This window comes from Saccoglossus kowalevskii, chromosome 17, assembly GCF_978046115.1.
Source record: "Saccoglossus kowalevskii chromosome 17, keSacKowa6.1, whole genome shotgun sequence".
NCBI lineage: Eukaryota > Metazoa > Hemichordata > Enteropneusta > Harrimaniidae > Saccoglossus > Saccoglossus kowalevskii.
The window spans coordinates 30338127-30480115 of record NC_140657.1 but is presented as its reverse complement, the minus strand read 5'-3'; the positions used below and the strand labels follow the sequence as shown (position 1 = coordinate 30480115).

The following is a 141989-nucleotide window of genomic DNA, read 5'->3' as shown; positions in this document are numbered from 1 at the left end:
ACTCAACAAATGTGGAAAGTCAGTTGAACAAAACTGGTCATAATAAACTAAGTACTTATAAAACATTCAAAAATAATTATAAATTTGAAAAATACTTAGATGATATAAAAAACATAAAACAGTAGCATTAACCAAATTTTGTATTTCAGCCCACTTCTTACCAATTGAAATAGGCCGCCACAGGGGAATAAATAAAATTGACAGGGTATGTAACAAGTGTGACTCTAATGATGTATCATTGTGACAGTTTTTCAGAACACTGAGGAAAAAATTTCTCTAAGCACTGTTCAAATACTCATCTGATTATCAAACCTTACCAAATGGAGAATTGTTTATTAATGTTTTCTCTAGTGTAGACAAATATGTTTGTGCTAATTGTGGTAATTTAGCTAATTTTGTTTTTCAGATTTTAAAATTATTTTAGATTAGTTGTGTTATACTGTATGTTTCTTATATTGGACTTTACTCAAGCATTGTTTTTGTTTATGTTCCAAATAAAATATCCTATCCTATATTGTAAATTGCACAGAGGTAACACAACAACACATTTCCCTCTACATTCCCTTTCATTATACAACAGTCTTTGTGCTGAGGCAGTTGTGGTTCACAATCATAACCAGTTAGTTCTCTTGTAAACATGTATATTTATAACTACCCCAGCTGGTAGGTAGGTTTTCAAATACGATAGCGCCCTCTCACAAATAATATTGTAATTCGTTCTTTCGAAACTGTCTACGTCATTCTGTAAACAACATGGCTTCCTTCTACGACGGCAAAATGTTGGTGTCGCTCGCTTTATTCGCCCTTATTACGTTATCACGAGGGAAATTGCTAGGAGCACCGGAAGATATTGGTCTCAACGACGATCGCGTCCAGGACGCTGCAGAATTTGCTGTGGATGAATGGAATAAGATGTCGAATGCAATGTATTTGAGTCAGTTGGTGGAAGTCCTGTCAGCCAAACAACAGGTAAACAATCGTTTTTAGTCGAAATAAACAGCCGTTTCCACCGACAAATTAGGTTCGAATTAGTCGAACAAAGATCACCCCGCCGCTTTACGGTTCCAGAACATTTGCTTTGTATCATGAGACTGGGCCTGTTGGCGGGGGCGGGGGGTATCGTCACTTCGGACTGAAAATCGAATAATTCGATCAGTACTATGGCTCATCACAGTGGGTTCATAGACCCATGACCGACCTTATTTTGGTTTACTTGACGATGTGCTTCCGGCAGCGATCGACAAGAGAAAACGCAAAAAATAACGTTAACAAACACAAAATAAACCGCATAAATACTATTTATTATTAATTTTTCACCCCCCCCCCCCCACACACTAATGAAATGCAGCCAGGGGTGAACGCCTCTCGTGAACTACGTTTGAACTTCGTGACCAATCAGAGAAAGCGAACTCTTGTTTATTCCTGTTGACGAGTTGCGAGTTTCATACTGTTTTTATTTATACACAAAAACGTAGAGATGGTTCACGGGCCCTTGACATGAGAAAAAAAAATTAAAAAAAATTATCAATAAAATACATGTAATATATAAATATATATTAAACGTTGTATTTGTTTATTTGCCTCTACTGCCGATTAAGTCATTAGGATTATATTGTATAACTTGCTATGGCAGTACTTGTGTAAAGGAAAGGGTATGAAACTCAAGTTGACATATAATAATGCTCGATTACTTATTGTTAACAGAACAAGGCCAGGAATGCGTACAAACAATAGGTGGGCATCCCCATTCTACCAAGCTTATTCCAGTTATGACTTATTTGACTTAATTATATATCTCCTGGTGGATAATAGGGCCAGCATCTCTCCTCAATGCTTGTCTTGAACCGCTATTTCTGCCTCTGCCCAAATCTTGTATCCCCATTGATTTCTTCCCAGTTATAATACCCAGTATTTCTCTAGGCTCTTGATTGGAGTGTTAGTGACTTCTGTGAAATTTTGTTTTCACGAATGCCATGAAATCTTAACATTGTGAACATTTCTAGCAATGAAAATAGATTTACAGTAGCATCCATTCCATGTAATATAAATTGATTAATACAAATGCTTCATTTTATACAGTGCACGTAATTCATTAGGGAGAATACACTGCTGCTGTTAAATTATTGTTGAGACCTTGACAACTTTTCTATAGACAGGTGTACATTATTATTATTATTATAGCGCATCTTGCTTTATTTACTGTGATAAATGTAACAATGACTATGCCAACCCATTGGGGCTTGACTTATTTCCTGGATAGTGAGATTCTCTGAAATCTTCTGAGCCTTCAAATAGGACATTTCCATGACCTTTCACTTTTACATCCCATTCAAAATGATCTGTCTACCCACAGTAACTTCTTGTATTTTGAATATTTCCAGGTTGTACATGGATATAATTACATAATGACAATTGAGATTGGACCAACAACTTGTCGCAATGAGCCAGATATAGATGTGACTCAGTGTAAGCTGGATAAAACACAACAGGTAAGGGCTGGTTGTCTAAGAATTGATAGAAAATGAATTGCTTTGACAGATGTTGTTCTGCCATAATTATTATATACTTACAGCAAGTCTCACAAGTATTGGGGCAGCCGATTTGCGAACTCGCTAGCGAATTGGGTAACTGCTTGGGTTTTGACTAAACAGATGGCTTTTGAATCTCGCTGGCACCGTCTTGTGGCCGTTCCACTCTGGGTGAGCAGTCAACCGATTCGCTAGCAAGTTTCCAAATTGGCTGCCCCTATACTTGCGAGACTTGCTGTAATGGTCTAGAATGCGACTGATTTAATATGGTTCATATGTTTTTCAAACACATAAACTTTGATGCAAAAATAGGTCTTAATATACTCTTGTAATATGCCGAAACTTAAAGGAAGCCTGCATATAGATAACAAATTAAAGCATCCCTGTAGAATTTAACATGGTTGTTTCACTGTATTAATAATAATTTATTTACCTAGAAAAATATTTCAAACAATACTCAAAATTGTACATGCAGTCTAGGTAAAATGGAATCTGAAATAGCTTAAAAGCTAGTCGAGTCAGATCCCTGACATAACTTGAATTTAATGACTTAAGTTAAGACTGACAGTAGGTTACACCTCAGTATATTTCAAATAAACAAATATAATAATATATATATATATATATATATGTATATACATACATTTATAATAAATATTAGTTCTATTCTAAATACTCTGACTATAAATTTTCCCGTATAGTATTTTTGAATATAAGTTTTTGTTTAGACCTTAAAGAAATTGATATGCTGTTCCAAAGTTTGGCTCCTAAATAAGATATTGCGAATGTCCCCGCTACTGTGTTCATTCTAGGTACAAGTAAATCATTTCGACATCTTTGTCGTGTTTTATATTTATGATGTAAATACTGCAAATTATATGTTGACATTGATTGTGGGAGATTCTCATGAGTTATATCATACATAAAACTTAAAAGTAATGACTTATGAAGTTTAAAAATATCAAGAATTTGGAGAGTATTAAAAATTGGTGGAGCATGCGCAGTAAAGTCGGAAAACGTTATAATTCTGGCTATCATTTTTTGTGCGGTATGTATAACTAAGATTTGACGGGTATGTACTACCCCAAACTTCTAAACCATAGGTGATATGAGGCTGTATCAACGTTTTGTATAACAAAAGGAGAATATGCCGTGGGACATAATGTCTTCATTTTAAAAGAATACCCGTCTTTTTCCTAATAGTTTTATTGATCTTTGAAATGTGATTATCCCAGGTCAGATATTTATCAATTTCCACCCCTACGAAAGTTGCTGATTCAGTCTCATATACTTAGTTGTTTTTTATGGACAGGGCACCTCTTACTGTCACACACATACACCTACCACTGATGATCATATATTTTGTTTTTGAACAATTGATAGTCAACTTATTTGCATCACACCAGTGTACAACACTGTTTAAATGTTTGTTAATAATACACAAATCAATATCTGCCCCTGGTGAAAAAGAATGAAACAAATTGGAGTCATCAGCAAAGAGTCTAAAGTTAAAAAAATTTGTAGAGTTTGGGAAATCATTAATGTATAAAAGAAATAAGGTAGAGCCAAGTACTGAACCTTGTGGTACACCACATGATATAGGAAGTTGCCCAGATGAAACACCATTTGAAAAAATGAATTGTGATCTATCTTCTAGATAACTATTAAACCACTTATTTGAAAGCCCGCGTATACCATAATGACCCATTTTTTCCAGCAAAATTGTATGATTAATAGTATCAAAAGCTTTTGTAAAATTGATAAATATTCCAATAGTTGGCTTGCCCTCATCAATTTGAAGGAGTAGTGTGTTTATTAAATTGATTAGGGAAAGCTTAGTGCTGAATTTATTACGAAACCTGTATTGATGCTTGTAAAGAATTTTCAATTTCTCCAAATAATGCAGTAGTTGTTTGTTAACTATTTTTTCTAGAACCTTGCTAATAAGGGCCTATAGTTTCCAGGGATATTGTTTGGGCGTTACCTTTGCCATTTTTAATGCATTTGGAAAATGTCCCTGTAAAAATGATAAATTAAAAATAAAACAAAGTGGTTTACAAATGATATCAGCTCCATCTACAAGAAGTCGTGCCGGTAAACAGTCATAGCCTGACGATTTGTTCTGATCAAGGTGGCTTAATGTCAAAGCTACCTCCTGTTCTGTCATTGGTGCAAGGAAGAATGAATTCACATTGGGGTCATTAAGATAGTGATCGAAATTGTTTGGGGAATTGCTAATATTTGAGGCAAGGTTGGGTCCAATATTAACAAAGTAGTTATTGAAGGCTTCTGCAATGTCAGTGGGATTGGATAGTATTTTATCGGCGTTATCAACATTAATTTTTAGTTCTTTTGGTAAAGTTTGTTTTATGTTTTCAGTGGGACCAAGTAAGTCATTGATAATTTTCCAAATTTTACCAGAATTATTATAATACTTAGTAAATAGATCCGAATAATAATTTTTCTCTGCTTTTCTTCATACACTGGTAAGCATGTTGCGATATATTTTATAGGTGGCAAATTCATGAGAGGCGTGATTACTATTTAAAACTTTGAGATACAGTTTATGTTTTTTCTTAATTGACTTTTTAATTGCTGATGTAATCCAAGGCTTTTCCTTCTTCAAATTGTTACATTCTTACTCACAATGGGTGCATGTTTATTACATATCTCATTAAAACTGATGTAGAATGTGTTGTAGGCCAAGTTAACACCCAGTTGTCTGTAGACCCTGTCCCAAGATTGAATAGACAAATCATTTTTTAAAGTTGTTTGACTTATAGTTTTTAAATTCTCTGTAATATTTTTTTGTACTGTGCGACTTAACAGAAAGTACATTTTCAAAAATAGCATAAATTGGGAAGTGGTCAGTTACATCAGTTGTAATGGTACCAACATGTGTGCAACATGTATTAATATTGGAATATATGTGGTCAATAATAGTACTGCTGGTACTAGTAACACGAGTAACGAGTATTAGTAACAGGTAGAAATGCAAAAGTTGCTTGCAACTGATCTTGGGATGTACTTATTTTGGTTCGTCTCCATGGTATACCAGAAATGGTTCCTTTTAGTTTTATAATGAAATCTATCCGAATTGGTCACTGGAGCGGTTGTATCTGACTACTGTCATCTCTTTTCATATGACATTCAAAGTCAATACCATATGTAGAAATTAGATTGTAGCCAATAACAAATCTACAAACCAATATTTATTTCCTCACCCAAGATATTTATCAACAATTATATGAACCTGTATTATAAATCAATCAATACAACTAATGCTATGATAGAAGAATGACACATAGAAAATAGCCTGGTGATGTTTTTTCTATTTTTTCATTCAATCCTGAAAGCAGTATCAAATCTTGAACAGATTTAGTTCATTGGTGCTAATAATTGCACACTTGTATTTTTATTGCAATACCATTCAAAGAAAGTTGCTATTTTAATATTAATAATGCCAAAACAAAAATATATACATACATCATAAGTTGAGTATAAAACAGTGTTCGTCTGTTTTGTTGTACAGTGTGTAGTGATGCCAGCTGTTGTTTTTAAAATGTATTATTACAAGCTGTCATGATCTGTGTATAATTGTTGGTTTCCTCATCTGAAAAGAAACATCAACAATTTACTGTATTTAGTTGTATTTTTTTGTTTTGATTCCAGCACTCAATCTGTGAAGTGACCGTTAACGTCTTGCAGGACAAACCAGAGAATGAACCCACCATGACCTTTGCACAACGTAAGCCGATGTGTACAACTGTAGAAAAGTTAATAGGAGATTGATCTGTAAACTACAGTGACTTATCACAAGGTCATTGAGGTCATCTCCATGACAGCGATAAGTAGTCAAGTATAATAAAATTTATTTAGTCTATACAAGAGTTATAAAGTGTTTGACCCTTCACCTCCTGTGTAAAGTTTGACCCCCACCTTCTATCTCAACATTAACCCTTTATTTTACAATAGTCCATTTGTTAAATGTGATAAATAATGAAAAATCATATTTTCAACTTCTATGTTGCAGATTTCATTTCATGAAAAATTCTCCAATTTTTTTTGTGGATGAATTTCATTTTACCAAAAACAGAAGAAATTAAAGCAGTTGAGTTTCAGGAAAATAAAATTTACTTAAAAGTTGTAAACCACTACTAAGTATGTGACCGTATTGTGGCTGTTTTTTGATGCATTAGTTCTATAAAGGTAGCTGAACTGTTTTTATTATATTACATGTTAATTACAATTTAAGTGTACCTTAGAAAATGGTGCTACTGAGTTTTCCCTTTGTACTGGTGACTCAAATCTACATCCTGGGGATGGCTGGTATCCTAGTAGTCTGATATTACTACTTTGAATGCCAACATCAAAATTTTTCATCTTTCACAAAAACATTAAATATTTCACCGAGAACCACATTGGGCGACACATATCAATGTATTTCACTGAAAACCACATTGGGTAGACACATATCAATGTATTTCACTGAAAACCACATTGGGTAGACACATGTCAATGCATTTCACTGACAACCACATTGGGTGGACACATGTCAATGCATTTCACTGAAAACCACATTGGGTGGACACATGTCAATGCATTTCACTGAAAACCACATTGGGTAGACACATATCAATGCATTTCACTGAAAACCACATTGGGTAGACACATGTCAATGCATTTCACTGAAAACCACATTGGGTGGACACTTGTCCATGTATTCCACTGTTTTCTTATAAATGCATGCAATTCATAGAGGAAATCTTGTTATAACTGGATTTTATTTTTACCAATTTACTCCTTCAGTGGTAACCCGTTAATTGTTAACATAAATTCATCCTGTTATTGAAGTATTCTACAGTAAGGAACTAATAGTTGTGTTCAAACATTTTAAACTAATCACTCAAATGTATAAACCTAACGCCTTGGAATGGCTGTATTATAAAGAGATGCATGCTTATGTGCCGTACAATTATTCAGTTTACATACATTGTTCTTAGACTGTATTTAAATCTGATATGATTGTTATTACATGTGTCTCCTTATTTACATACTTCAGTGTCTTGAGAAGTTGGCTTTAAAAAATATGTATTTACCATTGCATTTATGTTAACCTTTTTAAAGAACCAGTTTAATGTTCAATTTTAGAAATTAAATAAATGCAATATTATTATGGTATTAAAATGTCATTACTTTATTTGTTTCAATGCAAGTGTAACCGGCCTTTAACACCGGGCCCAGGTATGCTATGCCAAATGATGGTCACCACACTTATTTTCATTCACAACAACTTATTTAATACCGGGGGTAATTAATCAGTCTTAGGATTACTAACACAAAATTATAAACTCTAAAGTCAGTCACATCCATGTCGAGTGCACGTCACCTAAGGAGAATGTACTGACTAATTTTAACAAAACGAGGTCCACCTTGTCGGTAACCAGCAAGTTATATTAGAGTGGCCAAATCCAAACAACCCAATTTTTCACCGAATACTTCAGGTACACTCTCGCATGTGTAACGTATACACGATAGTGGAACAACCAATAATGGCAATAGACTATTATATAACAATATGCAAAACAGTGGCACCCCGGTAGAAATAGATTAAGTACTGATTACACTATTTGGGCAGGACATGTTCGCAGATACATTCATTTAACAATAATATAAAATACAATTAACAAATCACTACAGTTCACTATAATCCCTTCATATATTGGCAATAATTGCAACAGCAAGGTAGTTATCCAGCTTGACAATACGGTTATTTGTAGCCAACTCGGGGACCCTGGTTACGTGTTCCGGGTCTACCAATTTCTCCATTACGGCGCAAAAATATAGCCCGACAACTCTGCAACTGATTTTAAATTACAGTCTTAGTGCAAGCTTTAAGGACAACTTCTCCCACGTGTCAAATTTGGAACGTCACGTGGTGGAAATAGCGATATAAATATACAGTTCAATAAATATAAATTGTATACATTTCACTACAAAACCGAGTAATGATATCATTAAATGTTATTAGATGAAACAAAAAAAAGAGTTCACAAAGTATGGCATAGAAATACGGTACGCATATTTTCAAGCTCCGACGTGCCGGTAGCCAGGTGTTCAAATTGAACGCGATAAATACTAAAATAAGTGTACTAATCACAAATATATACAACCTTTGGTAAAAGTAATGGTTTACTAAATACCTGAATTTAAATTACAGTCTTAGTGCAAGCTTTAAGGACCGACTGCTGGCAAGACAATTCCATGGCTCACAAAAAGCGACAGGCAACCACTCTACATTGTGACCGACCAACAAGTGAAAAGGGATTCAGAGAGCGCATTGCACCATGGGGCGAAGCAACCCAACATTTGCATATAAACATCTGTACTCTATTAGGAATCAGGTTACATCTCCCCCCTCCAACTCATCAGGGCGTCTCGACCTGCAGTAACTTCAGATATAGTAACTACCATACTTCACCATTAAAATAATAAGATTAATAACAATTACATTTCCTCACTGAATGCAACTACCAAGAACATCCCAAGCTGAAGAAGCAAGTCTGTTGGGATGGAACCATGGAATAAAGTGAAAATTATCATAAATAATCCTGGAACTTGGGGACCCTAGTCTATCACAAGTTAGTCTTTCTGCTGGTATGCCAGCATTCATCCTCCGAGGTCTAACTCTAATAGCTGGAGACATCGTAGGAGATTCTTCAATAGTACTACCATTACTTAGACCATGCTTATCTGAATTACCGGTAGATACAATATTTCCAGTTCCGTTAATAAGGCGTTCGCAAAGCCTGGAACAGTTTCCAGTGGAGTAGTCTTTAGGTGGATAGTCCAATGGTGTGCTTTCCAGATTAGTGTCTGTCTGCGATTTTGGTTGTAATGCATGTTCATTACCATCCAGCTGTGACATTGGATGACTGATAATACGGGAGTCAAATTCTTACACATCTGTAACTATGGTGGAATCATTTGGTTGATGACAGGGCCTATTCGTGCTCTGCTTTCCCATCTCTGAATGCTTACAGTCAATATCTGTGGTGATTGGAATATGTTGTTCATAATAGTCTTCATCGGATTCACTACTGGAGTTGACAATGTCAATACTTTTCTTTTCCCTAGTGTACTGTCTGGTTATAGGGCGAAATATGGGTGAAGGGTCTGATTTGATTGCTGTTCCAGATAGATAACCCACAGGTAATAGCATATTTCTGTGAACTGTTGTTTTTGGCCCATCTCCCTATATTGGTCGAACCACGTAGACTGGAATACGATCACCAACTCTCTTGACCACAGTATGCAACTCTGGTCTCCATCTATCTGCCAATTTGTGTTTACCCTTCAGCCCACAATTACGGACTAAGATCTGATCACCAGCTTGTAGGTCGCATACTCCGACTTTGCCATCGTATCGCCTTTTGTTGTAGTTGCTAATTTGTCTGCCTCTCGTGTAGCAAGTTTGTAAGCATCTTGTAGACTACTATTCAGTTCTTCGGTATCTTGCAAGTAGTCTGAACTGGAGTTCCAGGTGTCCTAAACCCAAACAAAGGTCGAGTGGGAGTCTAGCCTCTCTTCCAACTTTAGGTAGTATGGGGAGAAGTTAGTGGCATCACTTTTGGTGCAATTATAAGCATGCACAAGGAAGCTGATATGCTGGCTCCAATAGGATTTCTGCTTTTCCTCTAAGGTACCAAGTAAGTTGAGTAATGTACGATTGAACCGTTCAGGTTGTGGGTCCCCTTGAGGGTGATATGGGGTAGTTCTAGATTTATATCTATGTTTCTGTTCTCGCTCTCTGGGCTTCATACCAGTCAGTTACCACTGAGGCATGTGACAAATCTGAGCCAGGCTGTCTAGGCAAACAGTACTGTGATGGGATTGAGTCTGGGGACATCGATATCGTTTCAATTAAGGCTCATATAGCGTTTGAGTAGTTGAGCAGATCTTTGTAGGCAGATGTAGTGTTACACAATGGGCATCCACAGATTGATTACTCCATTGTACACCATGACTAGTAGCAATCGCACCAATCACTGCACCAGGTAGAACTTCTTCAGTCTCTTCTCCCTGCCATTGGAGCCGTGACTTCAGACGTTGGATTTTCTGCTCAGTGATAAGAAAGTGTGGGTCATCAATGGGGGGGGGACTTCTGGGACGTCTTGACAGTCCATCAGCATCGATATTTGTGGGGCCTCTTCTGTACTGCAGGGTAAAGTTGAATGCAGCTAACGCAGACAGCCAGTGATGCCCAGTAGCATAAAGTTTGGCAGTGGTCAAAATATAGGTTACTGGATTATTATCTCTGAGTACCTTGAACTTAGCACCATACAAATAATCCCTAAATTTGTCTGTGATATACACCATTTTAGTGCCAGAAACTTGTGTACAGGGTACGCTTTTTCACTCTTGGTTAGTCCACGGCTAGCATATGCAACAGATCTGCAAACGCCAACACTGGGGTTTTAGTCAATCTGTCAATGATAATTTCCATGGCTCGTTGACATTGGATCGTCCACCTGTCACCAAAAGGCTCTGTCACTGACATGGCGATGGTTGGGTTAGACTTGGTTCGATGTTTCTGTTTTAATTTGGGAGGAAGGTAGCCAGCTGTTAGATCATTCAAAAGTTTAAGAATTTTGGAATAATCTTCTACAAATCGCCTGTAGTACCCACAGAAACCCAAGAATGACTTTTGTTGCTTGATATTAGTAGGAGTGGGCCATGTGACCAAAGCTTCGATCTTGTCTGGATCAGGTTTCACACCCTCTTCACTTACTACATGTCCAACATAGTTGACAGATTTTTTTAAATAGTTGGCATTTCCCTGGTGACAGTTTGAGACCATATTCCACCAATCTATCTAAAACTTTCATTAGCCTATCTTCTGCTTCAGTCAATGTTCTGCCAAATACGATCAGATCATCCAGGTAAACAAGCACATCAAGGAGATACATATCACTCGTACACTTCTCCATTAACCTCAAGGGCACCCGAGACACCCTGGGGCATTGATTCAAACTGAAAGAAACCAAGAGGGCAGATAAAAGCAGTTTTCTCTTTGTCTTCTTCACACATGGGAATTTGATAATAACCAGATTTTAAATTTAATACATGAAACCAAACACATCCATTCAATGAGTCCAGAGCTTCCTGCATCTTTGGGACAGTGTACTGATCTGGAATGGTACGTCGATTCAGCGTGCAATAATCGATACAGAGTCTCAACTGACCAGACTTCTTGCGTACTATTACAATGGGAGAAGCATATGGGCTTTTAGAATCTTTGATTATCCCAGAATCAAGAAGTTCTTGTAAATGGCGCTTAGTGTCCATAAAGTCGGCTGGGGCTAACCTCCGAGAACGTTCCCTAAAGGGTGTAGTGTCATTCAAAGGTATTCAGTGTTCTACTGCCGAAGCGTGACCTATATCCCAATCATGCTTGGAGAAAACATTGGCACGTTGGTTAAGCTTTTTTAGGATACGTGACCTGTCATCAGGGGTAAGAGGTGAATCTCCAAAGTCTACAGTAACCTCTGCATCAAACTGGGATTCTTCATTTGTAGTTGAGACAGTTATATTATTGCTGCAACACATTGTACGTTTCACATTTTGCTTGGTTGTAGAAGTGCTGAAGCTAGCACGCAAGTCATCGGGTGATAAAGTCTTCACCCAATCAGGTAGGTATAAAAGTCTGCAATTATGGAGTGTGGTGGAAGCGAAACACTATGGTTAGTACCATTATGAACCATGACGTTAATTCTGATATCGCCCAGGCAAGAATGTAACAACACTTCTTTATGATCAAGCCATTAGGCAAATTTGAGTTACATGGGACCTCCACCAAAGCTGGGGTCTTAGGTAGACCTAATCTGCTACGCACCAGCCCACTCACCAGTCCAGTTTCACCACTTTGAATTGTACGACCACTCCTTCCCGCCAAGCGAACGGTCCCAATCTTCCCATCAGGCATGCATTTGCACAAACATTGCTTACATTACACAACCTCAAATAATTCCTTCCGAACATCTGTCTGCAGTACTGGGCAATGTTCTTGAAAAGGTTAGCATTCGTCCCAAATATAACTGGAGTCATCTCATTTTGGATGGAGTCAGGGCAGATCAAAGCTAAGGCCTTGAAAGTCTTTGTTGTTACTGTAACTTCCTCTGGAAAGCACACTCCCATCTGTATGTAACCATAATATGGAACCACTTGATCAGCTGAACCCAAAACCACCAGGCTGTTGAATGGCTGAAGTTCACAATGAGCTAGGTGCTCTTTGTAAAATCTATTGGACAACATAGTAACTTGAGAGCCACTGTCCAAAAGTGCTTTGCAAGGCACGCCTTCAAGAAAAGTGTCAATTATTACCATATCCCCAATTAAACCTTCAAGTACGTCATTATTAGTGGTAGATGAAACACTAGAGTTGTTGTTAATGGTTATATTAGGTGTTGGTTTAGGAGAGTCTTTAAGTTCTTCAACTATGTTAGAACATTCTTGTGATTGGGCACCAATATGCCTCTTTAGTGGCACCCTTGACCGTTTCCCTTTGATTCAAAATACCACTTGATAAACTTCTTGCTGACAGTTTCAGGGTTACTTCTTTTCTGACATGCGCGTGCTGGATGCCCTTCTTCACCACACTTGAAACAAAAGTTTGGTTGACCAGTAGGTGACTGGGGCATTTCATCTGATGAAATAGCTGAATGTTCATGGGTAGTGGTAGTTGCATAGGAGGAGCCTGGAGTAATCTTTGGTCTCCACTTCTTGGTCTTTCGCAAGGATCCTTTACTTGGTGGTTGGTCTAAAGCAGGAAACTGACTTGACTAGCTGATACATATTCTCTCTGGTCACTGAACTTCTGCTCCAGTACATTTATTCTGTCCAACAAAGTTTGCAGCACTGATGATTCACTACTGTGGTTAGCCATGGAACTGGCACTTAATGAATGGGAGATATTCCTGTTTGATGACTTCACAGCATGCAATTTCTGAGTTTCCCTCTTTAACTGTTCAGCCTCTTCTTCCCTAACCAATGACATTAACGTGACATAGTCAGGGGAAAAGTTTAAATTATATTTAGGGTTACACTTTAACCTCACCATAAGAGAATAGTATACAAGACCCCCTTTTAGAACTGTTTTAACAACATTCTATTAATATCTTCTGCTGATACCGCCTTCTTCAATACCGCCCTATTGAGCAATTTCCATAAATGATAAAGGTAGGTTGTTGGTGTCCAATTTGGTCGCTGATATATACCAAGAAATGCTTGATATGCATCCTCTCCGTCTTCAGTCTGTCCAAATGCCTTCTCCAATGCACATAGGTAGTCAAGGGCAGTGGAATCTGGCTTGGATTTTTAAATGCTATGATAGTACCAAGTGCTGGCCCTTTCAAGCTTTCAAAGATTAGTTTCATTTTCTCCTTTTCAGAAGATAGCGAATCTTCTAGCATTTGTCTGGCTTGTTCAGACCAGGCTTCATGTTCTTCCTCCCCAGGGGGTGTCTGATCAGTTCCTGAGAAAAGCTTCAGCTTCCGATATCATGTAGACTGTCTTAGGTTTACCAATAGTGTCCAATACCCGGTTCATCAACTCTATCCATGATACATCACTATTTCCCGCCCCTGCCGATGGCGTAGATTTACGATCAGTCCTCTTTGGAATGCTCTCATTCAATATATGGCAAGCATTAACTTGTTCTTCCAAAAATGAGGAATGGATTCTTTCTCTGGCAAGTTCCTCATTCAAGGCATCCTTTTCATCTCACCACACTTTATGTGACCTTTCCAGTAGCTGCCAATGCTCGGAAAGTTGCCAAAAGTTAGGTTTACCAGCAAGGTCATCTTCATTACCTATGGAACCCCTAATGTTTGGTTCCGCCCCTCCCACAATCAGACCAGGTCTCATAACATCAGGCTGCACAAAAACAGTTTACCAATTGCAACCTTTGTACATCGGAAAAGTAGAAGGCAGTTCTAAGTAAGAAACTCTACATTCTGCTCGACACAATACTACAGTATCAACACCTTTGGACACCACTGTCCGTTCCTCGACAACACTTAATTGTGGAAACTTGTGAACAATTATGTCGGAAACTGACCTCCCTTCTTCCTCTGCCCCAGCCAAAACTTGGGTAGCCACTGCATGGTCAACATCTACCCTATTATTTCCACACCAGTCTATGAAATCTATGATGCTCACCATATTGAAATCTGAAAAATTGAAGAATTGCTAAAGATCGATTAATGACAACAGTCGGTCCTTAGAATAATAAATTTTAAATAAGGTAAAAGGAAAAAAACTGAATGCTAATACAGTGTGAGGTGACCATACGAAGTGCACCAGTAAAGTGCAATAATGCACACAAACAGATTGTAATAAACACGGCAGTGTACATAGTTGAGCACAATATAATCAACACCACATAACACTGCATCCCGGACGAGCCCCCAATTATGTAACCGGCCTTTAACACCGGGTCCAGGCACGCTATGCCAAATGATGGTCATCACACTTATTTAATAATTAATCAGTCTTAGGATTACTAACACAAAATTATAAACTCTAAAGTCAGTCACGTCCATGTCGAGTGCACGTCACCTAAGGAGAATGTACCGACTAATTGTAACGAGGTCCACCTTGTCGGTAACCAGCAAGTTATATTAGAGTGGCCAAATCCAATCAACCCAATTTTTCACCGAATACTTCAGGTACACTCTCACTCTCACCTGTGTAACGTATACACGATAGTGGAACAAACCAATAATGGCAATAAACTATTATATAACAATATGCAAAACAGTGGCACCTGAATTGCGGTAATATGCACACAGGTACACCCCGGTAGAAATAGATTAAGTGCTGATTACACTAATTGGGCAGGACATGTTCGCAGATACATTCATTTAACAATAATATAAAATACAATTAACAAATCACTACAGTTCACTATAATCCCTTCATATATTGGCAATAATTGCAACAGCAAGGTAGTTATCCAGCTTGACAATACGGTTATTTGTAGCCAACTCCGGGACCCTGGTTACGTGTTCAGAGTCTACCAATTTCTCCTACGTGGCGCATCCCAGTACGGCGCAAAAATATAGCCCGACAACTCTGCAACTGAATTTAAATTACAGTCGTAGTGCAAGCTTTAAGGACAACTTCTCCCACATGTCAAATTTAGAACGACACGTGGTGGAAATAGCGATATAAATATACAGTTCAATAAATATAAATTATATACATTTCACTACAAAACCGAGTAACGATATCATTAAATGTTGTTAGATAAGACAAAAAAAGAACGAGTTCACAAAGTATGGCATAGAAATACGGTACGCATATTTTCAAGCTCCGATGTGCCGGTAGCCAGGTGTTCAAATTGAACTCGATAAATACAAAAATAAATGTACGAAATACAAATATATACAACCTTTGGTAAAAGTAATGGTTTACTAAATACCTGAATTTAAATTACAGTCTTAGTGCAAGCTTTAAAGACCGACTGCTGGCAAGACAATTCCGTGGCTCACAAAAACCGACAGGCAACCACTCTACATTGTGACCGACCAACAATTGAAAAGGAATTCAGAGAGCGCAATGCACCATGGGGAAAAGCAACTCAACATTCGCATATAAACATCTGTACTCGATTAGGAATCGGGTTTAAGGATTGTATACCTGCTATTACATGCTGTACACATCTTGCATTGTGTCATGTAGTATCAACTTTACTAAAAGACAAACAAAAGATTTGCATATAAATAAATTTGGTAAGCAGTTAATAGAACTGTGTATTAGTATCAATATGGTTATTGTCAATTTCACTAGCCACCACCCAGCTGGTGCTAGCACAATTGATTATTGTATATGCACAAAATCAAATTACAAATACTTTCAATACTTTAAGGTCAGTGATTTAAATTATTTGTCTGATCACTGCCCAATAGAATTATCATTTTCAATTAATTGTAAAATAGATATGCACATAAAAGAACAATTGTATTCCCATCCCTCCAAGTACATATGGGAAGATGATTCTGCAACTAAATATGGAGAGACATTAAGTAATCTTGACACTGTAAAACAACTCCATAGTAACCTTAATTACAATATAAAAGATTTCGATGTTAATGAATCAGCAAAACAGTTTGATGAAATACTGATAAATACAGCAGATAGTTGCTTGAAAAAAAATAAAGCAAAAGAAAAACAAAAAATGTAAAAAACAAAAACACCCATGGTTTGACAAATCTTGCAGTGAAATAAGAAAAGAACTCATCAAACTTGCACAGACTTTATCACAACAACCGAACTACCATGCAATGAAAAACATTATACAAAACTAATTAGAATGAAAAAAAAATATTTTAAAAACTCAATGATAAATGAACTTGATGCAATGGGCAATGCAAATCAAAATGTATTGGTCAATTCTAAATCAGTTGCGTTGTCCAGCAAACAACAACTCCAGCTCAATTATAAAAAGTACAAACTGGATTAATCATTTCAGTCAACTATATAATACAAACAATGATGCTAAAAATAAACAAATTGAGCAAGCTCTGATAGAAAAGGAGAATTTGAAAGAATTTAACACAATTCTAAACGCAAACATTACAAAAAAAGAAATAATGAATGCAATAAAAAAGTTAAAGAACAAACAATCTGCTGGAGAAGATGGCATAACAAATGAAATATTAAAAACAAATAATGAATTACTTACTCAGTGTATCTTAAAATTATTTAATCACATCATAAAAACTGGGAAATTTCCGGAAAAATGGAAATCAACAATGTTGATACCATTACATAAAAAAGCTGATAAAAGTGACCCAAATAATTACAGAGCTATTGCACTGTCAAGCTGTCTGTCAAAATTGTTCACAAGTGTAATGAATGAAAGACTGATTTCTTATTTAGAAAGTAATAATTTACTAACCCAAGTGCAGTTTGGTTTTCGGAAGCAAAAAAGAACAACTGATGATATCTTTCTATTAAAAACAGCAATTGATAAGTCACTTTACAGTCAGAATAAAGAAAACAATCCAAAACGCTTGTATAGTTGCTTCATCGACAGAAAAGCATTTGACCTTGTTTGGCGAGATGCACTATTTCTAAAATTACAAAATTTAGGTATAAATGGTAATTTCTATGATATTATCTAGTCAATGTGCAAGGATACACAATATAAAGTAAAGTTGCCAGAAGGAATAACTGAGGGGTTTTCATTAACATGCGGAGTTAAACAGAGCTGCAATCTGTCACCAACTCTGTTTAATATATTTCTAAATGACTTACCATAGATCTTTGGGGAAAACACTGATAAACCTGTTTTTATTGGCGACATACCTATCAGGGGGAAATCTCTTCTACTCTCGGGGTTCTCCACACGTGCCAGGGGGGAAACTCGTCTCGTCTCTATATCGCGTCCCCTTGAGGTGCGGGATCGGGGAAGTCACTTATACTTTACAGTCAAATAAGACACACACAACGAAATACGTTTCAGCTCTCGTCTTAGTCGGTCAATCGAGCACTCTATCAGACACAGCGCCCTGGGGAAAAGTCCCCAAGACTAACGCAAGGCTGGCCCAAGACTCTCTTAGACTGCGTCAACACTCGCCCCAAGGCTCTCCAGGACTCGACTCGACTCTCCAGGACTGCACTTTCTCTACTGCGTCTATCGTGCTGTGCTCCCCAAGACCAACTCAAACTCTCTTTATTCATTTTCACAACTCTAACCAATTACAAAGCAGTAAAAAGACTCTAGGGCGTAACCTTCAATCATAAAGCCAATCACACTAAGTACTGAATACGTCATATCTTTTGATTAATCGTTCACTTAATGACTTGCCAGGGAAAACACTGATAAACCTGTTTTTATTGGCGACATACCACTAAACTCAATCTTGTATGCAGATGACCTTGTATTGTTGTCAGAAACTCAAGATGGGTTACAAAATTGACGATGAAATTGTTTGCACGTATCTGTTGATCAACTTAATTAGCTGATTACTAGCGAATGGCTGTGTTATGTCTGTCATAGTTTCGGCCCATTTGAGGTTCTGGACGGAACTCGACTCAGTGATTTGGAACTAGTTACGAGATAACCGTTGCTATTCAGACTACTATTTTTACAGTTATTAATGTAGTGAACGATTAATCAAAAGATATGACGTGTTCAGTACTTAGTGTGATTGGCTGTATGATTGAAGGTTACGCCCTAGAGTCTTTTTACTGCTTTGTGGTTGGTTAAGGTTTTGAAAGTGAATAAAGAGTTTTTAGTTGGTCTTGGCGAGTACACGAGAACAGACGCAGTCCTGGAGAGTCTTGGGGCGAGTCTTGACGCAGTCTAGAGGCAGTCTTGGGTCAGCCTTGCGATAGTCTTGGGGACTTTTCCCCAGGGCGCTGTGACTTATAGAGTGCTCGACTGACCGACTAAGACAAGAGTTGAAACGTATTTTGTTGTGTGCGTTTATTTAACTGTAAAAGGTTTAAGTGACTTTCCCGGTCCCGTACCTCAAGGGGACGCGATAGAGAGACGAGACGAGATTCCCTCCTGACACGTGTGTAGAACCCAGAGAAGAATTCCCCCGTGATAAAATTATCAAATTACTGTAACCAATGGAATCTTGTTGTAAACATAAATAAAACAAAAATAATGGCTTTCAACACTGGTAACAGAATGATAAAAATCTTCAATTCACGCTAGATGATAAAAACATAACAGCAGTAACAGAATTTTGCTACTTGGGTATAATGATTACACCTAATGGGAAGTTTAGATTAGCACAATCAATGATAAAGAATAAAGCAATGAAGGTGTTATTTAGTGTCCGTGTGATAAACTTCTTATTTGGGTATTGTGAAGACCTCAGTATAATACCATTTCAGTCAACAACCAACCAATGATCAGACATGTAGTTCACGATATAATAACTCTTTGTTAATACCGGGTTAATGAAAGCATCGTCTCGCAAGAAATCATAGTATTAGACACCTAATTACAAGATTACTAGCTCTTAAATAGGCCATGACTTGTAAATCATAAGGAGGTTGGCTTTCATTTGGGAGAGCCAATAAAATATTTCTAAATGGTATATTCTAACTGTCCATTGCCATACATGGCTATGTGACATCAAGTAAACCCTGGTTAATCAACTTGACTCTTAATGAGAGATTTATGAGTTCTTGTAGGAAGTCCAAGTATTCTAAACTAAATAGAACCCAATATGTTTCCTGGCCTGTATCCTCTGGGAGGGTCAAGTTTCTCTCATTAAACTGTGTGTGACCAACGCCCACGCATGGACTTGCACTTAAGACTATTCAGCTCTGAAAAATATCATGACAGTCTGACATTCAACTTCATTATGTTTGAAACTGTTTGACCAGTTAATAACACCAATCATAATGTATGGTGCTGAAATTTGGGCTGACGAGATATCTAATGACAACAATATGTTAGAGCAAGTGGGTAGTCAGTTTTACCGCTTTATGCTTGGTTTCAGTAAACTGACACCAACTATTGGTGTAAGAGCAGAGTTAAGAATATTTCCAATTAGAATAAAAATAACTCTAGCAAAAATTTAATATTGGTATAGACTTAGCATGTTTGCTGACAATAATATTCTGAAATGTTCATTAAATGAAAACAAGGCAATTAAATCAAAGTGGATAAAACATATTGAAAATATTATTAGTCATTAGGAACTGGACGAAGCAAAAGAACAGCATAATGTAGATAATATTAGCCAGTTATCAAACATCATGAAAGTGAAATTAAGAGACCGATACAAACAGTCTTGGAAGGAGCAGCTAAACTCGTCCACTGGTAGTAGAGACAACAATAAAGGCAATAAACTTAGGACATACAGGTGTATAAACAATTTAAAATAAACTATGAACTTGAAAATTATCTAAATAAAATAAATAACTTTAGCTTACGTAGAATGTTACCAAAATTCAGGCTTAGTGATCACATTTTGGAAATTGAACTGGGGAGAAGGAGAAAACCAAAACTACCAGCAGCAGAAAGAGTCTGTAAAAAATGTGATCAAGGCGATATTGAGGATGAAAAACACTTTCTTCAGAGCTGCTCACATTTTGAAAATGAAAGAAAAATCCTCCTGAAAAACTGCGAAATTACCTCAAGTGAAAAGAACAAAGACATAATATTCTTAAAAATTATGGAAAATAACATTTCTCTGTCCTTATAAACCCCTGGGTAGGGAGAACCTTTACCTTTACTTTATTTACTATATTTTTATTACTTTCTGATTTTTTGTAGTTATTAGAACTTTTAAATTTGTAGTTATTTTTATTTGTTTTATTTTACACTATTTTTACCTTACTGTACGTATCCACAGCAGATTACAGTTGCGTAATAAACTATTATTACTGTAAAACTGACAGTCATGTCAATTTCTTGGCTGGGTTTCTGTGGAACAAAATTGTCCTTGTATACTAAATATCAGTAAATTAATTGCATTTGTTTTATTATCACATGTACGCCAACTGACTGTGCCTCAAATATCGCATGTCCAATCCTATGTCTATCTATTATAGACGACTTTCCCGGAAGTAGCGAGGCTGGGGTGCAAAAATACTCCGGCGTTGTAATAGCTGAAAATACAAACATGTCGGTTTGCTGATAACCAATAGAAGGGAATTTTATTTTTGTGACATCGATTAGTGCATCCAGAAGCACAATATCACGCATGCAAGTTTTACCCCAAAACCATAGAAAAATAAAAATGAGATCACGTCCAATTCCAAAATCAACTTTCAAAAGTCGGAGGGACATTATAAGTGGAACTGTACTGGCTTGAAACTTTTGGTTGCCTACTTAGGGAACACAAAAACATTCATGTACAGAAACTGGACTGAAATAAAGGAATCAGGTTAAAACAGAGGGCGTCCATTCCGACTCGTAATAAACAATTTGCTGTCATCATAGTTATGTTATCGCTTTTATAATTTATACCCAACTCCCTATATTGTTTCCTCACTCCAAAGGTCTTTCAACTGTTTATGGTAAGATCGACATCCAGTGCGAAATGAACGTTTTCTTTAAAAACATTTTGCCGCTGTTGGCGTTTGGAGGGTGCGTGAAAAATAATATCTGGTTTTACATCGCCTTTTTTGTGAATATACACAGCAGGGCATACTTGGCCTTAGTTTGATTGTTGTTCGTGATGCTATTCCTGACGATCTGTTCCAGGTCACCTTAGTTTCCAATTACACCTCTCAGATGAAATGAACTTAACAAACTTAAAAAAGCACAATCTACAAACAATAGTCGTCACCATACAAACTTGACGCTGTGTGGCGCGGTGTACTGGTTTTGAGTTCAGACATTAAACCCAACTTCAAAGATTGTTATACTTCTCCATCACAAAACGTGAGGGGGTTACAATGACGTGCATACACTACTGCTGATTTTCTTGCCAGGACAAACATTGCTGACTGTCCACTTCGTGGTGACCTGGAGTCTCTCACTCACATTTATAAAGAATATCCGTTGATTGGCGCCCTCCGTCGTTTCATTTCTCACATTTCTACTGATCTTTTACAACATGGTTTGTTATTCTGTCACATCATCCCTGGCGTAAATTTCTTTCTCGCCAGTGTATTTTTTCTTTTTCGCATCATTAGCAAAATAAAATCAGAGTACCAGTACTTCAAACTTGTTAAACAGGAGGACAGGTTGGAGTACATTTGGGCTCAGACAACTGAATAATTAATATATTTATTAGTAGTCAGAGAGATCATGGGCCGCAAATGACGCTCGCTGTTTCTTGAGAAATGGAAAATTGCAAATCCATTTGTTATACCTATTGTTTTTTTACTTTTCTCCAACTCGACTTTGCTGTTCGGTTCAATCTTACTATTTCCTGTTAGCTGGAATTCGTTACTTCTTGTAGTGAGAAACCAGTGTGACTGGCCGGCCGACGGGGTTCTAAGGTTTGTTTTTCTAAAAGTTGAATGTTCGATAAATATTATATTTTTTGTTTTTTTTTACCCGTGAATCCACAATCACTATACTATCAGAGGTACATTACTTGTGGTTTGCAACGCGCATAGTACTGTATGGTGACATCATGCCAAGATCCCATTCAAGTTTCATCTCGTAGATAGCGAGACTGATGCTACGACCTTCTGACATGACAGGCGGTTTGTAATAAAACACGTTCATAGTGAAAAAAATGTAATACATCGAAAATGTACAAAAAATATAGTTATCGTAATCTGTCATATCGTAAGCAGCTATTTTGATCCACCCGGACATCCCAGTATCCTAGTTACCTCGGGCATGCGCATTCGCATTTTTCTGAGTTGGAACGCTTATGCGAGAGCGAGATTGAAACGGGATCTTGGTATCATGTCACCGTAGTTGCGACCCGCAAGTAATGTACCTCTGATACTATAAAAAAAAAATACAACGAAAATAACTGATAATTTTTTTTATTTAATTTGATTACAGAGTAATTAACAAATTATAGGTTCACATTATGCGAATTCTTACTGGTAAATTGGCGGAAATATAAACATCATTATAAAGTTGAGCCTTGATAGCATCGGAATAATCTACGCTATTAATTCGTAACGGAATGAAATCAATCATAGAATGCATGTAGAAAACAATGAACATAATGTAATTCATAGAGGAATACTTTCTTTCTCATTCGTCTGTGTTTGGGTACGATATTGCACGTTTTTGTCTTCAATAGCCAGTTGAAAGTTTGATAGTCTGACGTCGAGGATGTTGTCATGGTGATTGTATACATTGTTTTCTTCGTCAACCGTGTTATCTGTCTCGTTATCACTTGGTTCAAAGATGCTCCCGTCAGTGCTCTCATCTGTCTTGTTGAAGTTGAGCCATTTGCTTAATTTGGATTTATGTAACCTGTATTTAAATATAACATAACATATTAAGAATGCGTAATTGTAGTCACGTGATAATAGTAATACGTGCATGTAATTTATCATATCCTATGACTCATCATGTTTAACCCTAGTAGAATATTTTGGGATAATTAAGAGACTTGTGGTTAAATTACATTATTTATTTCGGAATGATCGGAATATGCTAATGTATCCACGAATAAGAATTTATGATCGATTACATACATAATCCAAGAAATTGATCTTAGCTCTGAACACTTCAGTAAGTAGGATTACTTGGCAACCATGGACACTCAAAGATGTTTTAAAACCCAAATGTAGGCTGTTTTAGAGAAGAAATCCGCAGTAAGAGTGACGTATTCAAATCCACGTTAGATATTAATGTAATGAACATGAAACTTTAACTATGTACACATCGTCTAGAAGTTCGGATAGAATAGAACTAATACTTTATATGCCCCGGGTGATATTTTTGTTATTTTGTGACAGATTTGCCTACTAGTACTTTTTTCAAAAATAAATAATGTCGAGACTCAATTCATTAGTATACTAGTATTACTACACGAAACAACTGTCAAAAGTCAGCGACCAAGCGTGAGTGCAGCGCTTGCCAGGAGCCGTGAATTTGGACCTTTATGTTCTTTCTTATAAGAGTACAATTTTAGTGGGTCGTTCAAAACCATTGCAATAATAGTAAAACGTTATTGTCGATGAAAGAGACAAAACAATGTAGACATGGTCGCTGAAATGACGCATGCGTAGTATGACTTACCTGTCCATGCAGAAACACCTTCTCATATATACAAATACGAATATAATCACAGCTGCACAAAATAGACATACCCACATCGCGGCTACAATGTATGTGACAGCTTCGGCTTCTGATTTAGGAAATTGAAATCAAGTGAGCAATACTAATGATTGAAATTAACATAATTAATATACATGTACAGCGAAATGTATTACTATAGACGTATCCGCTGTTAATAATCAAAATGGAAGAAATGTGTAGAAATAACATCGAATACTTGGCAAGGTAAATACCATGATATTGAAATTAAACTTTACTGTGTATGTGAACCAAACCCCTTAGCTAAACGGCACGTAGTCTTCGACTCGGCCGAAGTGAATACTGTATATACTGCGTACATGTACACGTGTGTATTTCACGAATGAATATGCCAGTAAGAATGTACAATGGGAGCCGGGGGGGGGGGGGTACTCCAAGACTCCAAGTCAGACCTAGTACCCATGCTGATGTAAAGCTTTTCTAAACACGTATTTTGTGAAATTATACACCCCCTTTTTATGGGCAGAAACTTAAAATAGATACCCTATATACATACTAAAATCATACTGTTTCCAAGTTGAAGTAACATGAATTCATGTTATTCCTTCACACTTTATTACCTAAACCACAGTCACTCCTAGTAGAGTGACTGTGCCTAAACACCGTACACGCGTATACGCGTCAAATAACTAAATAACACCACTTTTACGCGTTGTTTACTTCAGCTTGCGTACAATGTTTTATTCAGAGAACCCCTCCCCTGGGAATGGAAGTAGTAATATATCTTTCATATAAATCGCACCTCCTAGTCACGTGGCGTTACGGGAAGTCAAAATGTGAATTTAAGTGATGTAGCTCGAAACGACAACTATGCTTGGTTGTGTAATCGTAATCGTACGTCATTTGAAATGTAGTACTTATCTCAAGGCGGATGACTACATATTATTGTACCATTGTAAACAGTCTTCCTGCCTTTTCACGCAATAGTAGACCACAGAAGCGCTTCATCACTAGGGGCCGCAATTTATGGGAAGGATACTACACATATTACTCAGAGATACATTGGCTGGTTTTATTCGTGATTCTAGCCATAAAGATAAAATATTTTGTTCTACTTCCATGTTCTAACCAATATCAATTCATACGAAGTGGTAAACAAGAAAACGTTTATATGTGGCGATATATATTAGAAAGAACAGGCAGAGAAACGTTATTCACACTTACCACTCGCTCTATGTGAATATTCACAACGGACGCCGTAATAGTCTGTAGAACACCTGTAAAACAATCCATGGTGTGAGATAGAAATTATGGTCAATTTTTTTTTTACAAAATGCGTACGAAACTCTAGTTCAACTGCCTCTGAATTAATTTACGCTAATTGGTATCAATGGTGAACCTTAAAGGGTAGTGGTCGGCGCACCGCGTCTTGTTCGATATGGGACTCATAGCCACGTATACAACGCCTGTAAAATACACTGTTTGTTTACATAAAATTCGAACACGCACTGCGCGACGACCACCGCCATTTAAAAACACCATCAAAGTCAAACCAGATCGGAAAATGCAGCTCTGCAAAAGCTTCATCGATTGTATAACTTAAACATTGTATTTCCGCTATAGTGTCACAATTATCCGATTCTTGCAAAATGTTGTCTCACGTGCGCGTCTCACATTTAGGAAATTTCACAAACGAGGAATCCGAGTCCGCAAAGACAGTATTTTTTTGTTTTGAGCCAGATCTTAAGGATTATATAGAAGATAAACAACAAGCTTATTGGGTTGATAGTATATACTTGATAAACCCTTCTTTTTTATAAATGACAACAGACGGAATGATTGATATAATTATGTAAACCAGGGAAGTACATACCGACAGTGTATGAGATCCTGCGTCGTGTCAAATACACATTCCCCGCCATTTTCACAAAAATCTACATTATGACGACATAAAACCGTGCATTTGTTGGGGAGAAGTGTACAGGTCATCGCAGATGGGCAGGGTTTTACGTAGCACCAGTCGATCGTACGTGCGGAACCTGAAACGAATGAATCGTAAAACCATCACTCACAGCGCGTTCTGGTGTCCACGCACATTCCAGTCTATTGTATGTTGTCAGAATTTGTTTACTGATATCAATACATTAAGTTCACCTATTTTTGTTTTAAATGGCCACGTCTGTGTTTGTAATTTACACGCGTCGCGTGGGTCCCACGTTGAACAACGCGATCCAACGATGAGGGCGCCTTAACTCTAAACAATAATATGCATTTCCATAAATCTGTAAACATACCCACTCACTCACTGAGTTATATAAAAACACGTACCGAGTTTTTGTACGCCTCCATAAAACATGCGAGAAAAATTGTGCGCATATAATTTGTGGAAGCGAATGGTACTCACCATCCTCCGAAACCGCTGTTAGGTTGCTACTCGGATAGTTTCCAAGGGAACCAGTATCCACTTGCGTGTAGACAGTCCTCAATGTTTCTATGCGTACAACGTCACTGATAGGTTGACTAAAAATGGCGACTAATTCGGCGATAACGCTTCCTCTTCTGTTGGGAAATAAAACGACAAACATTTCCAGAGTCGTTGCTTTACTTGTATTAGCAACAGTCACGTAATGATCGGTTACATGGTCATTTCAGGAAAAATATGAATATTAGCGTGTTTATTTATGAAATGAACACAAAACTGATAAACACCATCTACACTAATACTAATACACGGGTGACTGTACAGTAGTCAAAAATGGATCACATTCTGTAAGTGGTTTTTATGATATTCGAGGTCTGTCAATTGACTGAAAATATCAAAGAAAAACAGTTCAACATACTCGTATTTATATATAATTGGGAGACTTTTGTGGTCTTAGTACTAGAAATCCATTAAAACGAACGAGCAATGTCTAAAACTAAAAATCAAATTACAAAATGTAGTATGAATGTAGTTCCGACCTTAGCCGCGTCACTGTGGCAAGTAGAAATCCACTTATACTAGAATCACGGAGAAGAAGCGTGACCTACAAAGAAATGAACAGCGTAGCAAATTTACGGTAAACTATTGAAGAAAGGTGAACAATTATATGTTGAGATGAAGTTTAAATTTTAGATAAAGTATGTACTATTATAAACACACATTAGAAGAATGGGAACATCGAAAATAATATATTGATCAAAGAACGTCACCGTGACATGAATGTCAAAAGGGTTTAGTTTTTATCAGCCGTGGAATCTCGAAAGAGACCAACTTTTTCAGTCTCCAGTCAGAAAAATACCTACATTCAGCGCAAACAGCGCAAATAACTCATGAAATATGTTCAAACTTAAAGGGAACCTCAATCTAAACAACATAATGACCCGTAAAGAAAAAGCTCCACAAATTTAGGAGAATGCAATTTACACTTTTTTATAACAGTTTTCATTCTCTAGATATTCAATTTTTCATCGTTAATAAGTAGTCAGCCATCTTGATTCTCAAGCAAAGGATTATGGGTAAAGTATGACATCATAGAATCTGTTGTCAGAAATTGAGAAAATTATTTCATCTATAACATGAGAAATACTGATGCGAATTAGTTCAAATTTTCGTTATACATATTACTCATGTACATAATTATAGTAATGGAAATGGGAATTTTACAAATACACATAAAGTGAAGATATTGTTGAAAACGTTAAAAAAATAAAAATCAATATTTTAGTTGTGAAATATAGAATATCACTTTTTTGTCCCCTTTTTGCACTCAACATGTGATATATCACCTATATAACCTACTCACGTTGGTAAATTGTATACAATATAAGGAAATTTTAGCATTTGGTAGAAAAACATAAAAATAAATATTTTCAGTTCTGTTTCCATGACAACTATTTTATAAGCATGGATGGCACCAGTACATGTATGCTACCAATTTCTAAACTTTCAGCCAATTTGAAGTTCAACTTTTGAAGTTATAGATGAAATCATTTTCTCAATTTCTGACAACAGATTCTATGATGTCATACTCTACCCATAATCCTTTGCTTGAAAATTAAGATGGCTGACTACGTAATACTGATGAAAAGTGGAATATCTAGAGAATGAAAAGTGATACAACAAAACTGTAAATTGCATTCTCCTAAATTTGTGGAGCTTTTTCTTTAGGGGTCATTATGTTGTTTGGATTGAGGTTCCCTTTAAAAATATCTTTTTTTTCTGTGGGGGAGATAACGAAATAGCTTTGACATAGCATACAACTGAGGGCAGAAAAGCGTGACTATGTCATGTACGTGCTGACGTAGAAACGCTTATAAAGCAAGGACGCAAATGATGATGGATTGTTTGTTATATCTGCATTAACTGTGGTTGACATCGTAATTTCTACTAAATGTGTAAAATTAGAAGGTGCTACCACTGAAATGAGACATGAAAAAATATTGATAAGTTTAAACTATATTCATGTTCGCTGCGCACACAAGACATGCACGCTATCCCGTCATCGGTTGTATGAGTCATATGTTCACAAGAAGTATCCAATTAGAAAGCACTGCCACTCAGATTGCTGCTGCTTCAAGAAGGTATGTGCCTGGAGCCTACTGGTGGCGCTATTATGTTGCAGAGGTAGTAACAACAACTACCCCAAATGCTTACCGCTGCCTCAACACGAGATGCTACCAAGGTAAAACCCATCGATTCGGTGTCTTCAAGTCCTGAGTCAAATTCAATATCCAATCTCACTTCCATATATAGCAACTGATCTTCTGGATAATCTACAAAAAAAATAATAATATTTCTATTTTATAGTTGTGATTACAGATAATAGAGACTCACCATTTAATGTGAACTTGATATATACTTGTATTTATACCATTTCATATAATATAAACATCCCGATTTATAGATATCAGAGATCCTCGGGGCGGAGCTACGTTATGAGACGTTCCACGTTGCTAAGACGCGTACTACTGTACATGCATTTCTATGGGCTTTTTGCGCGCTGCTGTGGAACGCCGGTCGAGCCGGTGAAAATTCGAGAAAACAATACAAACTCAACTTTGAAGTAATCCCGAACAACCAAATTTATATATGTTACACACGTAGGGCTAATCTTGTTACACTGTTCAGAGGAGTCTCAACAATCATCCCAAAGTACCGTTTTCTGCGCTTCTCTGACGTATGTGAAAGGTTATAGTTTTAGTGACCGTGATGTGTGAAACAATGTTTTCAAATATACAACTCTGGTTGTGCAGTCGTTCGTCACTCAGAATAAAAATCAAATACATTATTGTTTTCATTGACGGACAACAATATATCGAAACATCAGCGATGTGAACGGCATTTTTACACCCCTTTACGTCAGAGAAGGGCTTCGTCGCTAGATGGCGTAGATTATAGTAACGATGTTTTACATATCAAATGACAGAACGACGACAAAATACGAAGCATTGTATTAATATGTATTCTTACGACTGAACACATTCATCATGAGCTTCTAAATAATTTTTTACTGTAATACTCATTTATGTATATATACTCAAAATTGTAAATATGAGTGACACACTATGTATTATGCTGTAAATGCTGTATAATTTCAAATCGTAACTTTTATAGCAATTAAGACATAACTTTTTAGAGCAAACCAGATTATAGTGTATTTAATTGTCTCAACTTGTAAAGTTGTTAATAAATGAGCATTCTAAAATCAAATCTAATTTGTTTTTGGAAAAACAAAAAATTGGGTCCTACAGCAAGTCTAATAAATATTAAGGCAGTACCGTAAGTTAGCTAACTTGCTCACTAATTTGCAAACTACTTTGGTTTTGACTATAGCAGATGACATACATTTCGAATGTTACCCTTCATTTTGTCACCATCAAATGTTAGTCATATAAAAAAATAAGTTTGAATAAGTTTATTAGGTTTCGGAGGTCTGAAGAGTTAAAAAATCTGCTTTATCAAAACCAAAGTTGTGAGGGAATAATTTAGCAAGTTTGTCTAACTTTCTCTCTCAATATTTCTTAAATTTGCAGCAAATTGTTAAAGCGCGGTAGTCGTCGCGCTTCGCATGTGTGAGATATATGGGTATCATATAAACAAAGATGGTGACTTTGACTGTTGCGCAGATCAACGAGTACGAACTGAGACGTTTCCAAGCTGTAATTAGGTAATTTTCATGTGATTGGAAGGTATCGAAGGAGTCACCGGCGGTAATCAGTGCAAGTCACGCCCAGGTCAAACCTCATACATGTGATTTCCATTTGAAGAGCGCATTGGATTGTGGGAAAATCAATGTTTATCAACACAAATGTCGCACATGTGCAGCGCGACGACTACCGCGCTTTAATTCACTCATGGCATTAGATAATATCCCTAGGATCTAGAAATGTTGAACAATCATGGTCAATTAAACATGTACTTTATAGTAACTCGATCAAGGTTTCTCTTAAAATCCAATCATTTAGTTTATGTTTGAAAAACAACCCTTCCTAAAAAAAAATCAAGAAAACTCGTCTTTATCTTTTTTAGTTATCTTACATTGAATCAATAGTCAATGAAAACATTCATGGCCAGCCTCTAACCAATTTGTACTTGTACTATGTATTCATGTGCAACCCCTCCTGACTGAAATGTTTTGAGAATTCACCCAAAACTTATAAATGAAATTCGACAAAGGGTTGTTTCCAAAGAAACCATATATTCATCTCTCACAGAGCTAATAGATACGGTCCATTCTTACAATAGAAAAAGCTAATTTTATTCAAGTTGTGCCAAAGTATACAACTGTATATATGGGAAATAATTTTGACAACATTTAAATACTTTTCGGGCTCTAATGGAACTTTAAATTCTCATTCTGGCTTTTCTAACACCAGACATATAATAATAAACTTACCTGAAAGAGTCTCAACTGTAACTTGAAATGAACAACGTGCAATATTTCCTGACGCATCACTGGCTTGATATGTAACTTGACTTACACCAAGCGAGAACAGATCAAACGGGTCGTGAGTACTAGTCATGGTGACACTACCGGAGTTGTCTTCTGCATCCGGGACATCCCAGCTAACTAAAACACCGTTTAGTGAATCACTAGTGTCGATCGCTTTTAAAACATCGTTAGGACAACCAGTTATGCTGGGTTTTTGGTTGTCTGTGAATTCCAATAAAACACACTTAATCATTTTGATAGAATAGAATAGACAAAACCATATGTTATATTTATACATTGAAATATGGTTAAGACCAGTTCACAAATCTGAATAATCTGATCATCTCTTCAGATAAATCGTATGATATGACATCATTTGTTGTACCAATTCATGCGTTGCGACTAAACATGAAAAAAATTGATCACAGTAAATCATCCAAAAATTGTTGTGTAATGATTCACATACATGAACTTCATTCATATTTAAAGTTTTCACGAAGAAAGAAGGATGTGTTTCCAAGAATACATATGCAAACTAATCTAAAAAGCGGCCATACTAGTATTGGATCATTTTCCATAGGATTCCATGTAAACACATTATTTCATGGATAATATTCAAATTTTTCCAATACTTCCTGACAGCCATATGTACCCCTCATAACACGACATATCATTTTTTAAGCATAGGTCACCGAATATGAGATATGATGGAATGTTTCTTCCATAGGAACCAGTTGTAAGCCCTTTTTTTATCAATATTTCAGGTCGTTTTATGGAAAAATTAGTTTAGTGAACCAATATTTTTATTTCAGAATTTTGAACATTACAGTAACTCAACACTTCTTGCTGGATTTCAAGGATTCCTGTTTTTTAGTGGTAGCAGACTACCTTAATGAACATACCTTCAACGCGAACAACAAAGGAACACTCGGCTGTGTTGCCCGCTTGATCAACAGCTGAGTACACCACCGTCGTCGCCCCAATTTTAAAATTCGACCCCGGTTCATGGGAGGTTGTAAGCCAGACATGCGGAGAGTTGTCTGTATAGATGGGTTCATTCCAAATAACTGACCCAGTACGCTTGTTCCGCTCTGTTTCTATTTTTAAATTGGTCGGACAGGCTTGCAATGTAGGTGGTTCAATATCTGCAATGATGACGACAGAAGCTTCGTCAGATGGACAGGTGAATGTTACGGTATATAAATCGGGTAACAGAGCATAAAGTATTTACCAGTATTTTACTACGAACATATTCTGTGATGCAATGTGATTGGTCAGTCCGTGGTCATGTGAGGTTAGGCAATTTTTACGCTGTTTAACCGAAATGAGGGCAACCAATCGACGGTATTCAAAGTGTCGACGAAATAATGTCACTTTGGAAACAGTTCACAAAACAATGCAATAAGCTTTCTGATGTGTTAAGTTCGTAATCAAGACGTCCTCGTTCTAAGCGATTGCTTCTTATAATATGCCCGGGGATATTCGCTGTAGACTTTGGTATTACGCAGGACAACCCGTGCTTAACTTATTACATACAACACGTGCCTAGTAATTAGTTAGAGACACGTGAACATGCAACTCAATAATACAGCATAGGACAAAATAGCGTGTATATTGCAAGTACATATACGCATATACATATATATGTTCCATTTGTATGTATCAAGAAAAAATACGTCACCTAATTCACAGACTTCTCCGGACCAGCCAGTGACACAGGAACATATACCGTCGTCCATGCCATCAGTTTTACACGATCCTCCGTTCATACACGTACTATCATCACAGTTAAATCCTGTCAACAGTGAATCGGATTTTCTGATATATTAATACACTACAGTCTTCACGCAGTGCGCGTTCGAACTGAATGTGAACAAACAATATATTCTGCACGCGTTCTATAAGTTATTATGGGTCCCATATCGAACAGGACGAGCGGCGACGACTGTAGCGTAATAAATAAACACAGGGAAATTATTATACCAAGATGTGATTGATTTAAAAAAAATCACAAGTAAAGATTAAATCAAGTTCTTACTAGTTTCACAGTTACCACCTGTCCACCTCGAAGGACATACACAATAGTATTCGTCATATTCTACATAGCAGGTTCCTCCGTGTAAACAAGGATTGCTGCTACATAGCTCTGTAAGGTAAACATAATGCATCCCCATGTAACATGAATATTATATTATACGAACATTTTATTAGCCTAAATACGCCGTTGCGATTGGCCGAGAGTATGTTTTTAATTATGCAATCCGTGGTTGATTAGACGATATATGACGGTTTGTGTTTTAGAAGTACGCCGCAAACAGAATGGTTCAATCTGTCCAAAAAAATCGGCAAACATAACATTTTGCGCTACAGACGTAGCCCGTAAATAAGAAAAGTTCAAAAGGTTCAAAAGCGATGCATGAGAAAACATTTTTTTTTTCTCGGAATTTCGCAAACGACGCCAGAAATAGTTGCCGACTAAGGTGATTGGCTCTGCTAGTTCTAGGTTCCATTTCATTTAACCGCGGTTGCATATATATGCTGTATCAAATTTGCATATATATGCTGTATCAAATTTGCATATATATGCTGTTTCGCATGTTACCCTTAAAATAAAAAGAGGCGACTATACCACTCGATTTTGACCAGTTCACTTCACCGTCGCTAGTGCGTATATGACGTGAAACTGGTCAAAATCTCGTAGTATTCTCGCTTCTGGGAGTGGTTATTCCTTAACCCTTTCACCACCAGACCTTCTCGCCTAAATTTGTCTGCACTTTTGTTTATATTCTTCAATATTTCTGGAAAAGTAACACTGATTTTGGAGCCAACAGACAAAATTTGAATCAATTCTCAGTTTTTTACTCAAACATTTGGCTACTTTTGTTCCAATCTTCTGAAGAAAGGTGCAGACTATAAACGGGACTATTTTGTGATGAAAAGAGAGAACTGGTGGTTAAATAAAAATTAGACGCAAATGGCCATCGAGGTCTCGTTGAGATCGAGAGGGCCAAGAGATTTCCATAGTGTTCTATTCTCTCGTTATCGCTTTCACCGAGATCTCGTTGAGATCGAGAGCGCCACAAGATTTCCATAGTGTTCTATTCTCTCGTTATCGCTTTCACTGTTCTAACTATAGTGATAGTGGTAAGAGTCTAAGGTCTTGACTTTTATAAAAATGAAATGGAATAAGATGTGAAGATGATATATTTATTATTCAAACGACCAGGATTATAGGTACGGTATATAAATACTCCACTTGCACATCGAGACTACACGATTACACATCTATAACAATGGTTAAATAATACATTGTTATTTGCATGTATGTGCTCCTTCGCTAATGTAACTTAAGTGTGTAACTAAGCTTAACATTTATACCTTCAAAAAAGCACGTTCCAAGATTACATTCCCGTGTTGTTTTTGGTCTATCATCGATATTGCATTCCACAAAACCAGGCTCGATATTAGCCGCAGCAGGGTATTCACAGACAACACTGCGAACTTGGATGCCTTCGCCACATGTTGTCGAACACTAGTTAAGTAACACAAATAATCAGTAGAAATTAGTACATATATATGGTTACAGGTAGAGTCTTTGCTGGCTTACGTCATAGTTAAAATGAAATAAGTAGGAATTATGCCCTCTAGTGGCAGAGCGTGACAGTGACGTTCAAAAGACAACTTTCCCGGAAGTCGAAGTTACGGCTTTTCGCATGCGCGCGCATGCAAAATTGGGGTGTAACGTCAACTTGCACGCGTGATATTGTGCTTCTGGGTGTACCAATTGACGTAACAAAATTATAATTCTTTTTTATCGACTATCAGTAAACTGACATGCTTGTATTATCCGCCATGACAAAGCAGGTCTATTTTTGCACCCCAGTTTTGCTACTTCCGGGAAAGTGGTCTAATCGGTTATGGTGTAGTCATGTAGAATATATGGTCTGGCAGTGTGTACTAGAATTTAACACGCTATTATGTCCCCCCTATATATGATTATATTATACCACCATTTTAATTGACCGAATACGACGTCGTGGTTTGATAGACGATAAACCACGCTTTTCGAGTTTAAAGTAGGTTAAAATGTGAATAACACACAGCAGGGTTAAATTCTTCTGTCAACTGAAATCTCCAAAATTAGAATTTTGAGATACAGCCATATCACGTAATGAAGGACATTACGACACTCTGGTATTTATGGTTCAAAAGAGACGTATGAGATAAATAATATAATTTCTTTTATTTTGCTGTCTTCAGTGGATCGTTCAGAAGTTGTGTCAATCATCAAAACACGTAGGACATGCGGCGTTTATCGCATCTGTACCTTTTGAAACGATATCGATTGAGATGATTTTATACATGTCAACGTTGACGTTAACAAACTACACGAATACACCCCGCAAAGCCGAAATATGGGTCCGAATTTTTGTCACCGCTCCATGTAGCTATAATTCGTGTATGCTATAGTTCCAGGACTCATTTCATTTAACCATGGCAGCAAGTAGATCGTTGAAATGCGCTCTCACTTTTGGCTTATATGTCTCAGAATTATCCTTAAAAATAAGTTGGTATAATATAATAGGAATAACCACCCCAGAGGCAAGTATACCACTCGATTTTGACCAGTTCACATAACACGTGTCTGTGTCCAAATCTCGTGGTATGCTCTGGGGTAGTTATTTCTTGAATATACATTTCACATTACAATAGATCTGTCATACGCTGTGACTGGTAACTTACCTCGGACCATGAACTGAGGATAGACCACACGCCGCTACATGAGCTGTTACATATCTGCGTATTGGTCGGTCTGTCTTCAATGCACAGTGTGTCGTTGACTCGCATTATTCGTCCATAGACGATGCCGTAGCAATTCACGTCCCGTTTTTGAATTCCCAAGCCACAGTTGACTTCACATGGAAACCAATTGCTTGTAATCCACTGATAACTAAACAGGTAGTGACATCGTGTTACTAATTTACAGTATGTTCAGAATGGCGATATACACAAAGAACAAAATAAAACAAAACGATCTCTATGGCGACAAAGACATGGGTGCCGTTGTCATGGGATTGACACCAGGTACGACTCAGTGCGACTATTTTGACGCTTTAAGGTAGATCGACATTTTGTTAACATCCCGGTTCGTGTAATGTGTTACAACAACGAGAAACAAACAAAAACCTTCTGACAAGCGACAAAACAACGTCATAGAGCGCGACGCGTTGATATGCGTTATATATCGATAGAGGGCGAGATTTTAAATTGACTCTGTCTTAACACTCCTTCGCACATGTCACGTAAAGTCATTTTTTCGAAAACTAATAGGAGAAACGTTCTTTTATTTGTTTGTTTGTTGGTATTTTTTAAATTCCGAATTAATAGAGAAAGGAACAAGTGTATATCGTAATAGAGGTAAATGGTATTAGATGTTTTAGTAGGTATATCAAATTTTGGACGCTAAAGTCGATGTAAATTGATTTTCATGATTGGAAACCGTAAATATAACAATTGACAATTTGTTTGTAGTTGTTCCACAACACGATACACATCGTGAAAATGTCGTGTCGTGTTTAAAAATCATCAAAATATGTCTGTAATTATTCTTTATTATGTGAACATGTAAATTGGCTTGACATTTACTCGTACCTGATTTGACAGTCGTCGTGGTGCTGGCAGGTCTTTATTGCTGATGGCTTCATAAGATTATCACAATGTTCGTCGTCCAAGAGAATATTAACATCGCTTTGAAGAACACAGTACACACGTCTAGATGTTATACCAGCTCCACAGGTAACAGAGCACTGAATGGATAAAACAGAAAGTTATGGCTATTTATCATGTGTGTGTTTTATTAGGTAAACGTAAGTTAAGGTAGAGATGCAAGTTTGTGGGCACTTAATGGGAGTGAAATTTGATGAAATATAAGCATCATTACCATCGGACCTAAATCAAACAGAGGAGTATGTATTCATTGGCAATTGACCCACATACAATTAAACCGAGGATAGATTCGTGTGTCCAAATCATAAACGCAGCGAGCTTACAGAAGCGTACAATGCGCAACTTTAAAGGCGGTGGTCGTCGCGCCGCGCATGTGCGACATTTGTGTTGATAAACATTGATTTTCCCACAATCCCTGGCACATTTTCTCGACTTGCACTAATTACCACCGGTGACTTCTTCGATACCTTACAATCACCTAAAATACATAATTAAAGCTTAGTAACGTCCCAGTTTGTACTCGTTGATCTGCGCAACAGTCAAAGTCGCCATCCTTGTTTATATGATACCCATATATGTCGCGTATGCGATACCATTACTCCAGTGTTTTGGTGTTTACTGGCATGTCTAATTTCAGTAGCACCGCCTTCTAATAAAACACACTTTGCGTTCACGACAGTTAAACGCAGACACAACAAAACATACATCCTCAGTGTCCCAGGGTCGCTGTTAATCATCGTTTTATAAACAAAAAATGCCGAAATGCCATCAGATGTCGAAATCTAGCGATTTATTATTTTAATTGGAAGAATACCTCATTATTACATCACCATTAAAACTGTAATTTTTTTGCTCAGATTTTCTGTAGACGAAAATGTCGAAAAGTGTGGTTTCATAACTTTCCCTATCTTTCTACCGCCAGACAACACACGCCAACTAACTGTGATTCACAGTGTACAAATCGTAACAAAATAACATCGTGGTGAAATCAAGTGATCACGTGACATCCGGGCCGTTACTTACCAGTGCCCATAATGTTGTCTTCCAAGTTCCTAAACACTCCGATGGCGTACAGTTCATTGATTCTATAGGCCTCAGCAATCCTGCTTGGTCACATTCTGTATAGTTCGATAGTACTACACTGGAATTGTAAATATGAACGCAGGCAACCAGTCTTCTGTGTGTATCAGTGTGACAGTCACAGTCACCCCAGTCACCGGTGATGTAATAATATTCGTCCCTGTGAGATGTGAAAAGTCAACAATATTTACTCTTGATAATTACGCCGCAACCGTGGCAATTTTATAATTCTTTCTTACATCTTGGTTCGATGCCGCAACGCGGGAGATTCTAAAAACTTGTTCTTCGATGAATTATTACATAAAACAATAAAATTTCCACGACTGGGCCATTCTACGCCGCGACCCAATATTCAGGATAACTACGCCGCGACCCAATATTCAGGATAACTACGCCGCGACCCAATATTCAGGATAACTACGCCGCGACCCAATATTCAGGATAACTACGCCGCGACCCAATATTCAGGATAACTATTCCTCGACAAATAATAATGAGTATACCTTTCAACGGGAATGCAGGTAAAATTATCCACACTAGACGGCTTTTTAAAATCGCTGCAATATTCGTCTTCCACTTGCATTTCCGTACTCACATTGACACAGTGAACAGTTCGGATTCGTACCCCTAATTCCGAACACTATAATAATAAAAAGCGAATATCTAGTTGTGAATATTTCTTCTTTTTCTTTAAATATAAATATTTATTATAAGTAATGGTGTATTGGCTGTACGAAATAATAGTAATAACACAACACAACACAAAAACTTATAACGACATACAACAAACAACCAAAGACACTAGTGTCTTTGATACAACAAAACAACGCATAATGGGGGAAGGAAAAATGAAAAACAAAAACATACCGCCTATAATAAAACAGAAAGTGTCATGACACAACTGCATACAACTATAGACGACTTTCCCGGAAGTCGAAGATACGGCTTTTCGCATGCGCGCGCATGCGAAATTGGGGCGTAACATAAATTTGCACGCGTGATATTGTGCTTCTGGGTGTACCAATTGACGTAACAAAAATATAATTCTTTGTTATCGACTATCAGTAAACTGACGTGTTTATATTTTCCGCCATGACAAAGCAGGAGTATTTTTGCACCCCAGTTTTGCTACTTCAGGGAAAATGGTCTATGCGATATAGTAATCAGCCTGACAAGTTGGCGTAGGTGGCGCCCTGGACTGCTGCACCTTACGCCAACTTGTCAGGCTAATTAGGAATGTGAGTTATTTAACGCAGTACGCTAATTTTAGTGATCAGACTCATGTTCATGGTATACTTTTTCAGATCAACAGGGTGACAACCATATCATGAATACAACATTGTCTCACTCACCCGAGACCAACGACCAGTAATATACTTGTAACCACTTGGACATTCTTGGTTCCAACATCGGCGTGTGTTATTCGGTCGTGTTACGTTCTGGTCGTTACAGTATGTTTCGTTTACTACTTGCTCGGACAATAGATCTACGCAGAATATTTCTGATTCCTGTATACCGTATCCGCAAGTTGCTGAACACTGTTAATTAAACACATATAGCTTACAGTAGATATGAATAAACGGCTCTAGAAATTCAAATCTCTAATTTCTCACAAGGTATACTGTAACTAATGTATTGAACTCATGCCGTATTCAATTAAAAACGGCGGTCCTAAGACAATCACCCACCCTATACCAATGTCCATTGTAAAGTAGAAATGCAGAGCTTAAAATTAAAGAATTTTGAGTTAATGGAAAATGGTTGCGGATCATGAGGGCAATGCAATCAAAAACGTGAAACTCTTGCCAACGATTGGTTCGAAGACCACCGTCCTATAATTAACGTCTTTTTGGGTCAAATTGTAAACCGAATTTCAAGATTGCGTATCGAACGTGTACTTGAACCCCATATAGGGTTAGTATGTGTACATACCGTTGACCATTGCTCTACAATATAGTCATAGTAGTTAAGACATTCGATTCCTGTATTGCAGCTATGTATCTCCCTTTGTGGTTTATTGGTCTGGTTACAATACGTATCGTTAACTGTCAGTCGCGTGACCAAGTCCAGACATCGGACATTCCGCCTTTTGAACCCCTCTCCACAGGTCACCGAACACTGTTGATAAACATGTCGATAAGTTTAATATGACCATGGAGGTCTTTTTTAGCTCCATGAATATGACGCAGTAAATACGTCACCCAACAGACTGAGGAAGACAGAGAATGCGCATGCGTGTTGGTGCGATAACATGCCAAAACGTTATTGTTGGTCAAATTGATAATACAAAGATATTTACCTCAGAATTCTCTACTAGCACCCAAATATACAACGTTTCCTGTCTCCGTATTCGTATACCAGCTGTATAAACAAACAGTACACAAATATTACAAACAAATACTTTTCCTATCGTCACGACTTATCTACTGTCGGATTTAATGGCGAATTTCACTTACTTGGTGAAAGTGCCCTTATACGATGGAGATTACCAAATCGCGAAATTTAAATATTATATGATCTGTCAAAACGATAAACCTACGCTAGTCCGTGAGATAGGGTTATCATGCACCCGGCAACTTTTATATTTGATGACCCTATGATGTTCCCTAACAGAAAAATTACAAGTATGTTATCACTGTTGAGATCATGTCATAACCAATTTAAATAAATAGTTGAAATTGAAATAATGACACAATCGTCTTAGTCGCTTAATATTTATGATATACAATTCGGTTTAATTGGAAAACAAGTAATGAAACAAATTTTAATGTAGATCGGAGAAACAGTTTTTGAGATATCGTAATTTTGGTTCAAGCTATAAACATTTCGATTTTTTTTTTTTAAATCTATTAATCACTCAAAAATGAAATTTATTCAATTTAATCTTACTTTGTCAAATACTGCAGCGTTGTGTGTAAAAATAACGATATGTTAAATATGCAGAAATCAAAAATGTATTATAAACTTGAAAACAAATAAATTCGACATATTCTTATCAATATTAGCACGCAGAGTACCATAGTTGCAGTGTGTGCCTGGTGCAAATGTTTCCTGGACTCTGAGACACCAAAGTGAAAATCCGGAGAAGAATTGCATTATGGATTAAAAAACAAACATGACGTTCATCATTTAAAAAAGAACGTCAGCGTAACGAAATTTGTCTGTGGAGCGTGAAATTCCATGGCGTTTACTCTGTTCCGCAAACAACGTGATTTGAAGCAGCCATTGTCGCGAGAGACAATCTATCATGTGACTGTTTCAAACTTGTGCTCTGCGGGTGGTCTGAGCTAATGACCCCGTTACACGTTAATGTTAACGGCACGTCAATTGCATTGTACATCAGAAGAAACTCTATTGCCAGAAAATACTGTGCTTAATTATGTGTTCAAACAGTATTCACAGCAGTAATTCGTCGTAACTGGGTAATATAATACAGTAGTGTCCATCAATAGCACTGTGTTTTAACCTGGGCATGTCGCGACATTATTTCCTCACAGTATTGTGTTACCATATATATTATCAGTGTTCATGACTCGTATATAAATAAAAACCACCTTCTTTAGCAACAATTTATATTTTAGATAGAACTTTCTGTTTTGAAACACTTAACATCGTAACTCGTGTTGTCATGCGCAGAGGCGGTATTTGTTGAATGAATGCAGTGTGTGGTGTAATATAACAAAATATACTATACCTTGGGGCAAATCGTCTTGTTTTTTGACCTCTGATACAGCAACCTGTAAGATAGAAGTTAATAACACGCCCAGGTCTTTGGTTTAGTACAACCTCGGTGTTTGGTAAGTACATTAGTAAGAATACTACGGGTCAAATTATGTCAGACTCTATATACTTCGACACACGTCATTAAAGTCGTGTACTTACACAGTGCACAAATGTATAACCCACGTTCATTTTAGTCAGTGGTACTTGGTGGTAGAAAATGCAGACTGATCTGAATCGCAGGATCCTCTCCTAACTGCAGTTTTTAGTAAATCGTGATGCATAGTAAGCTGGTGGTGTAGTTTAACAAGTTCCAATCTGGCTGCAGTCGATTAATGTGCGACACGTCGAAATAACTTGTCCGTGTATCATTTTTAAAAATGTGCGTTGGCCTTGTCTGGATAATGAATTGGTCTATAATGTGGGCGTGTCAGCGGAATGGCGCCGTTTCGCAAAGCTGCAAGCCAGTTTGTTAACTAACTGACTGTCCGAATAATTCTCAAAATCGGTGTACTCGTCACACTAACCTTCACCTCGGGACTTCTGTCCCCGGAGACCTAACTCCAAAAAGATAACTGAATCGCCTTCGGGCTAAGTTCCAGCTAAGTGCTTTTTATGTTTGTTTTTTGCTTACACATTGTTAGAATGTTATTTCTTGAGACGACACACTGTATCATTTTACCACCATGAAACTATGTAGTGTGCCTCGGGTCATATATTTATGTAGGCGTTCCTGTTTCTGAAACAGTTCTTAAGACAACAACATGTTCTGTTGGAACATTTTAGTTGATACAAAATGTATAAGGGTTTACAAATTGCTTTAAGTGGTAAATGCGGCTAAAAACTGTTGTCGTCGCGGTTACCTTACAGCACCGCAGTTATTCATTCGTAGCCAAACTTAATTAAAAACAATGTTAATTAATTTCAACTTGGAAGAACAACACACTTACAGCACACATATGTTGGACACCAAGTACATTTCTCGGTATACCGGATGAAGAAGACAATTTTACGATTAAACTGTACTCCCAGGGATTTACTGGTTTGCCCATTAAAAATAAAGCCCCGGACAGTACCAACCACTACAATTAATGCGTTGTTAACACCACTGACAGTATGAGTAATTTCAACAAAGACAAGTTTTGAACAAATCAAGCACATTTTGATGAAATCTGACGTAATTACTAAATTAAATATGGCTGGTTGTCACAAAAGTATATGATACATGTCAAAACCATCGAGGTATACTTTATTCTCGCTACCAGCTTACCTTGTGATGAGCGCTCATTATGCATCCATTTGCAACGTTTCGCCCCAAAGACTGCGAAGCAAGTCACGATGATGTAAAATGGCGTGTTAGTGTACACACAATCCATCTAAAACTTACATGTATGTAAATCTCAGTAATTGTCTGAAACTCACATCAGAATTCTTCAGTCAGTTTGTAAAACAAATGCTTATCATCAGAAATATCTTTCGTACACACATTTTAAGCACATGCATTGTGTTTTTAAAATCAGAAACGCACACGGCTACGCTTCATGAACAAATACGCAAGTAAATAATTAACGAACTATTCCATTATTACACTTTTGAAACTTTCATTTTCGCAATTGTCTTTTGTCTATCATTCATGCAAAGAAAACAAGAAAATCGTTGGGTTCATTGGTCAGACTGTTTTAGTTGTTATGAAACATACTACCTGTACACCATAGAAAACTGTAAGAACTATAAGCAATAAAAAGTAATACAGAATGAACAGAATGAACAGCGAAATGAATGTTATTATAATTATAATTTTCTGTGATTAATTTATTGCCCTGGTTACACGTATATTGTAATTGACGGACACGTTGGTGTAACTGTATCATTCAGCGTGACAGCGGGAGTCGAGATTCACTAATCGTAACGTGGCGATGACCGAAGGTCGTTGGGACAATTGAAAACAGCACAACACTGGGAGCTCGAAACCCTCAGTCTTATTTTAATACACTGTGCAAGACTGTCTACTAATGTCAGAACTCACCTCCTGTAAAGTGGGCTGCAACTTCCCATTCACGCAAGCCGGATAACTAATTAACCCGGACATAAACAATAAAACAGGTAACACGATTTTCAGCCAGGTTTCCATGTTTTATACGTGGTTATGGGCTACTGATAAACACACAGACTTCAGCATACGCTTCGTGAACAGGAGTGGACAGCACCAAAGGCTGCCAATTCATATGGAAATGTGTCAAGTGTTATATTAAGTTAGTACTTTTAAGGCACATTTGCTTTCAAGCACCGTGAAGAAAGTAGCCTAATATGTATGATCGCAATATGTTAATGTAATAGGGTCATGGGCCCCGGTTTTTTCTTGCAATTTTGCTTGTAAGTTATTTTCTATATATTACCGAGCAAAAATAACATTGGTGATAACAACCATATGATAAAAAAATCTAGGAATACGTCAGGTCACATGACCTGTACATATGCTAATATCATGGAAAGTGCTAAAAAAATGTTTCAACAAAAATAACCTTCCAGGTGTATTTGTGTTATTTATTTGCGCATAGCTTGTGACGTCGCGGAATTTTACACTAATTATATTTATTTGGCCACGACCAAAATGACAAAATCCAAGAAATAACAGGAAGTATGCTTCATAGATAATATTATTGATTGCTGATATTTCGGCTTTTTACACAAAATAAACAATGTCTCAAGTTCTGGATTTCCAGCAGATGAGTACTGGCTCTTGACCATATTGTCACGGCTGTTGCCATGGTACCATGACGTGATCATGTAACTTTTGACCATTGCACAATTTGTGAAACTTTGACAAATTGACATAATGAGCTCACAGTAGCGCCCCCATCGGAGTAGAAACGTTTTGCACGTAATATCCATAGAATGGAATACTATGCACTTTGACATCATGAACAACTTGTGAATATGATTAAAAATGCCAGTAAAGCAATATGTACGTACTACAGGTTTCACGCCACATTTGGAATTTGTATCATGGGGTGACACGGACACCAAACAAATGCAATTCTCTTTATTTTTTAAACGACTTTTTACAACCGAATGGAACCATTTTATTTTAAAAAACCGTCCTCAATGACACTAGTTTAGTTTGAGACAATATTGTATGTATAACAATGTGTCGGATGTGTTGCAAGTTACGTACTTAAAAGTGAGGTATAATTGTGATTTATATGCCATGTTTTGTTCGCAGTAGTAATTGCACAATCTTGTAAGTCGATAAAAAACCTTTACATGTTTTCGCACGTTGCACTTTTCAAGCGACAAAATGAACCAAAATCATTCACGGTCCCTATCCCCAATGATCGACCATAGAACTCACCTGCAAACCATGTCAGGCAATAACAATGACCTGGGAGCTTCTATAAAATAGGAAAACGTCCACGGTCTGAAGTAATTGAAATTCATATTATGGGATATTAGAGGTTTGGTAAATAAACTGAATTTATATGAATTTATTAATTATATCAGAGGTACATTACTTGGGGTTTGTAACTACGGTGACATGATACCAAGATCCCGTCACAATCTCGCTCTCGCATAAACGTTCCAACTCAGAAAAAATGCGAATGCGCATGCCCGAGGTAACGAGGATACTGGGATGTCCAGGTGGATCAAAATAGCTGCCCACGATATGACGGATTACAAGAACTATATTTTCTGTACATTTTCGATGTATTACATTTTTCACTATGATAGTGACAAGAAAAGTTTATTTTTTTTCATTACAAACCTTGAACATTGATATGCGTCATGTCAGAAGGTCGTAGCCTCAGTCTCGCTATCTACGAGAAGAGACTTGAATGGGATCTTGACATGATGTCACCATACAGTACTATGCGAGTTGCAAACCCCAAGTAATGTACCTCTGATTATATCTATAATTATGACGTATTTTCACTATTCGAAACTTTGGCAGAACACCATGACCAATATAATACACAGTTTCCTGGTTGCACTGTTTTCAGTCTACCACGAAGACCAAAAACACTGTCAATTTTCGAGGGGGGGGGGGGTTGTATTAATTAAGGACTGCATATCTAGATACGTTGAACGTATACATGTAGCATTTCACGATTGTGTTATTTTATTATTCAAATGGTAGTTATTCAATACTGAGAAAGATGTCCTATTTTGTAGTGTTTGTATACCGCCACAAACATCCACAATCTTCCACAGTCTGGACACTAAAATGATATCAAACTATTAAAGATTAAATCAATAAATATATTGACAAGCCTCCCAGATGTTCATATTATTATTCATAACCTATTTTAAGGTCTTTGATAAAATGATACTACCAATACTAACGTACTAGCCAGTTAAATAAATAGATTGAAAAACAAACGCGCTTGTTATGAGGTTTAGTTCAATAGGAAGATTCATAAACGGACTCTGGACAAGAAACTAGTGGAGAGTCTATCACTTTTTATAGGCAAACATTTCTCAATGCATGTACATTACGAGGGGCGTTCAATAAGTAATGCCCCTGACCCATTCCCCATAGCAGGAGATTAATAAAACTTGGCACAGTTATTAGTCTTTTTTTAGTTATGCATTTCTCCCATCGTTTGACTGGATGCAGCTCTGGACACCGTTTTTGTAGAACACTCGAGGTTGGTCTCCAACCACGTCGTAACTTCAGAAACCAAGGCTGCATCATTTGGAAAACGCTTTCTTTTTAATGAAACAACTTCATGGCTGGGAAGAGATGAAAGTCAGAGGATGCAAGGTCAGGAGAGTAAATGGGATGGGGATAGATTTCATCTGGTGACATGCGAGTTGTGGACCGGAGCGTTGTTCTGCAGGAGGAGGATACCTTAAGTTTGCTGATCTTGCCCAGCCTCTTGATTTTGGTAGCGTCGCTTAATTTCATCAAAAGTGAAGCTTAATAGGCTCCTGTAATTGTGGTACCCTTTGCCAGGAAGTCTGTCAACACTACCGTCCTGATCCCAGAAGACTATGAGCATGACCTTTCCAGTGGAGGGCTGCACCCTTGCCTTCTTTGGAGGTGGTGAGTCCAAGTTCTTCCACTGCATTGACTGGGTCTCTGGATCATAGTGATTGACCCAAGTTTCATCCTGTGTAATCAGTCTTTTGAAAATTTTTGACTCATCTTCTTGGCACATCTCCAAATTCATCCTCAGTACTCGACGCGTTTTTGCTTCTGGAAAGGTGTGAGCAACCTAGGAATCCATCTGGCAGACACCTTATGCATATGCAAATGGTCATGAATGATAGTTTTCACAGACCATGTACTAATCTTGACCTCTTGGGCTATTTAGCAAACAGTAATGCGTTGATCTTCCAAAATGGCTGCCTCAACTTGACGGACAGATTCCTCATCAATGGCAGAAGAGGGACGACCAGGTCTGGGAGCTGTTTCCACAGACTTCCGACAATTCACGATGCCAGCGTTTTACAAAGTCATATGATGGGGCATCATCACCATAAATTTCTTTCATTTCATCAAAAGTCTCCTTTGGTGTGCGTCCTTTCAAATACAGAAACCGGGTCACTGCGCGACACTCAATTTCCCGCCTGACTCAGTTCAAAAACCTGTAAATCAGAAACCACAATTAGTTCAGAGCTGTTTTTGCAACATAACTCATAGAGATGTAAATCATTACACATGCAAAATTTCATTTACATCAGACACCTGGAAGTGGGTCAGGGGCATTATTTAGCAGTGTGTCATTTATTTTTCTTAAAATCAAAATGTTTTTAATCTCAACTTAACATAAATTGTTTAATATACGTGACATATTCAATAGAGTTCTAGAGCACTTGGAACGGCTTTAAGTAACACAATTTTTACTTTTGGATTTTCTAATTGCCAATTGCACCTCCTTATTTTGTCTGGGTGCTCATACATGTATATGGAAATCGAAATACAATGTTTGAAATCAGTGAGGTGCAAAGGTCACCACACAGCGCGTCAGTCCTCGGGCGGCAAATACTGTATTTTACACGAGTTGTGTGCGTCACATGTCAACTATATCGAACACGGCGCGACGATTGTGGTGCTTTAAATACCACTATTAATACATATGCACGGCGTGAATCTGTCGCATTACATGTCAATAACATGCATAAAAGATTTCAAACAATAACTTTTAGATTTGTTCTGCGTTTTATCAGATATTTGGACGACCCGAAATTTGTCTGCGTTTTGACATCATATCTTTTGCGAGGGGCGGGAAATATCAGTTCCTCCAGTGGGCAGGGTAGATTTCTAAAAAAAATGCAAGGACAGGGAAACTTTTTTTAGTGGGTAGGGTACTTACATAAAAAAATATCACAGGGTGGGCAAAACAGCATTTAGGGCAGGGTATAATAAAACACGCATTGACGAAAATAACATCTGCTAAATGTGGGCAGCCGTGTGCTATCAATAACTGAAAATTCGAGTTACCCACTGATCTGCTGAGTAGAAGCCAATGACACGATGAATTACGCCATCAATCGATGTTTTTAATGAAAGAGGGGGGTAAATTTGATCGGCAGGAGAACAAGAAAAACAAGTTGGTGGTAGGGGAGTAGGCAAAAAGTGTTTTTTTTAATGAGGGCAGGGGAAAGATGAATTTTGACAACAGGAGGGAAAGACAATTTTCAGGTGGAGGGTAGCTTATGAACAGCTTTTAATTTTCTCTCTTTCCTTTATATTAATTAGCATACTAAATAAAGTTTGTCCCAGAGAATTGACTATTTCAATTTATTGCTCGTTGGCTGCACCTGATGTACGTCTCATATCTCACTCAACGTTTAGTCTATCATATCTCCGAAATCGAAGCAAGCACGAAGAAACCTTCACTGTATCGTGTAAATTTTAGTAAATGTACTGCAAATGAAATCACTGCTCTTTGTGATTGACAAAGATTGATAGGATACACAATAAGTTATTTTTGAAGAAATTTTATTTTTTTCTTAGCAAAAGAACATTATTTCCTGTGTAAAGTATTAAAATTTGTTGATTTACAACTCAAGCGTTCTCTTACATCAATTTCACAATGACTAAAGACGAATGAAAATAACATCCAATGTGGTACAAGACTGTAAATGTTTCCAATATACAAACGAGACGTCACGTTGCTATGCAATGACGTTGTTCATCGTCCAAAAGAGCGACGTAAACGTATGGGTCAGAATTTCAATGTTACCTCAAACAAATTAAATGAGTTGTCTGAAAAACTGTCCGACAATCAATTACAATAATAATAGCAATGGTAGTTAAAATCAACAGACGATGTACGTGCGTAGAGTGCAAAATGCGAAATGTACTTTCATGAACAATTAGTCAAAGGAATGAAAACCGACACGGACTTGAAGGGCGGTTGTCGTCGCGCGGCGCGTGTTCGAATTTCATGTAAACAATGTATTTTACACGCGTTATGTACGTCACATATCGAACAGGACGCGGCGCGGCGACTACCGCCCTTCAATCGTTTTATACTAAACGCTAATTCGCCCCACAAGACGTAGTTTATTCAAGTATAACAGGGTCAACAGAATCTCTTAACCTATCCCACTAACAAAATAAATGTGATCACAGGAAAAAAAAATGCATAAACCACGCAATGATGCCCCTATCAGCACGACGTATCGCTTTTAAAAGGGCGGTGGTCGTCGCGCAGCGGTGTTCGAATTTCATGCAAGCAAACAATATATTTTGCACGCGTTGTGTATGTCGCTATGAGTCCCATACCGAACAGGACGCCGCGCGACGACCACCGCTCTTTAACAAGAGCAATAACGACTTTGATATAAAATAATACAGTCACGGGAACGTCTTTATTACATGAATGTATTTCATGGTCCAGTGATACTGCACAGTTGTTCATGTTTGGTGGGTTTCTCGATTTACAAATATAGTTTCGTGTCCACAAAGACATCAATTTAAGTGAGTCAGTACGTTCATCGAAATTGTTTCTACTGGGAAGCATGCATAGAAAGAATCGAGACGTACATCTCCGTTGTCTAAAATGTATTTGTACAATAAAGGCAACGATCAACATTTACGCATTTCCACACCATTTAGGTCACGATATCCCCCCCATGACATGCCACCATACACATCTCAATTACACAATTGCAAGTGTCTTTTATTCCACCAGTCAAATCTACACACACCATTCTCCAATCTGCGCCCAATCACTGCCAAGTTCACCATCATAATTGCAGTTTCCTTCTACTCTCTATGTCCATATTACACAACGACTCACACTATAAATAAGTCTCAGCCATGTGCACAACATTTCTGGCAATCCTGGATACCACACTGCTATGTTCTCACCCTTCTTGGTTTCAGCCATTCAGACCACCAATGTCTTGAGACTCCAACTGCCATTACTGGGTCATTCTTAACACCCCACATTTTCTAAACGTTTATCCCAGCTATGTTCTTATTCATTCATTCTGGTCCAACTATTCAGACCACCAGAGGTCTCCAGACAGAATCCCACCATCAGTATTGGTAACAGCCAAATTCTCATTCATTCTGGTCCGGAGAATCTGAATAATATGCATCCCCAGACTCTCATACCCAAACAGACCAGCTAAGTTCACATCCATTCTGGATACCACACATTTACAGACTCTCCCCCAAATACCAACCAGCTGTATTCATGTCCATTCTGGATACCACACATTTCCAGACTCTCTCCTAAATACCAACCAGGAATGTTCACATCAAATCTGGATAACACACATTTCCAGTCTTACTCCCAAATACCAACCAGTTATGTTCACATCCGTTCTGGATACCACACATTTCCAAACTCTCTCCCAAATACCAACCAGCTGTATTCATGTCCATTCTGGATACCACACATGTTCACATCAAATCTAGATAACACACATTTCCAGACCCTCTCCCAAATACCAACCAGCTGTGTTCACATCCATTCTAGATACCACACATTTCCAGACTCTGTCCCAAATACAAACCAGGAATGTTCACATCCATTCTGAATACCACACATTTCCAGACTCTCTCCCAAATACCAACCAGACTCTGTCACATCCATTCTGGATACCACACATTTCCAGACTTACTCTCAAATACCAACCAGCTGTGGGCACATCCATTCTGGATACCACACATTTCCAGACTCTGTCACATCCATTCTGGATACCATACATTTCCAGACTCTCTCTCAAATACCAACCAGCTGTGTTCACATCCATTCTGGATACCACACATTTTCAGACTCTCTCCCAAATACGCACCAGCTATGTTCACATCCATTCTGGATACCACATATTTCCAGATTCTCTCCCAAATACCAACCGTTTCCAGACTTAGTAATGTTTAAGCCATTCGCGACACCAGTTTCCAAACTCTCACCAGCAACACTGGTCTTGATATTGCCACACCCCATTCTGGATACCATATTTTCATATTCCAAACCACATTATTCTGGTGCCAATAATGTTCACACTCACCATGGCTTTTCTAGATATAAAATGTTTCCAGACTCACACCAACAATCCTGGTCCCAGACATGTTCACACCCATTTTGAATACAATGTTTCCGGACTCACACCATTAATAATAGTTCCAGTCATGTTTGCACCGACCTTGGCTGTTCTGGATATCACAGGTTTCCAGAATCTCATCACAAACACGGTCCCATCCATGCTTACTATCACTATGTTCTTGCCTATTTGTTACACACATCCAAACACATTCATTCTTTTCTATTATCTTCACTCAACATAATCTTCCTACACATGGTAAACATCTCTGTTGCAGACATGCACAGTAGCAATCATACATCCAAGCCTGAAGTATGATAAATATTGTAGTAAACATTCCACCTTTATATATTGTCTCACTCATTCACACGATTTGTTTTTCTCACTTGTATAAAACGAAAATCTGATTAAATTAAATCTGATCACACGTGCTGAAACTACAACAGTTCCCTAATTAGTCAACTTGTGAAAGTATTCCCAAATTAATGAAATAATGTTTGGGAAGATGGGTAGTATTCCTATGAACACTGCAATTCATCATAGAGATAAGTAGTCCAAATATCTTGCAGTAAACTTAGTATCATACACACACTTAAATTTGAACTCTCAGTTCCTTGCAACTACATGAATATAAAACATGTAAAATTGGATGAAGCTTTAGTAATAAATTATACATGCTCACAAAACTTGTCATCTGACAAGGTCATCATCACAAGCATTGTTTATATCATATTTGGTAAATACTGAAGCAAATAATAATTCCAGTATCTTTTGTTCCTCAGTTTTATTACAAATATATTGACTCTTTATGTACAGTAGAAAAACAGAAGATCCCAAATAAATAATTGCAAAAAGTTGCAACTTCTTTTGATTGTACATCCACCTCGCTTGATATCAAAATAATTTAATTATCAATAATTACAGTCTTTTGAGGTGAAAACATTAGAAAAAGAGGGTAAAAAATAGTTTCTATGGTGATCTTTTCAGTATATCACCCATTCATGGCAGTCTTAATCTTGAGATCCCGTTGCAGGGTGTTCCACTAATGTTAGTAGAGTGTGCTACCAGCGTGGAGAGAGACCTTTCAGGTTTCTCCACATTACCAATGGAAGCATTGCAATTGTTTTTTATTCTTGTGCCTGTGAAGGTCCATTTTTCTGCGGATGATAGTACATGCAGCTGTTGCCATAGCGACATCCTCTGTCGGACATGAAATGATAACAGACTTCATCTGACCCTGGAAGGAAAATAAATAAATGCTATAATATCTAATCCGTATTTTGTGTGTCTTCATGTAAACTTTCATTTTGTGAATTTGAATGCATTAGTGTGTTTATAATTGTGAATGCCTCTGTTGTGGTTAGCACTTTGTAAACAAGTTTTTGACCACAACCACATCATAATTAGATGCTAATAAGCTGTGACTTGTACAAACTGGTACTCAAAAATAAAAACAAGCAGCCTCTCGGCTGAGATAGCTCCACTGGCACTAGCTCCACTAGAGATAACTCCATAGCTCGCAATTCACGTTTCAATTAAAGGACTGAAGATATCATTAGAAAATGAACAAATCTGAGAGAGGTCTATCTGAGATACCTACATGTATAACATTAAGTCAATCGGACCAAAAATGACAAAAATATTCATCAAAATTAGAGAATTAAAGATATCATCACGAAATGAACAAATCTAAGAGAGGTCTGCCAAAGGTACATATACAACAAGTATCAAAGCAATAAGAATTGTAGTTTTCAAAAAAGTAAAAAGTTGACACGAACGGCGGCGACGGACAATCACTCATATAATAAGCTCCACTTGACAATGTCAATACAACGGCTCATTTACATAAATACAAAATGTCTACAGTACACACAGTCATTTGTCCAACAATAATCCAATGTGCACCATGTGACATTAAAAGCAGCATCCAAATCTGCAATTATTCAAATGTTAGTTGTTCTATTTTAAGAGTTGAAATCCTACTCCATTCCAAATGGAAAACTTGAAGGTAAAAATAAGAGTAGTAGATCTTGATTATCTCACAAAAAGTGAAATGCAAATGAAAAACATATCATCTTAAAAGTGTACATACCTCTACCCCTTCCTCTTCCTCTTCCCCTCATTGGACCGCGACCTCTTGATGTGCCATAATCGTCATATCTTCCTCGTCCCCCTCTCCCTCGCATTGATCCTCTACCTCTTGGAGGACCTCTGCTTCTTGGACTTCCACGTCGCATCGGGCCTGGAGGTGGACCACCCTGATAAGGCCCTTGATCATGAAAACCTGGTCCCATTGGTGGCATGGGTCCATCTATTTATAGCAAAATCAGATGTGTCAATCAGTGAGTTGATCACTTCTTTTACTGGTATTGTGTGACATCCCACCACCACCACATAATTTCAGATATAACACTGACTAAAAGCACACTAAGTAACTTTTTCATTCTATTTCACTAATCAAAAGTTTTTTTAAAGTGTAGAAACAATTTCACTATAGTCTGGTTACCCAGTCCTGTTTGTTTTTCTTTTTCCCCGCATCTGAACAAAATTAACCATGATACGGCAAATATGACAAAAATGACATACATGTATAATCTTAATTTAGCCAAAACATTTTGGGGACATACTGTAAAACATGTTCAAAAAGCAACATGCAATTTTAACAAATTGTGGTAAATGACGTAATAGCGAAATGTTGATTTAGCAAATTTCTCTTGTCATTGTTGATTTCCTGTTTTCACAATACTTGTCTGTTGCTTGCCAAAACAAATGCGCAGTTATCACCATCATAAAAACAAAGAAACATAGTTGAACTCTGGTGACCTTGCCCTTTGTTATATAATATAATTCCCTTTAACATATTTTGTTTCAATATAAATATGCATTGTCATAATTAATTTTGAGTACAAACAAGTTTTGGGGTTGAACCAACAGTGGGGAATCAGTCTACCGAATGTCCTTTAAAGATGTAAATATCTTACAAAAATATTGGTGCCTTATTTGTTTAATTATTTTAAGGGACATAATTTCCAGCTTTATTCAAAGTAATTCAGATAATTTAGTATAAAAACAAATGCCTCATCACAAAAAAAAAAGTGCTGCATTTAGACGTGAATAGATTCATAAAACATGCAAGATAACAGAAAATCTTAGCTGGCTTTTATTCAAGTATTTTGTACAGGTGTCTGTCAAAAATTAATGATTCACTGAGACAAATATGAACTGCCTCATTGTGTGACTACTACTGTATTATATGAAAAGTAAAAAAAAAAAAACATCCTTTATGAATAGCTATCATGTTGCAAGCTCTGCTTTGTATGCAAATCAACTTAAATAGTTAGTTGGTGTCCAGTGGAGGGAGAAGTCAACAGTACTGTTGCCTCCTGAAAATCTACATCTTCAAACACTGCAATCTTTGAAGTGCGTTTTTAAACCAGTATTATAAAAACTCTATCATTCTGTTCTAATAGCTGAAACATATTCCTGTGAGTTTTCATTTGTCGAATGAACTGTTTGTCAAATACAGAATACATATATTTTAGAACAATTTTCTTTTTAAAATGTGGATGAAATGTTTTGCTTTTTATGTATTTTTTATGTATTGTTTTTGATTTGATAACTTTGAACTAAACAGATTTTCTATTAGCTTCTGATCTTGATCAAAGTTTGACACCCAGTTCATAGGAGTGCTTATATTGATTTTCTGACATCTTGTTTTCTGTAAAGATTTTATTGGTAGGTTTGCAAATGTGTATCAGACTGTGCAATCTCTCCATGAGTTGGTTTTGAAACCCAGTATGGGATTCTGAGATACATTACCAAGGATATTATTACAAGATAAATCATTTGCTTCATTGAACGCATACAACAATGCATATTTCCACTGAGATCAGTGATCTTTGATGTGTATCACCAGTGATCAGTCAAGTAGAAACAGTCGAAATATTTTATCAGATTTTCTCAATTTTTGCATGATATTTTCATACAGGACATCTGTTGTTCAAACTCAGGGAAGACTTTATACTGATGAATAAGGTGACCAAGTTTGATAAAGTTTGGAATAGAGTTAGTAAAGTTATTATGCACACAATAACAATTATTAACGACGACGACAACGACAACAACAACAACAACAACGACAACGCCGGACAAAATTTTTCCCTTAATATACCTTTCCCTTCCATCAAAACTGTCAAGTGTAATTAGGAAATGCCCTCGATTTTTATGTTCCGGATTACTGTATACAAATCCCTTGGCCTTGGCCATTTTGAATTTATAATAAAGTCTTGAATTAGCGAATCAGTTAAATTTGCTAAAAAGACATGCTCGCAAAAAAGACATGTTTTACAGTATTAGGACGGTAACAACAATGACCACATGACTTTTCCTCCTTGTACATGACAACAAAAATCACATTTTGTACTGGACATACATTCTATACTATATAAGGAAAACATTATCAAAGAGAAGTACGAACCCATTCCTGGAGGTGGAAATGGCATTGGCATGCCAGGTTGTGGTGGAGGTAACAGTCCTTCACGTGGTGGCATCGGCATCGGCCCACCGGGAGGCATCATATGTCCACTAGGTGGCATTGGCATTGGTCCACCTGGACCCATCATTGGTGCACCAGGCATTGGCATAGGTGGACCAGGAGGAGGAAATTGCATTGGGTCCATACCTTCCATCATTCCTGGGGGTGGCATACCAGGAGGAAGTTGTTGTTGCTGCTGCTGCTGCTGGTGTTGTTGTTGCTGCTGCTGCTGTACATTTATCTGCTGTTGGTCTCCCATGTTTGATGCTGACAGAGAACAAAATAAAGATGTATTTATATATATGAATAAAGAGTTAAAGTTGCATTGATAATTTGTATGACCTGTAGAAAACTTCTCACTGAACCCAGTGAACATTGTATAGCCATTGGTTACTGAAAAATCATATCCAACAGATTCTGGAAATCAAATCCCCCAGTCTCTCAATATAAGTAACAGAGTCACAGTAGCCTAGCAGTGAGGGACTGAAACTAAAACTACAAGACAGAATTATTGAGACTCCAACAACAAAAATCAAATAATTAATATGGTAACTTTCTAGTTAATATGCAGAGAAATGAATCTAAAAACCAAGCAACTTTGAGTTGCCTGGAATTATACCAGTTTCTCTTTAGAATTATAGACCCAAACCCATCTTATCATCGTTGCACATACATTGGATTAACTTTTAATATAGTTGCATTATGTTTAGATTAAAACACAACTGTATATACGGTTGAGTTTTAATTGGAGTTTGATTGATATGGTACAAAACAATTATATTAATATAAATAGTACCATACCAGTGTTCTTCCCAGACTTCATGTCAAGCACCATGGCCAATTTGCATGACAATGCACCTAATTTGCATAATAATCAGTTTCCTTAACAAACATTATGATACAATAACTGTGTTACTGTTGTTATTAAATAAATTAGTCAATCTACAAATAATTAAAGACAAGATATTTTATATCTGATAAATTTGATATCATTTTACTGCATTGTATTTTATGTTTTTGTATCAAGACAAATAAAGTTTGAAATGACCAGCATAAAAAGAAAAACAAAATGGAAAGACGTTTGTTATAGCCAGTCAGTAAATATAATGTTATCCATGAAGGTAACTGGTTCATCATTATTTTGTGTACAAGTAGTCAGTTTTAGTGACCATGTCACTGTCATTTCATATGACGTGGGGAAAACATTTTTTTGTTAAAGTCGGCAAGATTGCGATATGTTCAAATTAATAAATCAATAATGAGAAAATTTTTTTCTACAATTGCATTTCGGCACTAAAGTCAGCAATTTTTCATTGACCTTGTGACGACATTGAGTTGAACGGGTATTTATCGCTGCTAATGCAATCATCGGTATCTGACTTTTTGGTATAAAATACACAAGTTTACAATGTTTTGTTAATTAAAACGATTCATTGACAATTATCATAGACATTACATCAAAATCGCCAACGAGATGCTGTTTTTAAACATCACGGAAAAACATGCACTCTGCGCCGCCATCTTTGTTACCTCGATCAAGATCCCCCCAGTAACCGTAACCCAGCATCCATTGGTCACAATGTGAATTATGTTGCCTTAGGACGGCGTTCTTCTGTACTAAGGCACCCTATGAATGAGGTATTTCCAGAGATCAGTATTCATTTTTTCTTCGCCCATCTTGTCTGCAGTTGAATAATTTTTGCGTCGATTTATTTACACTTTTCTTTCTGTGACTTAATTTCACTATTTTTCTTAATTTTGGGGTAATTAATGTCACCAGCGATTGAGTGGTAAAAACGCAAATGACCGCAGTGCAGCAAATCGGGATAGATCTTCCTGACGTACGCTGAATTTGTTATTTTTTAGACTTGTTTTGTCACATTGTTGCTGTTGCGTGAAATTGGCAAATTATTGCTACCCTAGTATTTGTTTTTGGATTTGGAGGCTCTGCACCCTTAAAAGACTTCTTGCAGACTTTCGTTTTTATCACTGTCTTTTTATGGCTAACAAAAGCGGGATTATTTTTTGATCAATACATGTTATTGTTTTAAATTTGTGCAAGACGAGACTGACACTTGTAAACAAAGCAATAAGCATCATGGCAGAGTGTCCAAGCGCCAGGGTATCGTGACGCTTCAGAGACCTAGGAAGAACACTGCATTACCTTCCCCCTTTACTAACCCTAAGCTACGGAAATAGACTTAAATTTGATTAGATAATAATTAGAAAATAGCATGGGTCGTGACTTGGTAGGTATAATGTTAAATGAAAGTAATCATAACGTTGACACCACGAACACACACACACACCAGTACTGATTTATGATACTTACAAGGAAGCTGATTTTTGAAAGGCTCCAGTATTTGTTTTAATTTTTTGGTCATATCAACATCTTCACCAGTTTGTTGAGATGCATACCCCTGTTGTCCATTGGTAGGATTACCCTGAGGAGAAACAATAAGATAATAATAAAATCTACTGTATACAAAGTAAACATGACATTTAGGTATTACACTCTAGTACAAAATATTTGATACTAAAAACAGCAAAGATATCGTCATGAAATAAACAAGTCATTGTCAATGACACGTCCCCGTTCCGTTCATATTTGAGTGACATATACATTCAAAGCAGATCATGACCGAAATGCACCTGCATATGTACAACACATTGTGCTAAATCTGAACAAAATCCATCCATGCATGACTGAGATCCGGTTCTGGAATTGTGAAAATATGTGATTTTGATGCATTTTCGGCCTTAAAATGGCCATCATTCCGCTATTGTTAAGCAGATCATGAAACAAATGCACATATCTATTTGTGACATGATGTACCTTGTGTGTGTGAAGTTTGAACTTGATCAATCCAGACATGTCTTGGATACGGATCCAGAACTGAATTCTTTAACAAAATGGCCGCCAGCCGGCCATTTCGAACTTGATCCGAAAAAAAAAAGACGTGCATCAAGGTCCTATTATGTTTAATGTATGTACCAAATTTGAACAAAATCCATCCATGCATAACTGAGATACGGGTCCGGAATGGTGAAAATGTGCGATTTCAATGCATTTTCGGCCTTAAAGCGGCCCCCATTTGGCTATCGTTAATGAGATCATGAAACAAATGCACATACATATTTGTGACATGATGTACCTTGTGTGTGTGAAGTTTGAACTTGATCAATCCAGACATGTCTCGGGTACGGATCCAGAACTGAATTCTTTAAAACAAAATGGCCGCCAGTCGGCTATTTCGAACTTGATCCGAAAAAAAAATGACGTGCATCAAGGTCCTATTATGTTTAATGTATGTACCAAATTTGAATGAAATCCGTCCATGCATAACTGAGATCCGGGTCCGGAATGGTGAAAATGTGCGATTTCAATGCATTTTCGGCCTTAAAGCGGCCGCCATTTGGTTATCGTTAATGAGATCATGAAACAAATGCACATATCTATTTGTGACATGATGTACCATGTGTGTGTGAAGTTTGAACTTGATCAATCCAGACATGTCTTGGATACGGATCCAGAACTGAATTCTTTAACAAAATGGCCGCCAGTCGGCCATTTCGAACTTGATCCGAAAAAAAAAAGACGTGCATCAAGGTCCTATTATGTTTAATGTATGTACCAAATTTGAACAAAATCCATCCATGCATAACTGAGATACGGGTCCGGAATGGTGAAAATGTGCGATTTCAATGCATTTTCGGCCTTAAAGCGGCCCCCATTTGGCTATCGTTAATGAGATCATGAAACAAATGCACATACATATTTGTGACATGATGTACCTTGTGTGTGTGAAGTTTGAACTTGATCAATCCAGACATGTCTCGGATACGGATCCAGAACTGAATTCTTTAAAACAAAATGGCCGCCAGTCGGCTATTTCGAACTTGATCCGAAAAAAAAATGACGTGCATCAAGGTCCTATTATGTTTAATGTATGTACCAAATTTGAATGAAATCCGTCCATGCATAACTGAGATCCGGGTCCGGAATGGTGAAAATGTGCGATTTCAATGCATTTTCGGCCTTAAAGCGGCCGCCATTTGGCTATCGTTAATGAGATCATGAAACAAATGCACATACATATTTGTGACATGATGTACCTTGTGTGTGTGAAGTTTGAACTCGATCAATCCAAGCATGTCTCAGATACGGATCCAGAACTGAATTCTTTAAAACAAAATGGCCGCCAGTCGGCCATTTCGAACCCGATCCAAAAAAAAAAAAATGACGTGCATCAAGGTCCTATTATGTTTAATGTATGTACCAAATTTGAACAAAATCCGTCCATGCATAACTGAGATCCGGGTCTGGAATGGTGAAAATGTGCGATTTTGATGCATTTTCGGCCTTAAAATGGCCGCTATTCGGCTATCGTTAATGAGATCATGAAACAAATGCACATACATATTTGTGACATGATGTACCTTGTGTGTGTGAAGTTTGAACTTGATCAATCCAGACATGTCTTGGATACGGATCCAGAACTGAATTCTTTAAAACAAAATGGCCGCCAGTCGGCTATTTCGAACTTGATCCGAAAAAAAAAATGACGTGCATCAAGGTCCTATTATGTTTAATGTATGTACCAAATTTGAATGAAATCCGTCCATGCATAACTGAGATCCGGGTCCGGAATGGTGAAAATGTGCGATTTCAATGCATTTTCGGCCTTAAAGCGGCCGCCATTTGGTTATCGTTAATGAGATCATGAAACAAATGCACATACATATTTGTGACATGATGTACCTTGTGTGTGTGAAGTTTGAACTCGATCAATCCAAGCATGTCTCAGATACGGATCCAGAACTGAATTCTTTAAAACAAAATGGCCGCCAGTCGGCCATTTCGAACCCGATCCAAAAAAAAAAATGACGTGCATCAAGGTCCTATTATGTTTAATGTATGTACCAAATTTGAACAAAATCCGTCCATGCATAAATGAGATCCGGGTCCGGAATAGTGAAAATGTGCGATTTTGATGCATTTTCGGCCTTAAAATGGCCGCTATTCGGCTATCGTTAATCGGATCATGAAAAAAATGCATGTGCATATGTCCCATATAAGGTGTGATGTATGAGTGAAGTTTGAACTTAATCGGTCCATGCATGTTCGAGATACAGGTGATCACGGACGGACGGACGCACGGACGCACACAGGGCAAAACATAAGTCCCCGTTTTCGGACTGCATCCGAACGGGGACTAATAAATCTGATAGAGGACCACCAAAGGTACCTACATATCAACGGTCAAAGCAATTTAATCTTAAAGACCGTAGAGTTCTGTTATGAAGTGTGTAATACAAGACATGAATGTCACAGTCACTGTTATTTAATTATAAAATACTCATGTTAAAATAATACATGGAACTTCTGCAAACAGTTGAAATAATATGTACTCTATGTGGGTACAACTCATCATAAAGTGATTTCCCGTAATCTGATAACTGAAAACCTCCATTGACCTGTGTCAAAAATCTCAGAGTACACAAGTGTAACCAAACTATGTCTCATACATTTATACATGCTCAAGAAACTGCATTCATAAATCTGAGTAAACCTTGATGTACCTTTAATAACAACTTGACTTTTTTGTTAATTCAGGTCTTTGTATATTACCAGGACCTGGGTTTGTTTCATTATCCCCACTATAATTCCCATCGTCCCCCTCTACTGTTTCCACTGAGATTTGTAATAGTATGACCCATTTATCCACAGCCCTGGCAACTGAAGCTATATTTAGACCACATGTGTCAATGTGCATGGCCATGTTTTATATACAGTAACTGCAAAGTGTTTTCACTGATCTTCAACTTTGTGACCAGGTATTTTAGTGACGACTCTTTATAATGGAATGGAATGTAATTTTTACAGTTTAAAGATATAATATACAAAAACATTTCTGACCTCTTTTTTTTTAAGATTTCAGTGTTAATTTTTCATAAAACCAAACAAAAATTAGACTGTGGTCCATTTCTGTCACTAAATCAGATCAAGGTTATGATGTCACTGAAAACCCTAGCATTACCATTTAACCTAATTATTTATTCTGAGCATGCTCAGTTGTTCTCTCAGTATTGTTGGGAGAGATAATTTTGGTGTGTGACAGAGTGAAAACCTTTATTTCATGGTATTTTTCATTATTGAGATACATGTGTTATGTATATCACAAATAGATTTGGTCAAAAACAATTTGTACTTCAACACAAGTTTGTAGTAAATCGGCCAACATATTTCAGAGATCTGGTTTCGGACATGTCAAAATACCAGCTTTTTGTGTATTTAAAAAAAAATGGCGTCAGTCCATCACAAAATCACTGCAAGTGTATTTATATCAGATCAGATATTAAGTATGTGTGGGGGTAGGAGAGAATTGGCGCAAGGGTAGCCGAGATACAGCCTTGCATGCACACAAACACTACCGTATTACCCCGGGCACGCGTCCAGGGGCCTGAACATACAAAATCGGGGAAAAATGGGGGTGGGCGCTTACCTGAGGACCACCCCAAAAAAGATTTTAAAAAGTTGTTTTTGTGATCGTATGACAAGGTCAAATAAAGGAATGCTTTCGTACACTTTGTACACGTACTTATTTCTTGATTTATGCAAGGTTTCAATAAACGTGAGCACTCGGTCAAGAACTGTGGGAACACTAAGAGACGGGGTTGAATTTCAAGAATAAAACTTGTTTTATGTCAGCGAATGAAGTTGTATTACTCACTGAAATTGGCTACAAAGTATGGTAAGTATTGTAATCAATGCACGGTTACTTTTTTAGTAACCTTGATCAGTGCATGCAAGTCGAAACGACTGGGAAAAACTACTGCTTGTAATCCAAGATGGCGATGACCTCATTAGCATAATTTTGTTCACGCACGTATTGATACATCGCATCGTAATTACTGAAGAATAGCAGACAGGGTGGACATGGTCAATTGAATTGCCAATAACTTGTGTGTCGGACTATACCATTTAGGTGTGGGGAGGTGGCTGCGGGAATGGGTGGTTGAGTGTTCAAAGAAGGGGAGGAGTTAGCTTGCGTTAATCACTGCTGTTCACACTTACTCAAGTACTAATCATTTACTTTTATCTCTCATTCAGGGCAAACGCTTGCTAAAAAAAAGCCTATCTCTGATCTTTATTTTTAAACCTAAAAGCAGCCTGTAAAATAAAACAAAGACAGCATGTTACTAATTGGCCTGTCACTCAACCACATCATGCTAACTATCCCACAGCCACCTCCCCCACACCTAAATGGTATAGTCCGACACGCAAGTTATTGGCAATTCAATTGACCACATCCGACAGGGTTATGAAACAAATAAACCTTTTATTACTGATGTGAAATGTTTACAAACTATTGTGAATACATAAACATATCCAAATGGCGATACATAAAAAACAGACTGAAAATAAACTCTGGTCGACCTCATTAACATGATTTATTCACGCACCCACACACGTGACAAAATTACAAAAATAACGATGATGCAACAAGTTCCCATCGTCGGCATGCCTCATTATGGTTATTGTAATGGACTTGAGGTCAGCAAAATGTTTTTTCTTCAAGACAGAAAAATAATCCACATGACCGTAATGCCATAGCTGTGGTGAAGGATGGAAAGAAAGTAGCAAGTTTACGACGTGATGTCTCAAAAGATTCACAGTCAGCGAAATACTACGTTTTGAAACCAAGCCCAAGTGCTTCAAACCACTCACCAAGGTATGGATCGTTGCAATATTGCAATATTGGATTCATCGTGAATGAAGAGAAAGCAGAACGTGTGCGGCACATGCTGCGTGGTTCATCTTACGTCGTTAAGTTCCAATGAGTTTTTACGTAAAAACACAAACAAAGCGACCCTTTTCAGGGCCACCACACACTCCAAAAAGAAAACTACCGTAACAAACACACTATTTAAATAAATCAAACGCGTTCGTTTTTGACAAATAAAACTTTATTGTTGACCCCGTTCTTGGCTAAAAATCACCCTGGGCGTTTAACCGAGGATGTCCCCAACATGCAACTTTTGTGAAAACAGGGGGTGGGTGCTTGCCCAGGGAGGGGCGCGTACCAAGGGTAATACAGTAAATTGTTTCGGAATTCGAACTGGGCCAATTTTTAATCAAATCGCAAAATGTGTTGTTTTTTGCATTGTAAAAGTTTCTTGGGGAAATGGATTACTGTGTTGAATTCTAGCACTATTTCTCATGAAATAGTTTTAAAAACCAACTGTGCTAATTTGGGGTATTTGACAGTATTCAGTTTCATAATAAAGCACAATGATTAAAGAAATGGAGTTCTCAGAAAGCTACTTTTTTCTCATTACATGAGAGAGTGAACTAAATATGATATAAGAGGGATGATCAACTTACCATAATAGAAGAGAGTAAATTTTGCACATTTTTCACCGTTGTAGTTGGGGATGTCGGTTGATTTGATGCTGCAACTGTGGATGCAGGTGGTGGCGTATTACCTGGACCTTTTGCCTGTTTCATTAAAGTAGCTAGTGCCGGTGGAAGACTGCCTGAGTTCTGTTGAATTCCAGGATGTGGTGATAGCTGCTGTGGATCTGGGTGATGTAGTGTTGGTGACTCATTGACCTTTGGTGGCGAATCTTTGGACATTTCATGAGTGTAAGACAGCGGCGTACTACTATCCATGTTAGACTCCTGAAGAGAACAAATGAAATTAACAGTGAGTCTAGATATGATGACAATAATGTAGGTGGAAAGTTCTGATTAGTGTATTTGTTCTATTAATAGTATATGTGCTACATACAATATAGAGGTGTGTCTATATCAAAATAAGTCATATTTTAATCATTCATTAATAAAATTTGTGTTTCCTACTTGTTTCTATTGGAGATGTGTTAGAAAATCAGATGATGCAGATTATACCATCTGCTGTAACATCTGTATTAGAAGCTGCTGCTTCTATTAAAATGATACAATGCAACAGAGGGGATGTGGCTTCTATTAGAACATCTACACATATGAGAAATAGTAAATGTCTGGTTCTCAATTGTTCAAAAGGAATGGTTGCGACTTATATTAGAGATGCGGCTTCTAAAACAGAATTTACGGTAAGACCCAACACTCAATCAAAAATCCTTATTTGAATACAAGAAAACAACTTACATCTTCCAGTGGTATAATTTTGACTTCTTTTGGATTGGCTTCAGTCGGATCAATTTGTTCAGGATCTGGTTCATGTGGACTATCTGGAAGACTGGCTTTATCGAAGAACAGAGACTGTAGTACATTTTTTTCACGCTCCCTCTATAAGAGAAACAAGAAAACTGATCAAAGGACAAATTAAATATAAGCAAAAAAGAACTATAGTATACACCTGTTTCATCTTGTCTAACACCCCCATCACTTCTTGTTTGCTCAGAACTCAGAATGAGGTTCACTTTCTGACTGAGGCAAGCCTAAGGAGAAGGTATGATAAAGACAGATCTGTAATATTTTGGTTAACCTTGAAATGAGATGTGCAATGTACTACTTACCTGGGCATCTTTCTCTGTGCTGCAGCTTCCTGGTCTGGCTAAGGATGTTATTAGGTCTATCACAAAAATCTTCCACTGCAAACAAACATGTAAGATAAATTGAAATCCCAGAGTGTGATGTATTCAATAGATCACAGTGGACAGGCTAATAAGCTTTGTTAATAGCTGAACACCACCCAGTCATTGCAAGAATGTATCAGCTAAGTAGCCTACTTGCAACTAACCTTTGTAAATCAACAAGCCTGCAACTACCCCTCGTAAATCAACTAGCCTGCAACTAACCTTTGTGAATCAACTAACCTGCAACTAGCCTTCGTAAATCAATTAGCCCACAACTAGCCTTCGTAAATCAACAAGCCTGCAACTAACCTTCGTAAATCAACAAGCCTGCAACTAACCTTCGTAAATCAACAAGCCTGCAACTAACCTTCGTAAATCAACAAGCCTGCAACTAACCTTCGTAAATCAACAAGCCTGCAACTAACCTTCGTAAATCAACAAGCCGGCAACTAGCCTTCATAATGTTGCTAAGACATGTAATATTAGTTCTATATTAGTCTTCATAGTTTCTTTGTTGAGTTTTTAAGTGAAAATAGATTACAACCTCACACAAACGAAATAACTATTTAAAATTGTACTTACAGGCATGAAATCTGTTTGTACTTTTTCTGCTGCAGCACGTGACTGCATTCCCCTTTTGGCAGATTCCATAGTTTCTTTCTCTCGAATCATCTCCATGTGAGCAGCATCACGAAAGTCCCTTACAGAATTTACATTGACTGAACGTAAAAAAAAAAGTAACATTAGCAACTGAATATTGAAGTTATGCATAGTAATTAAGAATACTACAAGCACTACTGGTAAAAAGTGCGAGACGAGAAAAAAACTGACATCTTCTCACACTTTGACAAGCCTTGATATTCGATGAAATCTGCAAATTCAGATTTTATTATTAAACAGTTTTACTTTTCATTTAGAGAAAAATTTCTCACCCACTCAAAATTCTTACAAACGTCAATGAAAATAATATCAAGCCTCATCGAACTGCAAGAAAGAGTTTTGTACTTTTTACAAATATACGCATAAACGCAAACAGAAAAAAGTTGATTCTTACCTCTTTCAGTTTCATCCAACTCAAAATAACAAACTTGTACAAGGTCTCTGACTTTCAAATCATCTACCCAAGACACTGATTTCTTTTTTTTAGACTTCATACTTAATATTCCTTCTGTCTGATTAGCATCTGTCATTTTCTCATTAGTGGATGTATCTTCATTTTGACTTGCACCATAAAAACTGACTAAAAACACAAATATAAGACTATATAAGTATTGTCTTTTCTGTAAATATGACTGCCTCCTATCACTGCTATGATTGTATACAAACAAAGATTACAGTGTATACCATATATTAACTTTTATAGATTACTGATCATGATACTACCTATTCTGGGCAACACTATCACTGGTTTAGTTAATTGAGGCAGCAACATTCCTACTCCTATTAGACTTGAAATGATCAATTATTTGTTCATAACAAATAGCATAACTGTTCATAGTGATCATTTCCAGTATACTGTATTTGTTGCATAAAAGGCAATTTGTTCTTACATAGATGACAGAGTGGTGTCTTTGATCAAACTAACATAAAATCTGTATTAGAAGCCGCATCCCTAATAGAAGTCACACCCATTCTTTTTGAACAATTTGGAACCCGAAATTCACCATTTCTCATATGTGTAGATGCTCTAATAGAAGTCGCATCTCCTCTGTTCCATTGTACCATTTTAATAGAAGTCACGACTTCTAATACAGATTTTACAGTAATCATTGATCCAGTACACAATAAATGTAATTTCTTGTTTAAGTGTGCTTCATTGAAAGTGAGTTTCTAATAGAGCAAATACAAGGTATTTATTTATAAAAAAGATAGCAACTTACTTTTTGGGGGTTCATCTTTGACCTCATCCTGAAATTGAAAAGAATAAGTAATTATTAAGTTCTGACAACATTGCAGCTGCTCCACTATACAAAATACAACAGACACCCAGATAACCTGCATAATAATGTATCTTTAAGTGAACCATGCATGCTCTCACCGCCTTATAGCAAGTTACAAGCAGAACTATTACTACCACCAAGAGGATATCGTGCATTTCCTGTAAAATCATTCATTTTTTTTGTAAACAGTAGGTTGAAGCTGGAAAAAAATGATCAGGGATTGGTCAAATATAAAAGTTCAAGAAAAATCCCTGAAATTAACACAATGACAGGTGCAATTTCTGCATGTACTTTGCTGTACAGTGTTAAAAACCAAGTGAATTCTAAAAACTAATAATTAATAATTGAAAATGAATGTTTTTACATTACAGGTTTATTAAGGGTTTGGTGGAAAAACAATCTTCACAGTACCACACAGGTCACTTGCAGGGATGATAGAGGGCACCATAACGTGTGCATATCACACTGAAGCACCAAATAAACAAGAAAGAGACTGAATGTTTCTTGCTTAGCGCCCTCTAGTGGCAATGCAAGTGACAAGGAACTACCTACATCAGGTGTTGGTGTCCCTGGTCTCTGCTCCTCAGCAGCATTGTCCTCAGTGTAGGAATTTTTAACAGCACCTGACAAGGGATGACCTATGACCTGAAAATCCAGAAAGTGGTAAAGAGACACATTTATACTTGCAAAACTATCCAATGGTTCTGCTCATTTTTAAAAGACTTGTTTTGAAACAGATCAGATTCTGTGTATTTCTATGAGTGATAACAACTTGTTTTGAAACTAGAAATACTAAAGTTTTGAGGTAAAGTAGAATCTGTGATAGCTCAACAGAATTTTAACCGTAGTCCAATTATGGGTGATTATGATCAAACACTGGGTTGACTGATCAAACACTGGGTTGACTGAATACAAACTGGGAATAAGTAATCAAATGATGGGTTGACTGATCAAACACTGGGTTGACTGATCAAACACTGGGTTGACTGATCAAGCACTGGGTTGACTAATTAAACACTGGGTTGACTGAATACAAACTGGGAATAAGAAATACTAAAGTTCTGAGGTAAAGTAGAATCTGTGATAGCTCAACAGAATTTTAACCGTAGTCCAATTATGGGTGATTATGATCAAACACTGGGTTGACTGATCAAACACTGGGTTGACTGATTACAAACTGGGAGTAAGTAATCAAATGATGGGTTGAATGATTACAAACTGGGAATAAGTAATCAAACGAAGGGTTGACTGATCAAACACTAGGAATAAGTAATCAAACGATGGGTTGACTGATTACAAACTGGGAATAAGTAACGAAACGATGGGTTGACTGATCAAACACTGGGAATAAGTAATCAAACTATGGGTTGACGGATCAAACACTGGGAACAAGTCCCCGTTAAATTAAGTTCTCTTTGTGCTCGTCATATTAAAGCGGAGGGGTTGTCGCGAACGTGTCCTTGAAATTTGAGTTCCAAGTGGCGTATACAACAGATTGTTTATTTACATCAAAACATGTGTTCTGTGTAGTAGTAATATGGCCAAAAATAAAAACAGTCGTTATTCGGCCATCTTTGATCTGATTATGAAACACACTGATTGTTATGATGTATGTGCCAAATACGAATGAAAATGGTACATAAATTGTGGAAATATAGTAGTAAGGCCAAAAAGTCAGATGGCTGTCAATCAGATTTTGAAACAAATTGTCATGGACATGCATCCTAACATGTATAAAGTACATGTATGTGCCAAATTTGAATGAAAACTGACAGAGCACGTCCAAGATACCGCATGAAAAAAACAAAAAAAAATGACTGCCAGTCGACCATCTTTGATCCAATTGCGAAATAAATCGTCATGGACATGTATCCTAACATGTATAATCTATGTACCAAGTTTGAATGACAACTGACAAAGCATGTCCAAAATACAACATTTTCAAAAAACAAGATGGCTGCCAGTCGGGCATTTTGAATCGAATTGCTAAACCACTGCATGTGCATATGTCCCACATAAGGTACTAGGCACATGCAAATAATGAACGGAATCGGTCTACAGGATTCTGAAATATGACTCTGGACAGACTGAAGGACGGACGAACACATGGACGGATAGACAGACTCAGGAACTCATGGACGGTCGGGACATGTATCCTAACATGTATGATCTATGTACTAAATTTGAATGAAAACTGACAAAGCATGTTCAAAATACGACATTTTCAAAAAATAAGATGGCTGCCAGTCGGCCATTTTGAATCGAATCGCTAAACCACTGCATGTGCATATGTCCCACATAAAGTACTAGGCACATGCAAAGAATGAATGAAATCGGTCCAGGGGATTCTGAGATACGACTCCGGACGGACGCACGGAGACCGAATTATAAGTCCCTGTTTTCCAACTTCGTTGACTGATCAAACGATGGGTTGACTGATCAAACACTAGGAATAAGTAATCAAACGATGGGTTGACTGATCAAACACTAGGAATAAGTAATCAAACGATGGGTTGACTGATCAAACACTAGGAATAAGTAATCAAACGATGGGTTGACTGATCAAACACTAGGAATAAGTAATCAAACGATGGGTTGACTGATCAAACACTGGGGATAAGTAATCAAACGATGGGTTGACTGATCAATTACTAGGAATAAGTAATCATAACGATGGGTTGACTAATCAAAAAAACACTGGGAATAAGTAATCAAACGATAGGTTGACTGATCAAACACTAGGAATAAGTAATCAAACGATGACTTGACTGATCAAACACTAGGAATAAGTAATCAAACGATGGGTTGACTGATCAAACACTAGGAATAAGTAATCAAACGATGGGTTGACTGATCAAACACTAGGAATAAGTAATCAAACGATGGGTTGACTGATCAAACACAGGGAATAAGTAATCAAACGATGGGTTGACTGATCAAACACTAGGAATAAGTAATCAAAACAATGGGTTGACTGATCAAACACAGGGAATAAGTAATCAAACGATGGGTTGACTGATCAAACACTAGGAATAAGTAATCAAACGATGGGTTGACTGATCAAACACAGGGAATAAGTAATCAAATGAAGGGTTGACTGATCAAACACTAGGAATAAGTAATCAAACGATAGGTTGACTGATCAAATACTAGGAATAAGTAATCAAACGATGGGTTGACTGATCAAACACTAGGAATAAGTAATCAAACGATGGGTTGACTGATCAAACACTGGGAATAAGTAATCAAACGATGGGTTGACTGATCAAACACTAGGAATAAGTAATCAAAACAATGGGTTGACTGATCAAACACTGGAATACCAGCAAGTAGAAAGCACACCACAACATACCGATTCATAGATGCCAAAGTACACAAACATGTAATATGATTTCTGTGGCAAAAAGTGTTATTTGTATGATTAAATCTGCCTGTACATTGTAACAACTACAGGGCTATAACCATTTTGTGCACAATGTGAAGTAACAACTACAGGGCTATAACCATTTTGTGCACAATGTGAAGTAACAACTACAGGGCTATAACCATTTTGTGCACAATGTGATGTAACAACTACAGGGCTATAACCATTTTGTGCACAATGTGATGTAACAACTACAGGGCTATAACCATTTTGTGCACAATGTGAAGTAACAACTACAGGGCTATAACCATTTTGTGCACAATGTGATGTAACAACTACAGGGCTATAACCATTTTGTGCACAATGTGATGTAACAACTACAGGGCTATAACCATTTTGTGCACAATGTGAAGTAACAACTACAGGGCTATAACCATTTTGTGCACAATGTGATGTAACAACTACAGGGCTATAACCATTTTGTGCACAATGTGATGTAACAACTACAGGGCTATAACCATTTTGTGCACAATGTGATGTAACAACTACAGGGCTATAACCATTTTGTGCACAATGTGAAGTAACAACTACAGGGCTATAACCATTTTGTGCACAATGTGATGTAACAACTACAGGGCTATAACCATTTTGTGCACAATGTGATGTAACAACTACAGGGCTATAACCATTTTGTGCACAATGTGATGTAACAACTACAGGGCTATAACCATTTTGTGCACAATGTGAAGTAACAACTACAGGGCTATAACCATTTTGTGCACAATGTGAAGTAACAACTACAGGGCTATAACCATTTTGTGCACAATGTGAAGTAACAACTACAGGGCTATAACCATTTTGTGCACAATGTGAAGTAACAACTACAGGGCTATAACCATTTTGTGCACAATGTGAAGTAACAACTACAGGGCTATAACCATTTTGTGCACAATGTGAAGTAACAACTACAGGGCTATAACCATTTTGTGCACAATGTGAAGTAACAACTACAGGGCTATAACCATTTTGTGCACAATGTGAAGTAACAACTACAGGGCTATAACCATTTTGTGCACAATGTGAAGTAACAACTACAGGGCTATAACCATTTTGTGCACAATGTGAAGTAACAACTACAGGGCTATAACCATTTTGTGCACAATGTGAAGTAACAACTACAGGGCTATAACCATTTTGTGCACAATGTGAAGTAACAACTACAGGGCTATAACCATTTTGTGCACAATGTGAAGTAACAACTACAGGGCTATAACCATTTTGTGCACAATGTGAAGTAACAACTACAGGGCTATAACCATTTTGTGCACAATGTGAAGTAACAACTACAGGGCTATAACCATTTTGTGCACAATGTGAAGTAACAACTACAGGGCTATAACCATTTTGTGCACAATGTGATGTAACAACTACAGGGCTATAACCATTTTGTGCACAATGTGATGTAACAACTACAGGGCTATAACCATTTTGTGCACAATGTGAAGTAACAACTACAGGGCTATAACCATTTTGTGCACAATGTGAAGTAACAACTACAGGGCTATAACCATTTTGTGCACAATGTGAAGTAACAACTACAGGGCTATAACCATTTTGTGCACAATGTGAAGTAACAACTACAGGGCTATAACCATTTTGTGCACAATGTGAAGTAACAACTACAGGGCTATAACCATTTTGTGCACAATGTGAAGTAACAACTACAGGGCTATAACCATTTTGTGCACAATGTGAAGTAACAACTACAGGGCTATAACCATTTTGTGCACAATGTGAAGTAACAACTACAGGGCTATAACCATTTTGTGCACAATGTGAAGTAACAACTACAGGGCTATAACCATTTTGTGCACAATGTGAAGTAACAACTACAGGGCTATAACCATTTTGTGCACAATGTGAAGTAACAACTACAGGGCTATAACCATTTTGTGCACAATGTGAAGTAACAACTACAGGGCTATAACCATTTTGTGCACAATGTGAAGTAACAACTACAGGGCTATAACCATTTTGTGCACAATGTGATGTAACAACTACAGGGATATAACCATTTTGTGCACAATGTGATGTAACAACTACAGGGATATAACCATTTTGTGCACAATGTGAAGTAACAACTACAGGGCTATAACCATTTTGTGCACAATGTGATGTAACAACTACAGGGCTATAACCATTTTGTGCACAATGTGAAGTAACAACTACAGGGCTATAACCATTTTGTGCACAATGTGAAGTAACAACTACAGGGCTATAACCATTTTGTGCACAATGTGAAGTAACAACTACAGGGCTATAACCATTTTGTGCACAATGTGAAGTAACAACTACAGGGCTATAACCATTTTGTGCACAATGTGAAGTAACAACTACAGGGCTATAACCATTTTGTGCACAATGTGAAGTAACAACTACAGGGCTATAACCATTTTGTGCACAATGTGAAGTAACAACTACAGGGCTATAACCATTTTGTGCACAATGTGAAGTAACAACTACAGGGCTATAACCATTTTGTGCACAATGTGATGTAACAACTACAGGGCTATAACCATTTTGTGCACAATGTGAAGTAACAACTACAGGGCTATAACCATTTTGTGCACAATGTGAAGTAACAACTACAGGGCTATAACCATTTTGTGCACAATGTGATGTAACAACTACAGGGCTATAACCATTTTGTGCACAATGTGATGTAACAACTACAGGGCTATAACCATTTTGTGCACAATGTGAAGTAACAACTACAGGGCTATAACCATTTTGTGCACAATGTGATGTAACAACTACAGGGCTATAACCATTTTGTGCACAATGTGAAGTAACAACTACAGGGCTATAACCATTTTGTGCACAATGTGATGTAACAACTACAGGGCTATAACCATTTTGTGCACAATGTGAAGTAACAACTACAGGGCTATAACCATTTTGTGCACAATGTGAAGTAACAACTACAGGGCTATAACCATTTTGTGCACAATGTGAAGTAACAACTACAGGGCTATAACCATTTTGTGCACAATGTGATGTAACAACTACAGGGCTATAACCATTTTGTGCACAATGTGAAGTAACAACTACAGGGCTATAACCATTTTGTGCACAATGTGAAGTAACAACTACAGGGCTATAACCATTTTGTGCACAATGTGAAGTAACAACTACAGGGCTATAACCATTTTGTGCACAATGTGAAGTAACAACTACAGGGCTATAACCATTTTGTGCACAATGTGAAGTAACAACTACAGGGCTATAACCATTTTGTGCACAATGTGAAGTAACAACTACAGGGCTATAACCATTTTGTGCACAATGTGAAGTAACAACTACAGGGCTATAACCATTTTGTGCACAATGTGATGTAACAACTACAGGGCTATAACCATTTTGTGCACAATGTGAAGTAACAACTACAGGGCTATAACCATTTTGTGCACAATGTGAAGTAACAACTACAGGGCTATAACCATTTTGTGCACAATGTGAAGTAACAACTACAGGGCTATAACCATTTTGTGCACAATGTGAAGTAACAACTACAGGGCTATAACCATTTTGTGCACAATGTGAAGTAACAACTACAGGGCTATAACCATTTTGTGCACAATGTGAAGTAACAACTACAGGGCTATAACCATTTTGTGCACAATGTGAAGTAACAACTACAGGGCTATAACCATTTTGTGCACAATGTGAAGTAACAACTACAGGGCTATAACCATTTTGTGCACAATGTGAAGGAACAACTACAGGGCTATAACCATTTTGTGCACAATGTGAAGGAACAACTACAGGGCTATAACCATTTTGTGCACAATGTGAAGTAACAACTACAGGGCTATAACCATTTTGTGCACAATGTGAAGTAACAACTACAGGGCTATAACATGTCCAATTGGAACATTAACAAAAGGTCAGAAGAGACAACATTGACATTCCACAATCACTTGTTTAGTAGCCAACTTGAAAACTGTATGTGCTATGGGTGCAAGTATGAATGGTAGTTCAATTAGCTGCACTTAATAAAATGGACTGTTTAATATCATTCATAAAAGCAAGAGTCAGATACCAATTCTGTGAATTGATGATTCAACCTTTGTCTCCTAGCATAAATGTAACCCCAAATCAGTATTGATGAAATATGTTGGTTTCTGATGTGTATGATATTATGGAATAGACCATTTGTGGGTCTGTGATTTGTATGATATTATGGAATAGACCATTTGTGGGTCTGTGATGTGTATGATATTATGGAATAGACCATTTGTGGATTTGTGATTTGCATGATATTATGGAATAGACCATTTGTGGATTTGTGATTTGTATGATATTATGGAATAGACCATTTGTGGGTCTGTGATGTGTATGATATTATGGAATAGACCATTTGTGGGTCTGTGATTTGTATGATATTATGAAATAGACCATTTGTGGATTTGTGATTTGTATGATATTATGGAATAGACCATTTGTGGGTCTGTGATGTGTATGATATTATGGAATAGACCATTTGTGGGTCTGTGATTTGTATGATATTATGGAATAGACCATTTGTGGATTTGTGATTTGTATGATATTATGGAATAGACCATTTGTGGGTCTGTGATGTGTATGATATTATGGAATAGACCATTTGTGGGTCTGTGATTTGTATGATATTATGAAATAGACCATTTGTGGATTTGTGATTTGTATGATATTATGGAATAGACCATTTGTGGATTTGTGATTTGTATGATATTATAGAATAGACCATTTGTGGGTCTGTGATGTGTATGATATTATGGAATAGACCATTTGTGGGTCTGTGATTTGTATGATATTATGAAATAGACCATTTGTGGGTCTGTGATTTGTATGATATCATGGAATAGACCATTTGTGGGTCTGTGATGTGTATGATATTATGGAATAGACCATTTGCGGGTTTGTGATGTTTACGATATTATGGAATAGACCATTTGTGGGTTTGTGATATGTATAATATTATAGAATAGACAATTTGTGGGTCTGTGATGTGTATGATATTATGAAATAGACCATTTGTGGATTTGTGATGTGTATGATATTATGGAATAGACCATTTGTGGGTCTGTGATGTGTATGATATGAAATAGACCATTTGTGGGTCTGTGATGTGTATGATATGAAATAGACCATTTGTGGGTCTGTGATGTGTATGATATTATGGAATAGACCATTTGTGGGTTTGTGATGTGTACGATATTATGGAATAGACCATTTGTGGGTCTGTGATGTGTATGATATGAAATAGACCATTTGTGGGTCTGTGATGTGTATGATATTATGGAATAGACCATTTGTGGGTTTGTGATGTGTACGATATTATAGAATAAACAATTTGTGGGTCTGTGATGTGTATGATATGAAATAGACCATTTGTGGGTCTGTGATGTGTATGATATTATAGAATAAACAATTTGTGGGTCTGTGATGTGTACGATATTATGGAATAGACCATTTGTGCGTTTGTGATGTGTACATTATGGAATAGACCATTTGTGGGTCTGTGATGTGTATGATATTATGGAATAGACCATTTGTGGGTCTGTGATGTGTATGATATTATGGAATAGACCATTTGTGGGTTTGTGATGTGTATGATATTATGAAATAGACCATTTGTGGGTCTGTGATGTGTACATTATGGAATAGACCATTTGTGGGTCTGTGATGTGTATGATATCATGGAATAGACCATTTGTGGATTTGTGATGTGTATGATATTATGGAATAGACCATTTGTGGGTTTGTGATGTGTATGATATTATGGAATAGACCATTTGTGGGATTGGTATGTGTATGATATTATGGAATAGACAATTTGTGGGTCTGTGATGTGTATGATATTATGGAATAGACCATTTGTGGGTTTGTGATGTGTATGATATTATGGAATAGACCATTTGTGGGATTGGTATGTGTATGATATTATGGAATAGACCATTTGTGGGTCTGTGATGTGTATGATATCATGGAATAGACCATTTGTGGATTTGTGATGTGTATGATATTATGGAATAGACCATTTGTGGGTTTGTGATGTGTATGATATTATGGAATAGACCATTTGTGGGATTGGTATGTGTATGATATTATGGAATAGACAATTTGTGGGTCTGTGATGTGTATGATATTATGGAATAGACCATTTGTGGGTTTGTGATGTGTATGATATTATGGAATAGACCATTTGTGGGATTGGTATGTGTATGATATTATGGAATAGACCATTTGTGGGTCTGTGATGTGTATGATATCATGGAATAGACCATTTGTGGATTTGTGATGTGTATGATATTATGGAATAGACCATTTGTGGGTTTGTGATGTGTATGATATTATGGAATAGACCATTTGTGGGTTTGTGATGTGTATGATATTATGGAATAGACCATTTGTGGGATTGGTATGTGTATGATATTATGGAATAGACAATTTGTGGGTCTGTGATGTGTATGATATCATGGAATAGACCATTTGTGGATTTGTGATGTGCATGATATCATGGAATAGACCATTTGTGGATTTGTGATGTGTATGATATTATGGAATAGACCATTTGTGGGTTTGTGATGTGGATGATATTATGGAATAGACCATTTGTGGGATTGGTATGTGTATGATATTATGGAATAGACCATTTGTGGGTCTGTGATTTGTATATTAAGTGTTCAACAAAGAACCATGGTGCATATCATTCATGTGTGAAGTTTACTATCACTGCTGACGTAGTATGATAATAATCACATTACAAGTCATAATTTTATGCAGAGTGTTATCACAGTGGTAGTAGAAATTGAAACTGGATAACAGTTACCTAACATGGTGCAATGACAATATTTTGAACAAATATCGTAAAGATGGGAAATACTTCTGCTGAAATCTGTTGGTGGCAAAATTGCATCATCCACCAATGTGCTCAGATGCAATATCTAATTAGCATTCAATTCATATTGAGCAACAAAATAAAAAAAAATCCCCCTCAATAAAATCTCGGTAGCTATTTATAGGTTGGTTAACAAAGCACATGGTCAAAAACCAAAATGGGTAGGAAACAACTACCTGGTTCAATTTCATGATATGGTATTATACAGACACGAAGTATGATAAACAAGATGGTGGATATGATGACTTAATCAGAAAAAACATTGTGTGATACTAACCCCTACGAAAGATCACCAGTTACACATCCCTAAAGAACTTTATACCTATGTGACCTCAAGGACACTTGTACATCTTATAATAGTGAATTGTCACACTATCGATTTTAAACACCATTATATTAGAACAAACATTCTTTGGCATAGTGTAACTAAATTATTAAAATATGTTGTCTTGAATGCATCTACTGAAAAAATCCGATGTATTCATCCAATTATATTATAACACATTACATATCACAACTACTGTTAAACAGGTTTTTTTAGCTTATAGTATAGCTAACTTGTGATTATTCAGTGGAAAGCTCATTTTATAACACTTATGCCCAATTTCACAAAAATTACATGTAAGTATGTATGTATGCAGTCAAATGATAACCAATCAACCATACATACTCAATAAATTGTCTCTTACCTTGGGGGCATTTGGTGATGTGGGCGTGGCTGCTTTATTTCCTGGTTTCACCTTGTTTGTTTTTTTCCTGATTGGTGCAGCTGGTGCATTGAGCGCATCCATGAAACCACCACTTTCGTGAATAATGTGTATAGCTATAACAAGAACAAATTATATTAGTTGAAAAATCTTTATGGGTACAAAAGAAATTTATACAGTTTTTATGTTTTAAATCTAATAAACAATTTTTATCTTCAAAATATGATGAGCATTGTAAATTTGAACACAAATGGTAGTGTAAGCACTGTCAGAGTAAAGCATTCCATGGATGGAGAGGTCACCATCCTGTCTGTGGTGGACGACATTGTCTGAATTGTATGCTGTCGTTAACTCAATGTAAACATATGAGCTTATACTTGATTCTACAAAGAGGTTGTGTATCTGAGTCAAATTAATATATCTGATTGGAAGTGCTGGCACTTAATCAGAATTGCATAAGAATACAGCAATGGATATGAAACGAGATTGAGGGATTGCCAAAGTGGGCACATTTGAACACACACTCACTGGATAGAATCTACCATGATGGGTGAACAATTGAAATATTCCACTGCAAATACAGATACTTACGTTTAGGTCTTGCTGGTATAAGTTTAGCTTTTTTCTGAGCTGTGGATGTTGATGTAGTGGTAGCCGTGCTGTTGGATGATGTAAATGTAGGTGTAGATGTGGTAGTTGTAGACGTCGTCACTGGCGTTGGTTTTGTTTTTTTCTCAGGAGGCTGTACCGATTTATTGAGTTCAGTGCTAGGAAATAAAACATACAAAGCAGAGAGGTCAATATATACGCATATATACAGATTAAAGCTTCTTTCTGTTTTTAATGTAGAATGTTACATACCCTGTTCTTTTTAAATATTTTGGAACTGATGGTTTGTCAGAATTCCCAGTACTAGTTTTTTTCTTCAACTTGACTGGTGGCAGCTTGGTTTCCTTTTCAAGACCTGGAAAATAAAATACAAGGTTACAAGGTTAAGCACAAAAAGAAAAAAATTCCAAATTGCTGCTGAAATAAATCAAACATGCAATTGGCCAAACTTTTGGCAAACACCATGAAATTAAAATGTTTCACAATAGATGTATTTAGAGTTCTATGAGTTTCTACAGTGGTCATTGGTTGAAATGAATATTTATATAACGATGTCACAGCAAAACCACCGACTACACAAATTGTTTTTCACATTACGTTACCTGTAGACCTGAACTTGGCATGTGCTGGCACAGACATCTTGGCAGAACGTTTTTTTTTTTCTTCACCTTCTTTGGGACCATTTGTTTTCTTTTTCTTCTTTTTCTCTGGTTTGTCTGTTTAAAAATAAAAAAAATAAGTATAAATAAAATTTGACAATACATACAAAATATAATGTTATAAATATACCGGTATATGTTCTGCTGATGAAATGCTTCTAAAGGTACGGAACTAGATATAACATACTGGTATGTATTTACAATCAGGAACAGCCTCACTTTACATAAAAACATGTTGATTCAAAACGTGTACTATCAAATACATAGGAACTTTTGAGTCAGGCTCATCTGAGGTTTTCAATTTTATCAGACAGTGTATACATTCTATTTTCGCATGAGATAAAATGAATGCAGTTTGGTCTTGATGCACGTTGATAGTGGACAAATTTATCCACAGTCTGATAATCATTCTATACAATTTAAAATTTATACAACTGAAGAAAAGATGTACAGGTACACTATTTCCAACCTTAAATACAAACAATAATCACCTGTTGTACTGCTTGTCTTTATTAGACTCATCCACTCTGTAACTAAATTACTAGCCAATTGTTTAGTTTCTGTAGAATATAAATGAAGTATTTATTAAAGCAAATTCAAAAAACAGTAATAATCCCAAAAGTGTAAATTTATCATACAAGTATTGAACAGCAAATGATGTACTTACGTTCATTATAGTCACCTTTGCTTATCTGTTTCACAACTTTGGCTGTGTTATTCTGAAAAGTAAAGAAACATTTTCATTGATTATCTGAAAAATATTACATTATATGGTATTTCATTACATTATTTATACATATATGTACATCTGACAACTGAATATGGTAAGAACTGTTAGATGATCGTAACCTTGGCCATGGGCTGACATGACACTTTTCAATTTTGTCTTTGTCTATTGGGCTTTCACACACTGCGAAATGAGTAATTTATCTTACTCCATGCTGACTTTGTATATATATAAATGTCTGTATATGAACCCTGATATTTGTTTCCATTGTTTGGAAATGTTGTGATCAAAAGAAAAACGATTTCAACATGAATGTTGTCAGTAACATTTTGTTAAGTTGTTCAACACCCAGAATTCCAATGGGTAAGGAAGAAAAAAAATGAACATGCACATCCAAGTCTGTTGTTTTCCTGATTGACGAGTGTGGTATCGAAATATTCGAAACATTTCACATTAAATAGGAGGGGTGGTCACCTGCGCACGTGTGGGAATTGAGTCCCAGCCGATAACAACGCAAAGGCTCATGGGTGGACGCTTGTTTGTAAACAAAAACACGCTATGGCCATCTTACGCATGACGCATATAACAACATTCACTTACCTGTTTAAGAATGTCTATCGTCATAGGCAGTTGCTTCAGAATTTTCATAACCTCTGTCAACATTGCCAAATTATTTTCATCTTTGGCGTCTACCAGCCACGTATTAAGGACGTTCCAGCCCCCAACTTCCACGAACCTAGAAACAAACCACCCACTGATATGTGAGGAATTAAATATAAATTACTTTATTGGGTGAAACACGAAATATAAAGTCAAGGATTAATAAGATGGGGTGTGATATGCACTGAAGATCTCAATATGTAGTGAATTAAGAGATAATCAAAAATCACAAAAATAACGTACATTCCTATAAATACCCACTCCAAACAAGTCATTGAAAATGACACAGTCCCCGTTAAATTTTTGAAAGTTGTCTTTGTGCTCGTCATATTAAAGCGGAGGGGTTGTCGCGAACGTGTCCTTGAAACTTGAGTTCCAAGTGGCGTATACAACAGATTGTTTATTTACATCAAAACACGTATTCCGTGTAGTAGTAATATGGCCAAAAATAAAAACAGCCGTTATTCGGCCATCTTTGATCTGACTATGAAACACACTGATATGTATGACGTATGTGCCAAATATGAATGAAAATGGTACATAAATTGTGGAAATATAGTAGTAAGGCCAAAAAGTCAGATGGCTGTCAATCGGCCATCCTTGACCAGATTTTGAAACAAATTGTCATGGACATGTATCCTAACATGTATAATCCATGTACCAAGTTTGAATGAAAACTGACAAAGCATGTCCAAAATACAACATTTTCAAAAAACAAAATGGCTGACAGTCGGCCATTTTGAATCGAATCGCTAAACCACTGCATGTGCATATGTCCCACATAAAGTACTAGGCACATGCGAAGAATGAACGGAATCGATCTAAGGGATTCTGAGATATGACTCTGGACAGAAGCACATACGCACAGGCTGAGACCGAATTATAAGTCCCCATTTTCGGACTTCGGGAACTAAATATACTATTTCACACACAAAAAAATGACTCAAAGTCAATGACTATGATGATTTTTGAGCTATTTATAATTTGAAAAATATAGTGCAAAAAACACATGTTGTGCCCAAATTGAAACAAATTGACTTGTTCCTCTACTTAAATAGGTGTAACATGCTCACATAATCTTTATATGCGATTCTCCTTTATAATACAGGATATTGTATGTCTGGGTTTAGGTAAAAGGAATTGAGCAGTCAAATCTTGCAAACATTTTTTTCTAATGGTTTATTTGTCAAATGATAAAATTTAAAAGACTAATGTAAACAGATACAGTATTTTCTCAATCAGTAGCAAATAAACAAACGTGACACCTCAGTTACACATATTTTTTGGATACATTTAAAATGACAACAAAACAAATTAGTTCAGCTTTTACGCTTCTTTTGCAGATGTGACGAATACACTGAACAAATATTTTGTGTATGATGACAAAATTTGAGAAGAGCTGGATAGGTGTTTTTTAATAGTTTACCAAACGATTACCAAATATTATCTAGTGAATAGGTCAAAATCTTGAGCTAGTTTACTTACTTATCCAAAGCACTTTTATCGGTGGTCACTTTAAGAATGTTACAATAGGTACACCTACTCACGAGTTTCTTGGCATCACGCATTAAACTGAAAAACAAAATATCAATTGTTTAAATATTACGCATGACAATTTGCAAATTATTTAGTTTAGTTTAAGGTCAATGACCCCCACTCACCTGACTAGTCTAACTACTTCTTGTGAACTCTTGATACGACCATCATCACTCAGTAATGGTGATAAAGCTTTCAGCAACTGCAGAGGATCTACTGCATTTGAATTCTAAAAATCAATGAATATGTATTTTATTAATTTTATAAATTAATATTTTGCATCTTCTGCAGCATGGCTATTGAAATGTCGCACTGCTTTGAGGAATAATTGACAAGTTGCATTTATGTCGCACAGTAATAATGAAAAACTAAATTTCTCAACGACAAAAACAATTTAAATAAGCTGATCATGAACTAATCCAATTATTCTTAAAACAACTTCGGCATCAGCTAGTGCATAAATTATTTTACTTTTAAATGAAGGAGCCAAAAGTTTGGCAATCAAATGTCACTCAAGAAATAATTGCAATTCGGGTAATCAACACTTGTTCTTGCATTTTCCATACAAACCAGGACACAATGTCAAGTCACTGTATTATGTTATTCAAGACTACATCAATGCCTATAGCATTTTATTAGTAGAGAGTGGTCCAACTGGCTATAGAACAAAATGCAAGTTCCACTCCCGAAATTAACATTTTGTTTTGTCTGTTAAAACTTAATTCAAATTTGATTAATTCCTGTTGTGAATTTTATCTGAGATGCCAATGGTAAATGTAAAAAATTTAAGGTATTTCATTGTTTATGCTCAAAACACTATTCTCAAACATTCAGATTACTTGATACATACAGAACAATAGCAAGCATAGTGTAAAATAAAAATGACACAGATAATTTCTTTTCTTGCAAGTTTATTGCCTTTTCATTGTAAAATATATATACATTCTCAGTTATAAAAATATATGCAATATTAAATTACAAAAATGTTCACTACATCACTATACCAAATGCGCAATTCTATTTTTAAGAAACCTTTGCAAACTATTTCAGTAATGTTAAGACATTTCTTTGAAAACAAAGGCCTTCTTACTAAGCTTTCACATTTTGTGTTACTTGATTTGAAATTACATTTCAAATAAAAGGTCCTCAAATACTGTAGTTCTCATGTAAGCCAAATTAGCTTGGTAAGCTAAATCAATCTATTTGCAATAATCAAGATCACTCAAAGGTAAAAAATAAATTTCACCCAATTGTTAGGAAAGTCAACTTTCACTTGCATTTTAAAATAATACTAGTCATTAGCTAATTTGCGGGTCACATAACCATAGTTACCAAATAAGCTTGCATCAGAATGATGAGAAAGCGGTTATCAAGTATATTTAATTCAAGAAATAGGGTAATACTGTAAATCGTTTAATTTTTAAAGCTAATATTTTCACGATTTGAAGATTTTATGGCATTGGTGAATACAAAATACCCCGAAAGTCATCGGCAAGTGTTATAAAACCCCAGAGAAATTACCACTGCAACGTTTTGTATTTTCGCAGACATGCACAAAATTATAGCAGTTTACTGTTATAACTGCCAAAAGCCGAAATGAAAGGGGCAAAACGACTTCTGTGGGCAATGCGTCAACAGGTAATTGAGGAAATCATCTAATTTCAAAGGGCGGTAGTCGTCGCGGCACGCATGTGTGTTGATAAACATCGATTTTCCTACAATCTTAAAAAAAAAAAAGCGCTCTTCTAATGGCAATCACAAGTATGAGGTTTGACCTGGGCGCGACTTGCACTAATCACCAGCAGTTACTCCATCGATACCTTCTAATTGCCTAAAATACCTAATTAAAGCTTGTTAACGTTTCAGTTTGTACTCTTTGATGTGCGCAATAGCCAAAGTCGTCATCTTTGTTTATACGAGTCCCATATATCTTGCACATGCGTAGCGCGACAAATACCGTCCTTTAACCAATTTACTGTATTTGGTCATTGTGTAACTTTCACGGCTAATTCAAATTTTGCTTATAATCCCAAACAGCTTAGAAGATTTCCTACAATACCTACAACTCGGCTTTGAATTCTTGTAGATGGGCTTTGTTCTCAGTTTCAGTACTGCACGTTTCATAGTCTCTTCAAAAACGATTACATTATTTTTGTTATGCTTACCAGGTTCTCAAAAGTTGATGAACGCAGTTTCAACAAGTTATTAAGAATTTGATGATACTGAGAATAGATGGGTCGTGTGCAGACAATACAACTGTGATAGGATGTCTATCATATGGTATCAAAGGTTATGCTATTAGGAAATGGAGTAAATTACCATAACAATCATAGCAAATAATGTAAACATGTCATTTTAGCGAGCATGTCATTTTAGCTAATTAGCAAAATTAAGTTGTCCCTAATTAGAATAGAGTAAATTCTTACAGTGAGATTCAGTTAATTCATGCATTGAGTCAAATTTGCTAAAATGGAATGTGGCTATTTCAAAGTGTTTTACAGTAATATGAACTCCAATTGTAAAACTAATGGAACATAGTCAAATTAAAGCCAAATGCCCAGCTCAGAAAGATAACAAAAAAATTTCGAGCCAACTTTTGTTTTTTCAAAATAATGCACATTGACATAAATATTGAATTTTGTCAATTTTTTTTCAAAAACGTTAAGAAAATTCTCGAAAGGTTATTACTGCAAAATGACTAATATTCATTGGGTTTAAATTTCGCTGATTTACCATCTCATGTTCTGTGGGTTTTAAATTCACAGTATTATCATTTAGAATAATGTGTTTCATGTTCAATTTTACATATTCACTGGGTTTTAATTTAGCGCATCTTCCAGTCAGCAAAATTAAAACCCAGTGAATAATTAACCCTTTTACAGTATATGCACATTTTTAACTGATGCATGCGATGACCAGAAACAGGTTTTCTTTTCATGGTCTAAATTGCCATAGTCTGTTTCATGGCATTTTTTGATACAGGTCCTAAAAAACTAATTCAAAATGGAAAGCTGCAACTGTTGCACTCAACGATTGATGAGACCAATTTTGATTAATTATTCTGTGACAGAATTTCTATTTTTTGTATTATGAACATCAATTTTGTGCATTTTGTTCAAATTCAAAATGGCCACTAGAGTTGAGTTTAATGCTATGGGTTAATCAGCCATGATTTCCCTAGAAACAATGCTATGCACCCCTCTACATGCTCTTTCATTTAATGGACCTTTCTCTCAGCAAAATATAAATTGCTTTTACAAGTTAGAAGCGCCCACCCAGTGGATGCCAAAACGTTCATCTCGTATGGTCAATATTTTCATCTCAAAGAGGCAACGCTATTGTAAATGTGGGTAGTTTCATTCTTGAACCATGCATTCTAAATGTGTGTGAAAAGCAGCAACAAAATTTAATCGTCACACAATGGATTAAACCATTGTGAAAACTTGTGAATTGGGTTAGACCTTTGTAAGAATAGGTGCTCACACTTCATCGAATTGTAGCTGAAAGGAAGAAACTATTGTAAAGCAGGTTATAAATTTGTACTCACTAATGAGGGGAAAAAATTTGAAATCTAATTGGTGGTTTAAATTTGTGTGAAAGCTGCAACAAAATTCAATAGTTAAGATGGTGCAGACTACTCCTACACACATGTGAAGCTTAATATTTTTTCCACAAAAGCTCAGTACTTTTTCATCGTAAACAAAACTAGCAGTTTGTGAAAGTCAGCCATGAATCCAATGGTGCCTATGCATGCGTGTCATAATAGCATCAATTCAGGCAAATTTTATTTGTACTTTGCAGAATTCATTGTAATCTAATTTTATAATTGTGTCACAGTTCCACTATATGCACTTATTTTTGACACATTTTTTTTACTAGTGAGATGAACCCTATAGATTACACTCTTTTGCTCAGTGAACCTATATGTGGAAGTTGCCCCCAGAAATCGATCAGAAAATCTGAATGTGATTAAAGCATAATTTTTTCATCAATTTGCACATTGATAACTTTTTAAAGTCCAGGTGTATTTTTTTTAAGTATTGGAAACTGGTAGTGTGTTCTCTCTAAGCAAACTAGCACCGGAAAATGAGATTTCATCTCAAAAGCAAACTTGAATCAGGCGTATTTAAAATGCATAAAATGAAAAGTTACTTAGAAGATTCAATTTTACAGAGAAACATAAGCTTGTCAGTGAGAATTAAATAACTGCTGGCAATGTAATGATATTCTACACTGCACATTATAAAAGTATATGGCAAGATCAGCAAGGTAGACAGCTGCACAGGTTTCTTGATAGATAGCACTCAAAACACTATCATTTATGAAAACTGTGAATGTTTTTATACCAAATATTTATCAATGTTTCATAAATTTCAAATGTTTGAAAACAACTTGAAAGATCACAATGCCTTGGCTGAATGAATACTAATAAGAATGTATTCCAGAACAGTCAATGTGGCCTCAGACACATCAAGATGATTTCCTTGGTACCTGAAAATGAATGTGTTTTACAATTTAAACCAATTTGTACTAAACTGCAGTTATGGTGTTATATACTTGCAATATAAACAGTTATTTTGATGAGTTTTGAATAAATTTATGGGTCTATTTGCTGTGTAAATTGGCCACAATTGCGAGAGACGGAGATTTGTGTGTTTTTCTAGCTAATGAAAATGTATGAACCGATGTAATACTTGGGTCATCCAGTGTCAACCAATCTCACCTTTCTGAAAAGCACAACATGGACAAAATATCAATTGTACAAATAGCTGTTGATACAAGTAACTTCTGTTATAGTTTTCATTTCATTATTGTTTTGCTTTTATTTTGTAGTATCAGTCTATTGCCTGCCTACTATCAACAGTTTGTAGAGATTTCTTGGAGCATGCAATTCCCAAAACTACTGGATTGCCGAAGCAGTAGGTTGGTTTTGGTGAAAATTATTAGTGTCCATGTATCACTTTGTAACTGTTCACAATCAAAATAAGCATGTCTCTGTGGAAAGACACATTTTCAAAATTCATTGATAATGTTATACGACCTAGAAATCCAACTAGTCTCAACATGTACAATATACAAACATAGGAAGAGATAGCTTTAGCTTACCATCTGCTATTTCTATGGCTATACTTACACATAGCTGATTGTCTCACGTCATTAGGAATTCAAGTGAACGGCCAGCAGGCATGACCAAACTAACGGTAATAATGATGGCCAAATTTTATGAACTTGCTGTGCACTTTTCCGATAAGGAGAAAATAAATTTCAGTAACTGAATGGAGAACTAATCCCAGGATTAGGCCAGAAACGAAAATAACTAGCACAGAGGAATTGCCAAAGTGCAAATAAGCTAATGCATTTTTTTGAACATTGATTCTGCATTTTGTTTTTAATAATTGTACCTCCAATATTGGTCACCGACTTGGGTATAAACAATTGCTGAGCGAGTTTTTTTGAGATGCAGTTGGACTGAAGATGTGGGCCTTATATTGAATTGATCAAAGCATAGAATCCAAGGCATTAAGATACAAGTCTCAGATATACTACATACAGTGCATATCATATATATAAACAGTAGTTTCAGGTAATCATTGCTGATATAGATATCAAACTAATGTTGTTTTTCAATAATCCAAACATAATCGAGAAATTGAATTGAATAGTCTAAACGTTCTTTATCTGTACCATCACTTGGTGGTAGACAGTCAAGTGTCTATATCACATTTACTCTATTAGAAGCACACGTCAGGTAAATGAAAAATTGCATTTGATGTATGCCGGATCATTAAAATGTCATTTTGACACATCTACCATATGTTCTTGATTAGTAGCGCATACGTAAATTAGCGAAATGTTTTATGGCCAAACTGGTAATATTTTAATTATACTCATGGAAAAACAAATTTTGTTATACACACTTCTAACAGAACAAATATGGTATATCATTTCCATAGCTATATGCAATACTGATAGAGCAAATACCATACTTAAACTTAACTAGACAATATTACATAAAATGCACAACATAACTTATATATTCATTAAGTAGCTAGATTTTTTTTTGAACCAATAATAGATAGAAAAGGGTAGTTGGAAATTGCAGTCCTAAGCCAGAATGTTTTTTTTTTTTTAATAATTACCAAGAACTACAATTGCCTACTACAATTTAGGACCTCCTTTTAGTCACAAAATGAGCAACTTACAGGAGATGCAAGAGGTATAGGGTTAAATATAGACAATCCCTGGGTGAATGAACAGTGCCCAGTATGAAATTGAAGGTGAAACACGAACAGGAACATTAAAATATCCAGCATGAAAAACCAAGTTTGAATGAAATCATCCTAGACAGGTCTGAAAACCATCACAGAAACAACTATTTTTGAAACAAAATAGATCGGCAACCGATATGCCAAAATGATATCCATTAGTAAGACCATGCACACAAAATAACCCACTCCCTGGATTTGCAACTTGTAAAATTTCTAAATGTCATCCTTTTTGGAGAATTTGAGAGATCATGAATGATTTTTCGATCATATCAGTAAAAAAAATATAATTAGTTGTGCTTTTTGTTCAAAAAAATCTTGGCCTCTTGGTTTTCTCATGAAAAAAATCAGCAAAGAAAGTTTTTTGGGCGTTCAAGCAGCAAATAATCAGCAAAGAATCAACACCTCAAATGACATGCTTATGTGACATAGAATTCATAGAATTCAAGTGATTGACAAACAGTAAACTGTCATGTCTATGCTCATGGTTGTCTAATCTTAGGGATTTAAATCATCAGAAGTCGTTAAACAAACCAGTCTCAACCATTCTTTCAAATACAGTACAACCTAAATATTTATGTCACTCACGCTAGAAAAGACGAAAAATCACACATTCCATCCAAAAAAAAGATATTGTAACAAATATTTGATTTATACTCGATATTAAACACACAATAAACCTGTCATTATGTATACCTTATGACAGTGACCAGAATAACCAGAAACATATGTTGAATTATAGAATATAAAGAAATCCTACAGTATCAAAACTGCACTCTGTAGAGCCATTTCTTACAAGGTCCTTTCATGACCACACAAGCAAAACTAAAGAGAAAGGTGTAGCTAGAAATTCATCATTACAGATCTCTAGATTACCAACTCTGTATATTGAAACAGACTATGTTTTCAAGCAACCAGAATGGCTACCTTGGTCATTCGAAATGGTCTCAAAATTAAATGGAATATACTTTTAGCACCACAAATCTTTTACATGTTTAGAAAACATTACAATGCATTGTTTGTTGGTGAAACGTTGCTTGACGAAAATTACACACATTACCCCAAAGGGTCCTCTGCTGTACCCGGTAATCACAGAATGTGGCCGCAACATTAATATACCTTTGACGCAAATGACAGCTGAAAGCAAGGAAGCCACACCTCTCAAATAGTGTTCCATTCTTTCTTGTCAACACGTTCAGTATTCCAAACAGCATGGTTAGACACATCAGTTAATCAAGTTGCATGGTTCTCTGGCTTTCAACAAGATCTCAGCTGCCATTAGCAAACAAGGTCTATTTATGATTGGTACAATTCTGAGGAGAGATTTTGATTAATTGTAACTTTTATACAGCTCACAAATGTGAGGGAAAAGCATAGTAAGAGATGGCTTTAACAGAGTGCAACTTTAAGACATGTGTGTCTATTAACACAAAACACAAAATCATTTGGATTTAACTTAAAACTTTGCACAATTATTTCTCAAGTGACCCTTTGAGTGCAATCATTTGAAGAGAAACTATTGAAAATGTACAAATGTAATAGAAAAAAAAATACAGCTGACACTAATACAGTTCGTTACGTTAATGTCTATGCAATTACCATCTTGTATCTTTGAAACTAAGAAAAGGAACCGACAACAAACAGGCCAGTAAACTTTGTAGGAAATATATAAACTGATTGCAAGAGACTTCTATAGTTATGGTCTTCAACCTACAGAACAAGAACAAACATAAAAAAAATATATTAGTTGTGCCACCAATAATATCTTCTGAACATAACTCATTTGCATATGAATTACAGCAACCAAAAACACGATTCATACAGGAAACTCCCTAGGAACATTGCAATATAGCAAAAACTTTTCTATTGACGCTATCAAATGATCTAATGTTACAAATCAATTTTCTATATTTTGTGACATATATTTTCCTCGCACCACTTGACTAGGGCCAATTAATTTTTGTGAAGGTTTGTACTATGGCTAATTTGTTGTCTGTTTTCATAGTGCAACATTGAAAGTTGTAAATTATCTGTACAATTACAAATCTCATTTGCGGTTAGTTATTGGAATAATGATTAGGACTTTCCCAGAGAAGTTGCAAGTTACCCGTATGAATCTTGTTATGTGCTTGATGTAATAACTGTAGTAACATTCATTTTCACTGGTATTTACTTTCATAATTTCTGTATTTAATCATATTGACTGGGTTTCAATTCACAAATTTTCCAGTAAAGTAACAAGTACTATTATAATTTTACTTGCTTGCACGGATTTAATTTAGCAAATGTCATGAAAAGAGCAAAATTAAAAGCTAGTGAATAATTAATGTATTTACAGTACAGTCTGTATGGCCAAGATACTACTGTAAAGAAAACTATTACTACATTTGTTGATGCTTTTCACCACACTGGATTACAAATGAAGAAAGTTATTATGTTTTATAAAAAGATAAAGGCATTACAAGTTGGGCCGGGATAGACAATGTGTGAGGCTTATTTGAAGTTTGTGCTTGAAGCACACTATCAATGGCTTGTCATTACCGACATGTGTACAAAACGATTGCACATTTCTAGGAGCTCACAGTACTATAAGTTAAACATTTACCTACAAACATTTTGATAAACAAATGAATAGTAGTGTTCATGCTACACAAAGTACGAGTTAAGATTTAAGCTGATTTAGGCTTATCTCACATGTTTGCATTTCGGTTAAACCCAATTGCGTCCACGCACTGGGAGGGCCAGTCCTTAGCACAGGCTAAGAGAAGCCATCAGTCCGTGACCTTTGTTAAGCCGCTGTTTTCAAAAGCAAAATTTCTGCTGCTGACATGTTTCGTTCTAATTTTGAAGCGTCGTGCATAGGAACGCGAGAGAAGGCGAACCAAACTTATTTGGATGCAAAGAAACAGTATACAACAGCGTAACAGAATGCAGAGTTTTATTAATGTATGTTGTAGACAACGTACCAAATTTATTTTGTATACAATTGGAGCTGCTGTACCTCTACTACAGTGACCCAATCAGTTTGGAAGCATGTGCGGAGTAATGACTGGTGGAATAGACGACTTTCTTGAAAGTTGCATATATTTGATCACGTGCATAATACACATGTATTCACATCCAAAGATCGGCACAGAGGGCGCTTAGCCCTGGGCTAAGTGTTCGCGCACACAACGTTAGCCCGTGCCAAGTTTCAGATTTTACCCGTACTTAGCATTCCTTAGCCCATGCTAAGTGTACACGCATGTTTTCTTAGCACGGGCTAGGGAATTTGACCTCTTAGCCCGTGCTAAGAAGCTGTGGGTGAATGCAACTAATAGTTGGAGGATTATTTTAGTAGTTTTATGGCAAATAATTATGACATTCAGACAAAAACACCCAAGTGACTCACAAATAGTCAATTGAAGAGAGGTTACTTGGACAAGTCAATTCAACAAGGGTTACTTGACAAGTCAATTGAACAGAGGTCACATGGATATGTATGTCAATTTAACATTGATATGTACATTTCATCTCAACAGTGGTCACATGGACATGTCAAATTCAACAGTTAGTGGTGACATATACATGTACAGAATTCAACAGTGGTCACAGGTACATATCAGTTCAACAGAAGACATGACAATTCAACAGTGGTCACAGGTACATATCAGTTCAACAGAAGACATGCCAATTCAACAGTGGTCACAGGTACATATCAGTTCAACAGAAGACATGACAATTCAACAGTGGTCACAGGTACATCAGTTCAACAGAAGACATGACAATTCAACAGTGGTCACAGGTACATATCAGTTCAACAGAAGACATGCCAATTCAACAGTGGTCACATGGACTTAAAAATCAACATTAGACAATCCAATAAATACCATTCTCAAGTTCACACATCTGTAACTATTTTGAACTTTTCAAGAAAAAGTTGGCAGTACTTCCTCTCACAGTACATGCTTGAAATAAACACCCAAGTTAATAATTAGTACACTGTATTTATGATAATTATTAGAAAAATAATCACATACAAACGTTCATCAACACTTTATAAGAACCTTTTAAAACGAAATTATTCTGAAAACGCCAATCAAATGGTTAAATTTTGATTTGTTATTTTGAGAGGGTCCAGTTAATCTTCAGTCACATGACTCTTATGTAAACGATGGGATATCCCCTGTTGCTACCTTAAATCAATGCAAGTTACATAATAGAACAGTGATAACAAATTTGAACATAGATTTCAGGTACATGTCGATTTAACAGTAGTTACACAGGGTTTGAACTTTATGGAGGCAATTTCCTCAATGCCCAAAAAGAAAACGCCTTGGTGACTACCGATATTCCCTATATTGTTCTTATGCCAAGGCAATTTTAGCCTTGAAAACGAGTGGCCTCAACTCCTTGCTTACATGTACATGTCAAATCAAAAATGGCCAAACATGCATCCAACACTGGTTTCATGTACATGTCAAATCAAAAGTGGCCAGTCAATCCAGCACTGGTTTCATGTACATGTCAAATCAAAAGTGGCAAAATGTCAATCCAACACTAGTTTCATGTACATGTCAAATCAAAAGTGGCCACATGTCAATCCAACACTAGTTTCATGTACATGTCAAATCAAAAGTGGCCACATGTCAATCCAACACTGGTTTCATGTACATGTCAAATCAAAAGTGGCCACATGTCAATCCAACACTGGTTTCATGTACATGTCAAATCACAAGTGGCCACATGTCAATCCAACACTGGTTTCATGTACATGTCAAATCAAAAATGGCCAAACATGCATCCAACACTGGTTTCATGTACATGTCAAATCAAAAGTGGCCACAGTCAACCCAACACTGGTTGCATGCACATGTCAAATCAAAAGCGGCCACATGTCAATCCAACACTGGTTTCATGTACATGTCAAATCAAAAGTGGCCACATGTCAATCCAACACTGGTTGCAGGCACATGTCAAATCAAAAGTGGCCACATGTCAATCCAACACTAGTTTCATGTACATGTCAAATCAAAAGTGGCCACATGTCAATCCAACACTGGTTTCATGTACATGTCAAATCACAAGTGGCCACATGTCAATCCAACACTGGTTTCATGTACATGTCAAATCAAAAATGGCCAAACATGCATCCAACACTGGTTTCATGTACATGTCAAATCAAAAGTGGCCACAGTCAATCCAACACTGGTTGCATGCACATGTCAAATCCAAAGCGGCCACATGTCAATCCAACACTGGTTTCATGTACATGTCAAGTCAAAAGTGGCCACATGTCAATCCAACACTGGTTGCAGGCACATGTCAAATCAAAAGTGGCCACATGTCAATCCAACACTGGTTGCATGCACATGTCAAATCAAAAGTGGCCACATGTCAATACAACACTAGTTTTATGTACATGTCAAATCAAAAGTGGCCACAGTCAATCCAACACTGGTTGCAGGCACATGTCAAATCAAAAATGGCTACATGTCAATCAAACACTGGTTGCATGCACATGTCAAATCAAAAGTGGCCACATGTCAATACAACACTAGTTTTATGTACATGTCAAATCAAAAGTGGCCACAGTCAATCCAACACTGGTTGCATGCACATGTCAAATCAAAAGTGGCCACATGTCAATACAACACTAGTTTTATGTACATGTCAAATCAAAAGTGGCCACATGTCAATACAACACTGGTTGCAGGCACATGTCAAATCAAAAGTGGCCACATGTCAATCCAACACTGGTTGCATGCACATGTCAAATCAAAAGTGGCCACATGTCAATACAACACTGGTTGCATGCACATGTCAAATTAAACGTGGCCACATGTCAATCCAACACTGGTTGCATGCACATGTCAAATTAAATGTGGCCACATTTCAATCCAACACTGGTTTCATGTACATGTCAAATCAAAAGTGGCCACATGTCAATCCAACACTGGTTGCATGCATATGCCAAATCAAAAGTGGCTACATGTCAATACAACACTAGTTTTATGTACATGTCAAATCAAAAGTGGCCACATGTCAATCCAACACTGGTTGCATGCACATGTCAAATTAAATGTGGCCACATTTCAATCCAACACTGGTTTCATGTACATGTCAAATCAAAAGTGGCCACATGTCAATCCAACACTGGTTGCATGCATATGCCAAATCAAAAGTGGCTACATGTCAATACAACACTAGTTTTATGTACATGTCAAATCAAAAGTGGCCACATGTCAATCCAACACTGGTTGCATGCATATGCCAAATCAAAAGTGGCTACATGTCAATCCAACACTGGTTGCATGCACATGTCAAATCAAAAGTGGCCACATGTCAATCCAACACTGGTTGCATGCACATGTCAAATTAAATGTGGCCACATGTCAATCCAACACTGGTTGCATGCACATGTCAAATTAAATGTGGCCACATTTCAATCCAACACTGGTTTCATGTACATGTCAAATCAAAAGTGGCCACATGTCAATCCAACACTGGTTTCATGTACATGTCAAATCAAAAATGGCTACATGTCAATCAAACACTGGTTTCATGTACATGTCAATCCAACACTGGTTGCATGCACATGTCAAATCAAAAGTGACCTCATGTCAATCCAACACTGGTTGCATGCATATGCCAAATCAAAAGTGGCTACATGTCAATACAACACTAGTTTTATGTACATGTCAAATCAAAAGTGGCCACATGTCAATCCAACACTGGTTGCATGCATATGCCAAATCAAAAGTGGCTACAAGTCAATCCAACACTGGTTGCATGCACATGTCAAATCAAAAGTGGCCACATGTCAATCCAACACTGGTTGCATGCACATGTCAAATTAAATGTGGCCACATGTCAATCCAACACTGGTTGCATGCACATGTCAAATTAAATGTGGCCACATGTCAATCCAACACTGGTTTCATGTACATGTCAAATCAAAAATGGCTACATGTCAATCAAACACTGGTTTCATGTACATGTCAATCCAACACTGGTTGCATGCACATGTCAAATCAAAAGTGACCTCATGTTAATCCAACACTGGTTGCATGCACATGTCAATTTATCCCCAGTTACATGTACAAATCAAAAGTGGGCACGTTTCAATTGTACACCAGTACATGTCAAATTAAACTACATTTTCATCAAACACACCACATAAATGTTATTACAAAGTGCAACTACCACATTTGCTATCAGACTATCAGAAGCACATTTCTAATTCAAATGTACATAGATAAATTAAATTCATTGTACACTGGATCATACAAATTATTTTGAACATAGATTTGCAGGCTTTCATCCAACCACCTGTCTACCTGTCATTTTAGACAGGCACAAAATCTCATTAGACAAGCAAAATTTCCCGAAATAACGCATAAATAATTAGCAAAAAATTGACTAAGTCTGTGGTTACCGATTAGGGACTGCTATCTTTAAAAGTCTCATTTTGATATAGTTTTTTGACAGCCACTTTTCATTTTCTTGATCTAATACTGTCATGTGCATTATAAATATGCTACTTATAGAGATACTTAAATTTGCAAGATAAGGCAACTTAGCACAAGGATGACCTCTAAATTGAATAAAAACCTAACTATTTTGCTGAAGAATTAGACCAATAATCAACACATTGAAAGTTCACACTCACTAACATAAAAATATACAAGCATTTACAAGTAAGCACCACTATCTTATTCATTGGACCCTCCATATTAGCTGGATCCCTCGATTTTCACTAAATGCTCACAATTTTTTTCTTCTCAAGCATTATTTAGTTTTCCCAAGTTTTGTTTACCCGTTTCATACGTTGCTTTAATTCTGCAATCATGTTATCGCTAATTAAAACAAATTTTAATTACACTTCCAACTATTCAGCAACTCCAAAAATATTTATTCGTTCATGGCCCAACTGATAGGATTACAATACTGTAAGTTATGACACATACACTCTGCTGTAAAACTCCAAATTTTAACAGCAATATAATAATAATGTCAGTGCTTTCTTTCTATAATAATTTTACCTCAAAAATACATGTACGGTACACATGACCATACATTTTCACTCTCCAAAACTGACATGTTTAAGGTCAGTGTAACTTGCAGGATACCTAAGACTAGACACAGACTTATAAAATACAAATTCATCAATTGAAATTGCACATAGAAATAGATATACCTGTAATTTCAACACGCAAAATTAAAACTATGATAGCATACAAATGTGTCAAGACGAGTTGAATCAAGATGATTATTCCATGTTTGGTATTAGTCTTGAATGAAAAAAAAAGTCCTTTTCAAGAAAAATAGCAGTACTCATTGATTGCAAGCAACAAAATTGCCTAAGTAATATTAAAGACGATTACCCGGTAAGTGTATTTGACAATTCATGTGATTTATGCCAGCTACATTGTGTATAAGAACACAAGACAGATGAGCACTTTATGTACATAAATTATATCACGATAGATGTGTAATAATTTTTTTATCTGTAAAAACAAGTTTGCTATGGGTCAATGCAATGTACACAATTTGTGTACAATACATGTGCTGACTATTGGACTTTAAAATTTACAACTGTAAGGGTAAACACTAAGAAGCACAAATAACTAGCTTAAAAAGATTAATATCAAATCATTGACAGGTTAATCAATTATTAATGTCAATATTATTTTAATATTTTAAACAAGCAGCCTCTCAGCCGAGATAGCTCCACAGTTCACACTTCAATTAAAGAATGAAAGATATCATTAGAAAATAAACAAATATTAGAGGCACACCTGTAGTACCTATATGTACAATATCAAAGCAATCTGACTTGTGGTTTTCAACATGAAGTTGAAAATACCACTTTTTACCAAAAATTACAAAAATATTCATCAAAAAATAGAGAATTCAAGATATCTACATGACATGTAAAAAACTAAGTGAGGTCTACCCAAGGTACATATACACCAAGTATCAAGGCATTCAGGGTTGTAGTTTTCAAGAAGGAGTCGAAAAAGTAAAAAATGATGGAAGTAGATGGGAGCCCAACAAGAGAAGCCTGGCACCTTTAAATGAGATGGAAGCCAAAGAAGGGAACTCATGTCTCTAAATGAAGTGAAAGCCAAACATGGAAACTCAAGCCCCTTTCATGAGGTTGAAGCCAAACATCAGAACTCTAGCCTCTTTCATGAGGTGGAAGGCAAACAAGGGAAACCAAGCCAGTTTCAAATGAGGTGGAAGCCAAATACAAAAACCAAAGCCACCTTCAAGCGAAGCCTCCCCTACCAACGCAAACTTAATATGCCTGAAAACTACATTTTTATTTTAAAATCTACAAGTTTGAGGTTTTATTGAACAGTACTTTCTCTTGATATATAAACTTACTTCAAAGAATGATCTCAAAAATTTTAGTTTTGTTGATTACTACTAGCTTAGAAAAAGTCACAGGATGGCCTAACAATTTAAAGCAACAATTTCAAACAGTATTTGTGAAATTTCGCTAATAGCTATGCATGCATAAATTCATACAGTGCATGTAGTATGTACTTGCTCCATTAGTTGCACACACATAAATGACAGTTGTGTGTCTATGGTCAAAATCCGAAGTATTCTAATGATCAAATAAACAAAACGTGTAAAAAGCAATTTTGGGTTTATGATCCACTTCTATTAACAGTGTGATTTTAATAGAACAATTACACATTATTGTCAGCCAAGTTGTATCCAAGAACTAAAGTTATTAGTGTAATTGAGAGGCTAAATTAGGACACGACTATATATTCATATTATTTGCATTCAATGTTATGCAATACACCTTTATAAGTCAGGACACAAAGTAACTAAGAACTTTTGAGATCGCAAGAATGATGTAGACATAAGCATGTAGATGTGTTGCGTTGCGTTGTACAGTTATTACTGTAAACCGCTAATTTGGGAGTGACAACATTCAGCGTAATTATGAAATTTCATAGCATAAATAAATTCTCACAGGTTCTGTCACAATCTCTGCCTTCACAAATGTCGTAAAATCATTAAAACTAAGTTGTTTACAGTATTTAGAAAGAACCGCAGATCAAAGTGATGTCAACTCTGAATTCTAATACACCAATTTACGTCTTACAATTTGATGATTCACAAAACAGCTACTTAAATGTTACAAGACATAATTTTTTTAACAAGCAGCCTATCGGCTGAGATAGCTCCGCTGTTAGCAATGCACATTTCAATTAAAGAACTGGAGACATCATTAGAAAATGAACAATATGTATAGTATCAAAGCAATCGGACTTACAGTTTTTAACAAGAAGTCGAAAATATCACTTTCTACCAAAAATGACAAAAATATTCAAAAAAATTAGAGAATTGAAGATATCACGGAATGAACAAATCTGAGAAAGGTCCACATGTAGTACCTATATCTGTAATATCAAAGCAATCGGACTTGCGGTTTTTAACAAGAAGTCGAAAATATCACTTTTTACCAAAAATGACAAAAATATTCACCAAAATTAGAAAATTAAAGATATCATTACAAAATGAACAAATCTGAGAGTGGTCCACATGTAGTACCTATATATGTAATATCAAAGCAATTGCACTTGTGGTTTTTAACAAGAAGTCGAAAATATCACTTTTTACGAAAAATGACAAAAATATTCACCAAAATTAGAGAATTGAAGATATCAACATGAAATGAACAAACCTAAGAGAGGTCTACCCAAGGTACATATACACCAAGTATCAAAGCATTCAGGCTTGTGATTTTCAAGAAGAAGTCGAAAATGTAAAACATTGACACAAACGACAATCACTCATATGATAAGCTCCGCTCAACAAAGTCAACAGCGGAGCTAAAAAACATGTCATAAAATGTTGGTAGTACAAATGTTAAATGAATCACTGTCGCTGGAAAAATAAACAAGCAGCCTGTCGGCTGAGATAGCTCCGCTGTTAGCAATGCACATGGCAATTAAAGAACAGAAGATATCATTAGAAAATGAACAAATCTGAGAGAGGTCCACATGTAGTACCTATATGTATAATATATCAAAGCAATCGGACTTGCGGTTTTCAACAAGAAGTCGAAAATATCACTTTTTACCAAAAATTACAAAAATATTCATCAAAATTAGAGAATTAAAGATATCATTATGAAATGAACAAATCTGAGAGAGGTCCACATGTAGTACCTATATATGTAATATCAAAGCAATTGGACTTGCGGTTTTCAACAAGAAGTCGAAAATATCACTTTTTACCAAAAATTACAAAAATATTCATCAAAATTAGAGAATTAAAGATATCATTATGAAATGAACAAATCTGAGAGAGGTCCACATGTAGTACCTATATATGTAATATCAAAGCAATTGGACTTGCGGTTTTCAACAAGAAGTCGAAAATATCACTTTTTACCAAAAATTACAAAAATATTCACCGAAATTAGAGAATTAAAGATATCATTACAAAATGAACAAATCTGAGAGAGGGTCACATGTAGTACCTATATATGTAATATCAAAGCAATTGGACTTGCGGTTTTCAACAAGAAGTCAAAAATATCACTTTTTACCAAAAATTACAAAAATATTCACCAAAATTAGAGAATTAAAGATATCATTACAAAATGAACAAATCTGAGAGAGGGTCACATGTAGTACCTATATATGTAATATCAAAGCAATTGGACTTGCGGTTTTTAACAAGAAGTCGAAAATATCAGTTTTTACCAAAAATGACAAAAATATTCACCAAAATTAGAGAATTAAAGATATCATTACAAAATGAACAAATCTGAGAGAGGTCCACATGTAGTACCTATATATGTAATATCAAAGCAATTGCACTTGCGGTTTTCAACAAGAAGTCGAAAATATCACTTTTTACTAAAAATGACAAAAATATTCACCAAAATTAGAGAATTGAAGATATCATCATGAAATGAACAAATCTGAGAGAGGTCCACATGTAGTACCTATATATGTAATATCAAAGCAATTGCACTTGCGGTTTTCAACAAGAAGTCGAAAATATCACTTTTTACTAAAAATGACAAAAATATTCACCAAAATTAGAGAATTGAAGATATCAACATGAAATGAACAAATCTAAGAGAGGTCTACCCAAGGTACATATACACCAAGTATCAAAGCATTCAGGCTTGTAGTTTTCAAGAAGAAGTCGAAAAAGTAAAACATTGACACGGACGACGACGACGGACAATCACTCATATGATAAGCTCCGCTCGACAAAGTCGACAGCGGAGCTAAAAAAACTAGCAATTTCACACTGGCATATGAAAAAGACATCGATTTTTTTTGCCTTGTTTCTAAACAAAATCCAAGCATAATGCCAACACTGCCATACTATTCTGTTGAAAAATTCGCTGGAACCCTGTAATGAAATCAAAACAAAAGATATGCACAATAGAACTATGTTATCACTGTTCAACAGTAATAACATGCAATATAGCCACTTGTATACCATGGTTTCAATTTCACAAAGGCAACTTTTGGAAAAGTATAGATTTTCCCTATACTTTTTCATATAGGCTAAGCTATGGAGTGAAAAATATCTTTTTAGCTCCATGGCAAATGTAATTTGCGCCTTCTAGATTCTGATGTTCAAGCCATGAAACAGTCTACGATCATTAGTCTCATTGACATTATCAAGCAACAATACAACCCGTTTGACAAGGCACAGGCAGGGTCTGCTAACTCTGGCAATATGCATGATATTGCCAATATGTCAATAACATGGCCATTACTATTCATCATATTCTTAAATTATTTGTAATGACTGTAATATAAGGCGCAGCTTCATTTCTGAAACTAATTCACATGTCATAGGATAAACTGAAGCATCTAGGGGCAAATATAGACTGTTACCATGGCAATATTAATATATATCAAGATGTATGACTATATACATACATATCACAATCAGTAGCTGGAAATGAAAAACATTTAACACTCTATGTACAATGGATATGCTTATAGTTGCACTAGCAGCAATTCAAAGTTCAGCCTATATCAAATTTGTGAAAAATTCACAGATCACTCGTCTCCCCCCTCCCCCAACAGAGAGACATCAATATTTTGAATAAATCAAATACGGCCTTTTTATTACAATTTGTGAACATTAAACACCATTATTTTCTGTAAAGATTTTATACATTTTTAGAATTCAGTGAACTAGTGACACGACTATCCAGAAAATCTTAGCCAGGAAACAGCAAGCTTTTTTAATGCGACTCGCCACTGTTAAATAAGACATTATTTTATTATAACAGCTCTAGCATATAACCAAAATATATTTTTTGTGCCAACAAAAGGCTCTATCAAGTCAAAAAGCATTCATGAATCATTAACTCCACTGCCCTCTTGGAGTGTGAAGACTAGGGCTTACTCATTTGCTATTAAAATTTATTCTTTTTCTTCAGATATTTGAAGTAAAATTTGTCAAGGAGTAAAATTGGGCGAGGGACTTGTATTTAAATGGCAGTCTTCTGCAGACTTGTTACGGAAATGTCTTAATAAAATTGTAGAGCTCAACAGAATATAGATAAATTTCAGCAGAATTTACACCAGTTGTAGGTAGGGTAATTTTAACACAGATGAACGAACATTTAATTTTATTTAAATTAAATCTGACAAAAATCACGCAATGCTCATCTGCCAACTGTTTCCAGCAGACTAAATGGACTGCTGAATAAATAAAACTAGAAACACTGTTGAGCCTTGTCCTACCAAAATTGTTTGGGTATTCCCACCCAAATTGTATTTAAATGGCAACAAATTTGCATGCCAAAGCATGACTATGTCCGGGGGAAAAAAAGTGACCATCAGAATGGAAGTCTGGTTTGTTGCGTCTACATTATCAATGTTATAATAATTGTCAGGCAATAAGAACCAGACCAGCAATCTTTGTTTTTTATTTAGACAGGTCCCCTAACTTCATGTATATAGGAAATTTTGTTTTGGGCATGGTGGGAAAAACTGTCAAGACACGAACACACACTGTAAAAGCAAGTACTTTATTGTATCAACCCTATTGTAACACCAACACTTTACCCCATGTCCATTGTTACTATTATAATAGCCCCACTGACTAAAACTGTAACCCCCTCAGGAGAGTGGTATCTGCCATTGTTATGCAAATTATCACTTGATTGGCAGCAATGACGTTCGTATATATGCAAATTATTCAACATGGCATTCTTTATCGCAGAATGCAGTCTCGTGCGCCTAATTGAACAAAAAATCACCCCCGCAAATTTTTCTGATTAACGTGCACAACTCGCACACCATTGTACATAAAAATGTCATACTGATGACGATAATTATCAGAAATTCAAAGATATAGAGAGAAAGGTTGCATTTTGACCCACCCATTAGTGTCGCTTTATTACAACAACACGGCTGGGTCAAAATTTATGCACACTTACACTTGAACTTAGAGCCTCCGTCAATTTGTCGACTTCTGTATATATTTTAGACACAACATATAGAGCAAACTTTAAAATATATAATATATTTTTCGTATGTTGTGATTATCATTATATTAAAAGCCTTGTCGAGTGGAAAATGTCGATAGAAAGAGCGTGGGACTAGGTTGTTTTCTGCTACATCTTCCAACTCGCAGATTGCGACACACCCCAAATCTTCTCCAAATTTCAGCGCTTGTTTTAACAGCAAATTTCAGACCATTCTCAGCATCTGGGAACAGAAAAGCAGAAGTAAGTATCCAGGGCCTCCTTTCGGTGTAGAATATCTGGTTTCCAGCGGCAACAAGATATAAATTTTGGGTGAAAATTCCTGAAAATTCAGAGCACAAAATGGCGACATCTCACCTTATAGAATTTTGAATGTGACGTCATTCACAGCGTTAAGGAAACGTGTCGAAGCACCTCTAACTTCTTAATTATAGTATCAAGAACGCATTATCTGATTTATGCTCAAGTAAATAATATTAAGTAATTTCTTTTTTACTTTGAAATTTAAACGAAATTAAGAACTTTATTACAATACAACACACATTTACGTTTTAAAGTGGTTTGAGAAAAGCAACAATATAACATATTTTCATTTTGCCTAGGGGGTCTTAGATTATATGAGTCACATGATGAACATTCGCGGTTTTTGGTTATTTAATGACAAACAAAACCAATTATTCTAAATATATCTTATAATTGTAATACTCGGAGCAAAACAATTACAATCATCTCGATTAAACGTATAATAAAACAGAAAATTGAACAAAATACTCGATTCTCATAGTTTGCGTGACACTACGAGAGTCGATCAACCAAACTTATTTTTCGCAAGGAGTTGTGGGTATACAGGAAAGCTTCAAGATGTCTGCCCTCATGCGTAAATGTGCGAATCAAGTCTGTAGAACGTTTATCGTTGGAGTTCACAGGGGAAACTATTTAGCAAACACACGGGTGAGTATTGACATCAATAATCACCAATAAACAGATGTCGATATCAGCGAATAGGAATGTTTCTGGTCCGCAGTTATATTGCCTTGGGTCGGGTGAGGTGTGGTGAGGGTGAGGGTGAGGGTAGGGGTAGGGGTAGGGGTGGGGTGGGGTGGTGTGGTGTGTGGGGTCATCATCACCCGTATTATAAACAAACACATATACACCCCTCCCGCAGGTGAAGGGAGGATAACAACGAATAATATTTCAAGGCAAAGCCTACCAAGTGCAGCCGAGTGTACTCTCGTTTTGGATGTTTTTGGTTATTTTATAAATATTTAAAGTGCCAATGTAACCCTGATGTCCATAATCAATTATTGGTATGTGAAAATTATCATAGTTCTTACATCGAAGCCCAAAATAAATATTTTAATAAAACAAATGGTTTTCAAAGTTTAATACTGTCTACAATCAGTCATTCAATAAGTATTTCACAACAAGACTCTTCGTGAGTCCTCATTTGCATTCAAGTATTCCCTGTTGATGTCACCAGGAGAAATTGTTGCACATCGTAGACATGATAGTGCGACTGTGAAATATTATTGTCTCTTGACTTTTAAATAATCAAAAAAACTTCCATTTTTAACAAATCTTACGATGCATTGTAGTGACAATGTTCAGAACCATTTCTCATATATTAATTTTGTGTTGTGTGATCATGACTTTATATACAATGGTATATTTTGATTTTTCTCTCTGTTTGATACATATAAATCAACATGGAAATCATCTATGGAAAGAGGAATAGAAGAAGAAAACAATGTTTTAATTAAATGTTTGATTCACGATCTAGTTAGAATTGTCTGGTTATAATCACTCTGAGATCGCAGGTTCCACCATTCAGGTAGTAACACTTGTCTGCATTAAACTCGTTAAAAATTGAATTTGCTTTGAGGCAATGCTTTGATCATAAGATAGATAAATAGATAGAATTTTTTATTTGGAACGTATTAATGAAATCTTGAGTAAAGTCCAAAAATAACAATAACAAAACAAAACATTCAGAACAACAAAAACTTACAGTCTAAAACATATCAAGAATATAGAAAATAAATTTTGCAAAAATGCTAAGAATGAAAAAATCATTACTTGAAACAATAATAGGAAATAATTCATCCATGCTAAAATCTTCCAGCTTTGGGGCATAGATGTATAGAGCTGCAAGGAATCTAGATCTTTGTTCTTTGATTTGACAATTATTACAATATAAAATGTAATGTTTCTCATCCCCTACTTCATTGCATTCATGGAGATTACATAGCTTGTTTTCCTTCAAAATGCCTTTATGTCTACCGGATTCAATGGGAAGAAAATGTGCAGAAGTTCTAAATTTAGTATAAGCTATTCTATGATTTTTATTTTTAATTTTCTCTAAATAATGTTCAAATTAAAAATTTTCTTTAGCACACCTGTAAAAGTCAAGCTTACAATTGTTCAACAAATTGTTTTTCCACTTCATACGGTACAAACATTTGAGCTTCTCTTTAAAAATATCACAAAAATTATTCTGATGTGGGTCTGAATTAGTTAGACCTGTTATGACTAGTAATTCTTGTATAAAGTTAAGCTATGGGTCATGCACACAAGTTTTGAATTCTTCATAGACTGCATCAATGATAGAATTGTTTGTTTTTTTACATACTAGTCTTTGATAATATTTCATAACTGAAACACAAATATCCAATATAAGTGGATATTGACCTAATTCACCTCTACATGGGTCATTAGATACCTTTCTGTGCACACCCAGAACTATTTTACAGAATTCAATATGAAGTTTTTCTGGAATTAATTTATCTGAGAAAAGTTTTGTTTCAAAATTGCAATTGTCAACTGTACATTTATTTTTACCAGACCCCTTGTAGATGTTCTGCATAACCCCTCCCCACACATCAGCCCCATATAAAGCTGTGGGTTTGATAATAGAGTTAAATAGTTTTTTAGCCAGACTAACAGAATAACATAATGTTGCATCTGTTAACAAGAGCATAATATTGCATTACATTAGTAGACCTTCAGCAAGCATGGCAGCCTGGCAGGTATTATGAAAAATAAAACTTCAGACATCTGTACCATGTTTGGATGCATTCATTGACCTGATACATGAATGTACACTTTTTATTGGTCAATCGCTTGACCCTGTATCATATTCGATACTAAGATCATCAGCTTCTTTCCTAAAATTAGATTTATAATTTGATGCAACAAAACACACATTCATGGTTAGACCGAAATTCAAGGTGAAATTCGTTCAAGATGTTATTGGAATTATTTTTGCAATTTTGCATTTCACAGGCACTGTAAAGGGTGGTGATCATCACGCAGTGCGTGTTCGTAATTCATGTAAACAAACAATGTATTTTGAATGAGTTGTGTACGTCACTGTGAGTCTCATATCGAACAGGACATGAGGGCAATGATCACCGCCCTTCATATCACATTTAGAAACTCAAAATGGCAGTTGAAACAGTTCAACCAATCACAGCAACTGTGGATTTGATGGCAACTGGTGCTGATGAATATAATTTTAAAATTACCTTAGTGTCATCTAATCAGCAATGAGCCTGGCACATAAAGGTGATTCAAAAAAGGTTTTATGACAATACCAGCAATTTTTGAGAAATTTTGTGATTTTATCTGAAAACCACCTTGAATCAAGTTTATTTGAATACAAAATTCATGAAAGGAATGTTTCTCAGATTGTCAGATTTCACTGAGAAAAGGGAAACATATGATACGAGTTAATGATAAAACAACATGTATCCATCATATATTAAGTTTAGTAAGCGAATAACACCTAATAAACGGCAAGGTAAATTCTACGTCAAATTATAGTAAACACGTACTGCGTGCGTGACTCAAACCAGCGCTCGCGTACAGCACCTAATCACCTAGCTTCACGCCACTACACGTCTTCCCCTCAGTCACCGGGCATCCCCAAAAAAGGAGGCTTAATAACCGAGCTTACTACGTGCAGAGAACATGAAACCCGTCCACACGATCCGCGCCACACAGCCTGGCCAGAATGCGGCAAAGGCCTTCAGATCTGGCTGTACTAGGATGGTGAAAGTAATGGTACAGCATTATAATAGTGAATAAGTACTGAGAAATAATTTTAAACTTGTATATTAAGTTTAGACTGCCATCTGATGTTGTCCTTGATTTGCACTGTGAAAATATGAATAAAATCACAGTTTTGTATCAGTTTATATTTTAATTCTTCTCTTTATTGTAATTTACATGTAAACAGCCAAGATGTCTTTGTGTGACAGCAAGACTCTTAACAGAAGAAGACGAGAAACCATTTATGAAGCCAGTCATCAAGAATTGGAAGTATGTGTACTCAGATGCTGAACTAAAAACTGGGATTCAGTATATGGAATCAGAAGGTATGTGCATGCATATACCGTACTGCTTGTCTTTGCAAGCCAGTTGAACACCATTAAAATTAATTGCCTTCTGACAAGTCTATTTCAACAGTAGATATGTATATGAAGTAAATTTCTAGCCTAGTTAAAATTACAGCTGTTTTTTATGACAAAATTTACTTGAGGTATTATTTTTTTTATCCTGGTTATTTTTTTTCCCTGTTTGAATAAAGTCCAACAATAGACCAATTTTTAGATTTAATGTGCATATGCGCATTTACCCCAGACCATTTGTCCTGGTGTTATCGCTATCGCCACACGAGACTCCAGCTTGTCTCCTATACAATTTGACTGCGCACATCCAGAAAGTAGATGTAGCTGTGATTGGTGGAATACTAATGAGTTGAGTGTCAATCAAACGCCCACGCTATCTTTAGTAAACAAAGTCACGTGACACGCGCCATTTTAGTTTTGATTAGTTCATCGGATCGGAGTGTCGGTGCTCGCCATCCATAAATCAAATCAAAATGATTTCTAAGGAAATTGTCGCTAAGTACATTTGAACTGCGGTCATCATTGCAAATTGAATGTGAGAAAGTTATGGAACGTCGTTTTGAACTTGAACGTGGTCGGGCAGGCGATTTCAAGGCAGCACGCTTAACCCTTTCGTTCACAGGTTGGGAGATATTAGAATGACTGACAATTTCACGCCACTGTTTTACATTATTGGCGGATTTTTCTGCGCTATCAATCTTTCTCTTACAAACTAGACATAGATGAGATGACAGAGTCGCTCCTTTCACAACGTCGCACTGGATCAAATTGGAAAGACGATTTCCATAAGTTATCCCGCCTGCTTTTCCTGGCTTGAATAAATTCACACACGACTTTAACTGTCCACAAACTCGAAGACTACACGAACACAGTCTACAATAGTCGTCCGCAACAATATGTATGTATTTCTTCGGTGTACTGATGCACGAATGCACCGTGACACCGTGTTCTTGGGTGTCGCCATCGCTGAGAATGCCGCCGGCGCAATTTTTCACCCAACTCGCGATTCTGTTTTGCAACATTTTATCAATATTCCCTTTGACAAAATCGCCGACAAAAGCACCGCTTTGCTGATCTTTTGTTCTATAATTCTTAATGCAAACACCGACCCTAGTAGTAATTAGTAACATCGCCTAGTACATATGAACGGTCGTCATTGCAAATCGAACATCCTTTTGAAATTTGGACGTCGGGCAGGCGATTTCAAGGCACCGCACTTAAATATTAGCAACATATTTTTCTGAGCGGTTGTTTATTCTCTTTCAAACGAGACATAAATGTGACGACATAGTCGATCCCTTATCCACCGCTAAGAATGCCGCAATGTTTCGTTCGTTTTGCAACATGCCACAAATCGTCGAAAAAAAACACCACTTCGACGGAAGCTTGCGTAATAAGGGGGTTAAAACAAGAAAACAAATGCCATGTTTAATACATATCGACCTGTTTTACTTGCGAAAGATAACGGAACATGAACTCGTTTCGTGCGACTTCGGAACCCAAAGGAACACACCAACAACGTTGAATTTACCCGCTATCTTCCAAATATGGTATATTAATTTATTCAGTTGTTTATTTAGAGTGACGTCCGCGGTCGAATCGATGTCAGTGCAAAGGTCATATGAATATTAAAATTAAGTGGGCGGAAGGAAAATTGTATAGGAGACAAGCTGGAGTCTCGTGTGGCGATAGCGATAACACCGGGACGAATGGTCTGGGGTAATGCGCATTATGATCATATTCAAAATGTTACCAATTGTGTTTTCAAGATTAATCCTGGGATTTTCCTGAATCAATTACACTTAGCATTCAAATACAGACTTGTATCTATTTCTGCCATTCTATAGCATGATTTGTAGTGGGCATGGACAGATTTTGTTCGCAAAAAGCAGTATTTGGCCTTGCAGCATGTAATTTTTGACTCCTGTGTATGGAGCGCACAATGGGAGTCTTTGCAGTTTAGTCTGTCTTTCTGTATGTGTATGTGTATGTGTGTGTGTGTGTGTGATTATGGTATTAACGTTGTGACGACTTCCATTTAACTTTACACCTACCAAGTGACGACAGACCTACCAAGTTACAACCCGCACTATTTTCATAATTTATATTATTATTTAATCGAATTTAAGCCAATTTCAATTTAAGTCAAGTTTGCGTAGCTTAGGCTCAGTGAAGTTGGAAGATATGGTACAATTCACTATGTTCATTTATCCACCATAGACTCCGAACTGAACTGAAGGCATTAATCAGCGATTCTGCCAATGACGGAGAGATAAAATCTAGGTCAAGGGAAGCCCCATGACCCCAAGATTTTTTTCCCATACGTCACAAACCACGTGACCGAGGTAATGAGGTGACGTCATCTTACCCTAATATTCACTCTTTTATTATCTCAACACCGACGAGGATAAAGTATAGCGACTCTGCCTTTTCCTGTCCGGGTTTCTGGATAAGTTTTTCTTATTATTTTTACCCCATGTCGAAAATAAAACCCGGCGACGCAATTTAACCATGTTCCAACTGTATTTTGCTTCCCACATGCATGTCGTGTTCATTTTTATGTTTTACCAATGTATTTAGAAATGGATAGATGTAAGGACATCTCGCCGCCGGTTTTGTCTCCTCTTTTTCCGAGATAACTGTGCAGTGGTTATAATCAGAATTTAACAGAACCCGAATCCGAAATGATATTTTTGCCATGAGCGTACAGTGTTCGGAGTTTTTGCCTTGAAGACGTGTGTTTTCACTGGAGTTCTGAGGCCTGGGATGTTTTCCAGAGCGTCGCTCGTATTTCACAGCAAGGTCGCACGTCCTGTAAAAATTGGTTAAAATGAGTTGTGTGTTGGCATGAGTGGAAAGTCCTCACGCTCGGCTACCGATGCCCCGTGTACTGAGATGTCAAGTAGGAGGCCCGATGGTCTCCCCCCGCTGACCGGAGGGCATCCTCACAGTCTGTTTCTTCAGGCGATGGTTTACCCGATTTTACCGGCAACGGCGAGGCTGTGCCCCAGGAGGTCTTTCCTTCTATGGTGCCCGTTTAGGGTCCCTTTGTGGATCCGTACTTGCACGGCGCCGGGTTTGCCTCTGAGATGAGGGCTTTGGTCGAAGGACTGTCGGGGCAAATTGCATTCCTGGCAGGCCAGGTATATCAGATGCAGTTGGAACGAGCTGTCTCCACTGCGGCCCCTCTGTCGGCAAGCAGGAAGAAACACAAAAAGCATCACTCGCATTCAAAACATGTCTCTTCCGGGGAACCCCTCGTTCCCATCCGCGATTTTCCTGCTGATTTGGTGATGTCGAAGCTCTTGCTAGTTGCTTCGGGTCTCCTCTGGGATCTCGGGCACTGAATGCAAACTGGGATGCTGGCAGCCAAGCCTCCAATTTCGGGGCAGGGATTTCGGTCAAGGCACACGTTGCGCCTCCCCTCCTACTTTCAGCCAGCCAGGGTTGGTCGCGCAGTACCGGACTCAGAAATTTACCCTTGAGTCTGGGCTCCACTGTGGGTTTTGACTCCCTTCTTGCCGCCCCACGGGCGTCCCCAGAGGGAACCGACCCTGTCATGAGACGCACACAGTCGAACACGCTCTCGCTCACATATTTATATATACAGCCGGTACATCGGATGGTACCTCAGAATCCATAACGACCTGGTGAGCCTCGCCATTAGGGTGATGCGGAGTATCATCGATCTCTACCATCAGCACTCGATTTTGGCCTATGTCCTCATGCAGAACTGTTTCGGTCTTTACTTCGAAAGCATACTACTGCCAGAATTGGGTTTTGGGTCTAGCTTTCTCGGGCACACCGAACCCTGTCATCGTGGCTTTCGCTCCGGGTAAGACACCACCCTCTTTTGGGGTCTTAGCTAGGTGATGAATGGTAGTTGTAAAGTGTATCATCCCGAACTGTTTGCTCGGAAAACCGACCAGCTATCGGCGTCTGCCTACAGTTCAAAACGGTGCGGAGAGAAAGGAACCAGAATATCAGGTCAAGATGGCGACGCCACATTACCTCAGTTACGTGGTTCGTGACGAAAGGGAAAGAGAATCTTGGGGTCATGGGGCTTCCCCTGACCTAGATTCTATCTCTCCGTCATTGGCAGAATCGCTGATTAATGCCTACAGTTCAAAATAGTCATTTTAAATCTAGATAAGGGAAAGCCCCATGACCTCAAGATTTTCCCCTTGCGTCACGAACCATGTGACCGAGGCAATGAGGCGGCACCATATTGGCTCTCGTTTATCTCTGTGCCGAGTGAGGTATCCGATAAAAACAGTGCGATCAGCTCATCAGATTTTTTCCTGTCCAAGTTTTTGGTCGGACTAGCTGTCACCTGCGTGGCAGCCGGCGCTGTGGCTGGTGGGATAAGTCTTTCTCCGTGTTGCCTTTTTGTGTGCACTGCCTTACAAGGTGATCAGGCCTCCAATTTCGAAGGGGACCAAACAGGGCAGGGATTTGTACATTGACATTTTACTTGATGTAGGGGGTAAAGCACAGACGGTGTTAATGGGCAGACCTCGGTCCTCCGTGTGATATATGCCTAAGTCCTTGGGGTAGGGCAATTTTATGCTCAACCTTTTCCACTGGACCAAGCACTACCCGATCAAGCGGTGTTTGAGACCTAAGCCAACAGACTCTTGAGTCAAATCTGGCGCCCTGATCGAGTCCTTCGGTTCCTCCCCCGACCTGGTACCACGAATTGTTTGGTACGGTGGGACGGGCAAAAGGGGTGGCCGTGTTTATGAAATATTTCGACCAGTTAGTCGGAAACAATCCACGCACTGAGAGCAGAGTGGCAACCCTCAACCTTCGAGTTGTGGCCAGCCCACTGAAGTCTCAATAGCGGAACGCACCAGCCTCCTAGACCAGCAGACACAGCCGTTGGTGGGACACCACACAGCAACGTGGGATATCCTGCAGTGTTATCTGGCTCTCGTGGCAGGGGCTGCCTCTGTACAGCAGAATGCTGTTTTGGCTGGGGCACCACCGCCTCAGTTATGCTGGCTGGACCTCCCCCACCCTCTTTTTTTTGAGGATGGAAGGAGCAGTCTCAGTGCTTCGGGATTCTACTGACCAGTCGGTACAGGTGAGACCTGCGAGCCAGTTTGGCTTCTGCCAAGGGAAAGCGGTAAGGACCCCAAGCTGAGAAAACGTAACGACCAAAGTCGGCACCCACTGGCCAGAAGTAGCCAGGAGGCAATCGTCCCGGCTCTTCCGGGGGAAGGAAGAATGGCGTCGCGCCCCCTAGGAAGAAGAGACCAGGTGGTGGTCCCCCCTCTTTCGCTGAGGTCGCCTACCCAGCTCGCAGGGAAAGCAGGTTTGATGCTTCTGCTTGCAATGAGGGGGATGGGCATATGTTTGGTTGGAGGTAGAAGCTACCGAATTCTACACCCCCCCCCATAGCGAGAGCAATCCGACAGAAGGTGGATAGTTTGCTTACAAAAGGTGCTATACACAGGATAGGGGCCCCTTTACACCGATATCACATTACTAATTATTTCAATGAAACTTGGTACAATGATGCTTTAGAACAATGCACAGATGTGATTAGGTTTTGGTTAAAATCTGTGCATATTAATTCTCTAAATTGCACAATAACTCATAATTTTTGGGTTCTAATCACATTTCAGTGAAACTGGGTACATAGATGGTCGAACATTTCGTAGACCTTATTAGTTTTACACTAAAATATGTACATATTAATTACCTGATTTGCATAAGTTTTAAGCTTTCACTACATATACTGGTCAATGCATATTATAGGAAATATACACTCCAATCATCTTTTAATGAAAATTTCTAACATGAAACAACAGTCTGAATATGTCTTCTTGGCAAACTTCCCATTCCTTGCTTTATGCGAAATCAGTATACATGACAAGCCTGAGAAAACGCATTGTTCTAGCCAATTATATTCACTTACTTTTTTCCACTTCAAATTGACATATATGGGCTAGAATTTCTATGTATTTGGTTTTCTCTGTCGAGTGTTGTAGGTGTTACACACCACAATCTATTTCTATTGATTTTATCACAGTAATTTGATGATAGATTTGACAGATATCAGACATTAATAGACATATTTACTTTGCACTTTGTTAATACTAAAATACACTACGTTCAATTACCCACCATAGACTCCGGTCAGTCAAAATGACTATTTTGAACTGTAGGCATTAATCAGCGATTCTGCTGGTGACGGAGAGATAGAATCCACGTCAGGGGAAGCCCCATGACCTCAAGATTCTTTTACCCCTTACGTCACGAACCCACGTGACCGAGGCCACCTGGCAGAGCCACAGGTAGCCGTCCATCACTCTGAATTTCTCTTCGCCTCGAGTGGAGATGAAATCTAGCGAGCTCTCCTGGATTGCCTGCTTTTTTTTTCCTGTCCGGATTTATAGCTTGGGTTGTTGCCGCTGCACGGCATCCGACATTGTAGCGGGTAGGATAAGTTTTCCTTGTCATTTTTACCCTCGTGTCGTTTTCCCCTTTGTGTGTAGTATTTTTCACAACAAAGAAATTAAAATCCGGCGCCACTACGTAACCAGTTGGTTTTCATGGCAGCACCTTTTACAACTGTCGTCTTTTATTACTCCCCGTTCGGACGAAGTCCAAAAACAGGGACTTATAATTCGGTCTCCGTCCGTGCGTCCGTGCGTCTGTGTGTCTGTGCATCCGTGCATCCGTCCGGAGTCATATCTCAGAATCCCTTGGACCGATTTTGTTCATTCTTTGCATGTGCCTAGTACTTTATCTGGGACATATGCACATGCAGTGGTTTAGCGATTCGATTCAAAATGGCTGACTGGCAGCCATTTTGTTTTTTGAAAATGTTGTATTTTGGACATGCTTTGTCAGTTTTCATTCAAATTTGGTACATAGATTATACATGTTAGGATACTTGTCCATGACGATTTATTTCACAATTGGATCAAAGATGGCCGACTGGCAGCCATCTTGTTTTTTGAAAATGTTGTATTTTGGACATGCTTTGTCAGTTTTCATTCAAATTTAGTACACCGATCATACATGTTAGGATACATGTCCCCGACCATGCGTGAGTTCCTGAGTCTGTCTGTCCGTCCATTCGTGCGTCAGTCTGTCAATAGTAATATTTCAGAATCCTGTGGACCGATTCCATTCATTCTTTGCATGTGCCTATTACCTTATGTGGGACATATGCACATGCAGTGGTTTAGCGATTCGATTCAAAATGGCCGACTGGCAGCCATCTTGTTTTTTGAAAATGTTGTATTTTGGACATGCTTTGTCAGTTGTCATTCAAACTTGGTACATATATTATACATGTTAGGTTACATGTCCAGTACAATTTATTTCGCAATTGGATCAAAGATGGTCGACTGGCAGGCATCTTGTTTTTTTTTTTATGCAGTATCTTGGAAGTGCTCTGTCAGTTTTCATTCAAATTTGGCACATACATGTACTTTATACATGTTAGGATGCATGTCCATAACAATTTGTTTCAAAATCTAGTCAAGGATGGCCGATTGATAGCAATCTGACTTTTTGGCCTTGCTACTATATTTCCACAATTTATGTACCATTTTCATTCGTATTTGGCACATACATCATACATATCAGTGTGTTTCATAATCAGATCAAACATGGCCAAATAACAGCTGTTTTTATTTTTTGCCATATTACTACTACACGGAACACGTGTTTTGATGTAAATAAACAATCTGTTGTATTGTTTTTTGTAATTTGATTCAATATGACTGCCCAATGTCCAATTCTTGTGTAAAAGTACTAAATCATAATTTTTTACAAACCCATATCCTATTAATGGTTTCAATCTAATCTCAATGATTTCATCAGCATCAAATTGATATGTCAGATCACAAAATTTGGGACGGGGACTGTGTCATTAACAATGACTTGTTTTCAATGTATTTAGCAATATATACATGTATTGACAGCACCAGGGCTTGCTGCCGTTTTCTTTCCGGTCTCCTCGTGTTTCGAGTCGACCGTGCAGTGGTTATATTCAGAATTTACCAGCATAGAACCCGCATCCGAGATACTTTGTCGTGGCTACGTGCGGGTTTCGGGGTTTTTGCGTGGGAGCGCGTTTTTTTCACTGGAGTTCTGAGGCCTGAAATTTTCTTTCAGAGCCATCAAAATCGCTGAGACTGACCGCGTCACAGCAAGGTCGCGCGTCCAGTAAACAAATCGGTTAAAGTGAGTTGCATGTTTTGCATGAGTGGAAAGTCCTCATGCTCGGCTACCGGTACTTCTTGTACCGGGACGTCGAGTAAGAGGCCCGACAGTGGCGGTACTGATATTTTTCTCGGTCATAGTCATTTTGACTGACCGGAGTCTATGGTGGGTAATTGAACGTAGTGAATTTAGGCGAGGGTTCTCCGAACCCGCCTATTCACATAGTTCATACCCACCATAGACTCCGGGTCCCCCCCATCCTCCCCACTCTTTCCGTCGCGTTAGTCTAAGTCCTCGAGGCGGAGAGAAAGGAACCAGAGTGGTGGACGGCTACCTGTGGCGCTGCCAGGTGGCCTCGGTCACGTGGGTTCGTGATATAAGGGGTAAAAGAATCTTGAGGTCATGGGGCTTCTCCTGACGTGGATTCTATCTCTCTGTCACCAGCAGAATCGCTGATTAATGCCTACAGTTCAAAATAGTCATTTTGACTGACCGGAGTCTATGGTGGGTATGAACTATGTGAATAGGCGGGTTCGGAGAACCCTCGCCTAATTCTAAACTCGGATGAACTCAGGCATTCATGGGTGGATTCCCTGCTAACTATATATATTGCATTATTGTGTTCTGTCATGAAAGTATGCAAAATGTGAAAGCATCCAGACTGTGTTATAGAGCAGATATGGCCCAGAAAATGAAGACTTATAGAAACTTTGTTGTATCATGATTTGTTATGTTTGTTACATTCAGAATACACCGAAAAATATGGAAAGAAACCGGTGTGGGTAGGCTACAGGAGAAATCACAAGGGACATGTGCCACCTATGGTGAGTAAACATGGTGTTAAATGATCGGTAATTCTGACACTTTCTGGTCATAAAAGATATTTCACTCTGGGAAAAAGAAAACAAAGTCTGAAATAACAATTACGATAAATTTTATTTGAAAATATGTCACATGACATACTGATGTACTGTGTATAATTGTGGAGTGTATATTTTTAGTAAACAACCAAAATTTATGATTTTGATTTATTTGTTTTGAGTCAAAGACCAGCTGCTCATGTGAAATGGTTACAGCGCCCTCTGTGTTGAATGTTGCATTTTGTATGTGTAATGTATTTGAGGGCGCTTTAAATTTTCCCTGTTTGCCTCTTTTAAAACTATGGATATTTTAAGATGCTCTTGCCTATCTGGTTAAGTGAAAATCATTTCAAATGAATAACAAATAAAATAATATGAGGAGGTACACAAATTTTATTTTCAAATATGTTGAGTTGAACTTAAAATTAATGAGACAACAGAATCTGCTGCTTCATATGTACATCTGTGCCTTGAATTTGACTCTGAACTACACAAATATATATATATATGACAATGATTTTGAATTGGCATCACACATATTTGGTTCCACATATTTGCTCTCCTAACTATGGACTATATAATTCCTAACTCCATTGTCTTTTTTTCGTCCAAAAAACTGTTAATCATTTAATTTCCAAGCAAATTTTCACTTCTACAAAATTTCATGATTTTCACTGACTCATGAAATTCGCAAAAAATTGTCTCTTGCAAAAATAAAAGCAGTTTGCAGTATTTAAACTAGCCTTAAAATTCAAAATTTAATTTAATTGCTTCGCTGACATTATAGATGGGAGAGAAGAGTTGTTCATATAAGTGATTGTCCATCATTGTCTGTCAACAATTAAATGTTTTTTTTTTGCCTCGATACTTGGTATGTATGTATCTTGGGTGGACCTTTGTCAGATTTGTTCATTTCATAACAATATCTTCAATTCTCTGTTTTTGACAAATGTTTTTGTCATTTTTGGTGAAAAAAATGATATTTTTGACTTCTTTTTGAAAACTATCTGCCCTATCGTTTTGATATGTTATATTTAAGTACTGTAAAGGGGGTAATTATTCACTGTGTTTTAATTTAGCTTATTTCAGCCAAGCAATTTCGTGTGAGTTGTTGGCAGATATAATATTGTTGTTACACAGATGATTTCAGCCACAATTGTTGTGATATGCCAAAATAATTGTGGGAACACTAATAACCATGGCAATTAGTGAATACTTCAGCGTATAGAACATTATCAACTTTGTTTTAATTAAAGAAGACGCTTTACAAAGAAAGCAGAGCTATTTTGACTATTAAGTTATTTGTGTTTTATAACATGGTTAATCTGAATCTAGCAATCTGATCTGATTGAAACAAGGTCTTATATCTGGTACCATGAACCCTGTGATCCTGCCCTAAAACTGAATAAATTGGTTTAAATATCTAACTGAATCGAAATCACATGGCTGTGATTACTGCTCATAGTAATTGCAGGTGTATGATGAATTGGTAAAAACAGAAAACCCGGTACTAGTAATAATCCCAGATTTTGCACATTTTGCGATAAAACTGCCAGAGCAAACATGCGTATCCACTGCAATATAGTGTTTTGATCAAACATGCAAATGTTATCAACGCGTCCATCGTTGTCACTCACTGTGTATGTCATCTGTTTTGTAAATCAATGTAAATGCAAAGAATCACAACTAAAACATTGTATTTTTTGCTTTCTTTATATGTGTATGGTCAGTATAACTGCAAATTTGTTGAAATATACTAGAATTATTCTCAATTTTGTCATGCACCTCACCCATCTATGTCTATGTTTTATGGAGAATGCGTTAATCTTGGAATTTGAAAATAAAACCTAGAACAAAACACTACATGGCCGGTTAATTCTGACAACTCAAAATGACTTAGAATGCTAGTTTACACAAACAAAGCCCTAAATCCATGTGGAAATTGCATTTCTCAGTATAGCGAAAATTTAAGTAACACAGTTAGGTGTGGCTCTTTGTTACCCCTTATGATAATATTATAATCTGAAAAATATGTTGATCTATGGTCAATCAATTTCATTTATACAACTATTTTAGTCAAATAAGGCACATATACATTAACCCAGTAATGTCAAATAAACAACAATTAAATAATTTTGTGTGTCTATGAATGATTTCATCTCCTCTACTTTATAATTTAATCTATGCTTGTTTATTTTTTCTATTGATTTAGAAAACAAGAAAGCAGTGCATTGTAAGTATTCATACCGTCATCACTATTTATATACAAGTTCAGAGTGCGTAGTTTGGCAGCCATTGTTGATGTAACGATCATCAGTGGATTCATATCTTTGTTATGTTCTTCGTATTTCCTGTATCCCCTCATTTTAGCTCCGCTGTCAACTTTGTCAAGCAGACCTTATAATATAAGTTATTGTCTGATGTCGTCCGTTGGCGTCTGTGTCAACTTTTTACTTTTTCAACTTTTTCTGGAAAACTACAAGTTTGATTGCTTTCTTACTTGGTGTATATGTACCTTGGGCAGACCTCTTAGATTTGTTCATTCCGTGATGATATCTTTAATTCTCTCATTGAAATGTGCATTGCTAACAGAGGAGCTATATCAGCCGAGAGCCTACTTATGTTATTCTTTAAAAATAAATATTAAACTGGGTAGCTTGGGTAAGGAATCTCACATTTTGTTTTTTCACGGCTGCAGTGTGTCATCCAGGATTTAAAAGAAGAAAATAGATGACTTTTTTAAAGAGGGGAATTCTAGATTATTTCACTTTATCTGAACCCCCTGTCTGAAAATATATTCTATGATGCAGTATTTGCTTTTTTATAGTGTATGCACTTACATAAATTACAAAGGTGTTTCTGTTGTCACAATAAGTAATATTTTAATGATTCAATATTCAAATTTATTTTCACTTCTATTGGAGATGCACTTCTAATAGAGTAAATACAGTATATTAAGAATGCTTATATGAATAAACAAATTGTTAAAAATATTATGAAAATATCTTCTCCTATTTCTGGATCAAGATTTGATTCATGCTATTGTCTTCTCAAGATTGTCTATAAGTTGATCACATGATTTCAATGTGACTGTCACCTGACTGTCACCTGACTGTCATCCAAGCTAACCCTTGTCATGGTTTTTTTTACAGAGAGGAGATAAGATGTGTTCAAATGCCTGCCCTATTTGTAGAGATCAAAACTTAGTTCTACATTTTAAGGTTAGTTCTTTTAATTAATGCATTTAATTAAAATTACCTTTTTAAAGTTAAAAGTGTACCCATGCCCTGTATCATCATAGATAAAGGGAGAGGTATACGAGTGTTGTCATTTCTGGTGTGAACCTTTTTTGTGGCTGCATTAACTAAAACGGTTTTTATCCAATCTTTTTCAATTTTGGAAATGTTATTATAATTTTGGGATCTTGGCCAGTTTCATTTTGGCTTGTCTCTCGTGTCAAGATATTAGTGAAATTATAACTTAACATTTTCTTTTTCTTGTGGTTACAGTAAGTTAAATAATTTTTATTTGATCATCTTCAAATTTTGACATCTCACCAATCACTATATTATGTCAATCAAGTTCAATTTTAATGTTACTAGCATGTGTAATTTCCATGATATCGGTTGAAATTTGGCAAAAAAAAAAATTTGTTAAACATAGAAATAATTGTACAGAATAAATTTATACTGCTGATAATGAAAACCAGATGTTAGTCATATGCTGTCCAAATTTTGTTTAGATACATATATTACTGTATCTTATTTTTTCTAGCAGGATCACATGCGTTTAGGTAAATTACAGAGCTGTTATCTCAAAATAAATAATATTTTAATTGTTCTATCTACAATAAAATTGTAGAGTATGTGCTCATATTGGAGATGTGCTTTTAATTGAATAAGAAGAGTACATTTTGTATGTGTAAATCAAAACACAAAGAAGAAAACTTTTTTTTTTTACCTTTTCTTGGCAAAATTGTGCTTGTGTGAATTTTTGCACATACAAGTATAATACTTCATTCTTAGTTTTCAGAATTTAATTTTGAAAATTCAGAAGTATGAAATCACCACAGAAATTGAACTTTGCTGAAACATAAGTCATAAACCACAAAATGAAAGATATTTCTTTTTTATTGATTTCACCAAAAAGTACACCCTAGAGTTTTTTGCAATTTCCACTGACAGCTAAACTTGAAAGTTTTCTCTATGTGCAAGACTGACGTGTTTCTGGGTGACGGATCATGACCCGCATTACATGTAAATAATTTCAAGTATACTAGTCTCTCAATACCACTATGTATGTCATTTGAAATGTGTACGCAATATATGCATGTATAAGACTGTTTGTATTAAATGTAATCTTTGTTTGCATCTGTAAGGTGGAGGCATTGACTGATCAATACAGATTAGAATCTTTCTGAATTTAATATTAAATCTTAGCAGATCACATTTCATGTGTTATTGATTACTGTCAGTTTTAATAGACAAACTCTAAGCGCGATTTTATTAATTCCCATTGTTAAGGGAGAGTCAGAAGTTGTTTAAGGGCTGAACCAATGCCACTTTACGGGGATGGATGGCAAGACAGTTGCCAATGTGTGTGGTTAGAATATAGAAATAAATCAGGAATGTATTCATGAGGATAGAACCAGTAATATTTCCGAGGTAGGAATAGCCCATGACATTAATGGATTAAGGATGAACTCTTGCTACAATATAGAAAAGTCAAATTTGAGATAAATGTGACTAACACAATTGACACCGGAATATCCAAAAATGTAGTGAAATTATTCCCTGTGGCTTGCTATGTGATTCTGAATAAACAACTTGGGTTTTGGAATTATCAACTTCAGTTGTCATTATTTCCATGGCAACAAGTTTGGGTACACCTGGTTATTTTGGTGGAACTTTTCACTCAGTGAAATATAAAGTGGTTAAATTTCTAGAATTTGTACTAATCCCAATTATGATGAGTTTTGTATTTGATTCTAGTTTACGTGAAAATGTACAGGTCTTTTTTTGAGTACATGTCTGTATTCGTTTCACTAGACTATCAGCATCCCCAGTACGACATAGAAAAAAAACTTCAATGTTTCTAGTTATCATGTGCATAATATTAAGATGATAAACCTAGCGATGTTACTTTACTTGTTTCAGCTGAAAAATAGCTCACCCATCTAAAAACAAAATGTACAATTACATTAAAATGTACCCTGAATTTTGTGTTGTTTTTGTGACATCAGAAATAAAGATTACTAGCCCATTTTACATTGGTGCCTGTGTATAATATTAAAAGTTATTGCAGCCCTCTAAAATTTGTAATCAGAAAAATTACTGTTATACAGTTGTATATGACTGTGAATTGTTAGTAGTATATGCAATTTAATACACAATTGAGCGAGTTTATGATAAAATTAAGTCATTTTTTTCTTTTAATGATCCAGTTTACACTGCTACTTTTAGTTTAAGTGCATTACAATTGGAGTGGTCCTACTAATAGAGCAAATACAGGATGTAGGTTGTACATTTCCCATCTTTGTCGCACCCCTCCCACTATTCCAAAGATTGCATGGTCCCTAACTCAATAATAACTATAGCTAGCCGATAAGATTAGTGCAATGCAGCTGGTACAGCAGCTGTAGAGGAACAGTAATGTAATAATAGATGACTCTATTAAGTCATAGTGTCGTATAAGCTGCTCTGTATTGTGTATCTCAAATCCAATACCTGGTATATTGAATGAGAGAATTACTTATAATATTATATTTGTACGTCTTTGCCTGAAATGTAGCACAGAGTCTCAACAACAAGTTTATGTTAGTGCAAATTCATCCCTTCGATATTTATAAATTTTTGAAATAAAATTTGAAACTGCCAAAATTAAATGAACCCTACCTTTCCATGTAACCAATGGTACCTGGTATGTTAGGTTATCTTGTTTTTTGATAATTCAGAGAAACAGTTATCACAATATTCTCATCAAATACATTAGTTTATTTTATGTAAATGGGACTAAGATTCATTATTTTTGTCTTTTCACCAATGTTATAATTTTTTATTTACTTCTTTCTGTGTAGTATATGACTAGCACTTATGGAAACCTATCATAAACACTAGGTGTAATTCTTCACATCTGTAGATGAACAGAGATTATTTTAAACCAACAGTACAACCCAATAGAATAAATAAAAATACTACTCACATTTTTTTAGACCATGTTACCATAGATATTAAATTTGTTATATTTGCTTTTATAGCTATAATATAGAGGTCAAACTGAGCAGTTGGCGTAGTATTGTGTTCAAAATCTTTCTGGCTCTACATGGATGAACTGTGAAATATACAGGGATATATTATTTGTATCCCTGGTTTTAATTTTGCTATTTTCCCTAACAGTAATTCCCTGTGAATACAACAATTACAATAAAACTTATCTGTAGGTTTAAATTGCACTGAATATGCACAAAATATCAACAGATTAAAATTAAATTGCACTGAATTCTTTTATGTAAATTTAACTACATGTATTTAAGACTATAACCTCTTTATTGGCTCTTCTCAACCTTTTAACTCTAAAACCAACTTTTGCATAATTTTTCTCATAGTTAAAAAAAAAATTGATCCAGACCCATAGTCAATTATTTTTATTTGCTTCAAAATTAACAAAGAAATCATAAAAAAATGTTAAAAATGAACCCGAACTTTGGAGACAAAAATGATTGCTTTCCAGGGTTTTAAAAGACTTTGAAAAGATTGAGTATTCAAGTCTGTGATTTATTTGAAGATTTCTAGATACAAGGTTGGATTTTAATTAACCTAATCACAAATAGTTTCCATAACATTTGCCTTCCTGTGTAACATTTGAATCATAACAGTACTGTGAGTCAACAAACTGTTGTTTCCCAAAAATGACCTTGTTGAAACAAACTAAATTATTTTTTCAAATATCAGAAATATATCATGATTTACAGCAAGTCTCAGAAGTATTGGGGCAGCCAATTTGCAAACTCGCTAGCGAATTGGTTAATTGCTTGGGTTTTGGCTAAACAGTTAGCTTTTGAATTTCGTTGGTGCTGTCTTGTGATCACACCCACTCTGGGTGAATCTATATAACAGTAGGGAACGATCGTCATACTTGAGGAGCTAATCAGCGACAGTTTTAGAGTTGGGTGGCAATTTCGCTTTCAAATATACTAGGGAAAGTGTTCTATTTCTTTCGTATCCACATAAAAATGACGAATTTTACCCCAACGGATCTTTTGTATGTGAAAGTTTATTTTCTCCCTGATTTGTAGAAAAATGTTCTCAACTTGACTATTTACATTTTGTAGTTTCAAGCAGTGTTCAAGATGGCTACCCCCCATATAATATCGGTGAAATAATCGCATTTATCATATTATCACTTGTACGCTAGCTGACTGTGGTTATTTCCAGGCTCAAACCGGGGGCTCAGATTACTAATACGGGAATCCAGACACGTACCAGGCTGTGTAAAAAGCATTCTATGTCCCCTACTGCAATATAGACTCACCCAGAGTGGATTTTTTTTGCTCTTCTGACAGAATGTGAAATTACTGCAACAGTTTATATGCCCACATTCAGGACAGATTTACAAAGATACAGCTGTGGGTAAGTATTAATAAAGATTTGAAATTCATTCAGACCCTATAATACTATATTGTCTTATCCACAGAAATGATGTCATAGGCTTTATGCACCATGGTCTGATAATAGATAGATAGATAGATAGATAGATATTTTATTTGACACAAAATTTAGCATGAATGAATAAAACATACAATAAATCAATGGTCAAGAAAAACACAAATAAAACAATAGACTAAACTAAAGCTTAGAAATAAAATCAATAAATTTTCCCAAGCAATTGACAATAAAGCTATCTTTAGTGCCTAGCAAGCACTTGAATTTCTCATGAGTTGATAACTTGCAAATGTTATCATCATAAATTGCTAATTCAGCTTCAAATTTAGTACGAGCTTGTACAATCTGACTATTGTTAGATGTGAGTAATACATGAAATTCATCCCCAATAGCCTGTTCATTACATAGAAAACAAAACCTTTGCTCTGGAGGTGTTTTATTATATCTAAGTTTTTCAATTGGCAACGCGTGAGAAGAAATGCGAAACTTAGTGAAGCTGACCCTGTGTTGCACATTTTTGATTTGTTCTAAATATGGTTCAAATTCAAAATTTTGTTTAAACTTGTTAAAAGTACGTAGCTTATTCTTTTCTGGTTTAAATACCGTTGGCAACCAGACTTTATTATAGTAAACTTGTTTGAATTTGGTTTTGAATTCTATAGTGTTAGATTCATCGCTAATTTTAGTTAATGTGAATAATCTTTTAACAAATGCTGTCCATGAATTACCGTTCATTTTATTGTCAGTATTAAAAGCACAGTCCAGAAGATGATTATGTTTAATTGATTTTAGCCTTTCATAATACTTCAATGTTTGTGAACTAATGTCAATAATGAGAGGATAGCTACCAAGTTCAGCTCTAGTTGCTGCATTGCTGGCCTTATTATTAACACCTAAAATCTGTTTGCAAAGTTTAATGTGGAGTTGTTCAAAGTATGTTTTGTCATTAAACAGACTTTGTATAAAATTGTCTTCAGTTATTTCGTTATTTTTTGTTTTAACAAGTTTGAAAGTAAAAGCCCCCCATATCTCAGATCCATATAATAAAATGGGCAGGATTGTACTGCGATATAACTGAATAGCATTTTTTGGCGAAACTATATAATTGTGTAGGCTAAGTGTTTGTTTTAATGCACCTATTGCACGCATTGCTTTTTTGACTAGATTATCGATAGCAATTGTAAAATTACCACTACTTTGAAAACATAATACTGAACTCTTGGTTATCAACTTTACAAACAAGTCATAGGTGGAGAGGGAGCGATAATTTCATAATAAAAGTTCATTACGGTACTAAGGCATTAACCACAATTTGCCATCAAGATATTATTGAGAATGAGAGAGAAACAAAACTTGACCTTGAAACTTCAACTTTTAAATGGTGTTTTATTATCTATTGTCATTTGCGGACATATTGTATGTAACCATGGTATGACAAGAGATAATTGCACACTATTTGGCGGGTGTAGGGGTGGGAGAGTAGGCTACAAGTCACATGGCTCTTATTCTCAATAACATGATGGTGGCTATTTGTGTGTATGGCCCAGTGATAACTTTAACTTTATTGACATTATTCATTTGGAATAGAACATAGTCCAATTTATAACTAGATAACAATTCCTAAATACATAAAAAAAAAAAATACTAAAACAGTTTAACAAAAAGGCTTGGAAAAATCAGGGAATTGATAATTACCGTACTGTGTCACATTACCATACTTTCTTTTATAAAAATGCCAAGCTGTATTAATGTGGAAGTGTTGCCATAATGTATTTAAATTTTGAATCTTCATCCATCAAATGGAAATTAACAGTTTTATTTTTAATTGAGTCAAACAATTTGCTCCCAATTGTAATATGTTGGGGGCATTTCATAACATAATGGAATTGATATGAAAACTTATCCACATACTCAGACATTTTTGAATGTCAAACAAAAGTAGCATCCTAGTCGGGGTTGACAACTTTGTTACCGTTGGAAACTGGATCCATTGCACTGCTGTTACATGTAATAGTTCTCGTTTCACCTTTCACCAATGAAAAGCTGAAAGTTGTTTAATGAGTTCTGATCACTAAGTCATCTGTTCACGTCATGAACATGGTTTAGAATACTCTAGTGTATTAGTCCCCCTTCTTATCTACTTGGATGTTTTCTATCTTACTCTTTGCTTGTAACCTACAGGAGTTTGTCAGAAGCAGTATGAAAAGTTGAACAATGTAATTGAGGAAGCTAAATTCAAAGGTGAGTACAGCCTTTGCACATTATTTTTGCACCATGCATTAAGATTGCACATCAATCGCGTTCATATCGCTGATTATTGCAAATTTTGTCACCAGTCAATCACATCCAAGCTATGCATATACAAGTATTGCTTTTCCGCCACCACAGTGGCAATCTGCTCTGGAAAAAGCAGATAATACCGAATAATGATCTCGCATTTCTTTAGATAGATGATGTAATATAAATGAAATTACCATGGATGAGCCAGACTATATATTTCTCAAAAAGTATGATAAAAATAAGCAATGCAATTGTTATAAATACACGACTCTAATACAATAAATGCACAACATAAATGCTATAGTTTGACATCGCGAATGTAATTATGCAAGACAGGTTGGAAAAAAGCCATCTTTTTTTTCTGTTAAGGCTACTTTTGAATGATATGAACTAAACTAGTAAACAAGTTGTTTGTTAAGGTGCACGCAGTGCTGTACTTACATGCATAATGAGAGTTTTGATAACATGGGAAAAATACAATAGATGTCTGATTTGCATATTTTTATTTGTGCTTTCCTTGATTGAAGTTCAATTAACAGATAAAGGATGGTGTGCATTTGATAAGGGTCCCATACTATACATAGCAACATATAGGTTTGTGTGTCAAATAAGACAACATCCCCTTTATTCAATTAAACAATTTTATTGCATGTTAATATATTAACATATGCCTATTATGCATTGGGATTATAATACACTTTGTTACATATTAATGCTTGTCATGGTATTGTCATCTTTTTTTTATTCAGACATGTACATGCATTTTTATGTAGCAAAAATTAATCAGCAGGTAATGTGGTAATTAAAAATGCTGATAGACATTCAGTATTAGTTAAGTTTTCCTTATACGGTAGTCTAATAAAAAATATTTTCTTATTTTACATGATTGTGAAGAAGATCAGTGTATTGCATTGTTGTAACTCTTCAGAAGTACAATGGAAATATAACGGATTCAATTATTATTTTTTTGAATAACAAAATATAAACAATCTTCATACAAAATGTTTTTACTGGGTGTATGTCAGATGTTATATTTTGATATTTTTTTTTTCTAAACAGGCTTGTTACCTTTCACAGTGACACAAGTGGAATATGATTATGACCAATACTATGGCAACAAGGAGAAGAAAAGTAAATTAAGACATTCATCATGAAAGAATTTCTGTTAAAACATTACTGGTCAATTTGGACGGAATTGAAGTTATCTGTTTGTAGCAATGCATTGTAGTTGTTTGTACCCCATCCATTATCTGAGCTAGTGGCTTATTCTCCATGTATCATAAGTTGTAAAGGCCTTTGTGATTGGCTGACCTGTGACTAACACCATTCCTGATTGAATAATATCAAACTACTAGTATTTAAAATTATGGTCTGTCTTGTTTTTACTTTGCATTCATCTTGTATTCATCAAGGATCTTCCCTGAGATTACAGATTTATTTAGGTCTATATTTGCAAGAAAATCTGTTTTACTTATAATAAAAGGAATTATTGCATTGTCTGTCTACTTTAGTCTCATATTTACTGCAAATTTTTGCAAACTTGGAATCTCTAGAAGTGTGAAGTATTGAGCACTTCTAGATAGTTACAACATTTCAGATGACATCAGTAAAAAACTACTTCCTGTTCAGCTTTATACATAGATACTAAAAACGAAGAAAAAACAAACAATAGACTCCAAACTGATTTGGACACTGAATATCTGTATTTTGATTCTGATATATAAATATTAGTCAAAAAAGGACAAAGTAGACTATGTATTGATAGTGATCTAGCAGAGAAATGAAAAATGTATTGTAAGCTAACAACTCATTTTGGCCATGAATACACTTCACTACACTATGGGTAATTGTCTAACAACTATCTTTATGAAAGATATTTAGCTATCCCCATCCTAGGGTAATTGGCTAACAACAATCTGCATGAAAGATAATTGGCTATCCCCATCCTAGGCACAAATTGACGTGCATATGTATAATATTATGTATGATGTATGTGTGAAGTTTGAATGTAATTGGCCCAGACATGTCTAAGATACAGATCTGGACACACGCACAGAGTTCCCATTTTCAGACGATGCCCGAACGGGGACTAATTGGCACCTTCATAATAAGTACGATGCCACTTTTGTGTTGACCCGATGTGAGCATATATGCAAAGTTATTTTTTGTCTTTAAATCAAAACTAATTGTCCGTTTTTTATCCAAAATGGCTTAAAATTATGATTTTCATACGGGGATGAACATTCATAAATCAATGTGTGAATATATTATATCGAAACAGGCAAATGACAAGTACAACACTGACTAATTGAGCAAAACATGGTACAATCTGACAAGTGATTTCAAACTTTACATTTGCTGTACAGTGCAATAGTAGAAGGAGCATAAATACCCTTATATCAAATCAATAAAATGCCATATCAAGTGCGAGTCTTTTGTGATTCTTTGTTTACCTCGTCACCAAAATAACTTAACGCTACACCAAAATTATCTGACAGTTGAAAAGCATGCTTGGCAAAAGTATAATGGCCCAAAAATAAACTAAGCTTTAAAATTATGGTTCGTTTCAATTAATCTACTATGAAATAAATAAGTTTTTTTTGTCGTTGGATTTCAATTTCACTGGTCTATTGGCTTTTATAAGTAAGATGTGTTCACCATATTGATAATTTCATATTTATAGGCATTATAATTTTATGAATTGACAAACGTGTGTACATTTCAGTTCATATTGATGTATGTCACAGATGTATGGGAAAGGTTTAGCATCACTTTCTGACATATTTAATGACAATATGTGACACACAAAACATAATGTAGTGATATCAGTGATCAAAGTGCCTAGTTTATTGACCAAGTTGGTCATTATTGTTTTCATCGTTTCTCTGAATCGCCATATATTTACAAACTGTCTCATAAATTAGCATCTGCGTGATCCTATCTTAACTTTGAGCTATTTTGGATTTAAATTGATTAAATATTTTTAAAAATATACTGGAAATCAAACATGTAGACATATCCTTTAAATAAGTCATCAAAGTAGAGACGACCCTGTATTTTAACTTGTAGTTTATTTTAAAATGTGTATTGACTCTAGCCGTTTAATTATCCACTAAAATGAAAATTCTTATATGGGCATAACCGCTGATATTACAGTTCATAATAACAGGTGACAATTCACCTTTCCAAACGTTGATAGAGTTACTAATTTGACAGGCAAGCAAACATTTCTGAAAAACGCACATAAAGTTCTGTCCAGTTTATCCTACCCACAGTTGGTAACAAATATTCTGAAAAACCCAATATCCATTCTCTCTGTGGGTACCCAGTATCCTGTCACATTACAACGCACTACAACGCATGCGTATAGCATTCTCTCTGTGAGTCCCCAGTATCCTGTCACATTGCAACACACTACAATGCATGCGTATAGCATTCTCTCTGTGAGTCCCCAGTATCCTGTCACATTGCAACACACTACAACGCATGCGTATAGCATTCTCTCTGTGGGTCCTTAGTATCCTGTCACATTGCAACACACTACAACGCATGCGTATAGCATTCTCTCTGTGAGTCCCCAGTATCCTGTCACATTACAACGCATGCGTATAGCATTCTCTCTGTGGGTCCCCAGTATCCTGTCACATTGCAACACACTACAACGCATGCGTATAGCATTCTCTCTGTGAATCCCCAGTATCCTGTCACATTGCAACACACTACAATGCATGCGTATAGCATTCTCTCTGTGGTACCCAGTATCCTGTCACATTGCAACACACTACAACGCATGCGTATAGCATTCTCTCTGTGGTACCCAGTATCCTGTCACATTGCAACACACTACAACGCATGCGTATAGCATTCTCTCTGTGAGTCCCCAGTATCCTGTCACATTGCAACACACTACAACGCATGCGTATAGCATTCTCTCTGTGGGTCCTTAGTATCCTGTCACATTGCAACACATTACAACGCATGCGTATATCATTCTTTCTGTGAGTCCCCAGTATCCTGTCACATTGCAACGCACTACAACGCATGTGTATACCATTCTCTCTGTGGGTCCTTAGTATCCTGTCACATTGCAACACATTACAACGCATGCGTATATCATTCTTTCTGTGAGTCCCCAGTATCCTGTCACATTGCAACACACTACAACGCATGCGTATATCATTCTTTCTGTGAGTCCCCAGTATCCTGTCACATTGCAACACACTACAACGCATGCGTATAGCATTCTCTCTGTGGGTCCTTAGTATCCTGTCACATTGCAACACACTACAACGCATGCGTATAGCATTCTCTCTGTGAGTCCCCAGTATCCTGTTACATTGCAACACATTACAACGCATGCGTATAGCATTCTCTCTGTGAGTCCCCAGTATCCTGTCACATTGCAACACACTACAGCGCATGCGTATAGCATTCTCTCTGTGGGTCCTTAGTATCCTGTCACATTGCAACACATTACAACGCATGCGTATAGCATTCTCTCTGTGAGTCCCCAGTATCCTGTCACATTGCAACACACTACAGCGCATGCGTATAGCATTCTCTCTGTGGGTCCTTAGTATCCTGTCACATTGCAACACATTACAACGCATGCGTATAGCATTCTCTCTGTGAGTCCCCAGTATCCTGTCACATTGCAACACATTACAACGCATGCGTATAGCATTCTCTCTGTGAGTCCCCAGTATCCTGTCACATTGCAACGCACTACAACGCATGCGTATAGCATTCTCTCTGTGGGTCCTTAGTATCCTGTCACATTGCAACACATTACAACGCATGCGTATAGCATTCTCTCTGTGAGTCCCCAGTATCCTGTCACATTGCAACACACTACAGCGCATGCGTATAGCATTCTCTCTGTGGGTCCTTAGTATCCTGTCACATTGCAACACATTACAACGCATGCGTATAGCATTCTCTCTGTGAGTCCCCAGTATCCTGTCACATTGCAACACACTACAGCGCATGCGTATAGCATTCTCTCTGTGGGTCCTTAGTATCCTGTCACATTGCAACACATTACAACGCATGCGTATAGCATTCTCTCTGTGAGTCCCCAGTATCCTGTCACATTGCAACACATTACAACGCATGCATGCGTATAGCATTCTCTCTGTGAGTCCCCAGTATCCTGTCACATTGCAACGCACTACAACGCATGCGTATAGCATTCTCTCTGTGGGTCCTTAGTATCCTGTCACATTGCAACACACTACAACGCATCGTATAGCATTCTCTCTGTGAGTCCCCAGTATCCTGTCACATTGCAACACACTACAACGCATGCGTATAGCATTCTCTCTGTGGGTACCCAGTATCCTGTCACATTGCAACACACTACAACGCATCGTATAGCATTCTCTCTGTGGTAACACCTGTTCTGTTGTTGTAATGCACTGGGTAGCACATATTGAAGGTTCAACCGCATAATTAATTTACCACAGAGCAGAATGTGAAGTTCATATATTTGTTTTTCTGACCCTCCCTAGAATTTCAAATGACCTGTCCCTTGCAAACTACTGCAAATTTGACCTCTCAATCTAATATAATGATTTCGTGATGACTTAAATTAATTATTGATTTTAGTCGACTATATTATTTTAGTATTACGTGAAGTACCGTCATATCTGTATGGCTATAGTTCTCACTTTCCTGTGTGTATACAGCTGTGTGTATCCGGTTAATCAATAATAACGTGTAACACAGAGCAACTACTGCGCGAAAAGTCTTCCACTCTTCCCTAGGTGTTCAAAACAGTCTCTCCAAATATAATGTCAAATAATATTCTGAACAACTGGACGAATTAATATTTACCAGTGAGTGGACGGTGCGCGTAATCTGTGGCTGTGTATTGATTATTCGCATTAGAGACGTAAGCATTGTGTTAACCCAATCTTCGTAGTGGAACCAGTATGGTATGCTCAGAATCGGTGTTTTTTTTTTATGCAAAGCGCCCTCTGGAATCATCAGTCAACACGTTTATGTAAGTGAATCGCCCAGAAATATTAATACACATTTTATCTGATCAAATGTCCTTTCAAAATAGAACTATTTTCTGCAGAACATGTAGTACGTCAATTATAACCTAAGAGACCTAGCTATTTCTTGCTCTTAGTGAAATGATCGGGTTACCTGAACCTCGAGTAGTGTACGTCAGAACCGTTTCAGCAAATCATAGGTCTACCCCAACAAATAAACATAATATTCACAGTTTAATTTAATTTGGGGTGGTGTGGGGTCACAGATACTGCAAATGAAATGTGTATCCAATCTCACTAAACGACTGTTACATTCCGCAGCATTCGACGTAAGGTATCTGGAGACCTTGTACCTTATTCAGTTATGTAAGCCGTTATTGTCGCTAACCGTTTATCGATTTCGTTACGGAGGGCGCTTCAATTTGTTATCTAAACATGTGCAGACATATGGCGAGGGAAATTGCATTATCCCAAATAAAATGCTTCATTATTTTGAGATAGTGTTTGCATGTTTAAAATGTTCTTCTTACAATGAATACTAGTATGCATACCCGTACTGGAATTGTGCTAACAATAAATTGACTACTCCTGTCGGGCTTTAGATGCTAGAACATTTTGTTTGGTTCGTACACACATATACAATAGACTTAATCGAGATTCAATTCTGACTTTGAAAAGAGAAAAACGATCTCGTATATAATGGTAGTGGTGGAAGGTTCAATATGTTTTGTACCGTTGTAGGATAATTATAGCATAACCACGAACATGTTTTATTTCATTGTATTTCTAAATCTCCCCCAATTTGTTTTCGTATTTTTGCAATATGTCTTGGCTCTCCATGATATGTTTATAGATCCATATGTAATTCATCTTCACAATATGACATGGCATATGTTTTACAGTACGTTTCCCAATATGTTTTATGTTTAGAGTTAAGGTTAAAATCAAGCAAACGTTTTATGGGCACACACAACACTTTGCGTAGATATATTAAAACGTTTCTGACAAGCTATTTTAATTGCGTTTTAATGTTATCTTTCGGAGTTCTGACGCCACACATGATCATAACATTGATCTTATTCGACAACTATTCACCTCACAATGTGAAAACAAAATAATGCACTTACGTTTGTTTAGAAATTCGCACTACCCCCGAATACTGAGGGCGCGTCTGTTCGACCACGTGAATTTCAAACTTACCAGTTGTCGTGTCATTCGGTTTCTCTTGACTAACCAGTGTCGTGCCATTTTGTTTCTCTTGACTAACCAGTGTCGTGTCATTTGGTTTCTATTGACTAACCAGTGTACTGTCATTTGGTTTCTATTGACTAACCAGTGTCGTATCATTTGGTTTCTATTGACTAACCAGTGTACTGTCATTTGGTTTCTATTGACTAACCAGTGTCGCGTCATTTGGTTTCTATTGACTAACCAGTGTCGCGTCATTTGTTTTCTATTGACTAACCAGTGTCGTGTCATTTGGTTTCTCTTGACTAACCAGTGTCGTGTCATTTGGTTTCTCTTGAGTAACCAGTGTCGTGTCATTTGGTTTCTCTTGAGTAACCAGTGTCGCGTCATTTGGCTTCTATTGACTAACCAGTGTCGTGTCATTTGATTTCTATTGACTAACCAGTGTCGAGTCATTTGGTTTCTCTTGACTGACCAGTGTCGTGTCATTTGGTTTCTTTTGACTAGCCAGTGTCGTTTCATTTGGTTTCTCTTTATTAACCAGTGTCGAGTCATTTGGTTTCTCTTGACTAACCAGTGTGGTGTCATTTGGTTTCTCTTGACTAACCAGTGTCGCGTCATTTGGCTTCTCTTGATTAACCAGTGTCGTGTCATTTGGTTTCTCTTGACTAACCAGTGTCGTAGTATTTGGTTTCTCTGGACTAACCAGTGTCGTGCCATTTGGTTTCTCTTGACTAACAAGTGTTGCGTCATTTGGCTTCTCTTGATAAACCAGTGTCGTGTCATTTGGTTTCTCTTGATTAACCAGTGTCGTGTCATTTGGTTTCTCTTGACTAACCAGTGTCGTGGCATTTGGTTTCTCTTGACTAACAAGTGTCGTGTCATTTGGTTTCTCTAGACTAACCAGTGTCGTGGCATTTGTTTTCTCTTCACTAACCAGTGTCGTGTCATTTAGTTTTTATTGACTAACCAGTTTCGTGTCATTTGGTTTCTGTTGACTAACCAGTGTCGTGTCATTTGTTTTCTCTTGACTAACCAGTGTCGTGGCATTTGGTTTCACTTCACTAACCAGTGTCGTGGTATTTGCTTTCTCTTGACTAACCAGTGTCGTGTCATTTGGTTTCTCTTGACTAACCAGTGTCGTGGCATTTGGCTTCTCTTGACTAACCAGTGTCGTGTCATTTGGTTTCTCTTGACTAACCAGTGTCGTCTCATTTGGTTTCTCTTGACTGACCAGTGTCGCGTCATTTGGTTTCTCTTGACTAACCAGTGTTGCGTCATTTGGCTTCTCTTGACTAACCAGTGTCGTGTCATTTGGTTTCTCTTGACTAACCAGTGTCGTGTCATTTGGTTTCTCTTGACTAACCAGTGTCGTGTCATTTGGTTTCTCTAGACTAACCAGTGTCGTGGCATTTGGTTTCTCTAGACTAACCAGTGTCGTGTCATTTGGTTTCTCTTGACTAACCAGTGTCGTGGCATTTGGTTTCTCTAGACTAACCAGTGTCGTGTCATTTGGTTTCTCTTGACTATCCAGTGTCGCGTCATTTGGTTTCTCTTGATTAACAAGTGTCGTGTCATTTGGTTTCTCTTGACTAACCAGTGCCGTAGTATTTGGTTTCTCTGGACTAACCAGTGTCGTGTCATTTGGTTTCTCTTGACTAACAAGTGTTGCGTCATTTGGCTTCTCTTGATAAACCAGTGTCGTGTCATTTGGTTTCTCTTGATTAACCAGTGTCGTGTCATTTTGTTTCTCTTGACTAACCAGTGTCGTGCCATTTTGTTTCTATTGACTAACCAGTTTCGTGTCATTTGGTTTCTGTTGACTAACCAGTGTCGTGTCATTTGGTTTCTCTTGACTAACCAGTGTCGCGTCATTTGGCTTCTCTTGACTAACCAGTGTCGTGTCATTTGGTTTCTATTGACTAACCAGTGTACTGTCATTTGGTTTCTCTTGACTAACCAGTGTCGTGTCATTTGGTTTCTCTTTATTAACCAGTGTCGTGTCATTTGGTTTCTCTTGATTAACCAGTGTCGTGTCATTTGGTTTTTCTTGACTAACCAGTGTCGTGGCATTTGGTTTCTCTAGACTAACCAGTGTCGTGTCATTTGGTTTCTCTAGACTATCCAGTGTCGTGTCATTTGGTTTCTCTTTATTAACCAGTGACGTGCCATTTGGTTTTTTTGACTAACCAGTGTCATGTCATTTGTTTTATCTTGACTAACCAGTGTCGTGTCATTTAGTTTCTATTGACTAACCAGTGTCGTGTCATTTGGTTTTCATTGACTAACCAGTGTCGTGTCATTTAGTTTCTATTGACTAACCAGTGTCGTGTCATTTGGTTTTCATTGACTAACTAGTGTCGTGTCATTTGGTTTCTATTGACTAACCAGTGTCGTGTCATTTGTTTTCTCTTGACTAACCAGTGTCGTGGCATTTGGTTTCACTTCACTAACCAGTGTCGTGTCATTTAGTTTCTCTTGACTAACCAGTTTCGTGTCATTTGGTTTCTCTCGACTAACCAGTGTCGTCTCATCTGGTTTCTCTTGACTAACCAGTGTCGTGTCATTTGGTTTCTGTTGACTAACCAGTGTCGTAGTATTTGGTTTCTCTTGACTAACCAGTGTCGTGTCATTTAGTTTTCATTGACTAACTAGTGTCGTGTCATTTGGTTTCTATTGACTAACTAGTGTCGTGTCATTTGGTTTCTCTTGACTAACTAGTGTCGTGTCATTTGTTTTCTCTTGACTAACCAGTGTAGTGGCATTTGGTTTCACTTCACTAATCAGTGTCGTGTTATTTAGTTTCTCTTGACTAACCAGTTTCGTGTCATTTGGTTTCTCTCGACTAACCAGTGTCGTCTCATTTGGTTTCTCTTGACTATCCAGTGTCGCGTCATTTGGCTTCTCTTGATTTACCAGTGTCGAGTCATTTGGTTTCTCTTCTCTTGACTAACCAGTGTCGTGGCATTTTGTTTCATTTGACTAAACAGTGTCGTGGTTTTTGGTTTCTCTTGACTCACCAGTGTCGCATCATTTGGCTTCTCTTGATTAACCAGTGTCGTGTCATTTGGTTTCTCTTGCCTAACCAGTGTCATGTCATTTGGTTTCTCTTGATTAACCAGTGTCGTGGCATTTGGTTTCTCTTGACTGGTTGAATTGTATTTGTTGCCTTCTTTTGGTAACTATTGTCTTGTCAACTGTTTAGTTAGTCTCAGATCAAATTGGAGACTCAGCATTAGATGTGTCTCTCTGGCTGGCTAATGGCATTTTTTATTTTATCACTACTAAATAATAGCATTGCGTTTTTTTGTAAAATAACTAGTTGGTTTCTCTGAGCTAACTGGTGTCATGTAATTTGTTTGTTTTTTTATCTAATTGGTGGTGTCATGCATTTGGTTTCTATAGGTTAACTAGTTGGTTTCTCTGAGCTAACTGGTGCCATGGTATTTGTTTTGTTACTTTGATCTAACTGGTGGTGTCATGCATTTGGTTCCTATATGTTAACTAGTTGGTTTCTCTGAGCTAACTGCTGCCATGGTATTTGTTTGGTTCCTTTGATCTAACTGTTTTTTTGCTAAAATAACTGGTGACATGGCATGTGTTTGGATTCGCTAGGCTAACTGGTGTCATGTAATTTGTTTTGTTTCTTTGATCTAACTGGTGGTGTCATGCATTTGGTTTTTATAGGTTAACTAGTTGGTTTCTCTGAGCTAACTGCTGCCATGGTATTTGTTTGGTTTCTTTGATCTAACTGTTGGTGTCATGCAATTGGTTTCTCTTGCTTAACTTGTGCCATAGCATGGGGGTCTCTGACTTAACTCGAGGTGTAGCATTTGTTTTTTCCTTGGTTAACTTGTGTCATGGAAGTCGGTTTCTGATGGTTAACTGGTATGTTTTTGTGGGCTAACTGGTACCATGGCATTTGGATAGTTTATCGCTGCTGAATGGTAACAACGTATTTGTTTGAATTCTTTGGGCTAGCTGGTGCATTATATTTGGTTTCTCCGGGCTAATGTGGGAGTGTAAACAATGCGGGTTTCGTCTATCAGGGGTTGTTATGGGTGGATGGTTCGTCAGGTTGAATATACGGGAAGCGGTTGTAACGGGGAATGGGTAACTCGCAAGGCAGTGAGTGGTACACTTTGATCGCTCGACACTTATACGCACCATTCAGTCATAAGGACACCAGTAATATAGTATATCCGGATATTTATTACCACTACAATCGTCACCATACGCCCCCGGTCCTCTTCTCCCTTAATACGCTGGAACCCCCCATTTTTATAAACGACAGTGTTAATCGTTCAACCAATAGTCTAAATACTTTGCATGCGTTGTCATGACGGCATGTGGACTCCGCCAGTGAGGGCGTCGCCCCATAGCATCGTCATGACAACATCCAAGTTGCATAACATGCCGTCATGACAACATCAATGCAACTTGGTGACAGGAGGGCGTTTCTCTGGTATTTGGTTAGTGTTTTTGGCTAACCTATAACAAGGACTTTGTTGTTGTTGTTTTTTTTTGGGGGGGGGGGGGGCTTGTAACACGGACTTTATTTGGTTTCTCAGAGCTAATTGGTGGACAGGTATGGTATTTGGTTTCTCTTGACTAACTGTTGTCATTTCAATTGGGTTCTCTGGTTTACCTGATACCGGGATATGGGCTAAATGGTGGCAGGGCATTTTTTTGTGGGATAACCTCTGACATTGTATTTGTTTCTTTTTGATGACATGGCCTTGTCTCGTTTTTCTTGCCTGACTGTTGTTGCGGTATGTGTTTGGATTCTCTGGGCTGGTGGCGTGGTATTCATTTAATTCTTTCGGTTAACTGATGGTATGATATTTGTAGTGAAAGGTGTTTTTCACCATGGAGAGAGAGAGCAATAACGAATGACCGAATGTATATTAAATGCAAAATACGACAAGATAGATTTATTAACATTGACGAAATTACAAACTTCTGTGAATGGTACAAATTATTTGGCAGACTGATCAAAGGGAAAACATTAATATCCGATTAGTGTTCATCAAATTGACTACTATGGGTTGGTGCATGATGCATGTTGATGCGATTGTCCTACCAATAATTCTCATGGAGATAGAGATGTGAAAAATGGGTATACTGAATCAGTTATTTCTATGGGAAAACTCTTCTACATATTTCATTTGCATGCAAATTAATAAAATGAATGCTTTAAGTTAATATTATGACTTTTAGATTGGTCATTTAGCAAATCTACGTCAAGACATGATTGGTACACAATGTATTCACCACATATCGATTGATACTATCCCATTCTAAGTGTGTGCACAATACAATGTTTGCTTTCATATGTTTTCCGATCACGACGCATGCGTATAAAATCCCTGAATAAACGTCTTTGGTTTTGGTAGTTTAATAAGGAACATTCACTAAAGCCAGGTATGTTTCTTCGCCTCTGTTTTTCAATAAATTCGAAAAATAACAATATAAGTTTGCAATCAATAAAAAATGTTTAAGACATCTTTTAAAACATCTCTTCTCCTTTCGATATAAATAAAATATGTTACAATAAGATGTCATTATTTAAGTAAGTGTTTGTTCACCTAGAAATTAAATATACTTTAATGGTTTAAGATTCCGATTTCGGACAACAATAAATTATCTGGAATTAGAACATTAATATTATATGGTACGCTATCAGTGTAGTCTTATTATGGAGTATGCAGCCATGATGTCAAGATTACTGTGACTGTTAGCCACAAGCCGAGTGGAATTACAAATGTGCTGTTTGTGTAATATATATATATAGAATTTGCCCATGGATGCATGATTCCATTGCACGACTAAATGTACATTCAAGAATTGACAATGCGATGTATTAGAACACGGATATATAAAATAGGTCTAATGTTCTCTTCTTGTCTGATTCGGGGTATGAATCATTATCGTTTACATATCTTTGGTATCTGACTATATACCAATTTTGCTGGCACTGGGTTTATGTTCACGGCTAATATAATAAACAACGGTTATGTTTCTACGACTGTGATGAATAAAACTCATCGAAGGGGTAATCTAGCAAACCTTCTGAGACTACAGACTATAGGCCAAGCACCTTCTGGAAGGGTCGGTCTCTTCCTTAGGTAGGGACAAGCGGCTTCGGTAAAGATTGTCGAACAGCACATAATATATACATTTAAGCAAGTTCGTATACTTCAACATATTAGCTACAGTACAAATAACCATCGGCCCGGGTGAGATGGCAGCGCAATAACTGACAGACGTTCACATTGACATAACTCTTGGGAACAACACTTGGGAAGCATAGCCATTATAATTGTTAGGTATATTGTTTGGCAAGATGATCGCAATCCGTGAGCCGCCTTCCGAGGTCTCCTGATCCACAGATACTCTATTCCACCTCCACTTGAAGACACGCGACTCTTTCCAATACGACGTTGAATGCAAAACAGCATTCTGGTTTGATTCACCGGTTAATCATAAACCATCTAGTTAATGTCTCATATTTACTTCCAGATATTTCACAATTCGGTGTTGAACATTTCGGATATATTCGGCGTTTGGTCGTGGTCCTGGAGGTGTTCAGATTCCATATCCATTTCCATCTCCATTTCCATGTCCATACTTCCCGGAGGCGGTGTCTGTAGTCCTGGCGGTGTGGCGGCTGTCAGGTCTGACATACTGCCTGTACCAGGAGTACTTGCACTAAGATCAGTCAACGTTGTCCCTGAGTCATTTATGGTGTTGTTATTATTTCCATCTCCATCCTTTCCTTTGCTCAAACTTCTGCGGTATTTCGCTCTTGCATTTTGAAACCAGACCTGGATATGCAAAGCATAAATGTATGTTTAGAAATAGTTCAATTAATGCATTCAGCAAATCCAAAACTAAGTATGTTTGCTCAAGGGGATCAGTAATACGATTATGTCTAATCACCCATGTGTACATACAATGGTATATGGCAGTGCGCAGTGCGAATGGGGTATTCAATAAAACGCACCCGGTACCCACTAGTTCTTTCATCAAAATGTTTGGCCTATATGAAACTAAATTGTTGTTTTGAACTTGGGAATCACATTGGTGGATTTGGTTTAGAAATCGTGACAATCTTGCTTGTCTTTGGTTTCCTTTTAGCGTAGTTGTATTCAGTACCAAAGCCCACTCAACTACGTGACCTCAGAGATTCGACTAGTCCATCTAGTCAATGTAGGTCCGCGTTTATTACACGCTTTTTCAAGCAGCATTTTGAGGGAAGATTGTATAGCCCAGTGAGGTGCTAAGTGGAAGAGTTCGAATCTCGCGTTGCGTGTTTATATGTTCGTAATTGGCCTGTAATTTATATTATGTGATGTACGCCTGTCATATCACTCACCTGAAGTACTCGTTTAGTAAGACCAGTTTTCTGTGCTAGTTGTTTAAGATCTTTGGCATCAGGATTATGATTCAGAGCAAAATAGGATTTCATTGTTCGTAACTGGTGGTGTTTGAAAGACGTCCTCATTCTTTTTGTCCTTTGTTGTGTGTATTGATCAGAGTTCAGGTCTTGGTGGTTTTCGCTGTCGTTATGTGGATACCCTGTAATAAAACAAAATAATAAATGTATAAAATGTCACAATAATAAATATTAGCACTAGTACTCAATCGCTGTAAGCAGACAGCTTACGTTGCCAATAATAAGTAACGGTACATGTTAATACCCACTGGCATTTTAACAAGTTGCAATGGTATCAGGGCAATCGAGATCTCTTTTTCTCAGGAGTTTATTTCACCTCATAATCATAATCATAATCAAAACAATCAAGACTCGATCTTTGTTGAAAAACATAAAACTTCACATTTTAGAGTATTTCTGAACCGAGATTCATTGGATCGAGTTACAAGTAGATATCTACATTGTTTTGGTTTCCTTCTGTGTCAGCTCATATGACGTCAGCCAGAAAAAGAAAGCCCTTTGATGTCAGGGAAACCGATCCGTATACGGTTTCCTTAGCATATGTTGCATACCAGGCAAGGTATTTAACCCAAAAAATGGATCTATAATATTACATGAAAACAATCCCTCCGCCCTTCTTTTTGATGTTATGGTAAGATGATGTTATGATAAAGTTAAATAAAACTAATCTTCAAGATAATCAGTCACAAGTATGAAAGTATATTATTCTCCAATGTAAAAGGCAAGCAATAATTTCACGTGTAAAT

General features: G+C 36.7%; 5 protein-coding genes across 8 annotated transcripts in view; 2 read left to right on the top strand and 3 right to left on the bottom strand.

The window, feature by feature from the left end:
* Window positions 1-725: 725 nt before the first annotated feature.
* On the top strand, window positions 726-6551 carry LOC100370777 (cystatin-like). The gene is made up of 3 exons (XM_002740347.3): window positions 726-969; window positions 2382-2489; window positions 6201-6551. The coding sequence occupies exons 1-3, from the start codon at window positions 754-756 to the stop codon at window positions 6318-6320; spliced, it is 444 nt and encodes a 147-aa protein (XP_002740393.1). The 5' UTR covers window positions 726-753; the 3' UTR covers window positions 6321-6551.
* Window positions 6552-22996: 16445 nt separating this feature from the next.
* LOC102809804 (uncharacterized) lies at window positions 22997-43850 on the bottom strand. 2 transcript variants are annotated; one of them, XM_078008869.2, is made up of 21 exons: window positions 43711-43850; window positions 41659-41701; window positions 40264-40325; window positions 39897-40082; window positions 39317-39502; window positions 38468-38604; window positions 37908-38124; window positions 36810-36964; window positions 35901-36108; window positions 34536-34689; window positions 33196-33303; window positions 32839-32952; window positions 32060-32302; window positions 31122-31379; window positions 28880-28998; window positions 27205-27269; window positions 26648-26802; window positions 26117-26282; window positions 25468-25520; window positions 24226-24334; window positions 22997-23454 (listed from the first exon to the last, which is right to left on the bottom strand). In XM_078008869.2, exons 1-21 carry the CDS (start codon window positions 43813-43815, stop codon window positions 23208-23210), a joined length of 3090 nt encoding a protein of 1029 aa, XP_077864995.2. In that variant the 5' UTR covers window positions 43816-43850; the 3' UTR covers window positions 22997-23207. The 2 variants fall into 2 exon arrangements, with proteins under 2 accessions (XP_077864995.2, XP_085348231.1); XM_085492105.1 differs by lacking the exons at window positions 22997-23454; window positions 24226-24334 and adding an exon at window positions 25219-25327.
* Window positions 43851-48613: 4763 nt separating this feature from the next.
* LOC100379012 (serine/threonine-protein phosphatase 1 regulatory subunit 10-like) lies at window positions 48614-103621 on the bottom strand. Of its 3 annotated transcripts, none has more exons than XM_085492304.1 (23): window positions 103561-103621; window positions 103156-103426; window positions 90321-90431; window positions 82581-82684; window positions 82405-82491; window positions 80860-81013; window positions 80200-80251; window positions 80024-80092; window positions 79476-79589; window positions 79126-79228; window positions 78856-79031; window positions 78247-78380; window positions 67803-67895; window positions 67191-67218; window positions 66365-66550; window positions 65893-66029; window positions 65251-65325; window positions 64880-65020; window positions 64115-64411; window positions 58058-58169; window positions 55669-55992; window positions 53284-53502; window positions 48614-52428 (listed from the first exon to the last, which is right to left on the bottom strand). In XM_085492304.1, exons 3-23 carry the CDS (start codon window positions 90321-90323, stop codon window positions 52319-52321), a joined length of 2718 nt encoding a protein of 905 aa, XP_085348430.1. In that variant the 5' UTR covers window positions 90324-90431; window positions 103156-103426; window positions 103561-103621; the 3' UTR covers window positions 48614-52318. The 3 variants fall into 3 exon arrangements, with proteins under 3 accessions (XP_085348430.1, XP_006815996.1, XP_085348431.1); XM_006815933.3 differs by having other exon boundaries at window positions 80860-80995; XM_085492305.1 differs by lacking the exon at window positions 67803-67895.
* A 380-nt stretch (window positions 103622-104001) lies between these two features.
* On the top strand, window positions 104002-128102 carry LOC100366353 (small ribosomal subunit protein mS40-like). The gene is made up of 8 exons (XM_002734321.4): window positions 104002-104154; window positions 107441-107579; window positions 116544-116620; window positions 118869-118889; window positions 119809-119877; window positions 124218-124284; window positions 126499-126558; window positions 127657-128102. The coding sequence occupies exons 1-8, from the start codon at window positions 104065-104067 to the stop codon at window positions 127749-127751; spliced, it is 618 nt and encodes a 205-aa protein (XP_002734367.1). The 5' UTR covers window positions 104002-104064; the 3' UTR covers window positions 127752-128102.
* Window positions 128103-138691: 10589 nt separating this feature from the next.
* Window positions 138692-141989, bottom strand: part of lhx2/9 (lim homeobox 2/9 protein) — a 19470-nt gene continuing 16172 nt past the window's right edge. The window contains 2 exon segments of the mRNA NM_001164971.1: window positions 138692-140611; window positions 141163-141365. Coding sequence (NP_001158443.1) covers window positions 140312-140611; window positions 141163-141365 — 503 coding nt within the window. The 3' untranslated portion in view covers window positions 138692-140311.

Bases quoted from the DNA above. Each gene is read 5' to 3' on its own strand.
- LOC100370777 (XM_002740347.3), top strand. From the start codon at position 754: ATGGCTTCCTTCTACGACGGCAAAATGTTGGTGTCGCTCGCTTTATTC. The intron at 970-2,381 runs GTAAACAATCGT...GAATATTTCCAG, and splicing joins TCCTGTCAGCCAAACAACAG to GTTGTACATGGATATAATTA. The intron at 2,490-6,200 runs GTAAGGGCTGGT...TTTTGATTCCAG, and splicing joins AGCTGGATAAAACACAACAG to CACTCAATCTGTGAAGTGAC.
- LOC100366353 (XM_002734321.4), top strand. From the start codon at position 104,065: ATGTCTGCCCTCATGCGTAAATGTGCGAATCAAGTCTGTAGAACGTTT. The intron at 116,621-118,868 runs GTGAGTAAACAT...CTATTGATTTAG, and splicing joins AGGGACATGTGCCACCTATG to AAAACAAGAAAGCAGTGCAT. The intron at 118,890-119,808 runs GTAAGTATTCAT...TTTTTTTTACAG, and splicing joins AAACAAGAAAGCAGTGCATT to AGAGGAGATAAGATGTGTTC.
- LOC100379012 (XM_085492304.1), bottom strand. The intron at 79,590-80,023 runs GTGATTATTGTT...ATTTTTAAACAG, and splicing joins AAAGACAAGCAGTACAACAG to ACAAACCAGAGAAAAAGAAG. The intron at 55,993-58,057 runs GTAAGTATCATA...GTTCTCTGTCAG, and splicing joins TTTCAAAAATCAGCTTCCTT to CATCAAACATGGGAGACCAA.
- LOC102809804 (XM_078008869.2), bottom strand. From the start codon at position 43,815: ATGGAAACCTGGCTGAAAATCGTGTTACCTGTTTTATTGTTTATGTCC. The intron at 40,326-41,658 runs GTATAGTATATT...TTGTTTATACAG, and splicing joins ACAAGACGATTTGCCCCAAG to CTGGTATACGAATACGGAGA. The intron at 36,965-37,907 runs GTAAGTAACGGC...TTATCCATTCAG, and splicing joins AGACAACATTATGGGCACTG to TGCTCTGTTACCTGTGGAGC.